Source organism: Octopus sinensis, linkage group LG4 (genome assembly GCF_006345805.1).
Source record: "Octopus sinensis linkage group LG4, ASM634580v1, whole genome shotgun sequence".
Classification (NCBI taxonomy): domain Eukaryota; kingdom Metazoa; phylum Mollusca; class Cephalopoda; order Octopoda; family Octopodidae; genus Octopus; species Octopus sinensis.
Window position 1 is genome coordinate 70467859 of NC_043000.1, and position 144179 is coordinate 70612037.

At 36.7% G+C, this 144179-nt stretch overlaps 2 protein-coding genes and 2 long non-coding RNA genes across 4 annotated transcripts in view; 3 read left to right on the forward strand and 1 right to left on the reverse strand.

Moving 5' to 3' along the window:
- Positions 1-10849: 10849 nt before the first annotated feature.
- LOC118763244 lies at positions 10850-37471 on the forward strand. The gene is made up of 4 exons (XR_004998994.1): positions 10850-10860; positions 20799-20804; positions 22149-22158; positions 37370-37471. It is a non-coding gene; the product is annotated as an uncharacterized LOC118763244 (long non-coding RNA).
- A 16704-nt stretch (positions 37472-54175) lies between these two features.
- LOC118762996 lies at positions 54176-61865 on the forward strand. Its single transcript, XR_004998750.1, has 5 exons — positions 54176-54988; positions 56043-56047; positions 58015-58025; positions 58540-58543; positions 61855-61865. It is a non-coding gene; the product is annotated as an uncharacterized LOC118762996 (long non-coding RNA).
- A 1409-nt stretch (positions 61866-63274) lies between these two features.
- LOC115210290 (40S ribosomal protein S8) lies at positions 63275-82276 on the forward strand. Its single transcript, XM_029778797.2, has 6 exons — positions 63275-63407; positions 64898-65004; positions 65101-65200; positions 75523-75698; positions 78824-78953; positions 82021-82276. The coding sequence occupies exons 1-6, from the start codon at positions 63404-63406 to the stop codon at positions 82128-82130; spliced, it is 627 nt and encodes a 208-aa protein (XP_029634657.1). The 5' UTR covers positions 63275-63403; the 3' UTR covers positions 82131-82276.
- Positions 82277-93713: 11437 nt separating this feature from the next.
- The window catches only part of LOC115210477 (histone lysine demethylase PHF8), a 95785-nt gene continuing 45319 nt past the window's right edge, over positions 93714-144179 (reverse strand). Inside the window, exons 11-25 of the mRNA XM_036502632.1 lie at positions 133657-133674; positions 120295-120390; positions 119108-119278; positions 117737-117900; positions 116757-116950; positions 113929-114030; positions 111427-111552; positions 108568-110846; positions 106655-106923; positions 102800-102984; positions 100255-100347; positions 99321-99430; positions 99073-99181; positions 97821-98117; positions 93714-94726 (exon numbers count right to left, since the gene is read on the reverse strand). Of these exons, the coding sequence (XP_036358525.1) occupies positions 94647-94726; positions 97821-98117; positions 99073-99181; positions 99321-99430; positions 100255-100347; positions 102800-102984; positions 106655-106923; positions 108568-110846; positions 111427-111552; positions 113929-114030; positions 116757-116950; positions 117737-117900; positions 119108-119278; positions 120295-120390; positions 133657-133674 (4293 nt within the window). The 3' untranslated portion in view covers positions 93714-94646. The remainder of the gene's footprint in view (positions 94727-97820; positions 98118-99072; positions 99182-99320; positions 99431-100254; positions 100348-102799; positions 102985-106654; positions 106924-108567; positions 110847-111426; positions 111553-113928; positions 114031-116756; positions 116951-117736; positions 117901-119107; positions 119279-120294; positions 120391-133656; positions 133675-144179) is intronic.

Consider the following 144179-nt stretch of genomic DNA (forward strand, 5'->3'; position numbering starts at 1 on the left):
ATCCGAGACCCAGAATCTCCCCCAGGTCATCGTCGCACTCAGCCTCACCCAAACCTCAATAGAAAAATGCTGTAGAACCCCCACCGCTGGCATTATCCGAGCAACGGAATAACAGGAGTGCCTTGCGACACTCCGTATGCCACTCCCTCAACTTTGATCTACGAGAGCACCTGGCTTCCTGTCCACCGAAACTAGTGAACGAGAGAAACATCTGTTTCGCCAGCGAAAACCACACCCATTCACCATCCAGAAGAATCCAGAGATGCCTTAAACTTAGCGCGTGCTTGTGCATCATTAGCCAAGGCATATCTAGTCCGCCTTTTAACGGTCTTTGACAGCAAATAGAGCGTCTTACAAGTGGCCTCGAGCCCTTCCACAAAAAGTGAAAGAGCTGTCTCTCCAACTTGATCAACCACGAACCCGGGCAAGGAACGAATGTCAGGCGGTAGGTAATAACCGATGCGATGAACACATTGGCCACCTCCAAGACCAGGTCTTGACTATGTGTGTCACCCTGCTCGACACCTCAGCCCAGTTCTTCTCTACCTGGACCAAACCAGACCCCTAGCAACTTAACCGGTCCCTCCGTCCAACGTCCAACGACGCTGTCTGAAGGCATCGACTTGATCCCCCGCCAGGGCCGAGTTGCAACCCGACCGATTTTTCCCGGTTAATTTTTGCTCCTGCCACCGTCTCGTAAACCTCACTGGCCTTTTGGTCACGCAGATGGTGATGTCATCCGCATAAGCTGAAACCGACTCTCCACATCCTGGTTATCTCAGGATGCCACTCAACTTTCGCAGTAAATGCTCAAGAGCCATCACATACAAAAGCGGTGAGAGCGGATACTCTTGGCGAACCAAACGTTTGATATAGAACGGTCTTGATAAAAAAAACAGTTCACCCGAAGGATCGAGTCAATGTTATCATACAACTGTATCATCCACCTAAGGAAGCGAAGACCCAAGCCGAACTGTGCAAGAACAGTCACCAGGTACTGATGGTCAACCCTATCGAAAGCCTTAGGTTGGTCTAAATGTACCAATACCCCACCTTTACCAGTTTTACTCCCAAACCTCTCTACACTGAAGTGTAGAGAGGTTTGGGAGTTATTCAGTGGTATCAGGTGGAGAAGAAGTCTCCACCTCTCTTTCTTTGTCGCTCGCAGAATCAGAGCCAGTAAATCATTAAACAGGGAAGGATGAAAGTCTTTCCTCATTGCTCCAACTGTTTTCCTGAATTTATTTTTCAGGATTTTATGATTTTTTTAAATCAATGTCATATATGTCATAATTTTCATATTTGTCAGACTGTTCATCCATCCTTTTTATTGTCTTCTTCAAATTTACTTCTCACATTAACTCTTTGTCCTCTGTATTAATTGCCACTAGTCCTCTCTCTTCGTTCTCTCTCTTAGCCGCCTTCTTCGGTCTCTTGTCTGCAGGCACCGTTTTAACTTGTACTGTTTGTTATATTTTTCTTTTGTTCCCTATCTGGTTTTCTTTCTGGTTTTCTCTCTGGTTATCTTTCTTCTCTTCTCCTTCTGCCTCCTCCTCCTCTCCCTTTTTGCATTCCATGCGGATATATCCTAGTTGGCCGCACTGGAAGCACTTTGGTGCTTTCTCTTCTCGTAAGACGAGGGATAGCTCGGTAAAGGATGTCTAAAGAAAATTATAGTTTCTCGGACATATCATCGCCCGAGGAGGAATTGCTGGAGGCGGTCCAGAAAATGGACCAGAAACTGAGAACAGAGAAAAAAATTTTGCTGATGCAGCAAGGTGTAAGGAGACCGAACTAAATATTGAGAAGCTAGGAAAACACAGCAGTGAAATGAACCGAGATGGGTTCGAAGTAAAGCTGTCGCCCCCGCAAGAAGTAAGAAACGGAATTAAGGTAAAAACAATAAACTATGGAACCTTTTCGATAAGTAAATGAAAGATTTTTGTCATCACGACGGAACAAGTAGAAAAGGCGCTAAGGCCGATTTGGGATGACATAGTGTACCTGGCGAGAGGTTCAACGTCTGGCACAGTGGAAGTAAGATTTCGAAATGCAGCAGCAGCAGCAAGTAAACGGGCAGCGACTACAATACGGAGCGAAGAAGTGGTGCTTTGCTCAGTATAGAGCAATGAGACAACGAGAATTACTGTCGAAGAAATCCCACAGGAAATCTATGTGGCCTGGGTGGCAGATGCTGTCCTGGCCACGAAAAGGGATTGCGTAAACTGGAGAGGACAATCACTGAATATGAAGTACAGGGATCGAAAGAAGCGTTGGAAAGGATCACGATTCAATAACTATGGAAGAAACAGTAATGACAGTCAAGGTGGAAGGAAGAGTTCCACGCTGCTTTAAATGTGGCCCTTCAGGCCGCATTAGAGCACGGTAAGGTCAAGAAAACCAGAGGAAAAACAACCAGATAATATGGAGGAGGATAAAGAAGAGAGCCGCAGAAAGGAAGAAACCAAAAAAGAAGAGGAAGTAGCGGAAACTGATGAAATGAGAAAAAGCTTTAGGAAGAAAAAGGAAAAAGGCAAGTGAACTAAAGTGTAAACCCCATTCCACACCCATCACACCCACACCCTCTCAGATCCACCCTTTTCCTGCAGACACCAAGCCTACCCATTCCCATCCAACACAAAAACAAAAGAATCTCAAAACCCCTCCCTCAAGGCAAAAAACTGCTGGGTTTGATAACATTGAGGAGTATCACAAGTGTGTGGATAAGAAGCAGGAGGAGAGAATACTTGCGTTTAAGGTCGGATATTGTTCTTGGGAGATGAACTGCAGCTGAAACTCACTTCCAGGTTCACAACTTATGATAAGTGGTTAGAGGAGACGGGAATTGATCTTTTAGAAGGATCGAGGCTACTCGTAAGTGGAGCGAGTGGTTCCATTTCCATTTTTTATAATCATGTTTTCATGCATTATATCATACATTTTTGCTTTATTTTATATGTTTTATGTCCCACATGTTTTACTGTATTGTCCCCTCTGTGTGTCTCGGCATGGGAAATAAAAAAAAGCCAACGAAACGTTTGGTGAGGAAATAACCAGTGAGTGGTTAGCTTGAAAATGGTCTAAACGATTTTGCAGTGGATACCTGAGCCTTGAAGATCGTGAGCGTAGTGGACGCCCATCTATCATCGATGACGGTCAATTAAAGACCGTCATTGAGAAAGATTCATGTAAAACCACTCGAGAACTTCAAGTTAGACAGAAAATTGAATGAAAATCAGAAAATGCGCGGATATGGAATTTGCTCGTCGCTTCTCCTCCGTAACCAGACCGATCCATCGACCGTATTGCAACTTAGGATGTTGAAACTCCATCTGTATTATGTACAAATTTCCCAATCACAGTCCCACTGCGTGGTACCTTCGGCAAATGTCTTTGGCCGACCAAAGCCTTATGAGTGAATTTGGAAGATAGAAACTAAAAGAAGCCCGTCGTGTGGTGTGTGTGTGTGTGTGTGTGTGTGTGTGTGTGTGTGTGTGTGTGTGTGTGTGTGTGACTGTGTCTGTGTTTGTACCCCAGCAAATGCTTGACAACTGAAGTTTGTGTGTTTACGTTCCGGTAACTTAGCGGTTCGGCAAAAACCGATTAAATAAGTACTGAGCTTAAAAATAATAGTAAGTCCTGGGGTCGAATTGTTCGGCTAAAATCCTTCAAAGTGATACCCCAGCATAGCCACAATCTAATGACTAAAACAAATAAAACGATAAAAGATTTGTTATATTGTCCAAAAGATTGTGTTGATTAACCTTTGTTATACAGTATTATTTTCTAAATTCTAAACACTGATTTTGATGAAAATAGCAACAAATTTTTTTCAACATTTACATTTTTATTCTTGGGTGGTCGCTGGAAATATCAAAAGACAGAGAAAAGTTTTATTTGCACATTTATCCTCCAAATGTAAAAATTTAATACAGTTACTAAAAACGATACTGGCTGAAGAGTTTTATTATTAGATTTTCAAAAATACGCTTAAACACATTTTAGCATTAATAAAACAGTTCCAGTGATCAAAGTGCCTGACCAAAAAGGATGGTCACAATAATATAATTCTTATTATAATTCTTTTAGAATAAGAAATTCTTTTTTCCACAATTTATTTAAATAGATTATTATGTGTATGTGTGTGTATCTATGTGTGTATGTGTGTGTGCGTATGTGTGTGTGCGTGCGTGTAGGCGCCCCAGGAGCATTGACCAGTAGTCAATAATGATGTTAGGACGGCATTAAGCAGCAGCAATCCGTCGTCTTGTGGAGAGGGGAAGTTGACGCAGAGGAAAGTTGAGCACAATAGGGAAAAGAGAAAGCAGTGCCCCAAAATGAGAAGTAAGCACTAACAGAAAACATCAAAAACGGGTGATGGGAGCAACCTCTCGAAAACAACAATGATGTCCCTCTGGAGAGTAATCCTGAAGGCAATGGTGAGAGGACTATGAACTGAGGTTCAGCATTCTTCGAAGATCGAACCAACATCTAAGGGATAAAAATCACATATCTGTAGTGCTGGTGTTTTCTGTAGATGTATTGGTTACTGAATCAAAGATTGTTGGGGTTGGAATATAACAGACACTCGAAGGACAGACGTTGGTACACTAGTAGAACAGTGTTGCAAAACTGAAAAACGAGTGTTGTAAAAATGTTGGTTATCTTCCTCAACCCATTCATTCCATTAAAAAAAAATGCTAATAGGCACCTACATGGCATCAGTTCGAGTAATAACGGTCGGCCGGAGGCCTAGAATACACTAACCCGACCTAATCAGTCGCTTCTCACTTGTGTGTGAACGACAAGTCAAAATATTTGTCATGGTTTAATTTATCATGTTTCTATTATTGTGCTTTGTTACACTATTTATATTTTTATTTATTTCTCAGCAATTGTGTTTTCTATTACCCACTTTAATCGTTTTACACCTTTCTCCCATTCCTTCGTTTTGATATACCTTGATTGTCCCATTTCACATTATATTTTATTGTATCATTTCGAGCTCTTAGTGACTAATAAAGAAAACATAATTATCATTTGTTGACATGACAGGCGAAGCACTGCGAAATTTTGTTAATTTTTACATCCAACACATGTCAGATTTATTGTCTCATTGTATTTGCAACTCACTGAGTCTCTGAGTAGACTTTTTTAATAACTCCTCTGGAAGACGATATTTCATTATTAGCAGTGACATTTGTTTACAATTAGCAACAGAAGCAGCAGGAAGACAAGATTACTACAGCGGGAGTAGTCACGTACCTTTAAGAACGATAACAGTGATAATAGATCTGTAGTGATCCTACAACGGCGCGCTCGCGCACGGTCCATTCGTATTTCGCGCGTGTTGGTGCCTTTACCAAGGCAGAGAAAGGAAGGGCCCTCTCGCGCATGCGCGAACCACCGGAAGCACGACCCGCTTGCCTATCGTGGTAGTTAGCGAGGCAAGGGGGTCGTAGAAGTTTGACCACTAGCAGCAGTCATCGGGGACTTGGGACCCAGCGATTGAAGGCGGCGGTCACGCATATATTCTCTCCGGTTGATAGCAGCAGTCGGCCGAATACCCTTAACCAAATTGTTGCCGACCACTTTCAACTTCCCTGTTCGACGCCATCTTGACCCCTTTCTGTTTTGGGGCTGAAGATTGTAAATATTACAATCTATTAACTTTCAGCCTTGCGCGCCCAGAATCAAGGACATCAGATAACACACTTATTGTTATTGTTAACAAGAAAGAGAATAAAGTAGTTATATATATTTCACGTCTGCGTCTTGTTGTTTCTGACTAGTAGAGATTCTGGATAATTAACGAACGGATAATTAACGAACGAGGAGTGATTGCTTTCTTGTACCCCGAAAGTACAAGAACAGATATTTATTCACACTCACACATCAAGTTCGTTTCACTGGTGACCTCCCGACGTGATTCTGGTCTAAAACCAGAGATCACTTATCAACAAAAAAAAATCCAGTTTTTCTGCGAAGTCGGAACACGATTTAACTCTACGCATTCATCTTTCGACGATTTGTTTCCGGTCACCACAAACAGTTGTAGAAGGAGCCTTTTTCTTATTCTACAGCCATGATGACGAACGCCATCATATATTCGATGCCTTTTCTCCACCTTCGTCATCATCATCGTCGTCTTTCTACTTCACGTCGTCGCTATCTTCGTCGCCATCATCACTAAGAACGATGTTGTCCCAAGTCCACTACAGTCGCCTTCCACCACCAACGTCGCCTTTCAACACCGTCGACCTCCACCAAGATGTACATAGCAACTCGCGGAAGTTTGGTCCACTTGCCGTTTGTGCATTAGCACACCAAGAATTCACAGCCCAGCACTTTCTACGAGATTTCTTTTGTTCCAGTTAACCTGTCACAGCATCGAAGCCACAACCGTTACACGATATGTGTTCAACCGGCATCTGCATTTTGTGATTTCAACATTTCTGTTACAGAACGAACTGCTATTGTACATCAGGCTATTACAGACTGGTAAATTAACTCTTGTCTGGAATAGCCCGAGAGACATTTTTTTCTATGCGCTGTATTTTTTGTATTTTGCTCGCATTCACCTTGTATGTATTTCTGTCGCACACACGTACACACACATAAATGCTCTCTCTCACATACATACGTCACACATGCTTTTCTCGCTTGTTTTTTTTCCATGCTAAATTTGCCTTTTGTGGACACCCCTCATTTCTATAGACCCTAGCGGTCACGTATACATAGAGAGGGTTGTTTGTCCATTATAACGCGCCAGCATGTCATACCTTTGTTCCTGTACGAACGAGGCATATAATCGCTTAACCACTGGCATATTCTTGCTGTTTTTTGGTCTGGCAAGCACTATTGCATTTCATGCGCCTTTTGCTTCGCACGTGTATTGCCTTGTTTTTTGCAACACGTTTGCGTTAGCCTAATTCTTTTCCCGACTCATAGACGTCGGATGTTCAAATGCGCTGCGCCGATTTATAGGCGTAATTATTTTTCCCTGTTAGACCACTGTTTGGTCACGTAATTAACAGAAAATTATCTGTGTCGCGCATCACACCAGCATGTTTGCACTTTTGCCTTTTGTGTTACTAGCGAGCTTCTGTCAATTCCATTTCCTCTCCTGCAGCAATTGATTTAACTGCTATTTTGCAGGATCAACCACCTTTAGAGAAGTTGGATTTAATTTCGCCTAGGTTCATTAACTGTGAGTTTTGCATTCCCTCCGCTTCCTACAGCGGAAGGCTCTATACTTTGTGACGTATACACTTTCATGCATGCACTCTTGATTTTTGCTCATTGAGTATTTTTTCTCTTTTTCCTTTAGTAAATTTCTTGTGTATGTTATAAATTTTGCCATTATATTATTGTGTGCTATTTGGTTATCTGGTGTCCACCTTGAGTTTTGCAGTCACTACAATAAGTTTCCTTTCGTGCGTACGCACTGGAGGGGAGCCTGTAGTGATCCTACAACGGCGCGCTCGCGCACGGTCCATTTGTATTTCGCGCGTGTTGGTGCCTTCACCAAGGCACAGACAGGGAAGGCCCCTCTCGCGCATGCGCGAACCACCGGAAGCACGACCCTGGCCAAGGCAGGGGGATCGTAGAACGTTTGACCACTAGCAGCAGCAAGCGAGGACTTGGGACATGGCTATCGAAGGCAGCGGTCACATATTTTCTCTCTCCGTCAGGACTTGCTTCTAGCAGTCCTTACCAAAAGGGCTTTAACCAAAATTGTTGCAGACCAACATCGTCTCCATTGTTCGACGCCATCTTGGACCCTTTCTGTTTTTGGCGGCTGGACATTGTGAATATTACAATCGATTTACTTTCAGCCTTGCGCGCCCCAGAATCAACGACATCAGATAACACACTTATTGTTATTGTTACCAAGAAAGAGAATAAAGTAGTTATATATATTTCACGTCTGCGTCTTGTTGTTTCTGACGGGCAGAGATTCTGGATTATTAAAGCAACGGCTAGTGAGTGATTGCTTTCTTGTACCCCGAAAGTACAAGATCAGACAAGAACTTTACTCACACTAAGTTCGTTTCAGATCGAACTAAAAAGCACAAAATGAACGGTGTGGTCAAGACAAATTCCACCAACAACAAGAGGGTGGCCACACAGGCCAGTGGTTGAGATCCGTTCGGTGTTACATTACATGGTAGAAATAGCGGCCAAATCTCCTTGAAACAACACATTGCTATCTTAATAGGATGACAGTGTAGTCGCTGGTACGTAGGCAGGCAGGCAGGCAAACAGGCAGGCAGATAGATAGATATAGATAGATAGATAGATAGATAGATAGATAGATAGATAGATAGATAGATAGATAGATAGATAGAGACAGACAGAAGGACAGAGGGACACATAGGTAGATAGACAGACAAATAGAAATAGATAGATAGATAGATAGATAGATAGATATGTTTCTTTATTAGCCACACAGGGCTGCACACAGATAGAACAAATTACAAGGTAGAGCTTTTCTTTTGAAGGTAAAAAAAAAAGAAAAAAAAGGGGGGGTTCGATCAAAAGGGATCGTAAAAGGAGAGAAAGAGGACAAAAAAAGGGGGGAGAGGAAAAACAATTGATCAATAGGGATCGTTATCACAGAAATCAATATGAAGTGTAAAGGGGAGGACAGGTGAGGTTTACCCGTGGAAAGAAAAGCCTACGGAAAAGACCACGGTAACCTCGGTCAATGAAGTCACATGTTATATTTCTTTTATTTTTTTTTTTGCAAATAAGCAACTCTCTGTATTAATTTTTATGGTTCATAGAATCATAGTCAAGGTGGCTTCGTCATTCATACGTGCCATCCTTGCTACATTCACCCATCTTTTTTTAAAACATTCACTAGACAAAACTTGCCTCTCTACTCTCACTTTCCTCCTCAAGTGATACTTGAAGAAGTTGATGAGAGATTGACCAGAGAGGAAAGTGTTTGTCTCTAATCCTTTCAGGCGCGTCCACCAGATACATTCTTTCGCCATAGCCACAAGTATGATAAAAATAGCTCTTCCTTCCCGTTTGAAGGAAGGAGGCGTGACGATATTAACGATAGACTCAGCTGATAAACCGACACGTCCCACACGTGACAGCAGTCGTTCGACAAAAGCCCACAGGTCGGAAATTGCTGGACACTGCACGATTGCGTGCAGAGCGGTTTCGTCGCTCTGCCCGCATCTCGGGCACGTCGGCCCCGTGTTTCTCGAGCCATGCGTATAGAGCTTATCCCGAACGGGTAGCGCTTCTCGGTAGCACTGCCAGGCCAGGGATCTCTGGAAGTTGTCCATAGGTCCCGGGCCGAAAGTCGTTTGAAACAGGCGGGTCAGGTATTCCTCATCGACGCCCAGGTTTGCCCCGAGATCGTCGTCGTACCTCCCCTCCACTAATCCCCTATAGAATGCTTTGGTTGTGTTGAAGTCACTCAAGGTTGACCCAGGACGGTAGAGTTGCTTGAGAGCAACGCGACACTCGCGGTGCCATTTGCCCTTCCTCGGCCTCTTTTTGATCCACGACTGCAGTTTGGTCATGGAGACAAGTTGCGGGAATGCGTGCCTCACAAACGGCGACCACACCTGTTCACCGTCATCTACGAAGAGCCGGAGATGTCGCAGTCTCAGCGCGTGTCTGCGCATCATCAACCACGGCATGCCCAGCCCTCCTTTTAACGGGTGTTGACAGCAAATGGATCGCCTGACCATCGGGACGCATCCTTTCCACAAGACGCGGAAGATGATGCGTTCTAGTTTGGTGATGGTAGGGTCGGGACAAGGTACGACGGTCAGGCGGTAGTAGATGATGGACGCGATGTACGCGTTCGCCACCTCCGCCCGACCTTTTAGGGACAGTTTCCTCTCGGCCCATTGCTGGGCGAGAGTGACCACCCTACTCGTTATCTTGAACAACCAGATTGCAACGTTGGTAGACTCAACAGGCGTATCGATTGAGGACCCTTATCAACAGAGTCAATTATTTGCCGAGGCTTTTTCAACTATTTTCAAACAAGATGATGGTCGTGAACCCCCTCCATTTGATAGATCGGTACCTCCAATGCTTCGATTGGTCATCACGCGGGACGAAGTCAAACGTGTTATTCAAGGCCTCGATGTCAACAAGGGTCACGGCCCTGACGGCATACACCCACGGGTTATCAAAGCGTTGGCTCCGGTCATCTGCGAGCCCTTAACACGACTATTCAATATGTCATTGGCGACGGGTGTTATACCTGCAGACTGGAGAACAGCAATAATCTGCCCAATTTTCAAGAAAGGGAGCCGCGAAGACCCGCTTAACTACCGACCGGTTTCCCTTACATCAATAATCAGCAAGATGTTCGAAACCATCCTTAAGAAAAGTATGATGCTCCACCTCCTAAACACAGCCTCTATCTCTGATTCCCAACACGGCTTCGTGCCGAAGAGATCATGCTTGACCAACTTACTAGTAATGGAAGAATTTGGTGACGCGCATCCTCGATGATAGTGATGCTGTTGACATCGTTTTATTGGACTTTGCCAAAGCTTTTGACTCGGTAAACCACCGCCTATTACTTGTCAAGCTTCAAGCATATAGTTTCCATCCGGATATTATACGATGGGCTGGTGCCTTCCTCTCAGATCGCTCCGTCCAAGTCCAAGTTAATGGTTCGCGGTCCGACGTCTCCAGTGCGAGCAGTGGCGTGCCTCAAGGTTCAGTGCTTGGGCCCTTGTTGTTCTTAGTCTTCATAAATGACTTGCCCGACGACCTCACGCAACACACCCTTCTATTTGCCGACGATATCAAACTGGTCGCTCCTCGCGGTAATATAGAGGATCTTCGTCGATGCCTCCACCAAATTTGGAAGTGGTCTAACGATTGGGACCTGTGTCTGAACGTGTCAAAGTGCTGTCATCTGCCTGTCGGCTCTACTCCTGCAACTCAACTTGATTTCGAGCCGGGTCGTCTGCTGCTGGAGAGGACCGATCAGGTAAAGGACCTGGGTATCTTGGTGGATTCCTCCTTTTCGCCTTCGGCCCAGTGCGTCCATGCTGCCAACAAAGCACGCGGAATTCTGTTCTTGATTCGACGGTCATTCGGAATGCTCACAGCAGCCATATTCCTACCACTCTATGTCACGTTGGTGAGACCCATATTGGAGTATGGGATTCAAGCCTCTTCTCCTTATCTCCTCAAAGACATACAGCATCTCGAAATAATCCAGAAGCTGGCTACCCGCATGGTTCATAGTCTCAAAAACTTGTCCTACGAAGAAAGGCTGAGGACGCTCGACCTTTATTCTCTTGAAAAACGCCGCCGCCGTGGTGATCTCATTCTCGCCCACAACATTATTAGCGGAAAGTGTAACCTCTCGAAAGAGCTGTTCTTCACTCCTGCTCCAGAGCGTCGGCTGCGGGGTCATTCCGAAAAGCTCTACCTGCGACGATTTCATCTCAATCGAAGGAGAGGAGCTTTCTCCGTCCGGGTTGCGGATCCGTGGAACAAGCTGCCAGACGAGATGGTGAAGATGCCGACGACCGCTTTGTTCAAAGCCTCCCTGGTCCTCAAGTGGCCTGAACTATTTACATGAACACCACCCTGTACTTAACTCCATGTCCCCCTACATGGCCTTGCTATTTGCTTTTGAGCCAAATTAACTAACTAACTATCTCGTTCCAGTTCTTCTCCATTTGGAGGTCCGGACCGAACCAGACCCCGAGCAACTCAACCGGGCCGTCAGTCCAGCGTCCCACGACGGAGGTACTGGTGGACGGCATGGGCTTGCTTCTCCAGGTGCCGAGCCGCAAGCCCACTGACTTTTCCCGATTGATTTTTGCTCCTGTCACCGCTTCGTAGTCTTTCAGTGTCTCGCCGACCCGCTCGATGTGCTCGTGGCTTGACACTATGACGGTGACGTCGTCCACGTGTGCAGACACGCTCGTCCCGCATCCCAGTTCTCGCGGGATGCCCCTCAGAGTCGCCAGCTTCCGCAGTAGTGACTCAAGGGTCAATACGTATAGAAGCGCCGAGAGGGGGCATCCCTGACGGACCGAAAGTGCAATGTCGAAAGGTCTCGATAGATGTCCATTTACGCGAACTACCGAACAGATGCCTCTGTACAAAGCGGCTATCCAACCGCGGAAAACGTGACCGAAGCCAGCCGCTCTGAGGACTGCCTCCAAGTATCGATGGTCTACCCTATCGAAAACTTTCGATTAATCCAAATTGATCAGCGCCCCACCCATGCCAGGTTCGTTAACTCCCCTGTCTATGATGTAGCGCATCAGGTGGAGGTTGTCATGGATGGTCCGGCCCGGCACGGCGCATATTTGCGCCTTGTCGACCAGTTTCTCGATGACAAGCGCCAACCTCTTGGCTAACACCTTGGCCAAAATTTTCAAGTCTGCATTAAGCAGAGTGATGGGCCTAAAGTTATCTATTACATTTCCCTTGTTTAGATCTTTCTTCAGCAGTATTACGGCTCCTCGGCTCACAAAACCAGGAATGCTCCCGTTTTGCTGCCAGTTGCAGTACACCGCTGCCAAGACGTCTCCAAACAAGTCTGGCATATAACTGTAAAGCTCGTAGACCATCCAAACCCGGCGATTTGTCTCTCGAGCATTCTGCCATCGCGTCCTGCAGATAGATAGATAGATAGATAGATAGGTAGATAGATAGATAGATAGATAGATAGATAGATAGATAGATAGATAGATAGATAGATAGATAGATAGATAGATAGATAGATAGATAGATAGATAGATAGATAACTTTCTTTTATTAGCCAGACAGGGCTGAATACAGAGGGGACAAATACAAATGCAGAGCTTTTCTTTTCGAGGGTGGAAAAAAATAAAAAATGTAAGATTGCGATCAAAAGGGATCGAGGGGAGGAAAAAAAAGGAAAAAAAAGAAAATCGTGTATCACAGAAATAATGGTGTAAACATTGATATAACAAGATTGGGTTCATCCGTGGGAAGAAAAGCCTACAGAAAAGACCACGGGAACCCCAGTCAGGGAGGAAATAAACACATGAGGTCAAAAATGCTCTCTTTCTTTCTTTTTTGCGATCTACAGGATCATGCTCAAAATGGTTTCGTTACTAGCACGCACCATCTTTGCAACATTCACCCATCTTTTTTTGAATCTTTCGCGAGACAAAACTTCCTCTCCATTCTCACCTTCCTTTTCAAGTGGTACTTGAAAAAGTTGATGAGCGATTGGCCAGAGAGGTAAGTGTTTGTCTCTAATCCTTTCGCTCGAGTCCACCACACACATTCTTTCACCATGGCCACCAGTACGATGAAAACTGCCTTGCCTTCCCGGTTGAGGGAAGGGGGCGGAGCAATTCTCACGATAGACTCGGCCGATAGGCGGATTCGTCCCACACGTGACAGCAGCCGTTCGGCATAAGCCCACAGGTCGGAAATGGTTGGACATTGCACGAGTGCGTGCAGAACGGTTCGTCGCTCTGACCGCATCTCGGGCAAGTCGGTCCAGTGTGTCTGGAACCGTGTCTGTAGAGCTTATCCCGAACAGGTAATGCTTCTCGATAGCACTGCCAGGCCAGGGATCTTTGGTGATTGTTCATAGGTCCCGGCCCGAAAGTTGTCCTGAACAGGCGGGTCAGGTGTTCCTCGTCGACGCCCAGACTCTGCCCGAGTTCGTCGTCGCACCTCCCCTCCACTAATCCTCTATAGAATGCCTTTGTTGTGATGGAGTCGCACAAGTTCGATCCCGGACGGCAGAGTTGCTTGAGAGCAACGCGACACTCGCGGTGCCATTCGCCTAGCCTCGGTCTCTGCTTGATCCATGACTGTAGTTCGTCCAAGGAGACGAGCTGCGGGAAAGCGCGCCGCACAAAAGGCGACCACCCCTGTTCACCGTTGTCTATGAAGCGCCGGAGATGTCGCAGTCTCAGCGCATGTCTGCGCATCATCAACCACGGCATGCCCAGCCCTCCATTTAGCGGGTGTTGGCAGCAAATGGATCGCCTAACCATCGGAACGTTTCCCTTCCACAAGAAGCGGAAGAGTATGCGTTCCAGTTTGGTGATGGTAGGGTCGGGACAAGGCACGACGGTCAGACGATACTCGATGACGGATGCGATGTACGCGTTCGCCACCTCCGCCCGACCTTTTAGGGATAGCTTTCTCTCAGTCCATTTCTGGGTGAGAGTAGCCACCCTAGTCGTTATCTCGCCCCAGTTCTTCTCCATTTGGAGGTCCGGACCGAACCAGACCCCGAGCAATTTAACCGGTCCGTCCGTCCAGCGTCCCACGATGGAGACGCTGTTGGACGGCATGGGCTTGCTTCTCCAGGTGCCGAGCCGCAAGCCCACTGACTTTTCCCGGTTAATTTTTGCTCCCGTTACCGCTTCGTATTCTTTCAGTGTCTCGCCGACCAGCTCGATGTGCTCGTAGCTCGACACTATGACGGTGACGTCATCCGCGTATGCAGACACGCTCCTCCCGCATCCCAGCTCTCGTGGGATGCCCCTCAGCGTCGCCAGTTTCCGCAGTAGTGGCTCAAGAGTCAGTACATACAGCAGCGATGAGAGGGGGCATCCCTGACGAACCGAACGCATGATGTTAAAAGGTCTGGATAGATGACCATTTACGCGAACTACTGAGCGGATGCCGCTGTATAAGGCAGCGATCCAACCGCGGAAAACTGGACCGAAACCAGCCGCTTTGAGGACAGCCTCCAAGTAGTGATGGTCTACCCTATCGAAGGCTTTTGATTGATCCAAATTGATCAGCGCTCCACCCATGCCAGGATTTTTAGATAGATAGATAGATAGATAGATAGATAGATAGATAGATAGATAGATAGATAGATAGATAGTAGATAGATAGATAGATAGATAGATAGATAGATAGATAGATAGATAGATAGATAGATAGATAGATAGATAGATAGATAGATAGATAACTTTCTTTTATTAGCCACACAGGGCTGAATACAGAGGGGACAAATACAAATGCAGAGCTTTTCTTTTCGAGGGTGGAAAAAAATAAAAAATGTAAGATTGCGATCAAAAGGGATCGAGGGGAGGAAAAAAAAGGAAAAAAAAAAGAAAATCGTGTATCACAGAAATAATGGTGTAAACATTGATATAACAAGATTGGGTTCATCCGTGGGAAGAAAAGCCTACAGAAAAGACCACGGGAACCCCAGTCAGGGAGGAAATAAACACATGAGGTCAAAAATGCTCTCTTTCTTTCTTTTTTGCGATCTACAGGATCATGCTCAAAATGGTTTCGTTACTAGCACGCACCATCTTTGCAACATTCACCCATTTTTTTGAATCTTTCGCGAGACACAAAACTTCCCTCTCCATTCTCACCTTCCTTTTCAAGTGGTACTTGAAAAAGTTGATGAGCGATTGGCCAGAGAGGTAAGTGTTTGTCTCTAATCCTTTCGCTCGAGTCCACCACACACATTCTTTCACCATGGCCACCAGTACGATGAAAACTGCCTTGCCTTCCCGGTTGAGGGAAGGGGGCGGAGCAATTCTCACGATAGACTCGGCCGATAGGCGGATTCGTCCCACACGTGACAGCAGCCGTTCGGCATAAGCCCACAGGTCGGAAATGGTTGGACATTGCACGAGTGCGTGCAGAACGGTTTCGTCGCTCTGACCGCATCTCGGGCAAGTCGGTCCAGTGTGTCTGGAACCGTGTCTGTAGAGCTTATCCCGAACAGGTAATGCTTCTCGATAGCACTGCCAGGCCAGGGATCTTTGGTGATTGTTCATAGGTCCCGGCCCGAAAGTTGTCCTGAACAGGCGGGTCAGGTGTTCCTCGTCGACGCCCAGACTCTGCCCGAGTTCGTCGTCGCACCTCCCCTCCACTAATCCTCTATAGAATGCCTTTGTTGTGATGGAGTCGCACAAGTTCGATCCCGGACGGCAGAGTTGCTTGAGAGCAACGCGACACTCGCGGTGCCATTCGCCTAGCCTCGGTCTCTGCTTGATCCATGACTGTAGTTCGTCCAAGGAGACGAGCTGCGGGAAAGCGCGCCGCACAAAAGGCGACCACCCCTGTTCACCGTTGTCTATGAAGCGCCGGAGATGTCGCAGTCTCAGCGCATGTCTGCGCATCATCAACCACGGCATGCCCAGCCCTCCATTTAGCGGGTGTTGGCAGCAAATGGATCGCCTAACCATCGGAACGTTTCCCTTCCACAAGAAGCGGAAGAGTATGCGTTCCAGTTTGGTGATGGTAGGGTCGGGACAAGGCACGACGGTCAGACGATACTCGATGACGGATGCGATGTACGCGTTCGCCACCTCCGCCCGACCTTTTAGGGATAGCTTTCTCTCAGTCCATTTCTGGGTGAGAGTAGCCACCCTAGTCGTTATCTCGCCCCAGTTCTTCTCCATTTGGAGGTCCGGACCGAACCAGACCCCGAGCAATTTAACCGGTCCGTCCGTCCAGCGTCCCACGATGGAGACGCTGTTGGACGGCATGGGCTTGCTTCTCCAGGTGCCGAGCCGCAAGCCCACTGACTTTTCCCGGTTAATTTTTGCTCCCGTTACCGCTTCGTATTCTTTCAGTGTCTCGCCGACCAGCTCGATGTGCTCGTAGCTCGACACTATGACGGTGACGTCATCCGCGTATGCAGACACGCTCCTCCCGCATCCCAGCTCTCGTGGGATGCCCCTCAGCGTCGCCAGTTTCCGCAGTAGTGGCTCAAGAGTCAGTACATACAGCAGCGATGAGAGGGGGCATCCCTGACGAACCGAACGCATGATGTTAAAAGGTCTGGATAGATGACCATTTACGCGAACTACTGAGCGGATGCCGCTGTATAAGGCAGCGATCCAACCGCGGAAAACTGGACCGAAACCAGCCGCTTTGAGGACAGCCTCCAAGTAGTGATGGTCTACCCTATCGAAGGCTTTTGATTGATCCAAATTGATCAGCGCTCCACCCATGCCAGGATTTTTAGATAGATATAGATAGATAGATAGATAGATAGATAGATAGATAGATAGAAGATAGATAGTAGATAGATAGATAGATAGATAGATAGATAGATAGATAGATAGATAGATAGATAGATAGATAGATAGATAGATAGATAGATAGATAACTTTCTTTTATTAGCCACACAGGGCTGAATACAGAGGGGACAAATACAAATGCAGAGCTTTTCTTTTCGAGGGTGGAAAAAAATAAAAAATGTAAGATTGCGATCAAAAGGGATCGAGGGGAGGAAAAAAAAGGAAAAAAAAGAAAATCGTGTATCACAGAAATAATGGTGTAAACATTGATATAACAAGATTGGGTTCATCCGTGGGAAGAAAAGCCTACAGAAAAGACCACGGGAACCCCAGTCAGGGAGGAAATAAACACATGAGGTCAAAAATGCTCTCTTTCTTTCTTTTTTACGATCTACAGGATCATGCTCAAAATGGTTTCGTTACTAGCACGCACCATCTTTGCAACATTCACCCATCTTTTTTTGAATCTTTCGCGAGACAAAACTTCCCTCTCCATTCTCACCTTCCTTTTCAAGTGGTACTTGAAAAAGTTGATGAGCGATTGGCCAGAGAGGTAAGTGTTTGTCTCTAATCCTTTCGCTCGAGTCCACCACACACATTCTTTCACCATGGCCACCAGTACGATGAAAACTGCCTTGCCTTCCCGGTTGAGGGAAGGGGGCGGAGCAATTCTCACGATAGACTCGGCCGATAGGCGGATTCGTCCCACACGTGACAGCAGCCGTTCGGCATAAGCCCACAGGTCGGAAATGGTTGGACATTGCACGAGTGCGTGCAGAACGGTTTCGTCGCTCTGACCGCATCTCGGGCAAGTCGGTCCAGTGTGTCTGGAACCGTGTCTGTAGAGCTTATCCCGAACAGGTAATGCTTCTCGATAGCACTGCCAGGCCAGGGATCTTTGGTGATTGTTCATAGGTCCCGGCCCGAAAGTTGTCCTGAACAGGCGGGTCAGGTGTTCCTCGTCGACGCCCAGACTCTGCCCGAGTTCGTCGTCGCACCTCCCCTCCACTAATCCTCTATAGAATGCCTTTGTTGTGATGGAGTCGCACAAGTTCGATCCCGGACGGCAGAGTTGCTTGAGAGCAACGCGACACTCGCGGTGCCATTCGCCTAGCCTCGGTCTCTGCTTGATCCATGACTGTAGTTCGTCCAAGGAGACGAGCTGCGGGAAAGCGCGCCGCACAAAAGGCGACCACCCCTGTTCACCGTTGTCTATGAAGCGCCGGAGATGTCGCAGTCTCAGCGCATGTCTGCGCATCATCAACCACGGCATGCCCAGCCCTCCATTTAGCGGGTGTTGGCAGCAAATGGATCGCCTAACCATCGGAACGTTTCCCTTCCACAAGAAGCGGAAGAGTATGCGTTCCAGTTTGGTGATGGTAGGGTCGGGACAAGGCACGACGGTCAGACGATACTCGATGACGGATGCGATGTACGCGTTCGCCACCTCCGCCCGACCTTTTAGGGATAGCTTTCTCTCAGTCCATTTCTGGGTGAGAGTAGCCACCCTAGTCGTTATCTCGCCCCAGTTCTTCTCCATTTGGAGGTCCGGACCGAACCAGACCCCGAGCAATTTAACCGGTCCGTCCGTCCAGCGTCCCACGATGGAGACGCTGTTGGACGGCATGGGCTTGCTTCTCCAGGTGCCGAGCCGCAAGCCCACTGACTTTTCCCGGTTAATTTTTGCTCCCGTTACCGCTTCGTATTCTTTCAGTGTCTCGCCGACCAGCTCGATGTGCTCGTAGCTCGACACTATGACGGTGACGTCATCCGCGTATGCAGACACGCTCCTCCCGCATCCCAGCTCTCGTGGGATGCCCCTCAGCGTCGCCAGTTTCCGCAGTAGTGGCTCAAGAGTCAGTACATACAGCAGCGATGAGAGGGGGCATCCCTGACGAACCGAACGCATGATGTTAAAAGGTCTGGATAGATGACCATTTACGCGAACTACTGAGCGGATGCCGCTGTATAAGGCAGCGATCCAACCGCGGAAAACTGGACCGAAACCAGCCGCTTTGAGGACAGCCTCCAAGTAGTGATGGTCTACCCTATCGAAGGCTTTTGATTGATCCAAATTGATCAGCGCTCCACCCATGCCAGGATTTTTAGATAGATAGATAGATAGATAGATAGATAGATAGATAGATAGATAGATAGATAGTAGATAGATAGATAGATAGATAGATAGATAGATAGATAGATAGATAGATAGATAGATAGATAGATAGATAGATAACTTTCTTTTATTAGCCACACAGGGCTGAATACAGAGGGGACAAATACAAATGCAGAGCTTTTCTTTTCGAGGGTGGAAAAAAATAAAAAATGTAAGATTGCGATCAAAAGGGATCGAGGGGAGGAAAAAAAAAGGAAAAAAAAAGAAAATCGTGTATCACAGAAATAATGGTGTAAACATTGATATAACAAGATTGGGTTCATCCGTGGGAAGAAAAGCCTACAGAAAAGACCACGGGAACCCCAGTCAGGGAGGAAATAAACACATGAGGTCAAAAATGCTCTCTTTCTTTCTTTTTTACGATCTACAGGATCATGCTCAAAATGGTTTCGTTACTAGCACGCACCATCTTTGCAACATTCACCCATCTTTTTTTGAATCTTTCGCGAGACAAAACTTCCCTCTCCATTCTCACCTTCCTTTTCAAGTGGTACTTGAAAAAGTTGATGAGCGATTGGCCAGAGAGGTAAGTGTTTGTCTCTAATCCTTTCGCTCGAGTCCACCACACACATTCTTTCACCATGGCCACCAGTACGATGAAAACTGCCTTGCCTTCCCGGTTGAGGGAAGGGGGCGGAGCAATTCTCACGATAGACTCGGCCGATAGGCGGATTCGTCCCACACGTGACAGCAGCCGTTCGGCATAAGCCCACAGGTCGGAAATGGTTGGACATTGCACGAGTGCGTGCAGAACGGTTTCGTCGCTCTGACCGCATCTCGGGCAAGTCGGTCCAGTGTGTCTGGAACCGTGTCTGTAGAGCTTATCCCGAACAGGTAATGCTTCTCGATAGCACTGCCAGGCCAGGGATCTTTGGTGATTGTTCATAGGTCCCGGCCCGAAAGTTGTCCTGAACAGGCGGGTCAGGTGTTCCTCGTCGACGCCCAGACTCTGCCCGAGTTCGTCGTCGCACCTCCCCTCCACTAGATAGATAGATAGATAGATAGATAGATAGATAGATAGATAGATAGATAGATAGATAGATAGATAGATATGTTTCTTTATTAGCCACACAGGGCTGCACACAGATAGAACAAATTACAAGGTAGAGCTTTTCTTTTGAAGGTTTAAAAAAATAAATAAATAAATAAATAAATAAAAATAAAATAACAAATAAAAAAAAATAAAAAAGGGGGTCGATCAAAAGGGATCGTAAAAGGAGAGAAAGAGGACAAAAAAAGGGGGGTTAAAAAAAAGGGGGGAGAGGAAAAAAAAAAAATTGATCAATAGGGATCGTTATCACAGAAATGTCAATATGAAGTGTAAAGGGGAGGACAGGTGAGGTTTACCCGTGGAAAGAAAAGCCTACGGAAAAGACCACGGTAACCTCGGTCAATGAAGTCACATGTTATATTTCTTTTTTTTTTGCAAATAAGCAACTCTCTGTATTAATTTTTACGGTTCATAGAATCATAGTCAAGGTGGCTTCGTCATTCATACGTGCCATCCTTGCTACATTCACCCATTTTTTTTAAAACATTCACTAGACAAAACTTGCCTCTCTACTCTCACTTTTTTCTTCAAGTGATACTTGAAGAAGTTGATGAGAGATTGACCAGAGAGGAAAGTGTTTGTCTCTAATCCTTTCAGACGCGTCCACCAGATACATTCTTTCGCCATAGCCACAAGTATGATAAAAATAGCTCTTCCTTCCCGTTTGAAGGAAGGAGGCGTGACGATATTAACGATAGACTCGGCTGATAAACCGACACGTCCCACACGTGACAGCAGTCGTTCGACATAAGCCCACAGGTGGGAAATTGCTGGACACTGCACGATTGCGTGCAGAGCGGTTTCGTCGCTCTGCCCGCATCTCGGGCAGGTCGGCCCCGTGTTTCTCGAGCCATGCCTATAGAGCTTATCCCGAACGGGTAGCGCTTCTCGGTAGCACCGCCAGGCCAGGGATCTCTGGAAGTTGTCCATAGGTCCCGGGCCGAAAGTCGTTTGAAACAGGCGGGTCAGGTATTCCTCGTCGACGCCCAGGTTTGCCCCGAGCTCGTCGTCGTACCTCCCCTCCACTAATCCCCTATAGAATGCTTTGGTTGTGTTGAAGTCACTCAAGGTCGACCCGGGACGGCAGAGTTGCTTGAGAGCAACGCGACACTCGCGGTGCCATTCGCCCTTCTTCGGCCTCTTTTTGATCCACGACTGTAGTTCGGTCATGGAGACGAGTTGCGGGAATGCGTGCCTCACAAACGGCGACCACACCTGTTCACCGTCGTCTACATAGAGCCGGAGATGTCGCAGTCTCAGCGCGTGTCTGCGCATCATCAACCACGGCATGCCCAGCCCTCCTTTTAGATAGATAGATAGATAGATAGATAGATAGATAGATAGATAGATAGATAGATAGATAGATTGATTGATTGATTGATTGATTGATTGAATGATTGATAGACAGACAGACAGATAGACAGACAGACAGACAGACAGACAGACAGACAGACAGATAGATAGATAGATAGAGACAGAGAAAAGGACAAAGGGACACAGGTAGGCAGATAGATAAATAGATAGATAGATAGATAGATAGAGAGAGAGAGAGAGAGAGAGAGACAACAGATAGATAGACAGACAGATAGACTATTAGGCACAAGTGGTACTTAAATGAAAACTTAAGAAAAAAACAGGTATGGAAAGACAAATTAAGAAGTTTTAATTAGACACGTAATTAGGAATCAATTAGACTTTCTGCTCCAGCGTCAATTACTTCGCAGAAATGTTCACTAAACCCAACTGAATCTATTCATGTCACTTAAGAACCATTTTAGGTATGGATTTCTAATTTGAGAAACATTTTCTACTAATCACTATACACTAATTAAGGAGGAATATACAAAAACACTGTTTTCAAGCTACGTAATGAATGCAACATACAAACGTGTCTTAGACCCAAAACGTGTTTTGACAGAGTTTGTCACGTTTTTGTAACGCTTTATCCAATTCATTACTCATATTCATTTGCATTCAGATCATCACAGTACGAACACGCCTGATATTCGTCTTCCGCTAGTCAACACATTCAGTAAGGGGGCATCAAAAATAAATTATCACAGAGGACCATTTCTCACCTGGCGATCCGGGGCAACCTTCATATTCCCCCGATCTCGTCACCTCTCAAACTGATCCCCATGTAATCCCACCTGATTCAGTATTGAATAGTTATGTCTTTACTATCCACAAGGGGCTAAACACAGAGGGGACAAACAAGGACAAAGGGATTAACAAGGACAAAGGGATTACATCGACCCCAGTGCATAACTGGTACTTAATTTATCGACCCCGAGAAGATGAAAGGCAAAGTCGACCTCGGCGGAATTTGAACTCGGAACGTAACGACAGACAAAATACGGCTACGCATTTCGCCCGGCGTGTGTGTCCCAGTCGGAAACTGCAGATGTACCCTCGTTCAGTCAGCCTCCCGTTGTAAGTGATCGCTCATTACACTGTGTTATCTACAGCAGAAAGTCTAAAAAGAGCGCTGAAAGTGAACTGCTACTTCCGCTCTCAGAGCAAAAATGGCGATCCATCGAAAACGCCTCATCAAAACGCTCAAGTAAAAAAAGATTCCGTACATTCATTTATTACGACATCATCCAAAAGCTACCAGAAACATTTTCTGATTTGCACGGATACCACAGTGGTTGTTATAAAGATTTCACAGCTATCACAGATGATGTTCAGCCTCTAGAAACGACTCCTAGTCCATTACCAAGAAAACGCAAAATACCAACAGTGGTGCCCACATCTTCTGCTGGCATTTACTCAAGTCTGCGTATTCTGTGATTTGAAGCACAAGTCAAAAGGCAGGAGCGAAGAGAGTCTGACTGCTTGTCAAACTTTCGATGCACAAGAGTCAATTAAATGGGCAGCCACGACAATAGCAGCAAAAAACAATGATGACACTGTGCTAAAAAAAAATCGCTGGAATAGATATGATCGCTAAAGAAGTAAAGTACCATCAAAGCTGTAAGAATATTTTCTCCAAGCGCGCGCGGGCATTGAAGGAAGACAAAACGAGTGAACCAAAAGGACAAGCAATGGAATTACTTTCTGACTACATAAGGGAATACGTACTGAATCAGAAACAACTGGAATTGCTGACATCCCTTTACACATGACATGTCGAATATTGCCAGGATGCCGGGGTTGATACGTTTTCAACAGCTCAGTATTTGAGTAAATGGATCGTGCAAAAATTTGAAGACAATATCAAAGTATAATCGCCCAAGGGTAAGAAATTAGGTGTGGTAGTCTATTCTGCTGCAGTCCAAGATGACCCAGTAAGAACAGCGTTTGATTTCACTTCCTCCCTTGAGCATATCCTCAACCAGGCGTTGCTGTTGTTCCGGAAGGAATTGAGGAGTGTGAAAAAGCGAAACCTGAACTATCCACTGACCACAGATGCTTTACTGTACGGAGAGGGGCCCTACTGACTTGGTGAAGACTTTCTACCGGAATTTTTATGATGGTTTTGGCAAGCAAACCCCTAGAACAATACGTCGTGCTGATGCTGCAAGTCAGGATGCCTTGTTTGTCATTACTCATGGAGCAATCAAACCCCGCAAACACATCACAATGGGTATGGGTATGAAAGCTATGACAGAAAGGTGGTCACCCTCTTGAACCGTTATGGCTACAGCATCAATTATCATTGCGCAGAGGAACAAGAGACTGAGTTGGCCTTTGCCCACAATGTGAAGCAAACCATCATCCCCGATGGTGTACAACCAAACCGAGTAATGGGGAATGCCTATGATAATTATGACAAACTCACCTACACTCTATCAGGTGCCGCATTGAACTTTTGCAACAATACCAACGTAAATGTTTCAATTCGTCGTTGATTTCTAACAGCCAGTGTGCATTTATGTGACATTTTTGTCCAAGGGGTAAGTTGTCCTTTGTTGTAGTTTTAATTCAATTTTTGTTTGTAAAAGGTTCCATTTTTGTGAAGTTTGTGAGGGACAAGTCACCTTTAAGAGAAAAATTACTACTTTAAAATTTTTATTCGAATGAACGAAAGCGACATGCATTATGTGCTGACAGAAGTCAGCATCAGTAATGGAAGAAGGATTCCGATACCATGTAATGGAAAATCAACATTTTTTTCAGTTAAAGGTGTTTTTCCATATTCAATAGAGGGAGATATGTTAATTAGTCAAAATGCTTCTTAAATTAGGGATCCATACCTATCATTCTTACATACTATGATTATATTCAGTTTGACGAGCCGAATATTTTTGTGAAAGAATTTACACCGGAGCAGAAAGTCTAATTGAGACCTAATTAACGATCTAATTAAAGATTTCTTATTGTCTTCCAATACCTGGCATGTTTCTTAATTTCTTCCTTCCATGTCGACTGGGTCAACTGGGTCTAAGTCATGTTTCTATGTTGCATTCATCACGTAGCTTGAAAACAGTGTTTCTGTATGTTTCTTCTTAATTAGTGTATAGTGATTAGTAGAAAATGCTTCTCAAATTAGAAATCCATACCTAAAATGGTTCTTAAGTGACATGAATAGATTTAGTTGGGTTTAGTGAACATTTCTGCGAAGTAATTGACGCTGGAGCAGAAAGTCTAATTGATTCCTAATTACGTGTCTAATTAAAACTTCTTAATTTGTTTTTCCTTACCCCGTTTTTTTTCTTAAGTTTTCATTTAAGTATCACTTGTGTCTAAGGAGTAATAGTCAATGTAATTCATTAATTAAATTAATTATTTACGCAAGTTGATTATCTCATAATTAGTTGATCCATACCTAAGCATACTTAAGAATCACGTTTCATGGTATTAGGACTATTTGTACACATATTGTGCCCTGCTAGTATTTTGGAGCTTCAAGTCTAATCAAATCAGGACTGGCTCCTGCATTATTAGACTAAAAACATTTAAATGATACTGCTTGCCAGTGGGGAGCAGGCAAGCCATTTCATCCTCATTATTATCGTTCATCCTTCATTCGTTCGTTCTATCTTTTGTCTCCCACTGTGGTGTTCTGTCTGTCCTTCTGCTGTCCCCTTTGTGTTACGGCATGTGTGCCGAATAAAGAAAATCAGTAGTAATAGAATCATTGTACGAGTTCTCAGTTGAAGTCAGTGTCAGTTACGTGATATATACGAGTTCGAGTTAATGTCAAGGTAGACGTTTCAAATAGATACAGATAGATAGATAGATAGATAGATAGATAGATAGATAGATAGATAGATAGATAGATAGATAGATAGATAGATAGATAGATAGATAGATAGATAGATAGATAGATATGTTTCTTTATTAGCCACACAGGGCTGCACACAGACGGGACAGATTACAAAGTAGAGCTTTTCTTTTTAGGGGAGAGAAGAAAAAAGAAGAAAAAAAGAAAAGAAGAAAAGAAAAAAGAGAAAAAAAAAGAGGTGTGTTAGGTTTTCGATCAAAAGGGATCGTAAAAGGGAAAGAAGAAAAATAAAACAAGGGAAAAAAAGGTAAAAGAGAAAAAAAAACGATCACTAGGGATCATGTATCTCAGTGTCATGGTGTAAAGCGTAAAGGGGGAAGCAGATAAGGTTTATCCGTGGGAAGAAAAGCCGACGGAAAAGACCACGGTAACCTCGGTCAATGATGTTACATGTTACCACATTTTTTTGCAAGTAGGTAACCCTTTGTTTTAAATTTTCTTAAGTTTTCATTTAAGTATCACTTGTGTCTAAGGAGTAATAGTCAATGTAATTCATTAATTAAATTAATTATTTACGCAAGTTGATTATCTCATAATTAGTTGATCCATACCTAAGCATAATTAGTTGATCCATACCTAAGATTATGAAAATAGCTCTTCCTTCCGTTTGAAGGAAGGACACGTGACAGCAGTCGTTCGACATAAGCCCACAGGTCGGAAATTGTTGGACACTGCACGAGTGCGTGCAGAACGGTTTCGTCGCTCTGACCGCATCTCGGGCAGGTCGGCCCCGTGTTTCTCGAGCCGTGTCTGTAGAGCTTATTCCGAACGGGTAGCGCTTCTCGGTAGCACTGCCAGGCCAGGGATCTCTGGAAGTTGTCCATGGGCCCTGGCCCGAAAGTCGTCCTGAACAGGCGGGTCAGGTATTCCTCGTCGACGTCCAGGTTCGCCCCGAGCTCATCGTCGTACCTCCCCTATAGAATGCTTTGGTTGTGTTGAAGTCACTCAAGGTCGACCAGGGACGGCAGAGTTGCTTGAGAGCAACGCGACACTCGCGATGCCATTCGCCCTTCCTCGGCCTCTTTTTGATCCACGACTGCAGTTCGGTCATGGAAACGAGCTGCAGGAAAGCGTGCCTCACAAACGGTGACCACACCTGTTCACCGTCGTCTACGTAGAGCCTGAGATGTCGCAGTCTCAGCGCGTGTCTGCGTATCATCAACCACGGCATGCCCAGTCCTCCTTTTAACGGGAGTTGACAGCAAGAGATAGATAGATAGATAGATAGATAGATAGATAGATAGATAGATAGATAGATAGATAGATAGATAGATAGATAGATAGATAGATGATAGATAGATAGATAGATAGATAGATAGATAGATAGATAGATAGATAGATAGATAGATAGATAGATAGATAGATAGATAGATAGATAGATAGATAGATATGTTTCTTTATTAGCCACACAGGGCTGCACACAGACGGGACAGATTACAAAGTAGAGCTTTTCTTTTTAGGGGAGAGAAGAAAAAAGAAGAAAAAAGAAGAAAAAAAGAAAAGAAAGAAAAAAGAGAAAAAAAAAGAGGTGTGTTAGGTTTTCGATCAAAAGGGATCGTAAAAGGGAAAGAAGAAAAATAAAACAAGGGAAAAAAAGGTAAAAGAGAAAAAAAAACGATCACTAGGGATCATGTATCTCAGTGTCATGGTGTAAAGCGTAAAGGGGGAAGCAGATAAGGTTATCCGTGGGAAGAAAAGCCGACGGAAAAGACCACGGTAACCTCGGTCAATGATGTTACATGTACCACATTTTTTTGCAAGTAGGTAACCCTTTGTTTTAAATTTTCTTAAGTTTTCATTTAAGTATCACTTGTGTCTAAGGAGTAATAGTCAATGTAATTCATTAATTAAATTAATTATTTACGCAAGTTGATTATCTCATAATTAGTTGATCCATACCTAAGCATAATTAGTTGATCCATACCTAAGATTATGAAAATAGCTCTTCCTTCCCGTTTGAAGGAAGGACACGTGACAGCAGTCGTTCGACATAAGCCCACAGGTCGGAAATTGTTGGACACTGCACGAGTGCGTGCAGAACGGTTTCGTCGCTCTGACCGCATCTCGGGCAGGTCGGCCCCGTGTTTCTCGAGCCGTGTCTGTAGAGCTTATTCCGAACGGGTAGCGCTTCTCGGTAGCACTGCCAGGCCAGGGATCTCTGGAAGTTGTCCATGGGCCCTGGCCCGAAAGTCGTCCTGAACAGGCGGGTCAGGTATTCCTCGTCGACGTCCAGGTTCGCCCCGAGCTCATCGTCGTACCTCCCCTATAGAATGCTTTGGTTGTGTTGAAGTCACTCAAGGTCGACCAGGGACGGCAGAGTTGCTTGAGAGCAACGCGACACTCGCGATGCCATTCGCCCTTCCTCGGCCTCTTTTTGATCCACGACTGCAGTTCGGTCATGGAAACGAGCTGCAGGAAAGCGTGCCTCACAAACGGTGACCACACCTGTTCACCGTCGTCTACGTAGAGCCTGAGATGTCGCAGTCTCAGCGCGTGTCTGCGTATCATCAACCACGGCATGCCCAGTCCTCCTTTTAACGGGAGTTGACAGCAAGAGATAGATAGATAGATAGATAGATAGATAGATAGATAGATAGATAGATAGATAGATAGATAGATAGATAGATAGATAGATAGATAGATAGATAGATAGGTAGACAGACAGACAGGTAGACAGACAGGTAGACAGACAGGTAGATAGACAGGTAGATAGACAGATAGATATTCGGTTAGGGTTGATCTGGATCTAAACAACATAGACATCATAATGTGTAATATGAAAAGCAAGGCAGCTATTTCTAATAGGCCTAAATGGCAACCTACCGTCTTACTGTTGGCTTGTGTAGCTTTAAATACAAAGCACACGCAAGGACTCTCTCAAGAATGCAACCAAATCTCCCTGAAATCATATTCTGGCGTCTTAGACACAAATATCTGAAACAAAGAACTCTGTTTAATCAGAGCTGACCTAGTACTAAACAGTAACAGTAAAAATGACAATAGCAGTAAAATCGGAAAAAATATACAAATGGTTTACCAGAATCATCAGTCTTTCTGCTGCTGGTGCAGTTGCTCTCGTCTTTGCTGCCATCGTCTTAGTCTTGAATGAACAGGTAATCCCATCTTAAACTTCTAAATTTTCATTTATTTATTTTTTTCTTTTGTCTCAATGTGTTCTTCAATTCTAAGCATATTATAGTGAGTTTGGGTGCAACTACCTAATAGCCCTCGCTGTACACGTAGTCCGATGTTAACTTCTTAACCTGCATTCTTTACACTCGCTCTTAACAAGCTTTGTTGGTATTCCAGTCAAAAATTAAACACACTCTTATTTCTGTAATTTAGTAATGCAAAAGTTGGGTTGAACAATTACATTTTTCGGCATAATCTTCTTGCTTTTCATTGCACTTCTTCCAGCTATCCACAAGCTTGCTTATTCCATTGGAGAAAAAGGTTTTCTGCTGCTCGCGCAGCCATTTATGGGCCATCTGCCGGGAAAGATTGTAGATACATGTCGCTCAGCTAGCTCAACATACTGGAAAGAGTTTATGTATCAAAAGCAGTCTTTTATAGGATACAAGAAAAAGATTCTAGAAGATTAAATCACATCATAGCTTGACGCTGATAGGTTGCTTAATAGAACCATCACGTGAAACTACTGTGGTTCGGTCGTGGTGTCTCACCAATTATCCAGTTATTAGGTTTCGAATCACTGCTACACTACCTACACAACGAAAAAATACTCAAAAGAAAATTCCACATGCATATGCGAAGATAGTAAGCTCTGACCCTTATAATATCTGTCTCTAGATGTTCGATTTCTTTGAAAATCTTATTCGTCCACAAACATCCTAAAATCACATTCACAGAAAATAGTATCAACATCAATACTTCGTCACCCTAAGTGCTACCGAGAAGCAGACCACCAGATATAAATGCAAAGAAACAGCATTTGTCATGCTTCAAATCCACCTCTGCTCTGGCTTCTACCATAATCTACAAGCAAACAGCAAAAGGCTGGACAGTGATATAAGCCCAACGCGTCCAAGCTGCAACATTTCACCTCAAGCGATATACCGCTTTATAATCTATTGCAATAAACTATTATGCGCGGTATATCCTCAACTATATGGAGATGTATGTAAATACTCGATATGTGGATCGTGCCCTGTCATTTGACCGACTAACTGAATTCCTTAGGTTTATTCAAACGGGGCTGACTGAAGCTACATAGCAACTAATAGCCAGAGTACATTACTTATGTGGTAATATTTTCTCTTGTCGATGGTTATTGATTCCATCGTATCACTGTTTACATATTGAATGTGAAAAACCATATCAACCAAAATTGATTTGAATCTTATATACTTTAAAGAATTATGTATTTACTGTCTGATATTAAAAACATAATATCAGATCATTCTGTATTTAATTTTTGACCACGTTTCTATTACCTCCTTACACTAACTGGCTTCTAAAAGGATATTTATCTTTTAAAATTGCTGTCTCCCATTATCTTCTTCCGTCACTAAAGCCGATGCCTTCAATTTAATGAAAATGGATGTCACTTAGTTTTTGAAAGCCATTCAAATATAGAACAATAATTGTCAATCCTAAATTTATCAATCACAAGTGTCTTTGCAGAAAAATCAATAATTGTCTATACAAGGAAATCTTTCAAATTCGTTTTCAGATAAATACGTCTTTATTTGCCAGAAAGAACATTTTACCTTCTGAAAATTTTTTTTTTATCTTCGTAACAAGAGATTATTATTTGGAGTAAGATTGTTTTAATTTTTTTTCTACTCACTTCTAAAAGATTTGGTTGCCCTAAAAATAATTAAATATAAATATATATATATATATATATATATATATATATATATATATATATATATATATATATATATATATATATATAATATATATATATATATTATATATATATATATATATATATATTCATAATTAATCAATATAGGGTGGCAAAAAATTTTGTAGAATCTTTTGCCACCAGCGGCCTAGTGGAAAAAATTAAATAGTCATAGACCATTTTTAAGTTCAACATCACAATCAAGGAACGGCCATAATAGGCCATTCACCCACTAGAAATAACAGCCAAAGCTTCAACCGCAAATAAAAATCAATTCCGTAAACCAGGAGAAAATTAAAAAAACATTTACCCTGTAATTTCTTATACGATGCACCGTTTCATCTACTGTTTAATGGTAAACTAACCTGATTAAATTAAATCAAGCCAATCTTCCATAGGCCCTTAGATTCATCAGTAAGAAATAGCCAAGTCGGAACAGATATTTTCACGAGGCATTTCCGACCCTGCCAAGGCAATATCTGACCTAAAATTTTCAAATCATCGCACTCGCGCCAAATTTATCGGCAGCAAATAAATATAAGCCGTCGATTCCATTACGGAATTAACCAGAAAATTCATAATTAATCAATATAGGGTGGCAAAAAATTTTGTAGAATCTTTTGCCACCAGCGGCCTAGTGGGAAAAAATTAAATAGTCATAGACCATTTTTAAGTTCAACATCACAATCAAGGAACGGCCATAATAGGCCATTCACCCACTAGAAATAACAGCCAAAGCTTCAACCGCAAATAAAAATCAATTCCGTAAACCAGGAGAAAATTAAAAAAACATTTACCCTGTAATTTCTTATACGATGCACCGTTTCATCTACTGTTTAATGGTAAACTAACCTGATTAAATTAAATCAAGCCAATCTTCCATAGGCCCTTAGATTCATCAGTAAGAAATAGCCAAGTCGGAACAGATATTTTCACGAGGTATTTCCGACCCTGCCAAGGCAATATCTGACCTAAAATTTTCAAATCATCGCACTCGCGCCAAATTTATCGGCAGCAAATAAATATAAGCCGTCGATTCCATTACGGAATTAACCAGAAAATTCATAATTAATCAATATAGGGTGGCAAAAAATTTTGTAGAATCTTTTGCCACCAGCGGCCTAGTGGGAAAAAATTAAATAGTCATAGACCATTTTTAAGTTCAACATCACAATCAAGGAACGGCCATAATAGGCCATTCACCTACTAGAAATAACAGCCAAAGCTTCAACCGCAAATAAAAATCAATTCCGTAAACCAGGAGAAAATTAAAAAAACATTTACCCTGTAATTTCTTATACGATGCACCGTTTCATCTACTGTTTAATGGTAAAATAACCTGATTAAATTAAATCAAGCCAATCTTCCATAGGCCCTTAGATTCATCAGTAAGAAATAGCCAAGTCGGAACAGATATTTTCACGAGGCATTTCCGACCCTGCCAAGGCAATATCTGACCTAAAATTTTCAAATCATCGCACTCGCGCCAAATTTATCGGCAGCAAATAAATATAAGCCGTCGATTCCATTACGGAATTAACCAGAAAATTCATAATTAATCAATATAGGGTGGCAAAAAATTTTGTAGAATCTTTTGCCACCAGCGGCCTAGTGGGAAAAAATTAAATAGTCATAGACCATTTTTAAGTTCAACATCACAATCAAGGAACGGCCATAATAGGCCATTCACCCACTAGAAATAACAGCCAAAGCTTCAACCGCAAATAAAAATCAATTCCGTAAACCAGGAGAAAATGATATATATATATATACATATAAAACTGTAGTTGTGTGAGTGTCTGTCCCCTTCGATTTAGATTCCTAACTCCTCCCACATTTTGCGGTGCAGTTTAACCAAATTCGGGTATCTTATAGTCGTGATTAATATCGGGCCCGTCTGGCTATTAGCGCGCGTCTACGATGAGTCTACGATTTTTAAAATAATTTAACATCATTTTTTATTCCATTTTAATGCATAATTTTTCGTGTCGATGGCGGCGGTGTTGGCGTCCACGCTCAAACACCTGCACCTGTGTTTGCTTCTCCCCCTTCTTCCCTCCCTCGTGAAGCTGTGGGGAAGGGAGTGTAAGCAAATCAACGTCGTAAAGCGTTGTCAAGGAGACCAGCGTTCTTTTAGAACAACGACTTCATGGCTTGAAGACACCAAAACAGAAATGGCTAAGAAAGCCCGAATTGGCATCTATAAGGGAAGTAACTCTCTAAAAATGCTTATATAGTTATTTCCCTTACAAACCCGAGCAACGCCGGGCGATACTGCTAGTATATATATATATATGAAATAAAATTAAAAACAGAACACAAAGGATATCGCAGTACACGTGTTTCAAGCTTTATAAATAATTCGTTCTTACATCTGATATAAAAGATGGTTTAAAGCTCTCTTCAGCCGCAAACACTGTTATTCCAAAGAGTTACATCACACTATAAAAAATATTAAAAGTACATGTAGTATTACCCATTATAATAGGTATATCATATCTCCCTGAAAAAGTGTATTTGTAAAATTTCCTGCCCTAAATTTACAGTACCTACTATATATATATATATATATATATATATATATATATATATATGCATGTATGTATACACACACACATAAATACATACTGGATCTAGGTTAGAAAGTGGCTCTTTCTCTATTGGCAAAAAATCTTGAAATAAAACTGAATAATGACACACATACATACATTTGGAAGTGTAAGTAACTTTTTCATACACACTTTAAAGAGGAGTAAACTGGAAATAAAGTAGGAAATAGACAGGAGTAAACTGGAAATAAAGTAGGAAATAGACAGGAGTAAACTGGAAATAAAGTAGGAAATAGACAGGAGTAAACTGGAAATAAACAGTCACTGCAATAGTACACTTCACTTCAAATACAAGGGATCGTGTTCTGTCTGAATTTTCCTTAAATTCTGACCAGACAATTCAATGAAATTATCGAAGTAACCAGTGACAGAGGTTTTTTTTAGTACACGCGAGCACACACATAAACACGCACGCATAAACACACACAAACACGCATTAACGCACAGACACATATGCATTTGCATACACACCGACACGCACTTACCGATGCGTGCGCGTGCAAGCACTCGCACGTATACACACACCACGTTTTGGAAGAGAAATTGCTACAACAAAATAAACAGAAGTAATCTGATAAAGTAACGATTGAAGAGAACATGACAGTAAAATAGAGAGTAAGACTTCGTATTTTATAGCTAACCCAGTGTTTCTCAGATTATATCCCGCAATGGTTGATATTAACTTTCATCATGTGATAAAATAGATACCTGTATTATATTGACTTAGTTCAATCAACTATACTTATATCCACATTACAAAATGAAATTTTCCATTATGCACAATCGAGAAATCCATATCACCATCGGCAGCTACATAAACTACAACAACTACCGTTAAATATGTTTGACGAGTTTCCCAATTCATTCATAACCATGAAACATACTGAATTTCATTAATCTATAATTTCAAATCATTTGTTGAACTGATTCTTTATCTGCCTCTAAGCATTTCACACAAATACATGAATACTAACATCGAAAAGATATTTCATCCCAAAAAATTACTTGAATGGAAACAGACAGAATCTATTGCAAATTCAATTACAGAAAGAAACAAGCAAAATTATATAAATTTACTATAACCAGAATTTTCATTTATATTGTTAATGAAATTTAAAATAATAACAATATACAAATTAGTTTTACAATCTTGATTCATTTTTATAAAAACAAATTAACTAGAACTTTCTTTTCCTGGGAATATTCTTTATATCATCTTCATTACCATCGTTTTTGTTTTGTACATATGCACGTATACACAGTAATCTCTATATATAAAAATGAGAATGTGTGTTTGTCTATCTGTCTGTGTGAATCTCTAAAACTCAAGAACTACACAACCGATTTCATTCAAATTTTATACATGCCTTACTTAGAGTCCATATAGTGTAATGGGCCAAAATATTTTCAACTTTTTGCCTAATGCGAGCCCAGAGCAATCTCTTATATCTTCCACTATTTCAGTATTACGTGTCAAAAGTGAAACAATAATATCTCTCTATCGTAATGTCAGATACTTTTACTTTAATAGTTTCACTATTAATACTGAAACTATTAAAGTGAAACTATCATCTCACATATATACAGGCATACATATAATATATTATATATATATATATATATAGATAGATAGATAGATAGATAGATAGATAGATAGATAGATAGATAGATAGATAGATAGATAGATAGATAGATAGATATAGATGTTTATGTATACGGGACGCATCCGAGGTGCAGCAACATCAAAGGAAGATTAACCGGGAAGATAGCTTTCGTGTGCGGCAGATGCACAGGGGTAATAAACACCACAGATACTCAGAAAACAGATTCCATCACACTCCTGGGGAAGAAACTAGAAGTAGTTGATAGCTTCCGCTACCTAGGTGACCAAGTTAGTAGTCGGGGGGTACTCTGAGAGTGTAACCACTAGAATAAGAATAGCCTGGGCAAAGTTTAGAAAGCTTCTACCCCTGCTGCTGCTGCTACTACTACAGCCAATGACCTACTGCTACAACTCCAACCACTGCTGCTGCTGCTGCTACAACTCCAACCACCACCATCACGGTCGCTACTACTACGACCAACAGTCACTGTTACTACTGCTATTTCGGCCACCAGTCATTTTTCACAATTACAGCCAACGAATCTAGTCAACGCACAAGACAGCCATATGCTCACACACGTACACACACAAAACACCACAACTTGAACTCTGTTGAGACTAGTAAGAAACAATTATGAAGTTTTTTATTACACTTTTAAAAACTTTTTGAGAAGGTTCGTTTTTTCAAGAAGAACCGAAACATGTAAAATCTCTAAGATTATCTTATATAGTGGCGTTTTCAAACTTCTTTTTTATAAATATATATATATATATATATATATATATATATATATATATATATATCACACTGATAGGAATAAGCAAATATGGTTTGTAATCCCCTTTGGTAAGCAGATTAGAACTAACCTCCCCCTCATGTTTAGACAAGCCATCGCCAATAACTTCCCCAGAAATTCCAAATATTACTCCACGGTTAACTCACATAAAGTTAGGATAGCTTTCTCCAACACTAAAAACCTCGCCCAGATAATCGCCTCCCATAATAATAGGCTACTTACTAAGACCCTATCACCTTTTTCCGGAGGCACAGCCTCTTCCGCTCCCGGTTTAATGCTCAGTAGGAATAATTATAGTAGTAATAATGATATGAGAGCCAGTACAGTGACACATAATCTCAGCTCCAGCCAGGGAGTACCCACTAGGGGTATAGTTATAAATAGGGGTGTTGTGGTTGATGGTAACAATGGGAGTAGGGTAGAGAGCCCCTTTAGCATCCCCAGCATCATTTCCCGCAATAGCAGTACCACGGGCAGTAGCAATGACAGCACTCTGATAGATAGTGGAGAATCAGGGGTTATTCCTATAGTTAATAGTGACGTAGTGGAAAATAGAGTAGTAAGCGGCTGCAGGTCTCGGAACGAATATAGTGACAGGAACGCAGTTCTAATTTCAGAAACCAATCCTAGCAGAGTAAGATTCACGTCGGCGAACTCCAAGATCAAAAACGCCGTCTACCAATGCAAGGTTTACACGGACTCAGATGCCTTCACTTATATAGGGGCATCATCCTCAAGATTGTCTTTGCGTGTCTCCAACCATTACGCAACTTTTCGGGACGTGAACAAGCGCCAGACCACGGGACTCAGTAAGCTAATATGGCGACTGAAGGATGCGAACTTAAGCTATAGGCTGGAATGGTCAATTTTGTCGGTGGCCCTCCCATTTGATAGGGGCAGAAGACAGTGCAACCTTTGTGTCTCCGAACTCTTCCATATTTTGTTTGCCAGAGGCCGGATGGTAAACGGGCTCTTACAGTCGGCTTTTCGATGCCCCCATTGGCGGCGTTACACTTATCTGGCCTTTAAATAGCGTTTATAAATAAGACCGGCACCCATAGCCCTTGGTAACAAATTCTGAAATAGATTTTAAGATATCTACAATTAACCACTGCAAGGGAAATTACTCCTGTAAGACAAACGGGGCTTGTTTTTTCACAGCGGGGGGTTCCTTATCAAGGCAGGCTTAGATGAACACACACACACACACATAAAACATAATATATATATATAATTTCTTTATTTTTTTTCTTTCTGCCACCCAACGGTTATCACGGCAGTAGCCACTGACAGCCGAACGATCAAACGCACACACGTACACAAAAAATGTTTTCTACCCCTACGCCAACACACACATATATAGAACAGTATACACACACACACACACGTCTCTAAGTAGATTTTTTCTCGCCCCTTATAAAACATCCAATATTCTTTAAATAGTCAGAACTTTATTCTCGGTCACAAAGAACATCTATACACCCTCACCCACATGATTGACCGATGCCTGACCTGTTGAATTCTTCAGCCACCGGTTCTCAACATACACTGATAAACAGTTTCGCCATGGGCTCTTAGGAGCACAGTTCGATTTGTTTTTTGCTCTGCCTCTGTTCTGTTTTTGTTTTTCCAACGGATTTCCTTTTTTCTTCCTGAAGAGAAAGACACAATATGGTCCCATTATTCAATCGGATTTTGGTAATTTGTGCCTTTCGAAACACGTGTAGAATGAAATAAAACGATTTCTGTTCAATCTGCGTTCAGCTCCATTTCTTCAATTCACCAATAATGTTTTAATTTCAATTATCCGCACCAACGCACGGTTGCAACGCCAGATGGTTGTACCTCCAACCGTGCTGTTCACTGCTGTGATTTTTGCTACTAAGGTATCGGTTAAACTTTTGATTAATCTACTACAAGATTATTCATCTTTCTATTTCACATAATATATATATATATATATATATATATATATATATATATATATATATATATATATATATATGTAGGTATGTATGTATGTACAGAAACCATTCCCACACTCTAAACTACAAAGCATGATCCAAAAAGAAGAGCAAGTCGACATTATTGGGTGCATTTGCAGTCACGGGTTTTATATCAGAGTGTCCCTGGTGATTCGGAGAGGGAGGCACAAGACCGTGATGGATGGAGGAAGATAGCGCATGATGGTAGTTCAAGGTTTGAGAGGGAGAGGGTGAAGTATGAGAAAGTTAGGAGGGGGGCTTAGATGCAAGGAACTTGTGAAAAGTGAGAGAGTGTTGCTTTTTGTGTGTGTGGTTTGTGTGAGGAGGTTTTTGAGTCGTGCAGGCCTGGTTAGCCATCAAATATCTCACAGAAATTGACCCATGATAAACAGTGATGTGGCTACTAAAATTCACAAAAGAATGTACGAAATGTGGAAGGGTGTACCTCTCAGCTGGAGGTCTGAAAAGACATGTTAAGAGAGTGCATATGGTAGCACCTGTTTCTTCTGCCAGTACAGTTGTCCAATATGTAATAAAATTTGTAAAAGTTTGGCTGGACTTAAAAGACATGACATCAATAATGAATCATTTCAGTAAGTCTTTTTGGCAATGGCTTTTCTCGTGTAAAGAGTTTGAAAGCAAGGTTTGTCGGGCTCTTTATAAAATGACAGGCTATACAGTGGAGAAACTGGGTAAATTATCAAGCTCAGTATACGATATAGGAAAAGATTTATTTGGAATAAAAGAGAATATCCGACTAGAGAAAGGAAAGTATGGACCAAGCAGGAGGATCAGAAAAATGCAGCAGTTGAGGAAGGAAAAGTCCGACTTAAGAAAGCGATGGAGATGTGCTGCACTAGATGAGAAACCTGGCCTTGCGCTGCTGTTTAACGAGTTGAAGAGGAAATGTCGTTATGTGCAACGACATATCCGCCAATATGAGCGTCGAAAGGAGAGTAAAAGGACTCGGGGGTAGTTTCTGAAGGACCCGTACGGGTTTACTAAGAAGCTGTTCACTGAACCGAAGAGTGGTACTTTATCATGCACTAAAGAAGAATTGGAAGCTCATATCAAGGAAACCTACAGCGATCCGCACCGTAACCAGCCGCTTCCACCTCTATATGGGCTAAATCATCTCTCAGGACCTGATATCGAATTCCAGATTGGGGACATCAGGGAGAGAGAGGTGAATGACTTCGTAAGAAAAGCTAGAGCAAAGAGTGCCCCAGGAGGTGATGGCGTCTCATATAAAGTCTACAAGTACTGCAATCGTCTGCGAAAGAAACTCTTCGTCCTACTCCGACAACTGTGGCACGAGGAGACTATAGTAGAGGATTGGTGTAAGGCAGAAGGTATATACCTGCCGAAAGAGGCCAATGCAAAGACCATAAAACAGTTTAGGCCGATATCCTTATTGAATGTGGAAGGCAAGATCTTTATGGGAATTCTGTCGAGGAGAACAGTGACATATTTACAGAGTAACGGATATGTTGATGAATCTGTTCAAAAGGCCGGAATCCCCGGGATCCCTGGATACGTTGAACACTGTTATTCGATTTGGAAAGCGATCCAGGACGCCAAACAGAACAAGAAAAGTCTGAACGTGGTATGGCTCGACCTAGCTAACGCGTATGGTTCAGTGCCATACGAATTACTAATAACAGCCATGGACCACTTCCACATTCCTGACAAAGTGATCAAAATAATGAGGATGTACTGTGACAGTTTCGAAATGAGGTTTACAACTGGAAATTTTACAAAACATTGGCACCGATTGGAGGTTGGCATTGCTGCTGGCTGTACAATATCTGTCACGTGGTTTATCTTAGTCATGGAGTTGATTTTGAAAGGTGTAGATTTTTCGGAACAAATCGCCCATGTACAATCGCCTAAGAAAGCCTTCATGGATGACGTGACACTTCTAGTTACAGATAAACAAATCATGCAGAATGCCCTCTTGAGATTAGACGAACTTGTAAGGTGGTCAAGGATGCGATTTAGAGCAAAAAAGTCGCGTAGTCTGACATTTGTTAAGGGAGTGCAGAAAGAATTTAAGTTTCGAATATCTGAAGAAAGCATTCCAACAGTCAAGGAAGAGCCCGTCAAGAGCTTGGGACGAGTATACGCTGGAACATTGTCAGACAGAAGTCGTGGGATTGAAATTATGAAACAGGCCGAGTCTGGGTTATCAGCGATAATTCGAAGTTACCAGGTACGAGGGGCGTTCAATAAGTAATGCCCCTGACCCACTTCCCATAGGGGTAGAGCAACGAAAGTTGGGATAGTTATTAGTCTTTTTCTACATAGGAACCACCCAGAGTCACGCATTTCTCCCATTGTTTGATGCAGCTCTGGAGGCCGTTTTTGTAGAAGACCCCAGCTTGGTCCCCCAACCATGACGTGACTTCAGAAATCAAGGCTGCATCATCTGGGGAACTCTTTCCTTTCAAAAACAACTTCATGGCTGGGAAGAGGTGAAAATCAGAGGGTGCAAGGTCAAGAGAGTAGGGGGATGGGGGAGGAGTTCATAGCCATACGCCTGTGCTTCTGATCTGGCGACACGCGAGTTGTGGACCGGAGCGTTGTCCTGCAGGAGGAGGATGCCTTTGCTGATCTTGCCCCGCCTCTTGATTTTGATAACTTCTCTTAATTTCCTCAAAAGTGAAGCATAATAGGCTCTTGTAATTGTGGTACCCTTTGCCAGGAAATCTGTCATCACTACTCCGTCCTGGTCCCAGAAGATTGTGAGCATGACCGTGCCAGCGGAGGGCTGCACCCTTGCCTTCTTTGGAGGAGGTGAGTCACGGTGCTTCGACTGCATTGATTGGGCTTTGGTCTCTGGATCATAGTGATGGACCCAGGTTTCATCCTGTGTAATCAGTCTTTTGAAAAATTTTGACTAATCTTCTTGGCACATCTCCAAATTCACCCTCGAGCACTCGACGCGTTCTTGCTTCTGGAAAGGTGTGAGCAACCTGGAAATCCATCTGGCAGATACCTTTTGCATATGCAAATGGTCGTGACAATGCTACTTCGTATATTAAAAGTGGCCACCCAAGTCGCGGGTACAAGCCGAACTGCAAGCACCAAATTTTATATTTACGAGGGACGTTCAATAAATAATGCCTCTGACCCACTTGCAATTGTTTGATCTAGCTGAAATTTTGCATGTACAATCATTTATATCTCTATAGAGTAAGTGGCAAATTACAGCACTGAATTAATTGTGGTTTCTGATTTACAGATGTTTGAACCGAGTCATGTGTTAAATGGAGCCTGTTGAGTGTCGAGCAGTGATCCGGTTTTTGTATTTGAAAGGACGCACACCACGGGAGACTTTTGATGAAATGAAAGTAACTTATGGTGATGATGCCCCATCATATGACCTTGTAAAACGCTGGCATCGTGAATTCAAACATGGTCGGAACTCTGTGGAAACAGCTCCCAGATCTGGTCGCCCCCTTCTGCCATTGATGAGGCATCTGTTCGTCAAGTTGAGGCTGTCATTTTGGAAGATCGACGCATAACTATTCGCCAAATAGCCCATGAGGTCAAGATTAGTACCGGGTCTGTGGAAACTATCATTCATGACCATTTGCATATGCAAAAGGTGTCTGCCAGATGGATTCCCAGGTTGCTCACGCCTTTCCAGAAGCAAGAACGCGTCGAGTGCTCGAGGGTGAATTTGGAGATGTGCCAAGAAGATTAGTCAAAATTTTTCAAAAGACTGATTACACAGGATAAAACCTGGGTCCATCACGATGATCCAGAGACCAAATCCCAGTCAATGCAGTAGAAGCACCGTAACTCACCCCCTCCAAAGAAGGCAAGGGTGCAGCCCTCCGCTGGCAAGGTCATGCTTACAGTCTTCTGGGACCAGGACGGAGTAGTGATAACAGATTTCCTGGCAAAGAGTACCACAATTGCAAGAGCCTATTATGCTTCACTTTTGAGGAAATTAAGAGAAGTTATCAAAATCAAGAGGCGGGGCAAGATCAGCAAAGGCATCCTCCTCCTGCAGGACAACGCTCCGGTCCACAACTCGCTTGTCGCCAGATCAGAAGCACAGGCGTATGGCTATGAACTCCTCCCCCATCCCCCTACTTTCCTGACCTTGCACCCTCTGATTTTCACCTCTTCCCAGTCATGAAGTTGTTTTTGAAAGGAAAGCGTTTCCCAGATGATGCAGCCTTGATTTCTGAAGTCGCGTTCAGGTTGGAGGACCAAGCTGGGGTCTTCGATAAAAACGGTCTCCAGAGCTGCATCAAACAATGGGAGAAATGCGTAACTCTGGGTGGTTCCTATGTAGAAAAAGACTAATAACTGTGCCAAGTTTCGTTGCTCTACTGCTATGGGGAAGTGGGTCAGGGGCATTACTTATTGAACGCCCCTCGTATGTATGTATGCGCGTGTGTATGTATTCTGCATATTCATGTCTTTGTGTGCGCATGATTGTATGTGTGAGGGAGATGTATTTGTGTATGTACCCCAGTCTCCTTGTGTGTGCATATTTGAGTGTATCTATGAGCATGGTTTTTGTGACTATGTATGTGCGTCTGTTATGTATGGATGTATCTCCATGTGTTTTTGTGTGTATGCATATGGTCATGTGTTTTCGTCTCCTTTTGTATGTGTATGAGCACGCGCGTGTGTATGTGTGGTTGTGTGTGTGTGTGTGTGCTTGTCTGCCCATATTATCTATGTACCTATCTATCTACTTACCTTTGTGTCTATCTTTTTACCTACCTATATATATGTATAATTAATTTTTTAAAAACGGAGAAAAAAGACAAGATAAAACAATGTGAGGACGTAACTCATGCAAAGTATTAATAAGACGCTCAGAGAAGGAAAAGAGTGGTTGTTTTACGTTTCCAGCATAGCTCTTCTTCAGAAACAGGAGACCTAGGAAATTCCAAAGGAAATGGAAGAAGGAGGGAAAAAATCGCCAACAGTCCATGTGTAGTTACATTTTTGAAATAACCGAAAGTAGATGGACAAAGAGAAAGTGCTTTCTGGGACAGGAGAGTGTGAAGAATCGTTGGTATCTGTGTGTGTGTGTGCGCGCGTGTGTGTGTGTGTGGTGGCATGTGTTTGTGTGATAGCGTGTGTGTATGGTAGCGTGTGTGTGTGTGTGTGTGTGAGTAGCCCATTGTGAGTGTAAAACACTTGTTAGTTTTACATATGTTGTTGGGCATATTGTAAAAGTTTTGACAGAGCATATGATAGTTAATTCACTAAAGCATATGAGTTAAAGAACAAAGTATTAAAATTCGCTTTTCCCTTCAGTAAACACATTCTCTCTCACCCGCCTTGTCCCTGTCTCCCATTCTCTCTCTCTGTCTTGAGCATAGGCTCGAAACATAAAAGACTTTCTCACCTCCCCAAGCATCAAACTAATACACCTGTTTGTTGTTTATACACCTGTCTTTGTCTTTTGTTTTTCTGTAAATTTCAACTATATATATATCTATATATATAATAAGGGTTTTTTGCAACAAGTTGCTTAAACCACATACCGAAAATATTAGAAATAGCAGTCAAAGGACTACTATTTCTTTTACTACAAAAATAAGTCTCCACAAACAACAATATTTGTAACTCACATATGGCAAAGGAAGAAGAAAGAAAGACAACGAAACCACACATTATATAAATGTTTACTGAATATGGTCCTTTTCCATACCGAAATACTACTAGGTGAAATTTATTGATTTTATTAAATCAATTATATTTCACCCTTTATCTGTATATATATATATATATATATATATATATATATATATATATATTAATATGTATATCATATGTATGTATAGTAATGTATCATATTTAATATATACACACTGTTGGTAGGTCATTTACTGCAGTATTTGTCCTGTAAGGGGAAACATTAACCGATATTCAAGTCAACATAATAATTTTCTGAAAGTTACACCTTCTCTGTAAAAGTTTAACTGTCCTGAAATCAAAAATAAAGCTGTAATCCTCAGGTAAGCTGAAGCCAAACTTTTTCTTTTTTTGCGTGAGAGAAAGAGAAGTGATTATAAGATAATGAAGCACGAGCAGAAATAGTAAAAGAAATTTTTGTCCAAAGAAAGAAAAGAATGAAGCTTTTAGCACTTACTGTGCATACATTATGAATTTTCCAACTGAACTGAATGACAAAGTGAACATGAAACAGAATTTCTCTAAACAAGAATTGAAAAACCTAAATAATCTACAAAAAGACATTGAAATTGCAATTAAAGTAATCAATAAAAGTAATGCTGTTACCATGGATACAAATTATTATAAAGTATTTGTACTTAAAATGTTAAAAAATAATTATGATGAAAAAAGCAACAGACAATTATAAACAGTCAAATATAATTGGAAATCTACAACTTTATTTAATATTACTGCAAATATTTGACTCCTAAAGAATTTGAATGTATAAGCAACGTCAGATGCAAAAGCAACAATTTCTAAAATACTCATAAACAGAACTATAATTGACACTTGTAAAGCTCTAAAACCAAATACATCAAAATAACATCTTCAGGTGAGTTAAAATTAAGACTGATTATTGAAGACACTGTATATGAAACACGCTAAGTATTTTTTAAAAATTAATTGTGGTTCTACATAAAATATATAGAAAGTTTTATTCAAAGGGATCTAAAATTACTTAATTCCTTCCAATGAACCAAAATACAATTAGTTACCATTGTTATTATTAATTTATTCACTACTATCCTGCACATTTATGGAGCCAGTGCAATCAAACACCAATTTGAGTTGCCAGAACACATGAAGAAAACTACATTGTTGACGGATTGAGATTCATATTACAAAACAATTATTTCATGTTTTATAACTTATCTTACTGACAATTGTGTGGTAGATAACCATGAGAAAAAATGCATCACAAATCCACATATGTTTGGAAACACATTTTACACATATTTTAAAAGCAACTAGAAAAGATATCTAGATCAGTGTTTCATTTTATGGCAAGATAATCTTGACAAATTTATGGAATTTAAAAATCTTGTTAACAGCATAAACAGATTTATGGAATTGAAAAGTCTTGTTAACAGCATAGACAGATTCACAGAATTGAAAAATCTTGTTAAAAGCATAAACTATAACTTTAAATTGACGTTGGATTTTAAGCGTGTGAAAACAGGAGGAAAGACAGAAACAGACATCCACTATAAGCCTATGAATTCGAAGCCATGTCTTCTCTTCACATTATATCATCCTATCAAATCCTACAGAATGTGGTCAATGATAGAAGAATTTGAAAAACTTATTCCAAAAGCATTTCCAAAAAATCTAATTACAAATGAAATCAAAAGGATAAAATGTATACATATTCAAGAACTAAGGATGGTAAAAATTGAGAATAAAATTTTCCCACATGCATCAACAATTAACCATAGAAATGCCAAATATTTTAAAATACATATATAAAAATTCATTGCATATGAAGATCAAGAAATCAAAAAGTTCTGGAATATCAATATATCATCAAAAGCAAAACATTGAAAAATATACTTAGGCAAAAAGTTCATAACAAGTTTCAAAGCACGTAGTTAAACAAATTACAGTATACTTTAATAATGAGAAATTTCTTTAAATTCTGTTAAATGAACAACATCTTCCTAATTTTAAAGTATTAGCAATTTATAAATACTAAGATCCAATTATAGATCAACAATCAAATCAAAAACAAAGCAAAAAAAGAGCTTAAGAAATATAAGCCTAATGGTTTGCTTGATAATTACTGTGAATAATTGCTAAAAAGAACATTTTTAGGCAAGGACAAATGTTACAGACTGTAACACTTCTTGGAATGGGTAGGTAAGATATTAAAAAGCAAACTATTCATTTTCCTAAGTCCAAAAGTATAAACCGAATGATATCAAATGTAAAAATATGAACAGGACAAATGAGTTGTGCATTTTCATCTTCATTTTGTTTACATCATATAACTTATAGAGAATATTTCACCTAGTTATAAATGTATGCAATTGTGTGTGTATGTGTTTTGGGTGTGTGTGTGTGTAAATATATGTGTCTGTGTGTATGTAAATATATATGTCCCTGTGTGTTTGTGTTTGTAAAAACATGACTGCAGAGATTTTATGTTAACATGAAGAAGATAAAATCAAATATTATGAAAGGGAATATTAAATATTTTAGTACTATACTTTCAATAAAAAGTAGAGTATTAAAATATATAATCATTTACATTCGATAGATATTTGTCCTCATCTTGTTTGTTGATAACACAACATTTCGGCTGATATACCTATTTCTTTACTACTCACAAGGGGTTAAACACAGAGAGGACAAACAAGGACAGACAAACGGATTAAGTCGATTATATCGACCCCAGTGTGTAACTGGTATTTAATTTATCGACCCCGAAAGGATGAAAGGCAAAGTCGACCTCGGCGGAATTTGAACTCAGAACGTAATGGCAGACGAAATACGGCTACGCATTTCGCCCGGTGTGCTAATGTTTCTGCCAGCTCACCACCTTATACCAGCTTGCCGCCTTTCCCAGCTCGCCACCTTCTCAGCTGATATATTCTCCAGCCTTCATCAGGTGTCTTGGAGAAATTTCGAACCTGGGTTCTCATTCCTAAGGTATGCCCATGGGCATATGGTGCAGTGGTTAAGAGCTCGGGCTACTAACCTCAAGATTCTGAGTTTGATTCCAAGCAATGACCTGAACAATAACAATAACATTAACAATAACAATAATAATAATAATAGTAATAATAATAATAATAATAATAATAATAACAACAACAACATTGAAAAATATCTTAGGAATGAGAACCCAGGTTCAAAATTTCCCCAAGACACCTGAAGAAAACGTGTTAACAACAAACAAGATGGGGACAAATATCAGTCAAATGTAAATAATTTCTCATCTCTTAAATATAGAATGGTAAAATATATAATATTTATTAAGCTGAATATTCAAATTTTGTTATGCTAATTTTCCTTCTCCAGTTGTTAAAAAAAATTTGAACTATGAAATTGGAAACTGTTAAAATTAATAACCAGAAAATGAAAATTATTGCTTGTTTTTTGTGGGGTTTTTTAAAATCCTGAAAGCTCATTAGAAGAAATCTGCAACAAGACAGATGAAATAGCTAAGTAGAATAAAGAAAAACATCAATAAAATTGGAAACACTGATGAATTAGTTAAACAGAAAAGGAAAACACAAAGATAAAACTTAAGATATTTTCTTTACAGATTTTTATGGAGCGGCTACCTTATAAAAATTGCATAACAACTTTTCCAATTTATGTAAACATATACTCAGGATATTGTTACATGAGTTCGAGTTGTTTTCAGTCTACTTTATTTTTTAAGCAAAGATGGATGTACAGTATCAATGTGTGTGTGTGTGTGTGTGTGTGTGTGTGTGTGTGTGTGTGTGTGTGTTTGTGTGTGTGTAGTTTTTTCTACTGTTTCCAAGTGAAAATAAAGATTTACCATTGCTACCATTTTGCTCTAATCTCCAAACATATTTCAAAAATCTGTTAGTAAATTTCCACTTTGTGTTAACCAATGAGTGTTTGTGCAAGTAAATTCTCATTTTAAATTTATTTTTTGTTAACCCTATGTAAGATTTGGGCTGTGAACCATCACCATTCAATTTTATCTTGGTACAGTATACCAATAAAGTGGCAAAACTTCCTTTAAGCAGGCAGTTAATAGAATATCTGCACTTTCATCTGCTCTCGATTTTGACATGTTTAGCTTTAATTAAACTGCTGAAATTTTTGGCAACAAAAGTAAAAACTATAATATAATTTCCATTAAAGATCTTAAGACACCTATGTTCTTTATTGAAACAAAACAGTTAAGTGAGACCAACTTAGGAAACTTCTGGGCTATATCTATCCTAACATTATATCACAGAATTTTTCTCTTTCTATTTCTATGTTTAGGAGATACAAACTGAGGTAAATATTCTATTCTTCCTAAAAATCCACTTCTACTAAATATTTCATTCTAAAAATGTGTATCTTTTGCAAACGTATCTGTATCTGAGGTTAGCCATTATACACACATGCACACACATACACATACACACACACACACACACTGGCAAATTCACTTACAAGTGTCTTCTAATAGAGGACACTTGCCCAAGACTAATAAATATTTTGCCCAAGTTTGTGACCATGCAATCAACAACATAATCAAGTTAGCTAATGAACATAAGGAGAGGTATGAAATAAGAGCTGATACAGATCTCTCCCCAAGGAGCATTGGTAAAATCTATTTATCAGAAGAACAAAATAAAAATATGGATCAGTTCATTAAGAAGATAGTACATAGCTACTTGGCAAGAAAAATACAAACCATAGAAGTGATTGAATATGTCAAGTGTTTGACATAGAGTACCAACAAATTTCTGCCATCCCACTTTGAAGGTTACATTCATGCAATCCAAGAACAAGAGAACCCTACTAAATACCTACAGCATAAAAGGCTGAAATATTTAACAGACATAGTAGGCTGTGCAAAACCAAGACTGAAGACATCAACTACATTATTTTCCAACTGCGAGAGAATGATGAAGTGACCAGAACAGTCTGGAACAGAATAACAAAACAGAAAATACCTACAGATGAAGCTAACTATATTGAGACGGATGTGTCAAAAGAATATTCATATAACTTAAAAATTAAAACAGCCACCATGTTAAAATACAACTGGCCAGATATTATGTAGGACCACAAGGAAAAGATATGCTGTGTTGCCCTCCGAACACCAATGGGATTAGAAAAATACAAGAGAAAGAGGACATCTATGGACTATTGATAAGGAGTTTGCAAATCCTGTACTCAAGATATACTTTCAGCTTTATACCTATTATTATTCAAGCAACAGGATACATACCAACATGAAGGAGCAAAGTATGGCTGAACTTAGGATCTTGGGGAGATAATGCAAATCCTTAATTCATACACAACAAATAATCACGATATGTGAGACTTATAAAAATCTACAAGATCTTCTTAAGATTTAAAGGATGATGAACAAAGACAAGATAATTTCCTTCACAACCTTGCTACCAAGCATGGGCAATCAAAATTTCTTCTAAATTAAAAAAGGGAAGTGAATAAACAAACATACATACGTGTAAATAAATGTATATGTGTGTGTGTGCTGGTGTGGTGTGTGTGTGTGTGTGTGGTGTGTGTGTGTGTGTGTGATATCTTGTATCTTATTTGCATCAAATTACTTTACATGTTATGTTACGAGGAAGGGTTTGTTATTTCAAGTAGTAACCATTTCTTGGCAATGTTTGATATACAGGTTTGGAGAGTGAATGGATGTTGTGAGAGAAATCATGGAGGCATTTGTGTAAGCAGTATATACTGATGTGTAGACACTTCTGGTATTGACAGGTGATTCAGTTATTTTTTCAACGTCACTTCAATCTTATGATCAAAAACATTCCAAATATGGGCATTCCATCTTTTTATAGGTATTTAGGACTACATTATTCAATGCTTCCCTTTCCTTTCTTTGAAAACAGTAGTGTTATTTGAGGGAGATGCTATTTCTAGCAGTTTAAACGACAGTATACAGACTCTCTCGTTGGTTAGTCAGGAGATACGGAAAATATAGTTAGTGGAGGTACAGTCAATGATTCAAAAATCGGAATGATAAGTTTGCAAGAGTTTAATGTAAAATATTACAAGCTGTTACCCACCAACTATTTCATGTTCCTCTTGCTACCTCCCCTTCACTTTCTCACTACATTTAACCTATTTATTCAACACTCAATAAACATTTCATCTTTCTCCTCTTCCTCATGGCAAAACAATTTAATCCACTTTGCAAGCATATTTTACTTCTACAACTGACACTTCTCTCTACTACTAAACTACTTACCACATTCACAAACCCATCAAAACCATCTTCCTCATTCTTCCACTCATCATTTTTTCCTGGATCTTGCTCCTTTAAAAAACCCGTACTAAATATTTTGCCTGGTTATTCCTATCCTTTGGATTTCTTTCCCGCCCAGCATTTTTTTTTTTTTTCGCATAGCCACCAATTTAAACTACACATCAACTAAGACAGCCAACAAAAATATGGCCACCAACCTTCATATTGTGACAAATCAATTTGTTTTAATCCTCCATGGAAAATTGTTTTAACATCCATCTAATTGTGAAGCATTTGCTTGGTAATTCAGTGATTCGAACTCAAAATTTCCTGTTTAGATTCTCATATATTGCAGGTCGAAAATGCATTTTTTAAATCCATTCTAGTTTTCTTCTCTGCACAGCATCGCATTACATATCTAAATATTGTTTATAGTAGAGCAGTTTAATAGATTTTCTGATATCTCTTGGTCAACTCTTTTGATATTTCTTTTATTTGGGTTCCAATTTAATCTGAAGTAGAGAATTATTAAACCAGCAGAACATAAGTCAAGGGGGAAGTCTCTCTATGATTGTTACACCTGCTAAAATAGCAGCCAAATTTCCATCAAATCACTGTATTTCTCAAATAGTGGTCCAAAAAGTGTGATATAGATATTTAAAAGTATAATTTAAAGTTTTAGAAATTTTATATGAAAAAGGTGTTATTCATGATTTCATTACATACAGTTATGAATAATAAAGCAAGGTAAGTTATAATTTTCTGTATGCTCTTAGTTTTTTTAATATCTCATGCACAACACAGTGTGAATCAGAAGTAGTGAACTAACTATTAATTCTATAATTCTACAGTTCACTCTCGTGGCTAAGGTTGTCTTATATTTAAATTCTTTTCAGTGTCTTTTGTTGTTTATTTTAACTCAAAGTGAACTGGTAATGTTTTTATTTGATCTCCAAAGTACCACGAAGTTAGAAAGATTCTGAAAATGGAGTCCTAGAAAGAAAGGGTGGTCATATTTGGAATGCTTTTAATCATAGATCTGCTTGATCGGGCTTGTGCTAGGGGAAAACAAGGGCCTCTAAAACTTAATTTTTGTTTCGTCTTGTCTTGTTTTTATAGAAGTGGCACTCATCAATAATAATGTGGATCTTTTATTCGAATAATATATCTGAATTAAGCAACACAAATAAAATTTCTTGCTATTTGATTTTCCTGTTTCTAGTATTTGTTACGAACATTCTACGAATAACGAATAGCTATAACAAATACGAGACAGCAAACTCCAATAACAGGGAAATAACTCTTTTCCGTATAAGGGGAGCTAACTTACTCCTATGCCTTTCACTAACTTACCTCTGAATTTTTCATTCTCATGAATTACTCGAAATAAACACACACACACACAATATATGTGTGTCTGTGTATGTGTTTGTTTTGCAAGGTTCTTCATGCGAAATCGTGTGTTACAACAGATATTGTTATATGTGGTGATAGTCATCTTTTGCCAATTAAACACATGCACTATTTATTTTCACTTTAGCTTTATTTTTATTGAATGAGATGTAAACAGTAACTGCTCGACAACGTAAAGTATACTAGCCATCTCAATATAGCTAACCACTAAGGGTGGGTGTTACTGTAGCTTTTAGCCCCAGGAGATCATCGTCTCCAGCTGGCTTTAGGCACACTTTCTATGCGCTTATGGTATTTGCAAAGGGAGGTCATCCCTCTCTCGTAAACCTAAGTGATACGCACGGACTGCAGTTTCTAGGTATTTGCCTGTCTTCGACGTACGGCAATCACCGGTTTTCGATGAAGGGAGATCTGTTTGCAAATATTTATTTATTGTTTTTCCAGTAACTCCCGTCACTGATTTCGAAAAACTATCTGCAAGCAATAATAAATCTCTGAATGAGATGCAAACAGTAACTGCTCGACAACCGGTGATTGCCATACGCCGAAGACAGGCAAATACCTAGAAACTGCAGTCCGTGCGTATCACTTAGGTTTACGAGAGAGGGATGACCTCCCTTTGCAAATACCATAAGAGCACAGAAAGTGTGCCTAAAGCCAGCTGGAGACGATGATCTCCTGTAACACCCACCCTTAGTGGTTAGCCATATTGAGATGGCTAGTATACTTTACGTTTATTTTTATTATTTTAGTTTCTTTGTCAAAACGCTTCCAAATAGAATAAGAACAAGAGGAAATACGTGAGATAAAGATTCGTCGAAGAGGTCACAGAATATGTGACGAAAGCGATTTGACACAAAGAAACTAAAATGATAATAATAATAAAGCTGGAGTGAAGACGAAATAGATAGTGCATGTGTTGAATTGGCAAAATATGATCATCCCTAAGTATAACAATATCTTTTACTTGTTTCATTTGACTGTGGTCATGATGGGGCACAGCCTTGAAGGATTTTAGTCAAACAAATCAACACTAGGGCTTTTTTTTTTTTTTGAAGCCTAGAACTTATTCTATCGGCCTTTTTGCCAAACTGCTAAGTTATGGGAAAGTAAACACACCACCACCAGTTGTCAAGTGGTTATGGGAGACAAACACAGACATAGACACACACACACACACACACATATATATACTACTACAAGGGTAAAGGTGATGCATTAGATACGGATAACTACAGAGGTATCAAGTTATTGGATCAGGTAATGAAAGTCATGCAGAGGGTTACAGCCCAACTAATTCGGGAGAGAGTTAGTTTAGACAAGATGTAGTTTGGATTTGTGCCAGGGAAAAGCACCAATGATGCTATATTTCTGGTAAGACAACTGCAGGAGAAATATCTAACCAAAGATAAACCTCTGTACCTGGCTTTTGTTGACATGGAGAAAGCCTTCTATCTGGTAGTCAATGCAGAAACAAGGGATAGATGAGTGGTTAGTGAGAGCTGTACATACCATGTACAGTGATGCTGTCAGTAAGATGAGGATTGGCAACGAGTATAGTGAAGAATTCCAGGTAGGGGTAGGAGTCCACCAGGGATCAGTCTTATTCATCATAGTCCTCCAGGCAATAACAGAGGAATTCGAGATAGGATGCCCCTGAGAGCTTCTCTAAGCTGATGACCTTGCTCTAATAGCTGAGTCACTATCAGAACTAGGGGAGAAGTTTCGGGTGTAGAAGCAAGGTCTAGAAACGAAGGGCCTTCAAGGTCTTAATAAGTAGGAAGGCAAACAAATCACAAATCCCTTCAGGTAGATGGCCCTACTTGATCTGTAGAAAAAGCTTAGGTAGAAACTCTATAAGATGTACCCAGTGTAAGCTATGGACACATAAGAGGTAAAGCAATATCAAAGGAAGGCTAACTGGGAAGATAGATTTTGTGTGTGGCACCATTCAAGAATGGTCGTTGCCAGTGCTGCCTGATTGGCTCTCATGCCAGTGGCATGTAAAAAGCACCCACTACACTCTCAGAGTTGTTAGTGTTAGGAAGGGCATCCAGCTGTAGAAACCTTGCCAGATCAGTTTGGAGTCTGGTACAGCCTTCTGGCTTGCCAGTCCTCAGTCAAACTGTCAAACCCATGCCAGCATGGAAAGGGAATGTTAAACAACGATGATGATGATGATGTATATATATATATATACACACACACACACACACAACAGTTTCCGCCTACCAAATCCACTCACAAGGCTTTGATCACCCAGTGACTATAGTAAAAGACACTTGCCCAACGTGGGACTGAACCCAGAAGTATGTGGTTGAGAAGCAAGCTTATCACACAGCCACATCTCTAGAATTTGCAATTAAGCTGTTGAAATGTGAAGCCTACGGTTTAAGTACTCCTAATTTAAATGTTTATGAATAGAATTAACTTAGTGAAGTCCCTGAAGCTTGGCAATACTGAGTAGATGAGTCACCGATGCTTTGTCAGTACTGTGCTTGAAGTGTAGGTGTGTGGTTGTGTACTAAGTTCACATATTCCAGTCCCTTTCGTAAAGCCAAGAAACTGTATAAACATCGCAAACAACTTTTGCAGTGACTTAACATTCAAGTCACAAAGACAGTGTTTCACGCTATTGATTAAGAAGTACTATGTGCATTATTTTGATTGCAAAGTGGGTAACCAGGATAAAATCTGGGCCCCCTTATGTGTGTTGTGTAACCTGTCAGGCTTCTCACTGCATGGTCCAAAGATTCACACCATATGCCTTTTGTCATCCCAATGATTTGGAGAGAGTCCAAAGATCACACTTCAGATTACTACTTCTGCATGACAAATATACAAGGTATAACATCAAAATCCAAGCATACTGTAAAATATCCTAATTTACAATCTACTATGAAACCAGTACTTCACAGTCGACACTTACCTGTATCTGACCCTCCAAAACAAATGACAGTGACAATGAGTCAAGTGATGAAGTGTGGAGAAAGAGCCTAACTGTGTGGGATTTGAAGTTGTTGAAAAAGCAAGCTGATCCTCTTGGTTCCAGGTTAAATGGCTGGAATCTTCTCCAGAAAGAGAACAAAGTTAGTTTTTATCATGCTTGGCATTGTAATTTTGCAAATTCTTTTATCACTTGAGGATGGTGTAATGTTTTGTAATGATGTATATTCTGTAATAGAGGAACTTAATCATGAATATAGCACAAATGAGTGGTGTTTGTTTATTGACATCTCAAAAGTAAGCTGGAAAGCAGTTTTACTCCACAATGGAAATAAGTTTCCTTCTGTTCCTCTGGCCCATGCAGCTAACATGACAGAAACATATGAGAGCATAAAGCTTCTGTTGCAAAAAATTAAGTATGAGGAACATAAATGGAATATTTGTAGTAATCTAAAAGTTGTGGCACTTTTACTTGGAATGCAGGTGGGTTACACCAAGTTTTGTTGCCTCCTTTATCTGCTTCCTTTGCATATGAAGCTAGGATTCATAAAGAATTTTGTTAAAGGTATTCATGTATTTGGAAACTAAATTTTCAAGAGTAAGTGATGCAAAAATTAAAGCGGGTATTTTTGTTAGGCCACAGATCAGGGAGCTGATGAGAGACCAAGAGTGTGATGAAGATATCAATGATGTTGAAAAATCTGTGCATTTAAGAAAGTTTACAGAGACTTTGGGGGGAATCATAGAGCAGATAACTTTTCTGACATGGTGAAAGACCTACTGACATCATACAACACCTTGGGATGCAATATGAGCCTAAAATCCACTTCTTGAATTCTCACTTAGACTTTTTCCCTGCAAAAATCTTGTAGCTGTCAGTGACAAGCATGGCAAAAGGTTTCAGCAGGACATTCTGAACATGGAAACTCGGTACCAAGGAAAGTGAGGCTCTTCTATGTTGGCTGATTATTGTTGGTCACTAATGTTGGCTGATTATTGTAGGTTCCAGAAGCTAAATACAGTAAAAAAATCATACACCTCTATGTTAATTACTTAGTCACATAAAAACCATGCCCAATAGAAAAATTCTAAAAACGGTTTTCAAATCTGCATTAAAAGTACTATAAAGTTCACTTTCTTTAGTTCATAGGACAGCAAAAAGTTTGAGTTTTGTTCACCAGTGTAATCAATCCAATAAACTTTCTAGATTCAGCAAAATTTATTTCTATCCACTTATCTTTATAGACACAAGTTCCTTTGACATTTGTCCATATTTGGATTATTTCCAGGAGATTTGGATTCATGAACAATATAAATGAGGAAAGAGCTGAATCACAAAATCTACTTGCAAAATGGCAAGGTCCAAGCTGTTGATGTAAAACATTGTAGGATGGAATTCTTCTTGTGTCCTTTCAATTGTGTTCTTCAAAGATGATACAATACTAATTGTTTGCTTCATAAAGATGATGCATTAAATAGTATCATTGCATCATCTTCAAATGTTTTAGTAAATGCTATTAGAGATCTTTGCCAAGCAGTATGGGATGAGGTCATGAAAGCTGACCTAAAGATGCTGTGCCTTACAGAGGAGATGATAATGGATTGGGAGGGCTGGTGCTCTTTTATACTCAAGAAGACCTGCCCATAGTAAACGGAGCACCTACCCAAAACCTGGTCATGGAATCTCACCATGTTGTGTGCACTAGGGATAAAAAATTTTATAACTCCATAGTCCTGTATCATATTCTGATGAGATTTCGCTGGAAGACAATGAAAATCAATGCGTTTTTTTGTATTTTTGTATTCAATCAAAAAAGTTCACCCATGACTAACTTTGAAATTTTTATACTTTGTTGCATTTGGATGGATTTTCAAATACTAGAACCCTGATAGAATAAACCAAAATGGGCAAAAGATCTAAAACATTTAATTCATAACTGTTAAAAGGACTCTGTTCTGCATTCCAGAACAATAAAAATAAGGTAAGTCATATAAAGTCAAATTAATCAATAGTCAAGTTGCAGCAAGTCTAATAGAGAGAATGAAACACAATGGCAGGTTGGCTTTGTTCTTGTATATAGCATGTAGTTCTTGCATAACCTTAATTGCTCGCCCACAACATTAATTATTTCTGCTGATGTTTAGTTTTGATGTCTTTTGTTTCCAATGATTTGTCAAGCATTTCAAAGAAATCTTGTAGGGTAGTAAGGCTTGTGATAGCTCTGCATAATCTTCAGCTCTATACACTTGGTCACTGAACCGCCCAGTCATATAAGATGAACTGGCAGACCATCTGCAATCTCTCACATGTGGCATGAGGTAAAATGCAAGGAGGGTTAAGATTGCTTGCGAATTCCACTGGCATTACTGCTCTTCAGAATTTTGTGAAACTAGATGAAAGGTGTGTCTCCCTTTTCATAGAAGAACCTGAAGGCACAGGTTAAGTGGAACAGAAACTTCATATCATTTCTCCAACCAGCATGATCTTCAATGATGAGTTCCATTCTGGAAGGAGCCTTGGAGTACATTACTTGTCATGAATTTTTTGACAAGAAAATATTTGATGTTGAGTGAATTGCTTGCACCTGCTAACTCCTCATCCATAACAATGCGTAGGATTCTGTCCAAGACATAGTGTTAGCAGCTCAGAAAGTGTGGCTTGTCATAGCCTTTACTGAAAAAATTTCTCTGCAGTCTAAGCACTATCTCACTCTTTTGTCCTGTATTCTCACTTGTCATATCAGCAATAATCATCAAAATTGTGCCCCACAAGTGAAATTCATCCAAGACACTTTTCAATCCTTCTGGAAGTTCCTATGGAATAACCTACTGAAGGCTACAAGTGAAATCTGTGTTGGGGCAAAGTCCCGGCTAGACCAAGGGTGACATGGTGGTGAAACAAGGAGGTAGACAATGCTATAAAAGCAAAGAGACAGGCCTGGAAAGACTGGGAAAATGGTAGAAGCAGAGAATTATATCAGGTAGCCAAAAGGGCAGCTAAGTGTCAGGTTTACATAGCAAAAAGAATAGCTGAAGGTAAGAGATTTGCAAATGTTCTACAGCATGAGGATCAGAGGCATGAGGTGTTCAAGATTGCAAAGCAGTGTATCAGAAATATTAGGTGGTAGGTGAGAAATGTGTGCAAATGGATAATGGTATGTTTGCACTTAGTGACTCAAAGAAGAAAGATGCATGGCTGTGTTACTATGAAAGGTTACAAAATGTAGAAAATAAATGGGAGAAGGAGATTCTACCAAATATCGAACCAATTCGGGGACTAGCCATCAGAGTTGATAGCAGCATAAAAGATAAAGCAATTAAGGATATGAAGACAAGGAAAGCCCCTGGGCCATCAGGAATCACTGCTGAGATTATTAAAACTTCCAGTGGTGTAAGATACAGCTAAGTCACCTGTATAGTTAATCAGGTTATTCAGGAAGGCACCATCCCCAATGACTGGTGTAGTAGTATCATAGTTAGCTGCTACAAGGGTAAAGGTGATGCCTTAGATAGAAACAACTACAGAGGGTACTAAACTGCTAGACCAAATTATGAAAGTTACTGAGAGGGTTATAGCTTAATTAATTAAAAATAGAATTAAACTTGATGTACCTGGGGAGAGTACCACAGATGCAATCTCCCTAGTGAGACAGCTGCAGGAAAAGTACTTGGTCAAAAATAAGCCATTGTACTTAGCATTCATTGGTCTGGAGAATACTTTTGACAGAGTTCCTTGCTGTTATAAGGTTATCTCTAAGGAAGTTAGGAGTAGAGGAGTGGCTTGTTAGAGCTATCCAAGCCATGTACAGTGATTTTTCCAGTAAGGTGATAGTCAACCATGAATACAGTGATGAATTTAGAGAACAGGTAGAGGTTCACCAGGGCTGTTCTCAGTTCAGTCATATTCATTATAGTCCTCCAGGCCATAACAGAGGAATTCAAAACTGGGTGCCCATGGGAACTGCTATATGTTGATGACCTTACTCTTATTGCAGAATCTTTAACAGAACTGGAGAAGAAATTCCAGGTATGGAAACAAAACATGGAATCAAGGGGCCTTAAAGTTAACCTAACAAAGACTAAAGTTGTTGTTAGTAAGAAAGAAGATAAAGCTCTCTTTCCATCAGGTAAATGGCCCTGCTCAATATGTAGGAAAGGAGTTGGAAGAAATTCCACTCACTACACCCAGTGTAAACAATGGACAGATACCAGGTGCAGTGGAATCACTGGTAGATTAACAGATAAAGTCGTCTTTGTATGTGGCAGATGTGCAGGAACAATAAGCACTAAGAGCACAAGGGCCTTAGAGTCTCTCAAATGCTAAGGAGACTCTCTTGAGATTGTAGACAGTTTGTTACCTAGATGACCAAATTAGCAATGGTGGAAGATGATCTGAAAGTACTGTTTCTAGAAAAGGATTGAGTGGAGGAAGTTCAGAGAGCTATTACTTCTGTTGGGAACAAAGGATTCTTTCTCAGAGTGCAAGGTAGACTGTATGATGCTTGTGTGTGAATGGCTATACTCCATGGTAGTGAGATATGGGATCTGAATGCAGAAGACATCCATAGACTAGAAAGAAATGAAGGTAGTATGCTCCATTGGATGTGCAACATCAGTGCGCATGTACGACAAAGTGAAAATGTATTGAGAGAAAAATTGGGCATAAGAGGAATCAAATATAGCATGCAAGAGAGAAGACTACATTGGTTTGGTCATGTGATGCATATAAATTAGGACAGCTGCATAAAGAAATGCTGATCACTGAAAGTGGATGATACTTGCAAAAGTGGGAGACCCAGGAAGACATGGGATGAGGTGGCAAGGGCTAATCTCAAGATGTTGGGCCTCATGGAGGAAATGGCAATTGACCAAGATGCCTGGTGATATGAAGTTCTTAAGAAGATATGCCCACATCAGCGAAACTGAGTTCTAGAAGCACTGTATGTACCACCCACATTTATCAAGAAAACTTTTCACATACCCTACCACAACAAACCAAACTACATCTCTTCCTTGCATTTCCACTTCATGCACTATGCTTACCTCTAACTCCCCAATCCTGTCCTCTTGGCTCTGTTTCACTGTATCATCGCTCTCTGCTAGCCCTGACCTGTGTGTTTCACCCACACATCCTGTCTCACTGCATCATTGCTATCTCCCAACCTGTATATTTCACCCACATGTAACAAGAAAACTTTTCACACACCCTACCTCAACAAACTAATCTACATCTCTTTTCTTCCTCACATTTCCTCTTTCATACACTATGCCTACCTCTCACTCCTCAATCCCTTCCTCACAACCTTGTTTCTCTGTATCATTTCTATCTAGTTGCCCCCACCCCCACTCTATATATACCAAGGTTTTCACCACTCACTTCTCCACCCTGCTCTGTACTCTCTAATCCTACTTGTTTGGCAATATCCTGTCACTTATATTATGACCGTCGAACCTCAAGGGTATGCCCTGGCACTTATCTCCATCTATATTTCTCTCTTCTTTTACTCTGTGAGTATGCCCGGCACTTTGCTACCATCTTTGCAACCATCCCATTTATACCCTTGTGAGTATGCCCGGCACTTTTTCACCATCTCTGTCCTGCTGTCTTCCACTCTCTCCCTCTCCGTGTCCAGCATTTCCCTCAGATTGGGCAACCATGTATCTCCTTTGTGGCAGCACACATGTTTCTGGCTCTATTCCTGATCTCTCTCTCTCTCTCTCCAGTTAACCTTGTACCTCTCTCTGTCCAGGTAACCTTGACATCTGTTTCTGTTTCTCAATCTCACTATAACCTTTCATCATCTGACAAAAGATCACCTCCTCCAATGACCCCTTCTGTTTCAGTCTCTCAAAAGATTTTTGTCTCACAAGTTACTTGGTGACCCTGTCAGTGCAAGTGCCATTTACAAAGCATCCAGTCCACACTGTAAAGTGGTTGGCATTTGGAAGGGCATCCAGCTGTAAAAACCTTACCAGAATTGATCTTGCCTGTACTTGTGCCACATAAAAAGCACTAAGTCCACTCTGCTGAGTGGTTGGTGTTAAGAAGGGCATCCAGCTGTAAAAATCCTGCCAAAGCAGTCACAGAAGTCTGGTGCAGGTTTCTGCCTGGCTGGCTCCTGTCAAACCATCCCACCCATGCCAGCATGGAAGGTGGATGTTAAATGATGATGATGATGTATGCATGTGTTTATATGAGTGTTGCATACATCTAAGTGTATGCCTGTGTATATGCGTGTATGGGGGTGCAATATATATGGAATACATATATATTTAAATCTATAAATATCTAAACCTTGCTTTCTAGTTATCCTGTTCTCTCTTCCTGGAATTCATGATGTGCATGGAAGTTACAACTTTGGCTCTAAGAATAAGGTGGGGAAAAGGATGCTGGAGTTCCGTAATGCAAATGATCTCATGATCTGCAACACTAACTTCTGGAAATCAGCCAGCCACCTGATCGCTTATTAGTCTGGTTGGCACATAAGTCAAATTGATTACATCATCACCAGACAATATAATAAACAGATGCTCACAAATGCAAAGCCTTTCCCAGGTGAAGAACACACAACTGAACATAGAGTACCAGTGAGTAATTTCAGAATTAGAGCTAGAAGGACTCAGATAAATAAACTCAGCAAACCAACAGAAATTTAGAGATATTCTAAAGGAAGTTTCTGATGAGAAGGAGGAGTTGGAGATATATAACTTAGAGGACAGTTAAAAGATACTGTGGGACAACCTACTGAGGGCTATAGACCAATTCTGTGGCAAAGCCCCAGCTAGGTTAGGGTGACATGATGGTTGAACAAGGTTGTAGACAGTACTATTAAAGTAAAGAGACAGGCCTAGAGAGATTGGAAAAAAAGGTGGAAGTAGAAAATTACATTGGGTAGCCAGAATGGAAGCTAGATAACAGGATTACACAGCAAAAGGAATAGCAGAGAGTAAGAAATTTGCCAATGTTCTACAGCATGAGGTTTTCAGGATTGCAAAACAGAGAGAATAGAGATGTTGTAGCAATTAAGAGTATGAAGACAGGGAAAGCTTCTAGACCATCAGGAATCACTGATGAGATGCTTAAAATATCAACAACTACAGAGGTGTCAAACTGCTGGAGCATGTCATGAAAGTTACAGATTTATAGCTGAATTGATTAAGAATAGAAGTAAACTAGATGAGATACAGTTTGGTTTTGTGACTAAGAAGAGTATCACAGGTGCCATCTTCCTAGTGAGACTGTTGCAGAAGTATCTGGCTAAAAGTAGACCATTGCACATAGCTTTAATTGACCTGGAGAAAGCTTTTGACAGAATACTTTGTTCTGTTATCTGGTGGTCTTTAAGGAAGTTAGGAGTAGATGAGTTAAAGCTGTACAAGCCATGTACAACAGTGCTGCCAGTAGGATGAGATTCGGCTATGAATACAGTGAGAAATGTAATGTATAAGTAGGGGTTCACCAGGGATCAGTTCTCATCCACTCTTATTCACCATAATCCTTCAGGTCATAGCAGAGGAATTTAAAATAGGCTGCCTGTGGGAACTACTAAATGCTGATGAACTTGCTCTTGTTGCAAAATCTATAGCAGAATTGGAGAAGAAATTCCAGGTATGAAAGCAAAACCTGGAATCAAAAGGCCTTGAAGTTAATCTAGCAAAGATCCAAGTTGTTGTTAGCAAAGAAGTAGATACGACTCTCTTTCTATCATGTAAGTGGTCATGCTCAATATGTTGGAAAAAATTCCAATCATTGTACCCAGTGCATGTAATGGACACATAAGAGGCGCTGTGGAAACACAGGTAAGTTAACAGAGAAAGTTGTCTTCCTATGTGGCAGATGTGCAGGAACAATAAGTAGTAAGGACACAGGGGCGTTAGACTCTTTCAAATGCCCAGTAGGCTTTCTTGGGGTTGAAGATAGCTTCTGTTACTTAGATGACCAAATTAGCAGTGGTGGAGGATGTTCTGAAAGTATTGTTTCTAGAAAAAGAATAGGATAGAATAAGTTCAGAGAGCTATTACCACTGTTAGCAGCAAAAGGACTCTCAGAGTGAAAGGCAGATTGTATGATGCTAGTATAGCAACAGCTATTATACTTCAGAGTAGTGAGATGTGGACTCTGAATGTAGAAGACATGAGTAGACTTGAGAAGTATGAAGCCAGTGTACTCTGATTGATATGCAACATCAGTGTGCATGTACAAAAAAAGTACAAATGTGCTGAAAGAAAAGTTGGACATAAGAGGAATCAGTGTAGCATGCAAGACAGAAGACTATGCTGGTTAGGACATGTGTATGAATGAAAACAGCTATATAAAGAAGTGCTGATCACTCAAAGTGGATACCCTACCAGGAAGACATGAGATGAAGTAGTGAGGACTGATCTCAAGATTTTGGACCTCATAGAGATGACAACAGACCAAAATGTTTAGCAATATAAGATTCTTGAGAAGGCCCACCCACCAGAGCGAAACAGTTTAGACACCTCATAACTTTTTTATATTTTAGAATTTTCAGAAAATTTTTTTGCAAATTTGTGGGAATTCATACGATTATGCATTTTTTTTTTCTCCACTCCTTTTTTTCCTAAAATTTCTACTCTTTTTCGAATTGTCATTTGTTTCTGTTTATAATTTCAAAATAATTTTTGAAATCCAAATTCAAAAAGTTCAAGATATTTGCGCATACGCATGGCCTATTATAGATTCTGGAACGAAGCAAACCATGTAACCAGTATTAACTTTGTTAGCTTTTGGTATTTTCAAAAATTTTGCAAATTTGTATTCTACACAATGAACCTCGCACGATTATGCAAAAAAAAAAAAATTCGGGATTAAATTCCCCCCTCCCACAAATCCTTACGGATCCTCAAATTAGACTTAACCCATATTGATTGAGAACCTGAAGTCATTGCTGGGATTTATCCAGTGATTTTTTAAAAAGTTATGTAAAAGATATTTTAATAGCATACTTTTTGGTTAGTAAATGTATATTTCTTTTCTAACATACTCACATTCGTTTGGCAGGTAGTGTGTATAAATTTAAATTACACATTTTTTTTTTTGCTTTAAATCCCAGAAATGGATCACCCTTGGACGCATCACCATTCCATTACATGTATTTATGTGGAGAAAAATATTCGAAAGCATCAATACATGTCAAAGTGACAGAGAAACGAGGAAGGTAATCGTGGGATGTGCTAGAAACAACAGCCAAATCTCCCGTTTGAAATTATATCAAAAGGGAGATTTGGCTGTTGTTTCTAGCACATCCCACGACTACATTCCTCGCTTCTCTGTCACTCGGACAGAAATAAATGGCAAATTCGAACTGTCTGTATTTTAAAACTATGATTTTTTTTTTTAATCGAGAGAAAGTGGAAATTTTAGGGACAGGGCAGAGAGTTTGGATGATTAAAAAAATTACTTTTTGCACGATCGTTTGAATTCCAGTGTTTAGAACACACATTCGCAAAAATTTTCAGAAAATTCCAAAAATTAAAATGTTATGAAGGGTTATATGGGGTGCATAAACCAAGATACCGCCAAGGAAACTTACTTATAATTATTATATTCATTAATATTTATATGAAGTTTTGGCGATGTTTCGATTTAATTTCGTTTCATGCCAAGGGTTTTTATTCTCAATTTGTAAAAGGTCTTCGTAAACATTTCTCAATAACGTCACATGGTACAACCGGACATGACCTATTACCAAATCTCATTTCCGTTTGGCTAATCTCGAACAAGTGAATTTTTCAACGTGATCGTATGAGAAGATCCTTTTACTTCTTACTCCATCATGGGTGAGTATCTGTTTTTCTTATCCTTTAAAAATCCTGCGGAATCCTACGCATGTTTTAGAATATCTAACTGGTAAATTTGATATTGTTGAATTATAATCTTATAGATATAATTCTTTTTTGATATTTAGTTTTTTCATATATATTTAAGGTAGTTTTTTTTTTTAATTCATTACGAGTAATGCTTTTTCGATTAATGCCTCGTGATCTTATCTAAGGCGGAAAATATTTAAGTTGAATTGTGTGTGTACATAGCACTGGATTTGCCATGTCAAGAAAAACGTTTTTTATTGTACTCGTGCACACGTGCTTGTAACTGTTTCAAGAATTTGCCGATTCTAATTATATATTTTCTACAATGTCTTCGTAAAAAAAAAGGGGGGGGGGCGCACATGGGATTTGATAAATTTTGCAATACTAGCTTGAAGTAGAATTGTGTTGGCAGTGTAACGATATCACATCAATGGCTGACTTGGTCAAATACACAAATCCAAATACGTGTATATTACCTCATTTTATCAATAATCTGAAGAAATAATTCGCCTAATATTAAACCATTTTTATCAGCATGTAAGTTAGTAATTTTTTTGTATTACCACTATTTCTCGTACACAAACATCAGTATTCTTTCGATTCAAACAGCATAGTTGTCACGATCAACTACGCTGTTTGTAACGAAGGAATACCCAAACATCCTTTTTTAGGTGGTGACATTTTCTGGCCACAACTACTTTTAATGATCTATAATAGCAATGTGCTCTAGTGGAAATATTAGTTTCAACTCGTCGGTGACTACTATATTAAACAGTCGTGAAGTGGAAACATTGCATAGCTATGTAACTTTCATTACCTTTTCTTGTAAATGGAAAAATATATTTTATACAGGTTCCTTTCAATTTGCCTATGCGTCTAAACTACTTTAGTTCCCAACGCATCTACGTAGCTATAGAAAGGGGGAGGTAATCGAGTTCGGTAGATTTTTTTTTTTTCCGTGCGTCTTAACTTTGTAGAAAATGGATGTTTTTTTAATGAAATTCTCTACAAATTTACCTAGGACTATGCAGATTCCGAGGACATGGATTTTCTGGCGTGAGGGGCAATTGGGGATTATTTTTGTGAACTGCTCGCGGGTGTTTCTGAACAAGTCCATATTTCATTTTCTGTTTTGTGCAATCCGTAGATTTCTACCACACACACATATCAAACGGGGAATTGTTCCAATCAATATCATGTTTATTATAGAGATTATGTAACAAATTATGCTTTACGCTTCTATATTTAACTGCCTGTATATGGGGAAAAAATTACGAAAAACTTCAAAATTTTAAATGGGGGTACAAATCTGAGTGTGAACTGTAAAAACATCGTTACGTGGATGCATCGGGACCTCTGTATTTAAGTAGTGCTCTGTAGGCTGTAGGAATAATCTTTTAAATTTTCACAATATCGGTGCTGCAAGTACTGATTCAGACTGAATTTTCTCAATTTTTCAGGTATCAGTCGTGCGAATTGGCATAAGCGAAAAGCGACTGGGGGTCGTAAGGTTCAAATCCGCAAGAAGCGGAATTATGAGCTTGGCAGACCGGCTGCCATGACAAAGGTAAGCAGAGCTTATTTGTAGCTGTCCTTATTCGACCATGTGAATGTATGTTGTTAGTTCTACTAACAACGTATATTCTATGTGATTATTTTCTAGCTGGGGTCCAGAAGAGTTCACACAGTAAGAACCAGAGGTGGCAACAGAAAATTCCGAGCTCTTAGACTAGACACAGGCAACTTTGCTTGGGGATCTGAAAGTAAGTATAATTTTCAATATTCTGTTTGGATAAGATGGCGAGCTGGCAGTGTCGTTATTGTGCTGGGCATTTCATTTCCTCTGTCTTTGCGTTCTGAGTTGAAATTCCGCGAAGGTCGACTTTGCCTTTCGTCCTTCTGAGGTCGGTAAAATAAGTACCAATTAAACACTGGGGTGGATGCAATCGACTTAACCCTTCTTCGAAATTGCTGACTTGGGGCCAAATTTAAAAACCAATATTTTGTTTGAATACAGTTGATTATGTAAAAGATCTAATGAAAGCTAGATAAAACATCTCGGGAGAACAGGTATGCTTTAATGGGTTGTGTTTTCCTTCTATTCTGTTGTTTCAGCCTTGGAGCTGTGGCCATGCTGGGGTTATATTTTGACTCAATATTAAAATGTGATTCTGTATAAGTAGTTTACTTCCCAACCACATGGTTCCGGTTTGAAGTTCTCTCTCCACGTCGCCCCCAATTGTCAGCGCGCGCGTTTTTCTTCATAGTCGTTTACTGCACATTGTTTTACACCTATACACTTTTTTCATTTTTGTGACCAAGAAGTTGGTTTTTCGGAGCCTGTGAATATTCCGAGTCCTCTCCCCTCCCGTTTTTGTTGTTTGCCTTCAAATTTGGTTATATGTAATTTTTTTATGCTGAGCGTATTTACTTGTTTCAGAGGTTTGATAAATTTTACACAGAAAAGATTTGGGAGCTGGCATTTTGTGTAATGACAATACACAGCTTTTAAACAACGGAAGTTCTAATGATTTTTCTAAAAAAATTTTCACCACAGCCTTTGAAATGATGTAAGATGGCATGTTTTTATGAAAAATTTTGGATCTTTTCCTTTTGAACGGCACATCTAGTTAACTAAACACTTTAAAACTTCGTATCCTGGTAGAATGTGTCAAAATAAAACATTTTTTCTCTTGGCTTTCTTGAGAAAATTGTAATTTAACGTAGTTTAATTTTTCGAGCTAAAGTCATTTGCTGCGTCTAAAACTGGGACATCCTCCCAAAATTAGCCTTTCGTTTTTTTTTTCTTAATTGTTTACGCGTGTCTAAAATTATTCGTTCTAGCCTTTCGTTATGTATACGTACGGAAAGCGTGTGTATAATGTTATAAAATTTTGTTTGTTAATTGTTTAAATTTTTCCATTGCTTTCGTTTTTTTTTTTTTTGTTTTTTTTTTTTTTTTCTTAATTGTTATCCTTAAATTAATTTGACAAGAGAAAAACGAATGGCTAAAATTTAGGGTTAGTGACAGGATGTTTTCTCAGTTTTGGATGCAGCAAATGATTTTAGCTCAATTAGAGGCAATTGAGTGGTTAAAATTCGAAAAATTAAACTGCGTTAAACAACGAATTACAATTTTATCAAGAAAACCAGAAGAAAAAATGTTTTATTTTGACACATTCTACCAGTATACGAAGTTTTAAAGTGTTTAGTTAACTAGAAATTGTGTTGACATGTGCCGTTCAAAAAGAAAAGATCCAAAATTTTTGTAAATTTATATTTTTGCACCTCCTTCCTGACCATCCCACTTGGGGTCAATTTTCACCTTATTTTTGTGGGGGAGCCTTTTCAGTAAAAAAAAAAAAATTGTGAATATTTCCAGACAGAAAGGTGTGGTCTAAGGGAAATTTGCTGTTTTTAGCATATATATATATAACTGCCTTCCTCGTTTCTTGGTCACTGAATTTGATGTTTTTCAATATTTTTTCCCATGTAGTTCAGTGGACAACACAAAAGCTTGGCTCCTTACTATGGGAACATGCACTAATATGTCTGTCTTATTTGGTTAAAATGCGTTTGACTTGGTCATATAAACAAAAGGTGTAAAGCAGCTTCCTCTAAACGAATATGACAAAAAGATGTGCATTCGCGAAAGGACTCGGGGAAAATTCACATCGTGAATGTTCCGGGTCTAACCCGGACTCAAAAAGAAAATAGTGTAATAAGTGTAAAACTTGTTCTAAACAATTATCAAGAACATACACACACCCAAAGAAAAATGGTTGGTTCAAGGCAGGTGTGCATTGAACTGAATTTAAGCCTTTCGTTACTAACCCGGCTGAAAAAATTTTTGGTTCATAATACCAACCTGGCCAAGAGAACCTAATGTTATTTAAATGCAAATTTGAACCCAAATCTCATTGGTACATTCGTTAAAACACGTGATTCCACTTTGTAAATAGTTGGGTTATAGTATCTGACATTGCTTAACGTTATATCTCAGTGAATTTTGGGAGATTTTTTTTTTTTTTGGCATCGATTTTTCTTCAACTTTGAAAATGTATAGGAGTTTCATGTTATCAAGCAGTGATTCCAAATTTAAAGCTTTTTCAATGGAAAATAGGGAGATATCGAGAAAAAGAATGAATGAGGTACAAAAGCACGTGGTGTACAATAATGAATAGGATATTTTTTTTTTATCCGAAATTGAAAGCAGTGATTCTGAAGAAACTGAAAGCGGCGACCGCAAAGACGATTTTACATCGGAATGAGGTAAAAAAAACAAAAATGTTTCTTTAGCAATTTTTCTGAGGAGACAGTCTATCCATAGTCTTTCTTAGGAAGCGAAACCATTAGACATTTATTTTTTTTCAGTATGTTTGTTTGAAGTGGTCCCTGCGGAAACAAACACGAATTGTGGAATCAAAGTTTGGAAAATTTGTGAAGCAAATACTGGGTACTGTTGTAGATTTAGTTTTTATACAGGGAAAATAATGTTAGTCAGCATGTCCTAGGGAACGATGTGGTCTGGAATTTATCACTTCCTTACCATAACCAGGGCCGTGTATCAGTTCTTGACCAATTTCTTTAGTTCGGTCAAACTTGCTGTGGATTCCAGTATTTCAGTTTATTCCACCTTTATGGTACACCTGTTGTGCCTTAAATTCAACTGATGATCTAGTGATGGGCACAATTCTTTATCAAAATTTTGATGCATACCTAATTGAATATTAGCTGATGCTTAACCCTTTCGTTACTATATTTCTGACCAAAATACACCCCTCATGAGTTTCAATTAAATTCTAAAATAATCATGAATTTAGGCGTGTTTCATTAAATAACTAACTTTTTTACTTATCAACATTTTAATGTGATATTTGGAACATAATTAAAGGAAGGGTTCTTAATCAATTCTATTGCATAACTTTTGACTCAAAGTGACTTTAATTACAGGTAAATTGAGCAAAAGGTAAAAATATTAAAATTTTAAATTGAGCAAAAGGTAAAAAATAAAAATTTTGTTTACACATCACTATAGAAAATGAATCATCAGCTAATATTCAAATGGGTATGCAACAAAATTTTGATAAAGAAGAATTGTGCACACCACTAGATCATCAGTTGAATTTAATGCACAAGGTGGAATAAACTTTTAATGCACAAGGTGGAATAAACTGAAATACTGGAAACCACCGCAAGTTTGACCGAACTAAAGAAATCGGTCAAAAAATAATATACGGCCCTGGTTATGGTATGGAAGTGATAAATTCCAGACCACATCGTTCCCTAGGCCATGCTGACTAATATTATTTTCCCTGTATAAAAACTAAATCCACGCAGTACCCAGTAATTTGCTTCACAAATTTCCCGAACTTTGAACCCCGATTTTGGGTTTGTTTACAATCTGCGTAAGTGCGTTTCCACATTGATCGCTTCAAACAATAACTTCCAGACCACATCGTACCCGAAGCCATGCTAACTAACATTAGTTTCCCTGTATAAAAACTAAATCCACAACAGTACCCAGTAATTTGCTTCACAAATTTCCCAAACTTTGAACCCCGATTTTGGGTTTGTTTACAATCTGTGTAAGTTTGTTTCCACATTGATCGCTTCAAACTAGCATACTGAAAAAAATAAAAGTCTAATGGTTTCACTTCCTAAGAAAGGCTATAGATAAACTTTATCTCCTCAGAAAAATTGCTAATAAAAACATTTAAAAAGTTTTTTTTACTTCATTCCGATGTAAAATTGTCTTCGCTGTCGCCTTCGCCGCTTTGTTTCTTCGGAAGGCGCTGCTTTCATTTTCGGATAAAAAAATATTCATTATTTTGTACACCACGTGCTTTAGTACCTATTTCATTCTTTTTCTCGATATCTCCCTATTTTCCGTTGACAAAGCTTTAAATTCGGAATCAATGCTTGATAACATGAAACTCCTATCCATTTTCAAAGTTGAAGAAAAATCGATGCCGTAAAAAATGTGGAAAAAAATCTCCCAAAATTCACTGAGTTGAGATATCACTTCAAGCAATGTCGGATACTATAACTTAACTATTTACAATGTGAAATCACATGATTTAACGAATGTACCAACGAGATTTGGGTTCAAATTTACATTTAAATAACAATGGGTTCTAACGAAAGGGTTAAACAAAATTTTAATATTTTTACCTATTGCTCAATTTACCTGGATTTATTAAAGTCACTTTGAGACAAAAGGTATGCAATAGAATTGATGGATCTTTTCCTTTTGAATGGCACTTTTCAACATTTCTGTTTAAGTAAACACTTTTAAACTTCGTATACTGGTAGAATGTGTTTATAAATCATTTTTTTCTTGGCTTTATTGAGAAAATTCTATATGTTGTAACATATTTCGGCAATTTTAACCAATCGCTTACGTCCATTCTGTGCATAATGAATATGTCCCTCCTTTAAGAAACAGATTGGGTTTATTTACATTTGTGAAGAAAAAAAACCCTCACCCTAGATCTAAAATAGATTGAAATGCAATAGATCGAGACACTGCTACGGAAAATGGGATTTTTTCCTAGCGGTGTCAAATGAAAATGTCACCCATAATTATGGCCCTAGTATCGATCTATTGCATTTCAATCTCTCTTAGATTTAGGGTTATGGGGTTGGGGAAGGGTATCTTTTTTTTCTTCACAAATGTAAATAAACCCAATCTGTTTCTTAAAGGAGGGACATATTCATTATGCACAGAATGTTATTTACCTAAATGGACGTAAGCGATTGGTTAAAATTGCTGAAATGCTCGAAATTTAAAACGAAATATCTTACAACCTATAGGATTTTCTCAATAAAGCCAAGAGAAAATGATGTTTTATAAACACATTCTACCAGTATACAAAGTTTAAAACTTTTTAGTTACCTAGAAATTATGTTCCAAATATCACATTAATATGTTGGTAGGTAAAAAAGTTATTTAATGAAACAAGCCTAAATTCATGATCATTTTAGAATTTGATTGAAACTTCATGAGGGGTGTATTTTGGTCAGAAATATAGTAATGAAAGGGTTAAATAAGCAAGAAAGATGTTATCAAAGTAAAGGCCATAGCATCATCTTTATCTGTTGTGGTTATTATTATTATGGAGTTGAATGTGTGTAGTGAAGTTATTAATATCAATATATTAACCAACACCATTGAAGTGAAATAATAGTTTCTATACTTATGGTTTGGCACTGCTGAATTGAGTCAAAGACTATATAATACAATATGACCTCCCCCAAACAGTAACCCTTGTGTTTAAAATCTCCGTAACAAAAAGAAGAGGGGCTGTTTGGCTATGGACTACATTGATCTTTTCATGTTGTGGTTAAGCCAAAGAGCTTGCTCAATTCAAGTAAACTTATGAACCAAAGGTAGCCTAGCCATGACCATCTCAATGGTTTTCTTTCTTTTGTCAGACATGGCTGTGTGGTTAAGATGGTTTCAAGTTCAGTTCCACTGCATGGCACTTTGGGCGAATGCCTTCTACTCTATCTGACCAGTGCCCAGTGAGAAAATTTGGTAGATAGAAACTGGAAGTCTGTTGTATGTGTGTGTCTTTGTACCACCCTCACTACTTGACAACTGGCATTGGTTTGTTTGGATCCCTGTGACTAAAAAGTTCAATAGAATAAGTACCAGAGTTTAAAAGAATAAGCATTGGGGGCGATTTGTTCGAGTAAAATCCTTTAACTCTTTCATTACTATATTTCTGACCAAAATACACCCCTCATGAGGTAAAAATATTAAAATTTTGTTCAAACATCACCATAGAAAATGAATCATCAGCTAATATTCAAATGGGTATGCAACAAAATTTTGATAAAGAAGAATTGTGCACAACAGATGTACCATAAAGGTGGAATCCACCGCAAGTTTGACCGAACTAAAAAAAAAAAAAAACGGTCAAAAACTAATATATGGCTCTGGTTATGGTATGGAAGGGATAAATTCCAGACCACATCATTCCCTGGGCCCTGTTGACTAACATTTTCCCTGTATAAAAACTATATCCACCATAGTACCCAGTATTTTTTGCTTCACAAGTTTTCCGAAATTTGATTTCCCATTTTGTGTTTGTTTACAATCTGCGTATATTTGTTTCCGCATTGATCACTTCAAACAACTTCCAGACCACATCATACCCTAAGCCATGCTGACTAACATTAGTTTCCCTGTATAAAAACTAAATCCACAACAGTACCCGGTATTTGCTTCACGTGTTTCCATGAATGTACTAAAGAGATTTGCTCTGATATTCTCATTTAAATATGAATAGGTAATTAAGGGCAGCTTGGTCACATGAACCAAAATTTTTTGGGGGCGGTTTGGTAACGAAGGGGGTTAATAACACAAACTGTCGGCATAAAGAATTAAAAAAATTAAAGAGTGGCAAGTTTTGTAAATAGGGACATGAATATTTAAGAGAATTTGCAGCATGTAAGATGTTTGTAACCAATTCCAGAACAACAAAAGCCGTTACTTTCACTGCAAAATTTAAATTTCGTTTGTGTCTACATATTTTTGGTCTTTGAAACCATGGTAAACTAGTGTTGCATCTCTTGTCAGTGAACAAGTCTCGGTTTCAAAGCAACAAAAATATCGACATTGAAATGAGATTTAAATGTTGCAGTGAACCAACCATTTCTCTTTGTGTGTGTGTTCTTGATAATCGTTTCGAACAAGTAGTTTTACACTATTTTTTCTGTTTTTCCGACACGTCAAACACTATAGGGCCATGGACTGAAAGATGTGAATTTTCCAAGGCCTCTCCCCCCACCCTCTCCACGAGCACGCATTTTTTTGTCATTCATTTAGAGGAAGTTGTTTTACACATATTACACTTTTTTTTTTTTAATGACCGGGTCAAACACTTTCGTTTGACCAAATTTGCAAGCTTTAAAAGTTTAGTTATTAATTTATTGCAAAAAATTTATGTAAATTGGTTGGTGTTAGGAAGGGTATCCAGTTGTAAAGACCCTGCCAAAGCAGACATTGAAGCCTGGTATAGTCTTCTACCATGCAAGCGAGAAAAACATGTTAAACAATAAGTAGCATACAAAACTACATCAATATACCAAATTTGAAATTAATTGGAACAAAGTTGAAGTGAAACACAAACAGAAAACATCTGAGATATACTTGTAAATTAGTTGAATGACTTCAGTGCATTTATTAACATGTGATGGTAATATAACTGGTTAAGTTTATAATAGATAAGCTTGTAACATTTTCAAATGAATATTGAAAGTAATCTGCAGATGATGAAATCTTTCACGATGGTCTTCATTACTCTTTGCTGCTGAAGTTATCCAGACCTGATGCAGTATTGCTTTATATAGCTTTCAGAAATGAATGTGTGGAGTTAGAATACCTAGCATGTGTGTATAGTTTCTGAGAAAGTATATAATTTTGCTTCACTGACAAGATTTCACCTTGTCTGAAAAATGTATTATTGCATGTTTATTGTAAACAATCAAGTATACCACCTATCATCTTTGGTATCCTTTCATTGTTACGTTCACTTTTAAATTTTTACTATTCTAAGTGTAAATTGAAATATCTGATTCAAGCATTGTTGAGACTGTTAGATACCAAATCTGAAGTCTATATAATTTTCAAGAATTAGAATACCACAATTTTGTAGAAAATAAATTATTTCATAATGCATTAAGTATACATCAGGGTGTATGGTCTTTGAATGAGAAGGATACAATTCTTGATTAATTAGTGGAAATATTCTAGTGAATTAGTTTGATGGCTTCTATTATTTTCTTAAGACATGAGTTGGTGACTTAATTGGTATGGTTTATAATAGATGAGCTTGTTACATTTTCATATGAATGTTGAAAGTAATCTGCAGATGATGAAATCTTTCACGATGGTCTTCATTACTCTTTGCTGCTGAAGTTATCCAGACCTGATGCAGTATTGCTTTATATAGCTTTCAGAATTGAACATGTGTGGCATGGACAAGTATACAATTTTGCTTCACTGACAAGATTCCATCATGATTGAGAAATATAACATTGTAAACGAAGAGGTATACCACCTATCATCAAAAATAAGTGTTGACAGGTACACTAGTCAATTTTATTCTCTTTTTTGGAATCACTTGCCACTTTCACTAAATTTTTCCATGTACACTGAAATGTCTGATTTTAGGAAAGTCTGCTTATTGTTGAGTCAGTCACTAGGATACCAAGTCTGAAGTTTATATAATTTTCAAGAGTTTAGACACAACACTTTTTTTAAAATAAATTCTTTCATAATGCATTGATTCTATATTAGAAAGAAATTAATTGGGATATACGGTCTTAGATGTTGATACAATTCCTGAATAATTAGTGGAAATCTTTTCTGTTTGCCTTCAAATTTGATATATAAATGTAATTCTTCGAACTGAATTTGGTGGTGTTCACATCTGAGATATGCTTGTAAATTAGTTTAATGACTTCAGTGCATTTATTAACATGTGATGGTAATATAACTGGTTAAGTTTATAATAGATAAGCTTGTAACATTTTCACATGAATGTTGAAAGTAATCTGCAGATGATGAAATCTTTCACGATGGTCTTCATTACTCTTTGCTGCTGAAGTTATCCAGACCTGATGCAGTATTGCTTTATATAGCTTTCAGAAATGAATGTGTGGAGTTAGAATACCTAGCATGTGTGTATAGTTTCTGAGAAAGTATATAATTTTGCTTCACTGACAAGGTTTCACCCTAATTGTCTGAAAAATGTATTATTGTATGTTCATTGTAAACAAACAAGTATACCGCCTATCATCAAAAATGTGTTGTCAAGTTCACTTGTCAATTTATATTATTCTCTTTGGAATTGTCACATTCACTACTAAGCTTTTACTATTCTAAGTATAAATTGAAACATCTGATTCAAATAATGTCTACCCATTATTGTTGAGTCTGTTGGATACCAAATCTGAAGTTTATATAATTTGTAAGAGTTAAAGCACCTTACATTTACTAAAAATAAATTAAGTATACATTGGGATGTATGGTCTTTGGATGTAGAGGATACTATTCTTGTCCAATTAGAAGTAATATTTTGGTGAATTAGTTTGATGGCTTCAATGCTTTTTTTTTTTTTTTTAAACATGAGATGGTAACTTAATTGGTATGATTTATAACAGGATTTCATATAAATATTGAAAGTAATCTGCAGATGATGAAATAGTTCACGATGGTCTTCATTACTCTTTGCTGCTGAAGTTATTCAGACCTGATGCAGTATTGCTTTACATGATCTTAACCCTTGCACATTCGGATTGTTCTATCAAATGTAATGCTTGTGTGTTCAGATTGCTTTGAATTAATCATGCATTATCTTGCAGCTTCAAAATTTCAATGATTGTTTGTTTTTTAGAATGATATTGTAGTGTGGGTATGAGGAGATATGGCATTTAAACCAACCAGTTTCTGGCCTAACACCTACTCTACAGTTTCATTCTATAAGTAATATCATAATCTCATTATTACTTGATAATGCATAATTGATTAAAAAGTGTGAATAAACAAGCGTTGCATTGACAGTAATCTGAAGATAGAATATTATGGTTAGTTTAAATGTTGGAGTTAAAGATTAAGTTTGAAAGTGGTATTAAGATATCACATTGTTTACTGAATGATATTTTTTAGTTCTATGAGAGGTGAATATAGGTTCTGTGTGGTATTGATCATATGCATGCAATTTCTGTTTAGTCAGTTGCATAGCTTTCACTTGAGTAACAGGTTTTATGTAATTTATAATTTATATTTGATCCATTAAGCTGGGGGGTTGTTTTGAGGACTTGTGTTTTATTAATTTTACACTTTGTGAATTACTTCATAGTATTTGCTGAATTTATACGTTTCTAAACAGTTCAGTTTCACATATTGCATCACCTTAACATTTAGGGAATAATTAGGATACAGGTTTAACCATTTTGATATCAACCAGTCTGAGACTGCTGCTGGTTCTGTGATACAAACTTGTTTTAAATTTAAGTTAATATCTTCCATTAAAACCTCTTAAGTGTATTTAAAAATTTCATTAATTTGCAGGCATCACCCGCAAAAGCAGAATTATAGATGTTGTATACAATGCCAGTAATAATGAGTTGGTAAGAATGAAGACTTTGGTAAAAAGTTGCATCGTAACAATTGATGGTACTCCTTTCCGACAATGGTATGAAGCTCATTATGCTCTGCCTCTGGGTAGGAAAAAAGGCGTGAAATTGGTAAGTAATCTTGTACCCTGGACTTACAATGTTGAGTTTGACATCACCAAAGTTAAAATGTGGTTGTCATTGTGTTCTGTGATTTGTAATGACAGTTGAGTTACATGGCTGCACTTATGCTGATGAGGCATCTGAGAGATTAAGTTTCTTCAAGTATTCGAAGCATTTCAGATTTTTGACATTGATGTAGTTTTGTAGTTTCGGTGGTGGTGCCCCAGCATGGCCGCGGCCTTCAAGCTAAAACTTTTTTTTTTTTTTTTTTTTTTTACGGATGGTGATGAAAAAATTGCAGTAATTTTTATAGTAGTTAATGCATTGCAGGCATTTGCAGTTATGTAATTTGAAGCCTATCAGAAGTCTTTAAGTGTTATTGTTTGGATAGAGATTGCATAATGAATAATTTAACCATCTTTTGGTTGAAATTTAGTGTACAATTTTCAAAATTCTGATTGTCTCTTTTGTGGCAGTCATGAACAGAAGTGGTTTAGCTATCTTACATTAGCACATATAACCAAGCATTGTTTACACATGGTAACTGGTAACATTTAATTAGCTGACTTACCCAATTTATAGTGTATCTTGCAGTTTTTCATACCTGAACAAAATTATGCTATACTATAAGTAGTATCTTATCTTGGCATCAATAAATGAGCCTGCAGAGGTAAAAATCTACTGCCACAATTCCATTTATTCCTTCATTTAAGGCAAACCCGAGTACTTTCTGCATGTTGAATGTGGGTGACAAACTTGATACAGTGCTTTAAAATTTTCATAGTCACTCAGGTTTATAATGTTTCAATCAGTTGCATCTTAACTTTTCGCAAATGTTTTATAAATACAATAAATTTGTATGTGTGTTAAAAATTAAAAGAAAATTTGAATGTTTCAGATTCATTCACTCTCCTTCCCAGTCATTTCAATCCACCAAATAGAGTTGGTGGGCAATGGCCAATTGAGTGTAAACATTTCAATATTATGAGCGCCGACTGTTGTGGCAGTGTTTTCCCTCATTTAGTACAGGTATTCCAGCAAGGAAATATTTCCTGGAATCCTCTTCTACCGAACCTCATTTCCATTGGCTCCTGTGTTTTCTAGGAATATTTCATTTTGTCCCCTATTTATTCACATCAAATCTGCCAATTTGGAGAGGATGCACAACCAATGTTATTTCTCCGCAGGAATAGCACCAATTTAGGTACACATGTTGTGACATTTCTATGTGTAAGGCTAGAGAATTCCTGCGTTCTGATGTATGTTTTATGTTAATAAAATATACTATAAAGCAATATGTGCTGTCGGGTGCTATACCACTTTTGTTTTGTATTCAAGGTCAGGATCATGCAAAAACATCCAGATTATCCTGCTATTAAGTTGATGAAAGTGAAAAAAATTTGTATAGCAACTGAGGTCAAAACTAAAATTTGATTATTACCTTTGGGATCTTGTGATTTATAAGGACAGTTTTTACATACCTGCATTGTTGTATATCATGGCTGACTCTGTACAGGGAATTGTAGTATTCATTTGGAAAGAGATTGCATGATGAATAATTACGCCATCTTTCGGCTGAAATTTAATGTTGTACAATTTTTGTAATTCTGATAATCTCTTTCCAATTAAGAATTATGGTAAGGTAGTTGACTATTTGAATATGAATTTTTTTTCTTCTTATTTCAGGTGAGTGTTCTTGGCTCTCTTTGCTTAGATCATTTTCAAAGAATCCGTTTTTATATTTTGTCACAAATTAGATATGTGTAACTAGTAACAGCAGGAAGGCCTAAGTCATTTTCTTTTACTAGTTAGATTATACTACTTATACACAGAGCAGGGTTTAATATGGTGTCTAGTCTTAGATCTTGTGACTTCATATATTTTTGTATTTATTTTGCAGATAGTTTCTATAACACTCTTACTACTTGTGATTTGTAGTGGTTCAATAAATTACTGGGATTTTTTTGAAAATCAATATTGTTATATCAGGGAATTGAGCATGTTTGGAACAGAACTGATGACATAAGTATTACACTGGTTTTTGGATGGAGACTTTATGATAATTTTTTTAAAGCCATCTTTCAGCTGAACCAGAATGATGTATAATTTTCCAAATTCTGATGGTCTCTTCCAAATAGTATAAAATTTTATGCTAAAGGTAGAACTTAGTAGTCACTTTATATTGTCCTCAGTTTCCTGTGTTGCATTAAGATAGGAATTTGTTTACGGGTCAACTGAATATATATTAGATTCTGTTTTGTATATTGTTACAAGAGCTTTTGTGTTTTATGGCCAATGAGGTTGTCTCCAAATTAAGGGGGGAAATCATCTTTGTTTATACAAATACATGTTTGAAATGTCTGTATAGTTGCCGAAAGCAGAATGATGACCATATATATATGCTGTAGTAGCTAAATGTTTAGCTATGGTGCCAGTATGTCATAGTTACACTGATTGCTTTTTGGTATATTTTTCTTAAACATTTCTTCCACAGTTGACTGTTTGTTTGCCAAAAGCAGAATGATGAACAACAATGCTAAATGTTTAGTCTGATGCCAGTTTGTCATAGTTACACACTGTGTTTGGTATGTTTTTCTTAACATCTCTTCCTCCACAGTTGACCAGTAGTGTGATATTCATTTGTTTGAACCAGAAAAGATTTGTACTTTATTTATACAAGTACAATTTTATTTGCCAAAAGCAGAATGATGACCATATATATATGCTGTAGTAGCTAAATGTTTAGCTATGGTGCCAGTATGTCATAGTTACACTGACTGCGTTTGGTATAACTCTTAATGTTTTTCCTCTCCTCTTCCTCAGTTGGTGAGTCCTTTATTGAGGATGCAGAGTAAGTTTCATCCAGAAATATTACCTTTTGATTCAATTGTAAGTTAGATGTCGAGGACTCCATTGAATATAGATGGCAACAATGATTTTTGTTCCTTTTTTGCATAAATATTCTGAAATATTGTTCACATTTGATATGGAGAAACTGTACAATTGGCATGGAGGGTTGTGCATATCATTACTTCACCATTTTTCTAATGTCTGGGTGGTGATTGATAGAAATCTGTTTTGTGTATAATAATTGTGACCTGGTTGAGTGTATATTTTGTTTATAACCTTTGTAGACTGAACAAGAAGAATCTGTTCTTAACAAAGTGCGTTCACGAAAGAATCAAAGAAAATACACATTACGGCGTAAGACAGCTAAAGTTGAGCCAGCTCTTCAAGAAGAATTCATGACTGGTCGATTATTAGGTAAGTATTATTTTGCTTGTGTCAGTCATTGAACTGCAACTATGCTGCAGTACCTCTTTGAAGAGTTCTTTTTAGTTGAACAAACTTCACTGCTTATCAGTCTCTTACATTTTTATTTTGACTGAGTCACTAATTTACTGGAGCATAGGATATGTACACCAGTTGCCAAGAGATTGAGTCAAGTAGGCAGGCACACAGGTGCATATTTGGTATCACGTATCTATAGAGCAACTGAGGTCAACAAATCTAATTGTTAGCATTAGAGTTTTGTAAAAGGGCAATTGTGTTAACCCTTTCGTTACTAACCCGGCCGAAAAAATTTTTGGTTCGTAATACCAACCCGGCCTAGAGAACCTATTGTTATTTAAATGTAAATTTGAACCCAAATCTCGTTGGTACATTCGTTAAAACATGTGATTTCACTTTGTAAATAGTTGGCTTATAGTATTCGACATTGCTTGATGTGACATCTAGATTTTTCTTCAACTTTGAAAATGGATAGGAGTTTCATGTTATCTAGCATTGATTCTGAATTTAAAGCTTTCTCAACGGAAAATAGGGAGATATCGAGAAAAAGAAAAAGAATGAATGAGGTCTTAAAGCACGTGGTGTACAATAATGAATGGGATGTTTTTTTTTATCTGTTAACCGAAAGCAGTTAATGGAGAGACAGCAAAGACGATTTTACTTCGGAATGAAGTAAAAAAAACTTTAAATGATTTTATTAGCAATTTTTCTGAGGAGTTAGTTTATCTATAGTCTTTCTTAAGAAGCAAAACCATTAGACTTTATTTTTTTCAGTATGCTTGTTTGGAGCAATCACTGTTGAAGCAAACTGTTTCGCAGAATGTAAACAAACACAAAATGGGGGGTCAAAGTTTGGAAAATTTGTGGAGCTAAATACTGGGTACTGTTGTGGATTTAGTTTTTATACAGGGAAAATGTTAGTCAGCATGGCCTAGGGAACGATGTGGTCTGGAATTTATCACTTCCATACCATAACCAGGGCCGTATATTATTTTTTGACCGATTTCTTTAGTTCGGTCAAACTTGCGGTGGTTTCCAGTATTTCAGTTTATTCCACCTTGTGCATTAAATTCAACTGATGATCTAGTGGTGTGCACAATTCTTATTTATCAAAATTTTGTTGCATAGCCATTAGAATATTAGCTGATGATTCATTTTCTATGGTGATTAAACAAAATTTTAATGTTTTTACCTTTTGCTCAATTTACCTGTAATTAAAGTCAATTTGAGACAAAAGTTATGTAATAGAATAGATTAAGAACCCTTTCTTTAATTATGTTCCAAATGTCACATTAATATGTTAAATAAAAAAAGTTATTTAACCCTTTCGTTACTATATTTCTGACCAAAATACACCCCTCATGAGTTTCAATTAAATTCTAAAATAATCATGAATTTAGGCTTGTTTCATTAAATAACTGTAACTTTTTTACTTATCAACATTTTAATGTGATATTTGGAACATAATTAAAGGAAGGGTTCTTAATCAATTCTATTGCATAACTTTTGACTCAAAGTGACTTTAATTACAGGTAAATTGAGCAAAAGGTAAAAATATTAAAATTTTAAATTGAGCAAAAGGTAAAAAATAAAAATTTTGTTTAAACATCACTATAGAAAATGAATCATCAGCTAATATTCAAATGGGTATGCAACAAAATTTTGATAAAGAAGAATTGTGCACATCAGTTGAATTTAATGCACAACAGGTGTACCATAAAGGTGGAATAAACTGAAATATTGGAATCCACCGTAAGTTTGACCGAACTAAAGAAATCGGTCAAAAAATAATATACGGCCCTGGTTATGGTATGGAAGTGATAAATTCCAGACTACATCGTTCCCTAGGCCATGCTGACTAATATTATTTTCCCTGTATAAAAACTAAATCCACGCAGTACCCAGTAATTTGCTTCACAAATTTCCCAAACTTTGAACCCCGATTTTGGGTTTGTTTACAATCTGCGTAAGTTTGTTTCCACATTGATCGCTTCAAACTAGCATACTGAAAAAAATAAAAGTCTAATGGTTTCACTTCCTAAGAAAGGCTATAGATAAACTTTATCTCCTCAGAAAAATTGCTAATAAAAACATTTAAAAAGTTTTTTTACTTCATTCCGATGTAAAATCGTCTTCGCTGTCGCCTTCGCCGCTTTGTTTCTTCGGAAGGCGCTGCTTTCATTTTCGGATAAAAAAATATTCATTATTTTGTACACCACGTGCTTTAGTACCTATTTCATTCTTTTTCTCGATATCTCCCTATTTTCCGTTGACAAAGCTTTAAATTCGGAATCAATGCTTGATAACATGAAACTCCTATCCATTTTCAAAGTTGAAGAAAAATCGATGCCGTAAAAAATGTGGAAAAAAATCTCCCAAAATTCACTGAGTTGAGATATCACTTCAAGCAATGTCGGATACTATAACTTAACTATTTACAATGTGAAATCACATGATTTAACGAATGTACCAACGAGATTTGGGTTCAAATTTACATTTAAATAACAATGGGTTCTAACGGCCGGGTATGGCCGGGTTGGTACTTTGAACCAAAAAATTGTTCGGCCGGCTACAGCCGGGTTAGTAACGAAAGGGTTAATGAAACAAGCCTAAATTCATGGTTATTTTAGAATTTAATTGAAACTCATGAGTGTATTTTGGTCGGATATATAGTAATGAGAGGGTTAAATACCTGCATTGATGCAAATCACGGCTGACTGACTGTACGGAGAATTGGGATATATTTGTTTGGAATAGAGATTCCATGATAAATATTTAAGCCATCTTTCAGCTGAAATTTAATGTTGTACAAAATTTTGATGGTCTCTTTCCAATTGAATGAATTAGAAATGTGGTGTATCTGCATGAGTAGTTGTTTGGCATAACCTGATTTAACTTTGAAGAATTTTGATTATATAGATTCATGTTTCACTATAAATTTGTGTAGTGCCATTGATAAAGTGATTTGTTGAACAATCTAAATTGGGAAATGTATTTTTTTCTGTTTATTAAGATTTTTTTGTGTTTTTTTTCTTTGCAGCGAAAATCACTTCACGACCAGGTCAATATGGTAAATCTGATGGTATTGTACTTGAAGGAAAAGAACTTGAATTTTATATGAGGAAGATCAAGGCGAAGAAAGGGAAATAGTTGTCTCAAGTGGGGTGTCGCCTATATTTTGGGGAAATCGGGAGATTCCTTGATCTCCTGCTGTGAGAGTGGTCATTCTTTCTGTTGGAATGCCTGTCAGAGATATTACAATAATTGGGCAAATAAAGTACAATTGTTAAGCGGTATGATTCTCTTGTAATTATTTGGCATCAGTATTCCTTTAACTCCTTATTTAAGCCAGCCATATCTGGCTAAATCAACCTACCTGCTTTTTGTTGAAACTGGCCAGATCTGCCTCCTCACACTTATCCTACTCATTGCCATATTTCTAACCAAAATACATCCCTTGTGTGTTTCATTTGATTTCTAAAATAGTCAAAAGTTTAGACTGGTTTCATTTTTAAAAAAATATTTCTCATCATGTTAATGTGATCTTTTGGAGAAAATTTAACGAAATGTTCTCAACCAATTTCATTCCATAATTTTAGTCTCGAAGTGACTACTGTTAAGTTCAACAAAATATAGAATTAAGTTTTGTTAAATCATTACTATAGAAAATGGGTTATTAACTAATATTCAATTAGATATACAACAAAATTTTACTGTGGAAGAATTGTGCACATTACTGGATTTATCAGCTGAATTTAGACACAAAAGACATGTGTATCATAGGGGTATAAATAGGAGGAAATACTGGAATTTCTCTAAGGAAACCAAGAAAATAAAATACACACCAGCTGGATGAAATGAACTCCTACAGAAACCTACAATAATGATTTACAAAAGAAGTTAATCAAAATTCGTAACTCACCTTACAGGCAAGCTAAAATTATAGATAGACAATAAAAATGAAGTGAATTTGAAAATATTTATAAAATCAAATCCTACGATATTCCTGTCATGAGAATATGTAAAGCACCCTGCTCTACATAATGCAACCTTGCAGAATGCACATTAGTTGTTTCAGCAGACCTTCCACTGGGGCCCTTCCTTTTTTTTTTTTTTTTTTTTTATGCTGGAAATAGTCTAACGGTTTTCTCTCCTGGTAAGGACTGACTCTTCACAAAAATCACCGTAAGAAAGTTTTTAAGTTCTTGCTCCATTGAGGTGCAGTTTTCTTTATCGCTGTCATTGGGTTTCTGACTCACTGCTTGACAGAATAAAGCTGGTGTCCATTTTTTTGTCAGTGGATACCCAGAAGACGACCTGCAAACCCAAGATGGGTTTGGAGACTTAAAGATCCTGCTGACGGACAAAGGTTTAGAGACATATTACTTGGGGCCTTTGACGAAGTAGAAGACAACTGGAGGTTCCTGTGGGACAACCTGCTAAGGGCCACCGACCGGCTCTGTGGATGGTGCAAAGCCCCCTCTCAACCCAAAATACCGTGGTGGTGGGGCAATGTTGTCGACAAGGCTATTTAGACAAAAGAAACATGCTTGGAAGAACAGTGGTAGCAGGAAAGTGTATCAGACTGCCAGAAGGGAAGCTAGGAGGCAGGTTTATTTGGCCAGAGTGGAGGCAGATAAGAAATAATTTGCCAATGTTCTGTGCCATGAGGACCAAGGACTTGAGGTATTTCGTAATGTGGTAGGAGAGAAATGTGTTCGCATGGATGATGGTTCACTTGCGCTACATGAGGATGCAAAGTGAGAGGTTTGGAGACGCCATTATGAAAGGTTGCTGAATAAAAAAAAATGAATGGGAGAAAGAGTCTGCCAAATGTCGACCCAACAGTTCCTTGGTAGTTGAGGCAATTAGAAGCGTGAAGGCAGGGAAAGCTCCAGGCCCATCAGGAATTACTGCAGAGATGCTCAAAATATCTGCTGGTGTCGGCTATAGCCTAGTCATCTGTATAGTTAACCAGGTGATTCACGAAGGAGTCATACCCGATGACTGGTGTAACAGGTTAATAGTCAACAGCTACAAAGGTAAAGGTGACTCCCTAGATACAAATAATTACAGAGGTATCAAGCTGTTGGATCAGGTAATGAAGAATGTTACAGAGGGTCAACTTGGACGAGATGCAGTTTGGCTTCGTGCCAGAGAAAAGCACCACTGATGCCATATTTCTGGTGAGACAGCTGCAGGAGAAATACCTAGCCAAAGATAAGCCCCTGTACCTGGCTTTTGTTGACAGGGTCCCTCGATCCCTTATCTGGTGGTCAATGAGGCAACTAGGGATAGATGGTTAGTGAGGGCTGTGCAAGCCATGTACAGGGATGCTGTAAGGTAAGGGTTGACAACAAGTACACTGAAGAATTCCAAGGTAGAGGTTGGGGTTCAGTCCTCAGCCCCCTCCTATTTATCATAGTCCTCCGGGCAATAACAGAGGAATTCAAGACAGGATGCTCCTCTATGCTGACGACCTTGCTCTAATTGCTGAGTCACTGTCAGAACTAGAGTAGTTTCAAGTGTGGAAACAAGGATTAGAATCGAAGGGCCTTAAGATCAACCTAGCTAAAACCAAAGTCCTAATAGGTAGGAAGGCAGGCAAACCACAAATCCCTTCAAGTAGATGGCCCTGCTCAATCTGTAGTAGAGGCGCAGGTAGAAACTCTGTAAGGTGCACACAGTGTAAGCTATGGACACGAGGTGTAGTAATATCAAAGGAAGGCTAACTGGGAAAATAGTTTTTGTATGTGGAAGATGCTCGGGAGCGATTTAACACTGAAAATGCACAGTGACCAACTTCCGCCACATTCCAGGGAGAAAAACTAGAAATAGTTGATAGCTTCCGCTATCTAGGAGGGTGTGCTGAAAGTGTAGCTGCTAGAATAAGCATAGCTTAGGCAAAGTTCAGAGAGCTCTTACCTCTGCTGGTGACAAAGGGCCTCTCGCTCAGAGTAAAAGGTAGACTATGATGCATGTGTACGAACAGCCATGCTACACGGCAGTAAGACGTGGGCTGTGACTGCTGAGGACATGCGTAAGCTCGCAAGGAATGAAGCCAGTATGATCCTATGGATGTGTAATGTCAGTGTGCATACTTGACAGTGCAGGTACCTTGAGAGAAAAGTTGGACCTAAGAAGCATTAGATGTGGTGTGCAAGAGAGATGACTGCGCTAGTATGGATGAGGATAGCTGCATGAAAAAGTGCCACGCGGAAGAGGAAGACCTGGGATAATGTGGTGAAGCACGACCTTCGAACATTAGGCCTCACGAAGGAAATGACTCGAGATCGGGACTTTTGGAAATATGCTATGCTCAAGAAGACCCGGCAAGCCAAATGAGACCGTAACCTGTGGCCTATGCCAGGAGCGTGATCAGCCCGCGTATGCATACCTTTCCTTCTTTGGTCACTAAACTCTGCTTGTGAAGACCTGTTGAGGCAAGTGATATCAAAATCAATTCAATGACTGGCATTCGTGCTAGCAGGGTGGGTGCAAAGAGCACCATACGAGTGTGAACGTTGACAGAGCGGCTATTCGAGTATGATCGTTACCAGCGTCGCCTTGCTGGCACTTATGCCTGTGCTAGTAGGGTGCCAAGAGCACCATCCGACCGTGATCGTTGCCAGAGCAGCCAACTGGCTTCCGTACCCATGACTCATAAAAGGGCACCATTCAAGCGTGATCGTTACCAACGTCGCTTCACTGGCACATGTAAAAAGCACCCACTACACTCTCGGAGTGGTTGGCGTTAGGAAGGGCATCCAGCTGTAGAAAACTCTGCCAGATCAAGATTGGAGCCTGGTGTAGCCATCTGGTTCGCCAGACCTCAGTCAAAATCGTCCAACCCATGCTAGCATGGAAAGCGGACGTTAAACGATGATGATGATTACAAACTTCAAAAGAGTTGATAAGAAAATCTCTAAAAATTCACAAAGTTAATATATCCCATTGGTCAATGTTGGAAACTGTAACTCATTTGTTTACGAAGTGGAATCAACATGTTTTCATGAATGTATTAATACACTGATATTCTCATTTAAATATGAATGTGATTGCGGGCAGTTTGGTGAAGAAAAGGTTAATCCAAAAGTAAATTATTCATAAAAATCTTGAAGCTATGAGATAATACATAGTTAATTCAAAACTAAGTGACTAAATAAGAATTGCATCTAACAGAGTAATCTAAATTCTAAAGGGTTAAGGCAGTGATTCTCAGCTGGGAACCACTCAGGCAAAATATTAAATTGGAGACCTACAAAAGTATATCAAGGATCCATGAACTTACGCAATATTGCAAAAAAAAAAAAAAACAAGTATATAAAACTAGCTTTTAACCCTTTAGTATTCAGATTAATTTGTGAGTGTAATGCTTATTTATTCACATTGTTTTGAATTAATGGTGTGATTGCTTATTTCTAGAATGACATTTTAGGGTAGGTGTAAGAGGCCAGTTTGAATACTAAAGGGTTAAATATCAAATTACTTTGAGTGTCGAATAGATTACCCATGACCCGTTGGGTCAGCTGGAAAGTCTGCATTTCCCAGCAAAGGAGTTTTGTTTCATGGGTTTTTCTTTTCCAGATTATTTCACATGATTTCAACGTATGTGACACTGAAATCATGCGTAAATGACACCTTTCCCCAGAAAAGGAAAGACTTGGCTGCTATTTCTTGCACGCCCTGCTACCATGTAACAGGTATTTTGAGTCCTTTATCACAAATAGCTGTTACTTGGTAGCAGGGCATGTTTAATAGCAGCCAGATCTTTGGAGCTGAGATACATTGAATGCACTTAGGAAAACGTTTTTGTAATTGTATTCCCTTGGGGAAGCTTTTGCTCTGACTCTCAGAACTGTTATCTAGATCAGCTGGTTTTGTTCATTAATTTCCATTAAAAAGATTTTAAGTGAAGATTAGAGAGAGTGCCAACTTACACATACCTGAAGTCATGTTCACTCACTCATTCTCTCCTGCACATGTACATATGAAAATGTATGCATGTGTATTGATGTGTGTACATATGTATACATGACAACACACCCCTTCACTCACTCTATTTCACATGTCTATTTCATATATATGTACATACATCTTTCACTTTAAAGCAAAATAAATAAATAAAAAGGTTTATGGAAATTAACGAACTCCAGAGAGTCAAAGCGAAAATTAAGATAAAATATATACTATTTCTGAGATATTTTGGGTACACACAAACATCTCTTTTTTTTTAATGGTTGAGAACCACTGCTTTAAAGAGCCAACAAATTAAGTGTTCACTCAAGTATAAGATGCAAATATTAGATGTGTATAAGCTGCCTTGCCACAGTTGGAGATGTGAGAATAGTCAGAACTTGTACTAATCTGATGACTGTTCTGGTTTAGTAAAAGAGTGAAGAGGCCTTGGGAGTACTCTGTACGATTGACCAAATATATTTAGCCACTCAATATGAAAATGAGGTGTAAACCTTTTAGCATGCAGATTATTCTGTCAAATGTAATGCTTACTTATTCACATTTTGGATTAATATTGAGGCTTCAAATTTTCTGTGTGATTATTTATTTTTAGAATAGCAATGTAGGATAAGTGTAAGAGACCAGATCTGGCCAGTTTAAACATGAATATCTGGGTCAGTTTAAATGCTAAGGGATTAAGCAGCATTATTGCTATTATCATAGAATTGTCAGAGATACAACTGCTTTTATTTGTTTCTGTTCTGGAATGAATATCTCATTTGTAAAATGACTAGTTCTGCTTATCTTATAAAATATTTAATTTCCAGAATCAAATGGGAAATGTTCCCAGCCCAATTTCAGAGGTAGCCTGTGTTTATAAGGAGTGGAACATGTGAAAATTAGAATGACAAAGTTTTTGATGGTATGAAGTAATTTAAGAAATTTGGAACCAAGAAACTGATTTCTAGACAAAATGACGTATGAATTTCCTCTCCTATAAAGAGCTGTATTCTAAGAGACAAAGTGAAAGACAATGATAGAAATGATGTCACTTCACACTTACTGCTCTAAAGATTTCTCCTCAATGGCTTTCAGGTCATTTTTCAACTTCAATACATTTTCACATATATTCCTGGTGAAGCATGATCCAAACTAAATGTCAGGAAGGGTTTTCTTTCCCCTAAGATGATGAAAAGCTGGGTAACATATGTAACCTTAATGATGAGGCTAAGTACTGCTTCTATTCTGGAATGAGTATCTCATTTGTGAAATGACTAGTTTTGTTTATCTTATAAAATATTTAATTTCCAGAATGAAATAGAGAATGTTCCCAACCCAATTTCAGAGACAGCCTTGTGTTAGTGCATTATGTAAAACCAGCTATTTGGGTTATTTTGAATTCTGTAAAGTTAAATTTATAGTTACTCCATGTCCTAAAGAACCATATATATATACAGTAGTACTTCGAATTTTGAGCAACTCTGATCATAAATAAATCGTGCTTTGTATGTATATATATATATAGATATATAAAAAGCACAATTTATTTATGATCAGAGGCGTTCATAAACCGAGGTGCTATTGTATTAAATGAATATGAGATAAAGTAAAATTCATTTATGATCAAAGTATGAGGTTCTACTATATATGTATATATATATATACAAGTTTTTTTTTTCAATCCATTTGAAATGGCAAACCAATGACATTGAATCAGTATTGCATCTATTCATCATTGCAATGTTTGGAACTACATCAGCTGGAGGAAGTGCACTATTGTTGATCAGAAGTTTTTGAGTCAACAAGGAAGATTGTAGCTAGAATATTTTTCAAATCAGACCTCTTTTGGGGAAAATAAAGCTTAATATAGTTGACTACCTGATTCTAAATAAGTAGTTGGAATGCATGTCTGTAGGTCCAATTCATAGTTACCCTGAATCCTAAATAACTAGAAGCTATGGCAACAATTTAATATATTGATTAGCTAATAATTGCCATTAAAATGAATGTATTTTGAATATCAAAATTTCAGTTTATTGTAAAGATTCATTCCCAAGATGCATCTTCCTTTTCACCAGGGGTTACAGTCTTAATACCAAAACCTATTTTAGCATGTCAATCTTCTGCAAATATTTAGAGAACCAGTTTTTCATCCATAGGTTTTTGTTATTTCATGAACATTTGACATTTATTAAATGTTTCAAGTAAAAGATAGTATTTTCACTCTACATATTGGGAACTGCTGGCCTAGACCAAATAGTAAATGTAAAAATATGAAAAGAGAGAAGATGCAGAAAAGGAATAATTAACCCTTTAAGCATTCAGATTAGTCTGTCAAGTGTAATGCTTATTTTATTTACATTGTTTTGAATTTGTCATGTGTTATCTCATGGCTTTGAGATTTTGATGTGACTTTTTTAGAATGAGGATATGTGAATTTGACTATAAAACAAGTAAAACATTAGCTGGCTTAAAAATGCTAAGGGTTAATAAAAATGTTTCTTGGATGTTGTGTCCAACATTTATCTGGCTGACTCTTTCTGCCATAATTTTCCCTAATGTTTTTTTTTTCCCCTCACACCACTTCGTGGGGTTCAGTTTCGCTAGATTGGTTTTCACCATTTTCCAACTCTTCTTCAACTAGGTTCCTTTTAACTGACTGATTGCATGGTACTTTTTTAACCAACTCTCATATTACATACCCTAGGACCAGTGTACTCAGTTTACTCTTTTTCACTATACATTTAATTCTTGCGCCTAGTTTTACTTATTTCATTTCTACTCCATATGTGTTATATCAATGGAGAAAGCTTTCTACACTTCTTTCCAATCTTCTCGCATTCAATGCTTGTTTCTCTACCTCACAATATTATTTTTCTTCTATTCTACTCTTCACCCAGAGAGAGGGAGAAACCCTTTACTGTTGAAGTAAAGCTTCCTGAGCTTTTTTCCACCCAGTTTTTATAAAACACACATCTCCCCTTTGTACTGCAAGCAAAGTTGTCGATCAATCCATATCAAGCATTCCCATTTCACTGACAGCAGTAAGATCTTTCCTTCTCTCCTAAGACTTTTGTCTAAGTTAACTTCAATTTTTCTGATTTTTTCTGTCAACTATCTCATTGGCATACCTATTTTAGCACAGACTAGTTTAAATTCTTGGTATAGGCTTGGTGAACTGTAAGCAGCTGAGAACTGAATCCTGCTGTACACTTACTAGCATGCTAAATTTCTTAGTGAACTTGTTTGACAGCATTCCTGTACATAAAAATCACTCATTTCATTATCCATCATTTTGAATACGGGGTTTTGTCCCCGTTAATGGGGGTGACTGGATCTACCTCAATGCCATAGCAACCGCCCTTTCACCATCTTATCCAGTTTTGGGCATCCTTCCTTCTCAAGCCAACCCTCCCAATCTCCTGCTCCACATTTTCTTCGGTCTGCCTCGCTTTCGTTGTCCATTTACCTCACACTCTAGCACCCACTTCAGAACGTGCATCCCTCCTCAATATATGCCCATACCACTGCACTCCATTTGCTCTTATCAGCTGTTCCACTGATTCCTCCATCCCCCATCAAGTCCTCAGCCCTCCTCTTATCAAACAGCCTCAGGCCACACATTTCTTTAGCCATTGCTCTCTCAGTCCTTCTCAAAATTGCCATCTCTCTCAAACACCATGTCTCACTCCTTCAATCCCTCCATCGTTTCACTCATCAGAACCTCCATTAGCAGTTCCTCTCTTGCACTCTCCGTTACATCAACCACTACTGCAAACAACAATGGTGACAACACAGATCCCTGATGCACACCAACTTTCACCACAAACTCCTCTGACAGCTTTGATCCAAGTTTCACTCGTCTTTACCCCCTCATACAAACTCATGACTGCTCTCACTATTACCTCTAGTACACCTCTCTTCCTCAATGCCCACTCATTCACCTCATTGGAACACTATCAAATGCCTTCTCCAGATCAACGAAGCACATGTACAACTCCTTCCCTTTATCTCGGTATCCCTCCTGTAATCTCCTTACAATGAACACTGCATCTATTGTCCCCCTTCCTGGCATAAAACCAAATTGCATCTCATCCACATCCACCCCTTTCCGCTATCTTCATTGCATGCTCCAATAACTTCACTCCTCTAATAGCCCCACAACACATCACACCCCCTTCCCCTTGAAGATTGGTACCACCACACTTAGAGCCCAATCATCTGGTATTTCTCTTCCATCCAGCTTGCCCTGGCAGAGCTCCATCATCACAACAATCCCTATCTATCCACTTGCAGTTATCATTTCCACACTTCTGATGGACCAGCTGCCTTTCCTGTTTTCATTTCCTTCATCGCCTCTACTACTTCTTCCCAACTAACCCTCTTCACTGGCCCCTTCACCACAGCTAATTCCACCCTATGATCCCATTCATTCTCCTCATTCATAATTCCCTCTATATGCTCCTTTTAAACATTTCCCCTGTCCTTCTCGCTAAAATTCAACCTTCCATCACTCCCCTTCATGCATCGCCCTCGCTCAACATCTCTTCCATCATTTTTCATTGATTTGATAAACCTAAACACTATCAGGGTTCTCATCCAGCCCCACTCAGCCTCCCTCCTCATAGATCCCACAACCACCCTCTGCACAATTCTTCATGTTATTATACCTGGCTTTCATTTACTCACAATTATTATTACATAAAGCTTTGTGTGCCTCCTTCTTCCTCGCTATTGCATCCCTCACCTCCTCGTTCTACCACCACATATTTCCTCGATCTCTCCTACCCTTCATCCTTCCATACACTTCATCACATGCCTTTGGTACCCCTTCTTTAAAAGACTTCCTCAAATCCTGTACATCAATGTTTACCAACTCCCCAACTCTTTCCTCAAACCTTGCTCTTGTTTCTTCTTCCTTCAGTTTCCACACCATTCTCCTCTCAACTGTTCCCTTTTTCACATGCTTTTTAACCTTCCCCTTATCCAAGTGAGCAACCACCAACTTGTGCTACAACTCACCTGGCATTGTCATCTACACCTTGTTTTCAACAAAATGTGAGATACTTATTAAAGGCCTTCTCCTGATCAACAAATGCTAATTATAGTGTCTCATGCATCTTCTATCAATCTTTCTAATTAGTTGTACTATAATTCTGTTACTTTCATAACTTACTCCATCTGTTTGATATCTCTAAAGTAGACCTCTTAGAGCATCTACTTTGTTCTACTAGCAGTTAATGATCCACTCATGCCAGGTATTGAATGACTCTTTCCTCTGCTATCTGATCAATTATACAAATGATAGCCAAAGTATCTTCAGCTTCTCAGCATTATCCTTGCTAGTTCATCTGCTGACTGTTCATATCCTTAAATATACTTTTAATCATATGGTTGTTGAGCACCTGCTCTCTCTGAAATCAGTGTAGGTCCCCTCCTACACACTCCTTAATCAGCAACCTTTTGAGGTAACATTTCCATGCCTCTCCAACATGATGATTCATACTAACACTACTCTGCACTTCCAAAATAGTGACCAACTTCTTACTTTCCACTTCTCTATTAAGTATATGTGAGTGGTAAGTTATCGGACATTTCCTGAAATAAGATGTTGCAAATGGTTAGGTCGTTTTATATCACATGGCCTAGCTTGCTCTCCTGTATCATAACTATAGTCAACATGATGTTCCTCAAAAATGCATTGAGCTCACCACCATAATAATGAGATCATTAGTTAGTCTGCAAGCGGTCCCAAATAGTTGTTTTGCTCCTTTGCCAGTCCTAATTGTGATGCAGGTACAGGGATTGCAGTTACTGATGAAATTTCATTATTGTCACTAATTGATTACCTCAGTATTTTTATCCATTTTTGTTCTAAGAATATAGTTTATCAACTCCAAGAACTCTTCTCTGCAGCATTTGTACAATCTTCCCAGATTTATCTTTCAACATTGACGATAGCAACCCTGAAATTTTGTATCTGATAGGAACAGTGGTGGTGTAATTATTTGGTGATCAAGTTTTCACATCTAGAGCATTTCATTTGCACTTGTAGCAGTTGATGATACAAAATAAGTATTAGGCCCTGTATATGAGATTTTCATTGATATTTTTTTCTATACCCTGCCTGTCAACTAAATACATCATATACATATGGAAATGGTTAAGAAAGAAAGGTTGTCGACAAACCATCTCAAGAAATTAATTAAATAAGCTATTTCAATCAGAGTGTGACTTATTTGAATAGGCTAGGTCACTGGTTAGTAGACCCAGCAATAATTTACTTTTAATTATTTGGTATCTACACTGACAATGTAAATGTGTACTTTACTCCATAATGAATTCTAGATTAGTCTTAGTCACTAAATTTTAGTTGAGTATTCTTTGACTTGGTAATTAACATCTATAAGCTGCTTTGCAGTGTGCCTGAAACAGGTAGCCCCAAATCAACCCTGATGGAGTAGATCTTTGATCAAAGGAGTTCAGGTGTAATTATTGCTGGTATATTGTCCAAGCTTCAAACAAATAAATGAGTAAATCAAATAGAAGACCTCGCATTTGAGATGATGCTTGCATTAGAATACCAGATTTTACCTCTGTTGAATAGTTCATGGGCAAAGAATCTGTCCAGCAATAATTAAAATTCGAGAATAAATGACATGAAGTAAGAAATCCCAATTTTATAACACAACCATACATTTACAGTAGAACAATAACAAACGACCAAAAAGCATCACAAACCAATGTAAAGAAAGAAAATGCAGGAGCATATCGTGATAATTACATAAAAGCTTTACTGGTCACCAGTTTTGTCAGTACAATAAATTCTGATTTACTTATACATTTTGTGCCAAATCAGTTGTGTTCATAGGTATGTCTGTATATTTAATTTGTATGTAATGTATATTTAATTTGTATGTAATACATAAAATCTTATATCTATCAAATACAGTAGTTTCAGTAAAAAGACTCAATCCCTATATTTCAAAGTCTTAAAATAGCAATTAGCATATTCCCCTATGTCTAGTTAATAAATCAGAATTAATGTGGCATAAGAGCTGCATACTCAGCAAGTATTCAATATATGGCAGTCAATTTGCAATATTTTACAATGTGCAAAAATAAAATTAAATCAAAAAAAAAAATTCACTATAATAATTTAAATTTTTCATACAAAGGATATCTAAACAAAATTATAATTCTAATAAAAAATACTAAAATACCAGTAATCTCACTCTTTCACAATTAACAATTAATTTCATATCTCTCCCCATTTTCAATGATACTTACATGTAAGTTTTCAAACTAATTTTGTCCACTTATAATTTTATAACTTCTGTAACTTTATGAATGTTTGAAAATTTTTTCCATAGCAAAGTTCCTCAAGTTTTCCTTAGCTTTTTTACACTTTGAAAACCAAAAGGATGGCTTGGACAGTTATTGGTACCGGTCCCACTTTGGTGTAATTCATGACTTATGCTGCTACTTTCACTCAAGCCACATGCACACACTTGTGTTAACTTGCACACCTTAGTGAGATCAGTTGCACAAACATAAAGAGTCATTCACTCAATGCTTGGATGAAAAAAAAAAATTAAACAAATATATGTTTATGTGAAAAATATCTCTGTGAGCATCTCTATGACAGTTTTCCAACTGGCTTCACTTAATTTTCCTCCCTTTTTTCTTTTTATATTACATTCACCTTCAGAATCGCATTTTGTGTATCTTTAATATTCTTCCAAGTCGCTGTTTGGCAGTGGCAAATCCTTTTTTAGGTTTCTTGGCTAATTGATGAAAGAGAAAAAGAAAAATATGTCAATGAATGAATTCAATAAATATTTAAGTAAATTTTCATTATCATTATATTGAAGGTAACTGCATTGCAATAACATGCTATGAGAAATCCTTATTGTATTTTGATTCCTATAATTGTTCAGTCCTGGTTGAACAACTCTTATTTCAATCACAGGTTGGCCACCTTTAATGTGCTATCTTAGGGATTAACCTAATTTGACAAATTATATGAACATATCTGCATGTTTATGCCCCCTGCCTCTTACTTTCTCATGTTAAGTGTGCAGAAGTTGGTGTATTCATTGAATATGGACAGAAAGAAATTGCTTGTTAAATAGGGACATAAAAAGAAATAGCTACAAGATTACATAAACCTATGTAATGTAACAGAAAAGTAATAGTATCATTTTATCAATGTGGAGTTAATGCTCATGATGCATCAGAATCTGTATGAGCGTGTGTGTATGTATGTATATCATCATCATCATCGTTTAACATCCGTTTTCCATGCTAGCATGGGTTGGACGGTTCGACCTGGATTTGGGAAGCCAGGAGGCTGCACCAGGCTCCAGTCTGATCTGACAGTGTTTCTACAGCTGGATGCCCTTCCTAATGCCAACCACTCCGTGAGTGTAGTGGGTGCTTTTTACGTGCCACCGGCACAAGGGTCAGAGGAGGCTGGCAAATGGCCATGATCGGTTATATATGAGTAAATTTAAGGATAAGCAAATTATGCAATACATACACACACACCTCAAGAGGTACATGTGTACATATATGATGTATTAGGTTTCAGTGGAAATCACTTAATTTTCCTTGTGCACATATGTTCAAAGGAAAACAGAAGTCTGAGTAGAAACTAAATTCTTATCACAGCTACACCAATTTCTTCAAAAAGTTCAATGTCCTTCACTTCCACAAAGATAGTCTAGAGGGTTGGTGGCAGGAAGGACATCTGGCTATAGAAAATCTACCTTAACAAACACTGCTCCATGCAAGCATGGAAAAGTGGACATTAAAAATGATTATTATTACTGCTGATGTAATTTTCACTATGCCAGCATTTTATGTGTTGTTAGGAGGGAGGGGGGGCAGTACTGGAGTTCCTTTGTCTACAAGACTTGTACTCTGTTTTTCTCCTACTACGCTGTCCTGGATTCAGCCAGTCCACTGATGATGTTGATAATTTGCATATTGGGAAAAAAAATATATATATATATATATATTGAGCACTAAACACCATTCTTTATATTTTCTGCTAAACACTGAGGAAGTTTTTCATAAGATTATATAACATTTCAACAAGTAATTATGTAATCCTGACAGTTAATTTGAGGAAAAATGTGTTTTACAACGCATAAAATATGTCTGTTATATAATTAATATTACATATATACATACACACACACATACATATATACATGCATATATATATATACATATACACACACACACACAAATATATATATATCACACACATAGTGTGGTAGGATTAATCAATCATAGTACATATATACCAAGTTGACAGTCAACACATAGATGGCATTGTATGTATCAACAGGTTGAGTTAGCTTCCCATGTTGCTTTAAGTTTTGTGGACATACCCAACTTGCCTTACCCCATCACTTTGTCTCCATATTTCCAAGGAGCTGGTCCTATTTACTTCACATCTACAAAATTTGAAGCAATATGAGGAGCTAAATCAAATTGTTAATATATACTGCGAAGACCTGTTGGGGCAAGTGAAATCGAAATTGAACCAAATTCGATGACTGGCACCCGTGCTAGTGGAGCGCTAACAGCTCCATCTGAGCGGAATCACTGCCAGAGCAGCTGTCTGGCTTCCATGCTGGTGACACGTAAAAAGCACCATTTCAGCGTGACCATTACCAGCGTTGCCTCACTGGCACGTGAACAAAACATTCGAGCGAGGTCATTGCCAGTGCAGGCGGCACATAAAAAACATCATTTTGAGCATGGTCGTTGCCAGTACCGCCAGACTGGCCCTCATGCCAGTGGCACATAAAAGCACCCACTACACTCTTGGAGTGGTTGGCATTAGGAAGGGCATCCAGCTGTAGAAACACTGCCAGATCAGATTGGAGCCTGGCACAGCCATCTGGTTCACCAGTCCTCAGTCAAATCGTCCAACCCATGCTAGCATGGAAAGCGGAATTAAATGATGATGATATATATATACATAAACAGTAATACCTCACTTTACAAGAGCCTAGGTTCACGAGTTATATTTTTCAAGCACAAGATCCAAACTTTGAATGAAGTGCAAAAGTTTCTACTACCATAACAAATGCTTCTGCAGGTTACCGAGAAATTTATAGAGAAAAAAAAAGCTTCTGAGCAAACAACTCTAGACTTGTGAATCAGCAATCGCATCTATAAGCAACAGTGTGCACAAGTCTAGTGCAAGTGAAAGTGATTCAGAAAATGATTACAATAATAATATTTTTTTATTAAAAATGATCTTGGCATTCTTTTTACTTTACATAACATATTCTTTACATTCCACTGTTGTTTTATTGCCATTTATTTACAAGTGTAATAAATTTTATAGGTAAAATATTTTTCTGGAAATGAATTAACAATTTATAACATTGTTATTATAAGAAATTGTTGCTCTGCTTTATGAGTGGTCTCCAGGAATAAATTAACTCATATATTGAGGCATTACTTTGTGTGTGTGTGTATATATATAATATCTATGTATCAAGTTGTTCGTTATTCACTAAAATAAGGGGTCAATCTGATTGACCTGAAGTCTTGAAGTCTTGAAAATGGTACCCCAGCATGGCCAGAGTCAAATAATTGAAACCACTTAAAATGTGTGAAAATTATTAATATTTAGAAACTAACTTAGTGTCTAGGAAATGTTTCAGTTATCAGCAAAATATGCCTGCAGGGCTGGCTGACGTTACTAAACCCTTGATCCAGAACCAGAATTCTTGACATTAAAGGATGTACTGGTACTTAAATATTTGATTGGCTCTTGTATTGTTAATGGTAAAAAAAAAAAAATTGAAAAATTTCAGAACCCAGATAATTTTATTAAAAATTAGCATCACTTACGTTTAGATGGATAACCTAAAGGTGAAGAAAATGGTCGAGGTTGGAGAGACCCTCCACTTGATCCAATGACACCACCATTACTACTAGTAATGCCACTACTCGTTCCTGGAACTGCTATTGTACATGGAGTTCCTGGGGCCACAGCTCCTTTTGGTGGCATACTTGTAACATTAGCTGGTGAGAAACTGCTATCTGAAGCTGCTGATGTACTTGCCACAGCTGGTAATACTGTTGTTGTTGTTGATGTTGATGTTGATGTTGATGTTGTTGTTGTTGTTGTAGATGACACTGTTGATGCTTTTAAAGAGAAATAAATTAGGCTACTATAGCTTTTAAAAAGACTTACAAATGACACCAGTAAATAATTAGATGACAAAACAATCAAAACAAGCATTGAAGAAAAGATACAATTTCGAATTGCTTTAGCAATAATAAAAAACAATTGTCTAGAAGAGCAAAATTAAAGAAAGTAGAGTAGAATTCTGATTTCAAGCATTGTGGCCTTGTCAGCAGTTACAATGTTAATGAGTTATACATAGGATCAGTTAGTAGTAGGAGCTGCTAGATGCTATAGGTAACAGGTAGTTTCTGGTATGAATGTAATCTAAATAGAGTTGATGTTGTAATAAAAGTATAGAAGTCGAATTATGAAAGTGATAGAAAAGGTTCAGGAAGTTAATACCTATACAAGAATCAAGAGGTTCCTTTATCAATTCAAAAAGAGGACTGATGAAGTATGTGTAAGAAACATAACATTGCAAGACAATGCAACATGGGCACTGAATGTTGAAAATCTGTAAAGGATGTTGAGAAATAAATATGATTTTATACATTTGCAAGAAAATTTGAGTGCAAATGGCTGGCCATTAAATGCATAACTGATATATACAGAAGACAAAACTGCATGAGTATGAACATATAATGTGAACAGATGACAAGTGTTGCATGCCAACAAGACTGAAGATGATATGGAAAGAAGTGGGGTGGTCTTGTAAATAAATTGATAAAGAATCAGGATGAGTAACAATGCTATTTTTCAGACCTATTCAACCTATACTTGCATAGAGAAACAGACCCCAAAATAAGGCTGGTAGAGACGATAAGGATAACATGCTGAATTTAATCAGTTTTGAGACTAAATTAAGGCACTGACAAAGCGTGACTTATTAAATACGGTTACAATAAGTGTGTAATTAAATACAGTTACAATAAAATTTTAAATCCTCATTGTCACAAATTCAAACAAGATTACCTGGTGATAAATTGTGAGAAGCTGAATGCCCAGGAGACATTGAAGGCTGGATGTCTTCAGGAGATTCTTCAGTTTTTAATCTTTTACGGTTACCTTTTTTAGATTTTGCCTGAAAAAAAAATGGAACCAGAGAAATTAATCAAAATTGTTATAATTACATGAACTACTTTGTTTCTATAAATCCATGTAATATCCACTTTGCCTCTATACACATGCACACATACACACACAATTTATCAACAACTTACAATAGTTTCATATTTTGCTGCTGTTGCTGCCAATGTGCTTTCCATTGATTCCCTACGAGCATTATCACGTGCTACTCGTTCCCGCTTTTCACCAGAAACTTGAACACGTGCTGAAAATAGAAATGAAATATTATTATTATTATTATTTCCATTAAATTGAGAGGAAAATTATGATGACAAAATTCCTAATGTTGCAATATTTTAATCATCACCTCATACTTTGATTAACACTTCACAACAAACATTAGATGTATATATTGGGAGATTTAGACTTCTGACATATTTTGAATTATAGTCATTCAATCTTTATGCTTTATTTAAATACAAGATACTTTCGTTTACCAATTTTTTACCATAATCAAGAGCAGAAAACTGAAGTTTGAGAAAGATTTTTTATATCAGCGTCTTCTTTTTATAAATAATTATTGTACTAAAAGCATATCCTCAGGGATCACTTGTATTAATTTTGGATTTATGTTTTTACTTTCATTGTAAGGTCCATAATAATTATAACTATAGATCAAGTGACTGTCAATGATTCATGCACCAACATGTTCACAAGCTCTCAGATACTCAGTTTCTCCATATACTCCTTCCTCTTCTCAAGTATCTACATGCATATACTCTTCACACATATCTTTCCTCTTCTCATTATCTTCACTGTGTCTCAACTTCAGTTAAAACACTTCACCCAGCTTCTCCTAATGAGAACTTACAACGTTCAGAAAATCTCTAACCACCAATGCATTTTCACAAACATTTAGCCACAAATGCTTATGCCAAGCATCATCTAAATCAATTTCACCAGTTGCGAAAAGAAGAATCTGCAAATACACAATTCCTTATAGGCATTTAAAAGAAAATATTTTAGCCAGAATTTTTGAAGTATAAAGAAGAAAGAGTTTTAAAAAGAACTTGAGAGAAAATGTAACACCTTTTGGATTCCACGTTTCATCCTTTTTCTGCTTGCCTCTAGGTTTAAATATATGTGGATCTTCATCATCAGATATGTCTAAAGATGGATAAACTAGAAAGGAAATAAAATAGCAGAAAAAATAATGAGTAAAGATATACATAGAACTCATTGCAGCTTTAAATTAAAGTGAAGTTCTGTAATTGCTACATGTACAAGGTTACTTCAAAAACTGTAAATTCCAAATCCTTTGTGAATCTCAAGATTTTTCACAATTTTTTGGCTGATCTCATGATTCACATAAGGCTGACCAAAACCTTATGAAGGAAATTTAGTAAACTGAAACAGTGTGGAAAGAAACCCGAGGGACCATTCCTGTTACTGGGGAATAGACTTAATCTGTCACCCAGTTTAACACCACCATCTGACTCTTAGATGCTTTTAGCAAAGTCCAGTGTTGCAAGCATTCGGGCCTGGTCTTTGATCTGAGGATAACATTCCCCATTGAAGGTCCTGAGAAAGATTGTGAATAATAAAAATAAGTTTTTATTATATTTCTGTAACACTATCACACTAATATCAACTCTAGATATTTCTGTGAGATAACAATTCTGCTGTTTCGTTCATCATTTAGCATCCATTTTCCATGCTAGCATGGGTTGGATGGTTCAAGGCTGCACCAGGCCCAGTCTGATCTGGCAATGTTTCTATGGCTGGATGCCCTTCCTAACACCAACCACTCCGTGAGTGTAGTGGGTGCTTTTTACGTGCCACCAGCACAGGTACCAGACGAGGCTGGCAAACGGCTATGATCGGATGGCGCTTTTTATGTGCCACCAGCACAGGGGCCAGGCGAGGCTGGCAATGGCCACGAGCGGATGGTGCTTTTTACGTGCCACCGGCACAAGGCCAGTCGGGGCAGCGCTGGCAACGGCCACGTTCGGATGGTTCTCTTACGTACCTCTGGCACTGGTATCACAGCTGCAATTTCCATTATAAATAATCAATACATTACTAATTAACAGCAGCTAAGCTGTCAACTTTATAATAGACAGACACAACTCTGTAAAAAGAAGCAAATTACTAAACCTTACTTTGATGACAAATCAAGAAATTCTTAAAATTAGTGATGGCATTGCTGAGCCATTGTTTACAAAATTAATTTGTAAAATGATCCCGGCTATACATATTAAATATGATTTCACACATGCATATATGCATGATTTTTTCATATTTTGCATCATGTAAATATATATCATGAAAAATAATATTTATTTTCCCAGAAAGGTAGATAATTATGGTAGTGTTCTTTCTATCACTTTCAACATTATCCTGTGGAGCTAGACTATCCCCACTAAACATTTTTCCTCGCTATCCATATCAACTTCAATGGGTGGAAACATGCAAAGTGTATCCCATCTACAAAAAGATGAGCCCATATTTACTCAACCTATTGCCTCACTTGCAATATCTCAGCTTTGATGAACATTCATGAATAAATACATCTTTTGTTACCATGTTTTTGTCTTTCACAGTAACTAGCAATACAGTTTTGGTAGATCAACCATTAACCTACATCAAACAAGTGATTTCTACAACAAAGGTAATGTCGTTATCTTTGATATCTGGAAAACTTAAGAACATCTAATGAAACAGCTTATCTATGAGCTACAATGAACTCTCATTGCTTGGATTACCAGTTTCTTGACAGATCACTCCATCATAGTTGATACACAGAAAAGTTATGCTTCAATCCAAATTCTATTAACAGAAACAACTTTAATGAATGAAAATCCTGAAAACATCAGTCATGACAACCAAATTTCTTTCAAGAACACCACATCTAGAAAATATTCAAACCCATATCATCTTTATTCATAAAAAAAAACTTACAACTAAAATCTTCACAATTTCTATAAATGCTTGGTTTCAAAACTCTGATCATCTCAAGGTGGCTACATATTTATAAATCAAATTGCAACTGAAATGCTAAGCTTTCACTTCTGAGTCAAAACTACCTTAACTCAAACTAGAATACTGCTTTCATATCTGGGACAGAGTAACTGTTATATGCACAAATATTCTAGACTACGCACCTACAAATGCCTACCAACATTGTTGAACTTTTACTTACTATAACACCAGAGCCACTAACATACTGACAAATTGTGCCCTCATTATGCATATCATACCCTTACTATAACATTTCCTGCTCTTCTGAACAAGTAATTAGTATACCACTATCACCCAAATTCATCTTCCTCACATCATACCCATTGTCTTGCTACTAAAACCCTCCACTAAACACTTTGCCCCATCTATCATTGCTTGAAATGCAACATTCTGCAACACTCTGTATGTCTACATTTTCACTATTCACTATGGGAAACCACAATGACCTCACCAGCCATAGAGGCCTTACAAAAACAATGAGTACAATCCTTCCTCTGCAGGTTAAAATGCTTTAAAAGAAAATAAGTATACATTTTGGCAATATGTTTAATGGTTTTGTTGTTTGTTTTATAATTTTTGACTAATTTCTCATTTTTACAAAGAGTATACTTACTGTATTCATCATCTTTATAGCAAACACCCAATTGTTCTTCTTCATCAGGTTGTGGTCCTGACCATTGTTTACGACCTTTACCAGTACCTAAAGCAGCACCTCCTGAAAACAACTGTGGGCTCCCCATACGACTCATAGATAGCATGCCTTGAATGGCATCCCGCATTGTCGGTGATGGAGCACTGCTAAATAAAGAAATACAAAAATGTCATATTTAATTAAACAAATAATTTATGCATATTTAGATGATTTAAGCAAATGAATATTTGTAATGCCCACTGAAAATATATTAACTAAATTTAACTATTTACACCACTAGGGTGTGGCAATATATATATATATATATATATACACACACGCACACAATGTCAACGCATTGCGCAAAAAAGTTTCTCGGAGGTGATGAGGTTCTGGGTTGCTCATTCAGGCACCAGCAAAAACAAATCTCATCTCCAAGCAGAATCAATGAGTCTGTCATTGTTTTGCTCATGAACATGTCGTTTAGACAGAAGAACAGTGGTCACAGGTTCATTTTAGCGATGAATTAAAGTTTAATGTGATTGGTTCTCATGGCAGGATGTACGTCCGACAAAGAAGTGGCAAAAGATTATCTTATGCATGTGTGAAGAAGACAGTGAAATATGGAGAAGGCAGTGTAATTGCATAGGGAGTGATCTCTGCTGCTGGTCCTTGTCCATTTATTCACCTACAAGGGACTGTCAATGCTGAAATCTACAAGTAGATTCTTAGACAGCATGCCTTTCCACATCTCCGATCCTCGTCAGTTCAACCTCTTATCTTCATGCAGGACAACGCTCCCTGTCATACTGCGAAGAGAGTCAAAGAGTTTTTGACTGATGAAGGGGTTGATTTCATGGACTGGCCACCTTAAAGTCCTGATCTAAACCCTACAGAAAACGTTTGGAAGATTATTGGAGATGGGGTGCATAGGAGAAATCCAAAGAACCAAGATGAATGCCAGGAATTATTGAAAAACAAAAATGGAACAATATTACTTCATCATTTTGCAAGAAATTAATTCAGTCCTGTGATAACTGATGTCAGGAGGTCATTGATAGTAAAGGGATTTTCACAAAATATTAATAGTAGGGGTTTCTTTTTTGTTCTTGTTCCATTTTACATTGTTTTTCTAAGTGACCCTTAACATTTGGCCATTGCAGTTTGGAAGAATATTTGGTTATTTCCCCATAACTTAAGAAATATTTATTCCATTCACTTGAAATTTTCATGAAAGATAGATATTAGATATATCTAAATATGTGTAGAATATCTAGTCTCAATGTTTTGTTAATCTTCTATAATAAATATCTCAATACACTTGTTCTTACTGACCCATATATTATGGCTGCTACTGTATTACATGATGTAATCATGATGTTGTGGTCATCTGATGAGCTAGCTTTCTTCATTTGCATTAATTTTTGAATATACAATTGCTTTGTATAATGCTGAGTATACTTATTAATGCAAACGTGTACACATTATGCATAATTTCTTACATACAGAAATTAATACTACGAAGAAGGTTACAAAACAACCATAATTCAAGTCATTTGGTTAAATAAATAAATATATGTGCAGGTGGCACGTAAAAAGCACCCACTACACTCACGGAGTGGTTGGCATTAGGAAGGGCATCCAGCCGTAGAAACACTGCCAGATCAGACTGGGCCTGATGCAGCCTTCTGGCTTCACAGACCCCAGTTGAACCATCCAACCCATGCTAGCATGGAAAGTGGATGCTAAATGATGATGATGATTCAACTCTCAAACTTTCTGACTTTATGTTTATATATATACTAGGAAGTTTTTGTTACCTAGGTGACATGAAAGCATAGTTACTAATATTAGAAGAACTGACAAGGCAAAGTTCAGAGAGTTATTACTTTTGTTGGTAACAAAGAGCCTCTCCTTCAGAGTGAAAGGCAGATTATACAATGCTTGTGCACAAACAGCTATGCTACATGGAAGTGAAACATGGGCTGTGACAGCAGAGAACATACAAAAGCTTGAGAGAAATGAAGCCAACATACTTCACAGGATGTGCAATGTCAGTGTGTATATGTATGACAAAGTGGAAATGTGCTAAGCGACAAATTGGGTGTAAGCGGCATCAATATATAGTGCACAAAAGAGAAGGCTAATCTGGTATGGTCAGGTGATGCACATGGATGAAGACAGAGGCATCAAACAGCACCAATCACTACATGTGGAGGGAACCTGTGAAAGAGGATGACTCAAAAGATATGGGACAAATTGGTGAAAAATGATCTAAAGAAGCTGAGCTTCACAGACGAGATGACAAAGGACTGAGACAGTTGGTGATTTATTGTGCTTGAGACTAAATAAAATCAAGACCATAAAGGAATGTGATTTATGTTTAACTCCACTCCCTACCTCAGCCAGCAGACAGTCTTTCCCTGCAACCCTCTTTCCCCACATCTCACCTTCCCAGCTTCTATCCCCACCACTTGTACTCACCATCTGCTACACCCCCTCCCCTCTATCTCCCAATCATCCATGTTGAATCCCTTCCCCACAACACATCCTCCTAACACCCCATCACTTTATTTCTGTCCACTCACAACATTTCCTCTCTGCACCTCTCCTTTTGCAATTTTATAAACTTACCCACCCACTCACTCTATCCCACTGTTGGTCCCACTTCACTTAGATATACTACTCTGTAGCATGATGTGTTCCCCATCAGATCTTCTCCCTCCTCTTCCTGGCTCTCTTTTCTCTCTCTTATTGAGGCAACCATGTATTTCCTTTACAGCAGGATGCCTATTTCTGCCTCTCTATCATACTCTAACCTCTCAACACCTGGCACAACTCAAAACATAAAGATGCACAAAATACCGCTAATCATACTACCCACCACCCACCTGAGGGGGCTTGTCTTGTATATTAATTAGTGACCTCACTGCTGTTGGTGCCGCATTAAAAAGTATTCAGTATGCAGAGACACATACTATGTCTGCTACACACACGCACACACACACACACACACACACCTGCTTGACAACTGGTGTTGGTATGTTTGCATCCCTGTAACTTAACAGTTTGACAAAAGAGATCAATAAAATAAGTACCAAGCTTAAAAAAAAAAGTACTGAGGTCAATTCATTCAACTAAAAATTCTTTAAGGCGGTGCCCTAGCATAGCCGCAATCTTATGATTAAAACAAGTAAAAATAAAAAGATCCACTCTGTAAAGTAGTTGGCATTAGGAACTTGACTGTTGTCACATGGCTTCAGATCAATTCTTCAAAAATAGATCTATGATTAACAACATTCTAGTTATGATCATCTCCTCTTTTTGTACATCAGTAACTATAATGTCTGACATATCCATTATTTAAGATGGTATGATGTAATCTGAAGGAGATTTTGCTGCTGTTTCCAGTAATGCAAACACCCATGAAGAAGTTTCCTTGTTGGCACCAAGACTAGCCAACACCTAACATGGTGGAACATATTGTTAGGCAATGACAATACACTCATCTGTCTGACAATTCTCTCTAACATTTTCTATTTCATTCCTTCAGAGAAATGATTGGTGTAAAACAGTGTGTGGTATGAGTTATTTCTATTTCATTACTTCTGAGAGGTAGTTGTTATAAGAAGCTGAGGTGCATAGGAAGGGCATGATAAATGGGGAAAGGAAGTGCTGGCATTATTTCAGTTACATATATATATATACTTAAAGAAAAGTCTATTGTGATAAATAGTAATCATTTTGTAAATACAATGTTGTGAGAGGGGTCTGATTATAGTGTGAAAATTAAGACAATCATACTTATTGAAATATGACAAGTATATGAATACTTACACATCCTCATCCACTTGGAAATCAGTTTCTGTTCCATAGCCACTGGCCTCCAAAATGTCTGCAATGCCACAGTTGAGCCCACCCCTTATAGTAGGCATATTCATTCTCTTAGACTGCTCAGTTTCTGTTACAGACAAGTCTTTCTTATTACCCCCTTCTTCTTCAGCAATTTTTGCTTGCATTGCAAGCTGTTTTGCATGTAGTTCAGCTTTCAGACTGATTATTGTCTCTGGTTTAGATGTAGAATCCAACATTGTATTTGCTGATGTCTGGAAATAAAAGATTCCATCTGAATTATCAATTTACTTTCAAATATTTACAACAATATTTTATCTTAATTAAAATTAAACAGACTTAAGTAAAAGACTAAAATATCCTCTATTCTTGTTTGTTACTGTAATATGCTCATTTTTTTAAATGAGACATACAGATGAAATAGCTTTACTAAACCAAGAACTGACTAAAAGATCTTGGCCAAGCAACAGGAATCATCAAACATTTATAAAACTATCCCTATCTCAATGTACTATTACAATACTAAACTGAATTGTCTTAAACTCAATACTAACCTCTAAATGTTCTTTGCTGGCTAACAAATTTACTTATCTACTTGGCCCCATGTAATAATACCACAAAAATAACTACAAGATTTGTAAAGCCTATGCTGCTTTTGCCAACCTGAATCAATCTTCAAGCCTATCATTTAAAAAGCAGAGAATAAGAGAGTATAAATAGTGCTCTTTTGATCATCACTAAGAAATGGAACTTCTACATTGCAGACATGAAAAAGAATGCTCAAGAACCATAGGAACATAAAGTGAACAACAGTAAGTACAACTGAGAAGTTCCATTTTTGAACAGCTGATTCCATTATACCATCTCTTCTGACTAACTTACATGCTCACCAGACTACATTGGGTTCTATTTGATAGTGGGTTGATACCAGAGTACAAGCACTCTTGTAGATATGTATGGTACAATCATCTGGGTACAATCAAACTGACAATGAAATAAAGTTAATCATCCAGATATAATAATCAAGGATTGGGGGGGGGGAACACCTGCTTACTGATAGACATTGCAGTCCTTTCTAACTAATATATTGCTCAAAAAGAAGCTAAGAAATTGCTGAAGTACAAAGACCTCAAAATTTAAGCATTCAAGATGTGGGGTGTGAAGGTGAAAACAATACCAGTAATAACTGGAGCATTGGACATGATAAAAAAACATATGTAGAAGCTATAACTGGACCCTTGATACTATACACTATCCAAAAAATAACCCTGCTAGGAACAGCCCACATCCTACACAAGACACTATCAATTTAATAATACAACCCAAACAAAACCATCCACAAACACAAGACACTCTATACAGCAAATACCCAATAACATAACCAACCACTAGCAGGCTGACAGATGAACACAACTCATATTAAACACACACAACACAAACACTAATACAACAAAAGACTGCATCAGACCCCATAACAAAAGAAACTGACGCTATACAATACCGGGAAGAGTTTGCACTCACCCAACAACAAAAAAGAACACGTAATGCTGCACACACTCCAGCAACATGAAGGTGTAGCAGGTGATACAGTAGAAATTTGCCTGAAACTACCAAACGTTGAATAGTAATAATAATAATAATAATAAAGAATATCAGCTATATAAAGTATATTGTAGATGCATACACACAAAAAAAGAAGTTGAATCTATATATGTCAAATAGATTATATTCAATTTTTTGCCTTCAATTTGAAGCAGACTAAATTTTAATCAATATAAATCTAATACAATTATCCAATTAAAAAATTATGCAGTGAAACATTTAGTCTTTTTATGAGTTCATACAAGCCACAACTTCTGTATAGTAATAACTGGAATAACATGTGACAAACTTCTTACTTTGTTTCCAGCAACTAGATCAGTAGATTGCTTTAACTTCCCTGCTGGACTGCTGGGCACTTTCTCTTTCACAGGTAACTTCTCCACATGTTTTGTTGTTGGTAATGATGAAGCAGGCTGATCAACTTCTTTATCTTTCGCTTGGATATCAAGCGGTTTTAATGTGCTGAGTCGAGCTTTACTTAAAAGACTTTCACTCTTCAGGATGCTGGCCAACTGATCAACTTTTATATCAACGAGTGTTCGACTGACCTCCTCTTTTTTTTCTTCAGATTTGCTGATTTCTTTACTGTTTGGCACTTCTTCACATATTGCTAATTTACCACATGACTGCTCTAATGGATCTACACTCATTTTTTTAATTAACGATACTTCAGATTTTGGACTATTAATTAATATGGATTTATCTTTTGGTGTTAATGGTTCTTTATTGTTCATAAATGCTTCAGTTAATGGATCAGGTTTAGTTTCCAATAATGATTGAGAATCTGGCCTGTTGTTTAGTAAAGACAATGAATTATTATTGTGGGATGTTACCAATGATAGTGGATCAGGTCTGCATGATTTCAATGAAGGAGAATCAGGATTTTGGGGGCTCAGCAATGAAGAGTCTGATTTTGTAATTTTTAAAGAAAGTGGATCTGGCTTTTGGGGCAAAAGGGATAATGGGTCTGGTTTTTTAGGTATTAAAGATAGAGGGTCTTGTTTTTTAGGAGGAATTAAGGACAATGGATCAGGTTTTTTAGGTACTAAAGACAATGGATCTGGTTTTTTGGGTAAAAGAAATAGTGTTTCTGATTTCTTGGATGCTGAAGACAAAGAATCTTTTTTGGGAGATGTTAATGGTGATGAATCTGTTTTTTTCTGTATTAAAGATAATGGGTCTGGTCTTGTAGATGTTAGTGATAATGGGTCTGATTTGGAGTGTTTTGATGATGATAATGTTGATGATAATGATGATAATGATGATGATGATGAAGATGAGGAGGAGGAAGCGGACAATGACAACAAAGGACCAGATTTTTTGTACAAAGGTGAAAATGGATCTGATTGTGGAGATTTTAAAGGTGAATTTTGTTTTGATGAAGAATGATCTTGTCTAGTCAATGTCAATGATTGTGAATCTGATCTAGATGAAGTCAAAGATTGAAGATTTGCTCGAATAGCCATTAAAGATTGTAGATCAGGTTGAGGTGATGTTAATGGTTTTCTTTCATGCTGAGGTGATGTCATCAATGGTAAATCAGACCATGCCATTTTCAAGGAATCAGTCTGATTTGAGGTTACAGATGAAATATTTTGCTGTAGCTGATCAGATTTCTCCAACTGTGGATCCTTTCTAAGATTTAGAAATAAAGGATCAATCTTACTTTTATTCCCTGCAGATTCATTCTTTGACTTTTTTCCAGGTTCTATCTTCGATTTTTTAGTTTCAGTTTCTTCAAGACGAGAACATTTCTTAATTTCTATTGACTCAGGAGTTCCTTTATTTCCTTTTAAGTTATCTTTTGCCTTTCTAGGGGCTGCCTTACTTTTAGTTTTTTTTCCTGTTGTATCTGTTTTCCCTCTTTTTGGTGTTTTTGTGTCTTGTAAATTTATAACCAACTGGTCATTATCAAAATCATCCAGAGATGTATTCTCCTTGACTTCTACTTCAAGATTATCATTTTTACCCTTTTTTGAACTACCTTTACTTTTCAATTCTTCCTTCATTTTTTTTGTTACCCCTCGGCCCCTTTTAGATTCTCCTTTTGCTTTTTTGGGAGGAGTATCACTCTTAATTTCCAATAAAGGCTCAAATCTAGTCTCTAAAAATGGTAGTTCATATTTAGTGTCTAGCATTAAAGGTTCAATTTTAGTAGCTTCCATCATTATATCTGGTTCTTTAGATTTGTTTTTTTTATTTGATAAATCTTTTGTTGTCTTAGAGTTAGTTTCATTCTTGACTTTTTTTGAAATAGAATCCTCTTTGTTCATATTAACTACTTCTTCATCTTTTGATTTCTTAGCTGCTCCTCTCTTAGCTTTTGGTTCCCCTTTCTGCTTTTTACCTTTTGGTTCATCTTTTGTTTTCTCTTTCGATAGGGTACTTTGATCTAAGTGCAAAAGAGAATCATTTCCAGCTCTTTGTAGTGAATAGTCTGCTTTAACTTTTATAGTCAGCGGGTCTGGTTTGAAAGTATTCATTACTTTTGGTTGAAGATTCAAACTTAATTTGGAGGCATCAGCAACTTCTATACCTTGCTCTTCCAGATTATAACCAAGTGAATTTTTGTTATCTAAAACAAAAAAGAATAACATATGAAACAGTAAAAGCAGAAACCAAAATGCTTCAATAAAAATATGTAATAGAAGTTGAGAAAGTTTTTTGCATTTAAACCTGCCATATCCAGCCCAAATATTCTATCTGCTTTATGCTTAAACTGACCGAATCTGGCCTCTTGCACCTACCCTACAATGACATTCTAAAAAGAAAACAATCACATCATTAAAATCCTGAAGCTACAAGATAATGCATAATTAATTCAAAACAATGTGAATAAATAAGCATTACATTAACTGAGTAATCTGAATACTAAAGGGTTAAAATAGCTTTACAGTTTTTAACTGTGATCCTCTCAAATTTATATTCAAATCCTGTTGAAGATGATTTTTACCTTTCATACTACCAAAATTGATAACGTAAGATCAATTCAATTGACTATACCTCATTTCAAAAATTTATCTTGTACCGAAGTAAAAAAAAAAACAATGAGTATTTTTTTTTCACATAAAATTTCTTGCAATTAGGGTGTTTGCAAGTTGTAATATTTGCAATGGATAATTAAATATCAAAACATAATAAAGACTCCAGGTTACCATCTTGAACTTTTGTTTGTTTTATTTTGCTTTTTGTAGGTCTTGCAGGTGCCTTCTTTGGTTCTTTCTTACAGGCTGAGGTTTTAGGTCCTGGTGATTTGGATTTAGGGGCAGCTGGCTTCTTTTCTAAAAGGAATAGTTACATATTATGCTAAAGTAAAAAAAAATTGAAGATAAACACATGGTAAAACGCTACAATAGTCACCAGAATGATGACATATGTAGTGATTAAAAATTAAAAGCTACTATGTGCATAACCTGTAAATAGAGTTACTACAGAAGGCAGGTAAAAGAACTAAATTGAAACAAGTATTCAGAATATGTAATGATGTCTTTTCTTTTAAAAAGCACCATTTTTCATATATTTTTAAAACATACTTTTTCATTTGACAGTATACAGTGAGTATTAGTAAAAGCTAGAGGTCATATACTTTTAAGAACTGACCTACTAACTGAAAAGCTGGTGTGTTTTTCTTTTTATATCATATCAGCAGAAGACAGAACCAAAATCTTAACTCTAATTGTCATTCAAAAGCAAATTCAAATTTTCATATACAATGTGTGTTATTTAGATATATATGTATACAATAACTAATCAATGAATTAGCAAATTCTTTATGGTTTTAGTTTTTTGTCTTGTAGATTTAAAAAATACAGTTTCAAACTAAATTATGGCAATATTAGTTTTGCTGCTTAATTCTACAGAAAATATATATACATGTTTAAAACTGAACAGTAAAGCTCCTTTGAGAAAACTCTGGGAATTGTAAAAGTGGTATTGAACATTTCAAACAATTCCGACAGATCACTACAAATAGAATACTTCCAATAATTTAATATGATTATTATAGGTGCAAATATGGCCTTATTGTTAAGTAGTTTGCTTTGGAACCAAGTAATTTAAGGTTCATTTCCACTGCATGAACACTGCTAACTGATGTCTTCAACTATAGCTACAGGCTGACCAATACCTTGTAAGTGAAATTGGTAAATGAAAACTGTAAGAAGCCTGCCAAATATTGTGTATGTACATTATGTTGCTTCTTCTTGAGTTGACATTTACATACTGATTGAAAATAAAGTTATCATTCATACAAATGTTGTAAATTGTTTGTAATCTTCTACTAAAACATTCCTGACTATTGAGCTGTTGATTGTTTGAAAGACGAAGGTAAATATTATTTTACTTAAAAACAGATGAAGGTTGGCAACAGGAAGAGTATCTGGATACAGAAAAATCTGTCTAAACAAGTCTCATCTATCCCATGCAAGCATTGTAAAAGTAGATATTAAAACAAAGATAATGATTTTTATACATACTATCTCTTAAATTGTTATTTTATTACAATAATCTTTTCATTAAAATATCATTTCCACATCTATAATAAAATCCTCAGAAAGAATTGCATTTTACACACACACACACACACACACACACACACACACATTTTCTTTGCACTGCCTGGCTAGCTCCTGCCAAACCATCCAACCCATGCCAGCAAGAAAGGAGGACATTAAACGACAATGATGATGATGGTCATCATCATCTGGTTAAGCTTGCTTGAATTCCTGAATGGCTCACACTCTCACCACCAGGATTCTGCATAGCATTTGAAAGGTCAGCTGGGCAACATCATCCTATGTTTGAACTGGTTACATTAGATGGCTGACCCATTTATATCCATATCAGGGTGTCAATAAGACTGCATCACTCATGAATTCATGCTTACCTCTCCAATAATGCCCTGCAAAATGCATGTATCTCTCTACTGATATCAGTGATGGAAAGAAGACTGTTGTTCAATCTTTGTTTTGGTCTGATACTTTTTCCTTGAGATATTCAGAACAACCAAAAACATGTGAATATAAGCACCATCAAATGTTGCCTCCATGTGTTTGGTGAATGGCAATGGACCTACACAGCAGTACTGATTCCACAGTAGCATGGAAGAGTCTTCTTTTAAGATCATCAAGCAGTGATGACTTCCAGATGAAACAGAGGCCATCAAGAAACACCCATTAGCAAAACAAAATTTTACATCCTTTTTTATAGATGCAATCCTACTTCTTAAGTATACAAAGGAGTCTACAGATTTTAGTGGGTGCTATGTTATTGCATTTATCGAACCTTCCTAATTACAGCAGATGTACACAGTCTTGTGGACACTGACATATCAGTTGCCACATTTTCAAGGTCAGAGAAGATGTCTGTGAAAAGAATGTCATCAGTATTACATGTATCTGATGTTGTGGCTGGGTGATGGAGTGGGAGAGGGGCAGAGTTATTTAATTTCGTCAACAGAAGTGTGAAAAATGTAGCCCAGGCAGATAAGATTTTCCATATTTAGTATGGTTCAAACTGACAATAAAGCAAACAAAAGGAAATGTTCTTCCCCAGCTTCAAGCTATAAAGCCAACCAATGTAGCAAAGTTGATTTACAGCATGAAAATTTTTGAAGAGATCAGATGTTTTACTGAAAAAGAAACAAGCACAACACTTACCTTTCTTAGCTGCTGGGGTTTTTCTTTGCCTTTTTATTGGTGGAGTTACATCGACATCTAATGGTAGTTGGCCCTCATTATCATTAGGATACTTTCCAGAAACTGAGAAAAATTGTAAAAGTTCATCAAAAGAACACTCTAAGACTCAACATCAAAGTTGAAATTTTTGATTAATTTTCATAAAAATGTTAATGGTTATTTTTGTTAAAAGATGTGAGAGAGAGAGAGAAAGAGGGGCTATAGTCAAATAAAAAGTTAATTAGGTATTACAGACGTAGTAGAAAAGGAATTTTTCTTAAAGTATTTAAAATTTTGGAGATGTACTTGCATAGCAAGTGACTTAATCTGAGATTGTGTGCTGAAACAAAAACAATTGCAGTATAGAAGATATTTGTAAGTCATTCAAGAGCACAAAAAAACTGTTAGTTTCACTTCAACATTTAATTTTCATTTGTGTCAAAATATTTTCATCGCTTTCAAACCGCAACCTGTTCACTGACAAAACTTGGCGCTGCATCTGAAAGAGTAGCAGTTAGTTCATGGTGTGTGTGTGTGTGTATGTGAGCATGCACGCGCGAACACACACACACCATGAACTAACTGCTACTCTCTCAGATGCAGTGCCAAGTTTTGTCAGTGAACAGGTTGCGGTTTGAAAGCGATGAAAACATACATACATACACACATACATACATACATACGTGCGTACATACGTATGTATGTATGATCTTCCATGTGCTCTTGAAATTGCTTCTGTTCTAAACTTTCAATTGGTGATGATACAAATAAGCAACCACAAAGTGAACATCACAGCCAACTGATGAACCAAGCTGCAAAGAGCTGGCTTTGATTAAGAGTGACCAGGAACATAGACAAAGGGACAGTGCCCTGAGCTTGTAGGATGACAATGTCAAGAAAATAATTCAAGCATACAAGTTTATGCATATTACTTCATGGTTTGTAATAACTACATCAGCCACTTGCAATGTTGTAAAGATTTATTCCACCAGCATACAGTCGATATAAACACCACAAAGAGTCCAAGAGACATGTATGAAAGCACTCAAGATGCTCTGCCAGAACTTATGGAAAGCCAGATCACTTCAACATCTTCACTTGCAATACTGCATGGACAAATAGACAGCTACATATTGGATGTTCATGTGTCAGAAGTCAGAACAATTTTTACACGAGTACCGAAGGTGGAAAAAGTAAGTGTGGCAAAATCAACAATTGTCAAGAATATTCAGTTTTTAGAAAGGAAAGTATATTTTACTTTGATGTATCACAAGGCACTGGAAAACATTTCTCACTAATCTGTTGACTTGTGGACAAAAAAGTTTGTCAACTTGAAGTTGCTTCTTTTGGAATTGCAGCAACTATTTTTGGATAGCTATATTTTGGATAATCATGAGTTGGAAGCCAAAACAATTTTTATGCGAGTGCTAAAGATAAACAAACCAAGAATGTTGTTTATTATGAAGCCCTTAACTGAAAATTTACTAATCTCTGTCTTGCCAGAAGCACTCGTTTTTAATTATATATCTCTGTAACAATCAATAGCAGGAACAAATTGCCATAAAATTAGGTTTCCCAAGAAACGCCAGGTACACTGTTAATAATAGAAGTTTCTTTGAAAGGCATCAAATCAAAAATGACTGGTACAATTTTTCTCCAAACATTACCTACAATCAGCTCTACTCAAATGAATTTACTATACATAGGCAGATTAATGATCCAATCATTAAAACAATTTAGAGCAAACTTCAGATTTATAATTTCTAAAGATATTATTGTAAATCTAACAAGAGAGAGATTCCAAAAAATTGTTATAGACTAGGGCTAGAAATATTTTTTTTACATAGAAGTAAAATGTCATTTGGTGGAAGCCAACTTACAAAAGTCAGAAAATTTACTATTTATCAACATGTTAACAGAGAATACACAAATACATGAAAAAGGTCCTGAACTAGTGATTTTTTAGCTTGTAGAAACTACCTTAATTCCTTTTGCAAGAAATATAATTTGATAGAGTGGTATCTCAATCAGGGAACATTTAAATATCACCTGCCTAATGCCACAAAAACTGGAGATGAGCATTAGTTTTGTGAACCACAGAGGTCAACAAAAGAACTAAAAAAATGATACAAATAATGTTATTAACTTATGTAAAAAACAAAAAACAGAGAGTGAGAGATTAATAATCATAAGAATAAAAATATGAAACCTATGAAAGATTAAAACTAACACTACATGACAAATAGAAATACAAAATAAATGGAAGTACAGAAACTTCAGCCATTATCATATAATTTTGGATTGTAATACAGAAAACTTATATTGTAAAATTAACACGATACTTAAGGATATTCTTTATAATAATATTTCAATATTTCAATATAATAATTTTTAGACACTTCATAAAATTTTTTATCAAATAGTCTTAATAACCTAAGCCTTTTCATTTATTTAATTCATCAGAATCTCCAAAGTAACAAAATCACGGTTCCAAAAGATACCATCTAAAACAAAATTTTTCATAATGGGACATTTTATCCAGAGCTTACTCCCATATCATGAATAATACCTATTTTGGAATTAAGCAGAAACAAAAGGGGTAACATATCTTTCTAAAGAGAGCAATAAAAATCTAATAATCCATGTACTAATAACTGATATAAGACAGTTACATGGAATCTAAACCTGATCATCACTTTATACATTTCTTCAACCTTCTCAATACTGGAAGAATGCAATATTTTAAAGCTCATGATAAATTAGATAGTATGAATTATTTTTGGAGTAATCATCAAATAATGAAGACTTACATGATAACTTCAACTTCAGTGATCCTGGTTTCATTGTTGTGTGAGAGTTGTTCTCACCAGGTTTGCTTTTTTTCCGGACAGTTGGAGATTCATCAACAACAAGTTGATCTGGATCACTATCTCCATCATCATCAAAATCAGTCATAAGAGGTTGGAATTTCCCAATATTCAGTACATCTGGTTTAACATTATCACTTCAAAAAACAAAGTGCAAGTCAATAAATAAGCCATCTTCACCATGTTTTGACTGAGGGAATCGATAAAGGAGGAAAGATGAGATTTAAAGGCTTTAGAATTTAGTTTCTTAATTATGATACATACAGATAAATTGAACAAATGACTTTTATATGTGTGTTTAGATACAGTCATAAAGTTAATTAGTATTAAGAAAAAATATTAGGATAAAAAATTATTAGAATCAGGGTGACAAAGTTAACATGGATAAGTGTCACAGAAACTTGGTTATAAGTCACTAGTTTACATGCTTACCTAGTTGTAAATGTTTTGTATATACAGGGTGGTGCAAAAGCAGGTATACAGTTATGAAAAAAAACATGTACAATGCTCATTTATTTTTATCAAAAAAATTACAAGTTATGATAAAAGCATTATTATAGTTATGATAAAAGTATTATTGTGATTAATTACACTGAAAATATCAAAAATTAAGCTAACTAATTTAATGTGCTAATAATTTTAATGAATTAAATATTATAACATTGATGTGATACTGAATACCTACTTTTGCATCCCCCTGCATACCATAAAAATGGTTAAATGACAAGTGTATACAATAACGATTCTATAATTGGAAGAATAACAGAGATTTAAAGACATTATGCAAGGTAGCTCTGTTCTATTCAAAGTAATATTTGATTAGATGTAAATAAAGTGGCACAATGGGTTACTACCACTTAAAAATCACAGGGGCATAATGAAGTATAACTGAGCTCTACAGAGAAATAGCTGGAAAAATTTACCCAACAATTCTTCCATTTGAAACCTTCAATTTCAACGATGAAATATCAACAGGGTTCAAATTTTCTTCTTCCTCTTTCACAGTTTTCAGTACATTGTCAATAAAAGCTCCAGCCTTAGGAATACGCATCTTCAGACTTGTTGGTGGAGGAGAAGGAGGATCATCCTATATTAGAAATAAAAAATACTATTAAAGTGGTAGATTGGAATTTATAAATGTTTATACTTCTCCTATTTTTTGTATGATATTTTTCTTGAAATACAAAACATTGATTTAACCATTCAGTAACTTCTAAAGATTCAAGAATAATAGTTGAACCCATTATGTTGATGAAGTTTTATCTTAATATGACCATAAATTCGTTTGGTTTACTCTAGTACAAAAGAGCAACAGAAACACAAATAAAGACTGGTTACATTATCATAATTTGGACATTTAACATCCAAAATCCTGAACACAAGATATATTAATATCTTGTTGCACCAGATAAGGAGATAAACTCATGCAAGAAAAAAGGCTTTCTGACAACAGAACAGGAGATAACTCATGACTAGTGTTCCTTATGAAATTTCCCTCAGATGAAAGGCAAGAGTCCAAAATGTTACATTCTTCACACCTCATGGCAAATGGAGCTAATCAACCTCTTTTATGAACTCATCAATAGATTTAGTAACCCTGAAAATTTCTTATGATCATTCAGAAGCCATTTTACAATTGTAACTAGTGGCACAAAATTTTGGTGTATAATAACTAAATTTGACAAATTAGATCTTCACATATTTTTTTTAATTACGCATAGTAAATGGTACACAGCAACTATTTCTGAAGTGAAGTTGAAGACTTTCTCTTTTGGAAATACTTTTATAAACAAACCGAATCAGTGATGCTATGCTGCAAATATTCCTGATCTTCAAAACCCACATGAAAACCCAAACAGATATTTAATGACATTACGATATCACTGAAAAAGAAATGGAAGATTTTCTATAATACATGATTGAGATGAGAATACACCAGCATATTATCTATCCAGCTGGGAGAGAATATTTTTTCAAAAACAGTTTGAAAATTTAAAGGCATATCTTATCAACATCAAGTGATCCTCCAAAGAACAGTCCAACTCATGTTAAACTTACCTACACATAGGTAAGTTTACATGACTGGGACTGTTTTTTCAGAAATGACTTAAGTATCACACTTGTTTTGATATAAGAAAGCAATTAGCTTCTTCTGTCATTTGTGCTGAGGGAAATGTAAAGGAAAATAAGTACAATCATCAGTTATCAGATGTGAAGCAACAACACACAATTAAAGAAGGGAAAATAAAAATAAAAACTTTAGCCAGCAAACAAAGCAAAATTATTTCACTCACTGAAAAAGCATAAACGTTTTTGTGCTCTTCATTTTTGTGTTCTTGTTTCTGAAGTTCTTGAAGTTTCTCTGTTGTATGCTGATGAAGGATGTCAAGGCTTTCCATCTGCTTTGGGGTAGGAATATTCTTCTTTCGCTTTTTTCTCTCAATTTTAGGTTTTAAGGCAGTCTTCTAGTCCAGACAAATACGTCATTGATTAGATAATTCATATACCAAATGAAAATATGGCAACAGTTATTTTCCTTATTATATATAAGAAATTAAGTTAATATGAAAGGTGCACAACAAAAGCTGAATAAAATAACCCACCATAACATGATACAGCAACAGCTAATTAAAGTCTTCAAAGAGACAATGCAACTATTTAAGGAGTACATTATTTTTGCAAATCATATATATTACAGTAGAATTTCTAATGATTTTAAACTTTATTTATCCATATTTGCCTTTCAGTAAAACAATTAATGACTAGACAAATAAGTTTGCAACTTTTTTGTAGGTAGAGCCTACAAAACTGGAGGCAGAAGGTCAGAAGTTCTGCCCTTCTCCTCTTAGACATAAGAGGATTGAATTAGATGGTAGATTAAGTCAATCACTCCAGAACAGACAGATTTTTTGCACAATTTCTATCTACCCCCACTTTCACTTACACAGCTGAGTCAACTCAAAGCTATTGTATAAATCTCCTCAAGAAGTTGTCAAGCACAATCAAACCCACAAACACATAATGCTGTCATAGTGAATACCATATACAATTATGATAGATATAAAAACAGAAAAACAGAATTGTCATATTTTATTTTACCATGTAAATATTAACCTGTATTAAAGTAACAGTTTGGGCTACAACTATACAGGAACTTCAATTTGTCACTGAAATGACTGTTGAGACTTTGAAGAAATATTAGATAATGTATTTAATTTATAGTTAATATCTTTATATAACAAATCAACTTCTATTATCTAGAAGAAATGTATTTAGAGAATAGTCATTAAGTTGCAAGATTGTGTAAAAATTGTGGAACAAATATTGTGAATAATAAACATTAAAACCATAAAAGTTTTTTTCTGTTTAAACAGCTGAATAAAAGATAAAAGAATCTATTTCAGCTGCATTTTCTTTAAATAAAAATATATTAACTGGAAGTTGAAAACAGTAATGCAATTATTAGAAATGAAGTATTTACCTGAACTTCAAAATTCCGAGACACTTTTACAAGTTCTTTGAGAAGTTTACCATATTGGATATGTTCAGGAACATCATGCTTTGCACTCTTAGCAAACTGAAAATTTGTTAAAATCAAATAAGAATCCAAATGTTAGTAAATCTCTCACAGTAAATAAATAGTCATGTGGTTCAAATTAAACAATATTGAACTATGTTCTTGAATCAAACTTAAAGTAGTAACACTGGGTGTTAATTATCTGAAAATAAGAACATTAACATGTATTCTAGATTAACTTTGTTGTAATTTAATGTTGCAACCACATTGGAGATAAAGGTGATGAAGCCATGATGAACACTCTTGAATAGTAAATTTTGTAAAGAAATAAACAAAGTAAAATATTTTAAAATACTGATTCTATTTTGTCTATAAAGAGAGAAAGAGAACAGATGTTCTGTTTTGTTTCTGCCGATAGATTAGATAATAATTTCCATCTCTTTTTATCTACAACTGGATATAATCTTTTACATTAAGAACTTGATTTTTACTGACCAATAGAAATAAATTCACGGCGATGCTGATTACCTCATTTGAGACACAACTAGTATAACACAACTAAATTAAAAACTAATTTAATTATTGATTTAAAGAATTGAAGTAAACATTATTGTACAAATTTAATAAATGTATTCTTTTCATGATAAAAAAACTGCCTCTTCCATATCAGCATTTATGTCTCTTTATTGGAAATGCTACAATCACTTCAGTTTGGGTTTTTTTAACTCAATAACACCACACGGCTATTGAATCTAATAATTAGTATTCTATGTAAAAATGTTTTCTGTATAATTGCATATTAAATAAGCTATCTGAAAGGACTGTAATTGATGACTAATGATATTTCAAGATTTCATCTAATTCTGATTTTCCTTGTAGCTTTATATCACACACACAGTCACTCAAAAGAAAGTTATCATTGCTGGTGTAACATTGTGACAGATGTTCAAAAAGTACACATCAAGAACTTTAATAATGTTGCTCACAGCATTCTACTTTTTTTTTTTTTTTTATAAACATAATACATAATGCTTCTGTCCCTGTATAGAGTTTATCACTTATCATTGTGACCCATAGTGATAAATGGATACACTAAGTCTTTATGAAGTCCAATAAAGGCTATTTGATTTCACTTGAGGCTAAATGAAGTAAAAGTTTGTAAATTTATATAGATATTGTTGACAAAACAGGAAATAAACCTTAATATTAGTTACACTTATCAATATTGAAACTTTTCAGTCAAATGAGAAATAGAAAGAAACAAATAAAGAAAAAAGAAGAATCATACATAAAGACGTGTGTGTGTACATAATACGAAAAAAAAAATTAATAAAGTATTTCAGGAAAAATATAATAGCTAATTCAACTTAAGTTTATTATTCATTAGTTTGTAACATGATTAAAATATTTAAAAATTGCAAAGAAAAAGTACAAGGTAAAAACAAAAATATGTAAATATATTAAAATAGCTAAACATTTCCCCATAAATATTTTCTAAGCAATTACAAACAGAATAAATAGTTGATGTACTTACTCATAAATAATTCAATTTTCAGTCTGAAATTCATTATACAATAACAATTTGCCAACTGGTAAGTGATATGTGTTAGTAGTTGCAGATGATAAAGATATAACTAATGCAGAAGCCTAAGAAATGGGGAGGATTAACAGGGGATATATTAAAAGATATTAAAAAAACCCACCTAAGCTGGCATGCAGAGATGGGCTATCACCATTACTGACTTGATTATGAACAGACTGCACCAGACTGAGCACAGAATTGACAAACACAATAGACTTTAGCATAACAGTTATGAGCAAGTTATAAAACACACATACACACACATGTATATCTTTCTGTATGTGTGTAAACACATTTAAAATTCACAGTTCTCAGTAATGTTCAAAATTTATTTGCTGTTATGATGGTAAAAATCAAAAGTTTAAGTCAAGTATTTATTCTATTGGTTACCTTTTGACAAATTGCTAAGTTATGGGGATTTAAACAAACCAACACCAGTTGTCAAGCAATGAGAGAAACACAAAGTATACACACACACACAAAAGGCTTCTGCACAGTTTCCATTTACTATATTTATTCATAAGACTTTGACTCAGGGTAGTCATAGATGACACTGTGCCCAAAGTGCCGTACAATGGGACTGAATCTGAAACGTGGTTGTGAAGCAAGCTTAAACACAACCATACCTGCAACTCAGACATATAAATGTAGATGAACACAATGATATTAAGACCATGCCATATGAGTGAGGCATCAAAATACATTAGATACAGTGTGAATGATTTCACAACCATTATTGTGTGAGAGAGAGTGCATGCTTATTTTACATCATGTGTAGGTTTGTTTCTGATGATTTGGCTAATTTTTAGAGATGTTTTTCATGTGTGCATATAAAGTATTAAGTGCATGTGTGTGAAAATACAGCTGTTATAAAAAAATACTGTGTATCTACATTGATATATATATATATATATATATATATATTATATATATATATATATATATATATTGTTATTATTATTATTATTATTATTATTATTATTATTATCTTTTCAGTGCAAGCATGACTGCAACCATATTGTTTCAGATGTGGCATGTTGGACAAGTTTTTCTCTATTATAACTTTGGGAGTGAAATTGTGCAGAAGTCTGTCATACATATATGTATGTCTCTATTACTATGCTTGTCATTTTTTATTTTGACAGTACTCAAAAAAAAAATTGTGCTTACGTCCCAAAACTTAATGCTACAATAATAAAGATCCATTACAAGTGTTGGGATCAATATCATTACAAAAAATCTTCAAGGCAATGTCCCTGCATTGCCACATTCTATTGATGAAAACATGTAAAATGGTAAGAGAGTGGGGTAAGGGGTACATTTTTTTTTCTCAAAATATTTTTATACATTGTCCCATAGTCCTGGAAATTTTTCATAAATACTAGTAAAGAAAAAGTGTCACATTTTAAAAATTAAATTTCATGTTTTGTACCAAATACAAGTATACATTTGATATTGTTTTACTAATTATTTTACTCACTGGCATTGAAAGTATGACAGTTTTTTCCATAAGATTACCAGTTTAATATGTAATCCACTACATAATAATAATAATAGTCATTCAGGTGCTTTGAAATGTAAATTTTAATCATCAATATTGAAGCCATACATGGAATATATATAACACCATCTTTAATAATAAAGTAACTTCCCTGGTCATATAGCATCATATACAGATTCTGCTCAAAAGTTTTTGTCTTGCTCTATGAAAGAAGTACATATATGCAGAGGTGTTCTGGAAGCTTATATTGTCAAAGGTGCTGTTATTCACAGCCATACTACAATCTTTTTGGGGTACTAAAAATGTTTTAAATAAACTAAATGAGACATTAAGAGCTGCTTTTAATATCAATCATATTATTCTTTGCAGTTATCTAAAAAGATATAAAATGTCTACGAATATATATTTTGGGTTAAAGTTTGCTTCACAAACACATGCTTCCAACTTTTATCCAATTCAATAGTAGCTCAAGCAAAAATCTCCTAAGATACCCTCAGGTTGAGTAGTGCCATGTAAGTCAAATTTGATACATGGAAACAGTGCAGAAGCCTGTCAAGTATGTATGTGTGAGTACCAGTGTAAATGAGTGGCATTTAGGTAAGGAGTTGAGTTTCTTTGCACTAAAGAAGACTTAGCCATTTGATAAATGGTTGTGGTCCAATAACTGAACCAATAAAAGAATAAAACTATTCTGTATGAGAATATTTTATTCAACTCTAAGAAATTTGGTTTCCCTTCCTCATAAATCTCCAAATTTATTTATAAAGCTGACAGACAGAGAAACAGACACACATGGACAGGCATTGTTTATGATTTTTTTAAATAAATGTCCTTCAATCAAACAACCAGAAACTACTGGGATACAATACTTTCTAGTTGTTTATGTTACAACTGACTTAGTTTCCCAAAGGATACAAAAAGGAAGAAAACTGTTGTTGTTTAGCTCCAGGTCAAACTTGATCAAGCAGGCTACTGATCAAAAGCATTCTATCTGTAATGACCAAACCCTTTTAGAATTATCTGGGGCTACATTATCTAATGTGTTTGTCTTTTTTTATTTTTAAGATGGTAGAGGGCGGTTTGGGGAAAATTTGGCTGTTATTCCATATGATCACTCTTTCGTTGACTTGTAAAGGAATATGTTGATTAGAAATAAGAATTATATTTATCATTATCACTGACAGTCACAACCCATTTAACTGTGATTTAGGTAAAGGTACAAATGTGCATGCACACACACACACATGCATGCACACGTGCCCAGACACACAAGCCCATATCTTTCCATCAAGAAATTTGACCATTCTCTTGAAATCAGTAACTCTAGTTGTGCAGATAAAAAATGTTAGATAAAATAACAACAAAAAAAAACAGTGCCACACCCATGACTTTTGGGAAAAGTTTATCACACTCAGAATTGGCAAAGCATGGATAAGCTACCTATGTTATTTGTTAGCTGTTTGGATACTGCATGCTTCAAAAATTTCATGCTTCCAGAAATTTACTACTCCTGATATACCATGCACTCTTTCCTCTTTATGGCTCTTTTACTGTTCACTTTTCTATCTTTTTGTGTTTTATTCTATGTATTATGTCTGTACTTCCAGCTTTCATTGCTGGTTTCCTTTACTTGACTTATGGTTAATCTTTTAATCATTCTTCATAAATTGTAGTATACCTGCACACAAGGATCAGACAGTACCATCAGAAAGTAAGAGGTAAATGACTGTAAAGTGGGGTTGGGGTACAAGCGGAATGGAGTTGATGTATATTTGGGGGCGGGAGGTGCAAGTGTGCTTGTATGTAAAAAGCTGGGTGTGGCAAACCGTGTACTGGACCCTAAGACAGTGGTGATTGGAAGGAAGTACTGATGGTGGAAGGTCTTATGTTCATATTCATGGTGTGGTCCACCAGTATCCAGATACAAATTTCTGTTCATGCAACCAGGATCAAAAAGATTTTGCTTTTACATTTTAGGTAGTCCTGTTTTTTCACAACACCCACAAACCAAATGTGAGACTTCCTGACCTCCAGTGGTAACCAGTTGTTGCCACATGATTCCTACCAGCCCTTCTGAAGAGTGCCCAGGTCTTTCCCCCTGTCTCCAAACTACCCCATATACAAAACGAATCGGCAAAGTCAGCTGAAATTCATCTATAAATACTGTTTTGCATATGTGTTGTGCATACACGTTGATATTCATATATACACACACACACTCATACATACACATATATATATGTACATACATACAAACATACACTCACATATAGAGATTTTTTTTTCCAGAAAATTTTCTAACATCAACCTCACCTGCAAACCCATTTTTTTTTCTATGGTGACATGCTTTAACAAAATTAGACAATTTCAATATTTTTCATTGAAGGAACCCAAGTCCATTCCCCAAATAACTGGGGGGAAATGTAGGTGTCTTCTATGTCTTAAGATTTTAAACTGATGCAAAAATAGTATATCATTTTCCTTTACTCAAAAAAAAAAGAAAGAAAAGAGGGAAAAGGAATAGTAAATTCGATAGAGAATCAGCATTAAAAAAAATGCCCTTTATCAATGACAAATAGCAAAATGTCTAATTTAGTTACACCTCTTAATTTTCTGACTTCAAATCCCACCATAGTCAAATTTGCATTTCATCCTGGAAGGTTGAAATAAAGAAAAACTACTAATGGCTACTGAAGTAAATGTAATGTCTAATTTTTATAACTAAATTTTATTCTTGATATTATTTATGAAGAAAATATTTATCATACAGACTCTCTACATAGCTGTTTACATAAAAGGTAAAAGAAATTTAAAATAATCTTTTTTTTTTTTTTTGTAATGAAGCTGATACACAAGACATATTTACATTTCAGTACATGAAAAGGTTACAAGAATTATAAGTGGAAGAATATTGCAACAGTGAAATGTATAGAGCTTAAGAATAATTAACTACTAATAATCACACAAATTTCTCATTTAAAATTATGATATTGAAATGATTTGATAAATATACCAGTCTGCACAAAGTTAGCTGAAATGGATATAATGATGTATTATGTATTGAAATAATTATTAGAGCATAGCAGAATTATTTCTTTTGAAGTTAGGACTAAGTCTTCATTTTTAATATATCTTTTGAGGTACGCAGTTTACTATGATTATTCAAGTTTGTATTTAGGGATGTTCAATGAAAAGGTTTGTATATTAATTTGAATGAACTGTAATTTCAAATTAAGAAGAACATGACCACATACATGCATACATATAAATAATACTTGTAAGCAAAAATAAAAGCAACTTTTACATCCTTAGCTCTTATGAGAGCTAAGGACATAAGAATCAGTACTGAAATTTTACTTTTACGATATTGTTCTCACAGCTACTCTTTATTTTGCTCTGATTAACAATAGTTGCCACTTTATGTTACTGCTTAAATGTTATCAAAGATGCATGGGCAACAACTCTTCAATGCCACTCCTTAGAGACTGTAATTTGCCTAAGATCATGTTACGTCTAATGCTCAAAGTTTATTTATTACTGTTATCTGATTAATATCTCAATGAAGTTTAAAAAGTTACAGTGAAAGTATAGATTTTTAAATGTCGTTTCAATTCATTCACTTGCCACAATTTTTTTCTTCCCCAAAATGGACTAACTGATTGTGGTTAAACCTAGAAGTAAAAACTTATTTTATACTGAAGTATGAAGAGGACATGCAGAGATGTCAACTATCTCAATCTAGTATTAATCACATAAAAGTAGGCAAATAACAGCAGACAGCTGCCTACTTCAAGCAATATCTTAAACAAATTTTAACAGCAGAGGTTATTAAGTTTATTAATGTCATTGATATCATTTATAAAAAATATTGCTTAAATTAAATTAAAATCATCTCAATACTGAAACTCTGTACTTTAAGAATCACAACTAAACATTGGTTGACCTAACATTGAACTATAAGTGAGGTGATAACCTCTAAAAAAAATTCCAATAAAAACAATCATTATTCACTAAGTTCTTTAGTTTTTACATTAAGTCATTTTTAAGATCTTATAACTTTCTGGATAGAATTTTTTTTTAAATTAATTAGCAACACAAAGTTCAAAATACAAAGACAATGAACATTAAAAATACTCTAAGTAAAATTAGTATACAATAAAAGGAAAAAATCAACTGATGAGTTTGTAACCCATCAACATTCTAACAAATACTTTTAAGGTCAAAAGACTGAATGTATGAATGAATGAATGAATGAATGAATGGCTGGATTGATGAGCATTGTTGTACAGCCATTACACTTAGCAAACTCTTGTTTACACTCACAACTGGCCAGACAACATGCAGATGAAGAGGCATGCTTCATGAGGCATTTAGCACAATGCCCTTAAAATGACAGGAGTAGAAATTATGTAATTATATTGTGTTAATAATAATGCCAGGATTAAATCATGCAGGTTTAGGTTAGTTGTGCAGTCTATTTAATGTTCAATTGCATTTATAACAGAAGATAAAATAGCAATGAATCTTTCAACAACAAAGTAGTGGTAACCATGACGTCAGAAATTGAAAATAAGAGAGAAAACAGGATGATATATTTAACATTGATTATTTTAAACTCCATGTAACAGATAAAGAAGAATTTTAACCAAATTATTTTATATTTTTTATATGAATTTCTTTGTTGGTATCTTTCAAAATGACAATAATGTAAAGGATCAGTTAATTTTGTGAAAGGTCAAAAGATTATATAAACTGATATTTAAAAAATGATGGCGACATTTTAATTTCATTCTGCTCAAATCTTTATACATTTAATATGAAATAGTTTACATTAGAAAATAGTTTTAAGCTAATTGATACATATTAATTGCTGGAGCTTAAGATATTTACAGTACAATGATTATGATACAGTTATTTTTTCAATTTGTAACCTATATGTCCATATGTGTATGGATCAAAAACTTTGCCAGTTGTGTGTGTGTGTGTGTATGTGTATGCACGTGCACACGCATGCATGCATGTGAACACAGATGAGAGAGAAAGCAACGATACAACTTGAATACCAATCATATTTTATTGGTAAGATATAATCTCCTTTTAGCTAGTATTAATCATCACTTTTAGCATTCATAAGCCTAATATTGTCAGATAACTTGAAGTATCTATATTGGGATGATTAACCCTTTAGCATTCAGATTATTCTGTCAAATGTAATGCTTTTTTATTCACACTGTTTAAATAATCATGCTTTATCTCATATCTTTGAAATTTTGATGATGTGATTGTATATTTTTAGAGTAGCACTGAAAAGTAGGTGTGACAGGCTGTATCTGACTGGACAGAACATAAAACAGGAAGCATATTTGGGCCAGATACGGCCAGCTTAAATGCTAAAGGGTTAAACTAAGAAAAGTATGCCTTCTTTCTGTGATTCAGAAGAGCGGCATTACTGTTACCAAATGTTAAATGTCAGAGCAAAGTATGTCCAGTTTGAATTCTAAGGTGTTGGCTATAACCTAGATATTTTAAAATATATTTGAATTAAATATCTATTTCATTTTCATAAACTTATTCCACTCTAATACCATTTAAATCTCTCCTAAAAGTGTCAGTGGTATTCACTTTTATGGTAAACACCCCTGACAGATTTTTTTTTTTATGAAGACCACTTTTGAAGAAAAATAGAATAAACTGGCATTATTTGGGTTGTAGAGTATTCAAATATTTTTTCAAGTAATATAATAAAAGTTATTCTTATTAGACTTCAAGAAATACAGATCATGCATGGTATCTATGGGCATGTCTAAACTTTAAAAATGCTTATTCTATTCTGGAATAAAATAATATGCTAGTTGTAAAACTACAGCATTCTCAGATTACATAATGCTGTCCATAAAATATTAATTCTTATCACAAAAAGTGCAATGAATGAGTGGGTAAATTATATATGAGAATATATATATATATATATATATATATATATATATATATATATATCAAAGACTTTCTTAGTTAATTTCTCTATGTTAAAATGATTTGGACCAAAGGTCATTTTATGAAATTTAAGCTGACTTCTGAAAAATGCAGTATAAAATGATAAAAAAGGGAAAGTGCAATTTGTGATAGGATGAGTTTAAAAAAATAAATTGAAAAGCAAAACCTATAGAGAACCCATAAAATGCTAACAAATATGTCATCATTTCAATATTCCACATACTGGGTGTGGTAAATTACAAAATCAGTAGAGTACCACACAAAGTGCCTTGAAACATTTAGTTATGTCCCTTCGTGTTGAGCTCTTGTTATGGTTGACTTTGCTCTTCATCCTTCCAGTGTTGATGGAATATAACCAGTTAAAATGAATTTTGAGACAATGTGCCTATTAGAAAGAATTATATACCATGAGGACAGAAGGGTGATGGAACCAGTAAAGTACTGGAACAAATTCTTTGTGGTATTTAGCTTTGAGCTGGGATCAATTAAAACACCTCCCCAATACTTGATGATCTGGTACCAAAATTTTATATATCAGCACCACTTTCCTGTCACTGTATGGTTGATCAAACTCATTGAGATAAACCACCAGAAAAATATAATCTACAACATATTTCTATTCTTACATTTTTTAAATATTTGATTTATGAAAATTAGTCTATACAAATTTATGTTAAATTACATGTGATTATTTTAGTGCAATTGACAAAGTTCAAACTGCAAAGCAAAAAGTCTTCATAACATCCGTAGCAACATTCAATGGAATTAAGCTGAGATCTATTTATAGTGCAAAAATCTCTAATTAGATTTAAAAATGCACAATCTACTGGTATATGACAAGTAAAAATATAAAGCTAAAATGAAACTGAGAACAGATAGATGAGAGAGCAAGAGAGAGTATTAAAATAGAGCACTGAGCAGGCAGATAGGCCACTAAAATAGCATGGCAGCAGATCTCACACAAGCACGGCCAAAACTATGCAGCAACAGGTTTAGTTGAGACCAATAAATAAATTTTTTAAAAATTTTAACATCCCATATAATTCAAAAAAGGATTGGACACAAATTAACATGGAAGCAACACTCATGAAGAAATATCAATTGGTTAGTGAAATTTTTGTAATTTTGAAGTTGTTAAATGGACAAAAAATACATCGGTATTAAGATAAAGTTGTGAATATGACTGTTAAAATCTACGTTACAAAAAATATTTTAATTATTTTCTATAGAACATATGCTTCTTATACATTGTTTTAGATGCTTTTTAAAAGACAAATATATGTTGAAGTGAAAAACACCAAGCATCATCTCAGCTTATTTGTATCTGTCAATGATTTAATGTTAGTAGAAAAATCATACTTGGCACATGTGTGTCATTTATCAATGGAGAGGACTCATCTGAAGAAAACATTCTCAGGAATTTTACAATCTGGCAGAAGATTTCTTCCTCTATACTACTATGTAACAACTATTTTAAAATTAACTTTAATACTTTGCAAAATAGCTTTACAGTAACAGAGAAGTTTGATGCAAGAATAGAGGAAATATAAACTAGATTGAAACCTATAAAATCTATGTAAATAAAAATGTAAAAGGTTATATTTGAATATTAATTAAAGAATACAGGTTAATGGTGTCAAATGACTTCTACCATCGTTACTGAGAACTGGTCCTTCATAATTAATAAATTTTACATTTAACTCAACTATTACAGTCAGCCTTCTAAAGTCTGATCTAACTACATTTTTTTTTTACTAACTTAATTTCATGCCACTTTTTCTGATTTATATAATGTCTTTACTAATGCACTATTTTCTTGATACCCAATCACTTTCTCAGCTCAACTGCAATCATTTTGTCTCACAAAGTCATATGGTATGTCTGATAGACCATGGTGTCCTCTAATTGTTGTGTTTCTTCTGGCTTCACAGATTGAAACTTCTGACACAGAAAGTGTCAAATCTGCTCTCCATGCATAGCAATAATCCAAGTATCCTTAATAAAAGTAGTTGTTCTATAAATATTCCCCTGACTTTCATGCACTTAACCCTTTCGTTACTATATTTCTGACCAAAATACACCCCTTATGTGTTTCAATTAATTTCTAACATAATCATAAATTTAGTCTGGTTTCATTAAACAACTATAACTTTTTTATTTATCAATATATTAACGTGAATTTTGGAAGATAATTTAATGAAATGTTCTCAACCAATTCTATACTATAATTTTTGTCACAAAGTGACTCTAATTGCAGGTAGATACAGGTAAATTCAACAAAATATAAAATTATTACAATTTTGTTCAAACATCGCTATAGAAAATGGGTTATTAGCTAATATTCAATTGGGTATACAACAAAATTTTACGATAGAATTTGTTATTCTGGGTAACTTTCTGATACCCATAATAATATTTATGGCAAAATAGTCTTAATTTCATTTAAGGTTATGGGAAACCACTAACTATCCTTTCTTTCGTTTTGTTTACATTTAGCGTAACGGTTCGTTTCCGCCGTAATGATTTCAAATAGGCTCATTCGAAAAAGTAAAAAGAAATAGTCTAAGGCTTTACTCTTCTGGGAAAGTCTGTGGCTTGGTCCAGTTTCTTCAGAAAAATCACAGAAAGAAACAGTTTTTAAATTTTCACTCCATTCAGGTGCCAATTCATTTTCTTTATCGCTGTCGGAGCTCTCGGATTCACTGTTTTCACTTTCGAAAAATGAAACATCAGATTCATTATCAAATACCACATGCTTTTTTTTTTCAGTCATAGAGTTAGATTTATGAAAGTCTTCAGTAGAAAATCCTTCGAATTCTGACTCGCTGCTTGATATAATGAAATTCGTATCCATTTTTTGTCAGAATTACAAATTTTGAAAACACAATAGGAACAAATTTCGGAAAAAAATCTCCCAAAATTCACGGAATTAAAATTACACTTCGATTTTTGTACAAAACTGTAGTTGAACTCTTTACGAAGTTTAATATGTATTTTCACGATTGTACTAAAAAGATTTGCCCTGATATTCTCATTTAAATATGAATAGGTAAATTCGGGCGGCTTCGGTCACATTAACCAAAATTTTTTTCGGCCGGTTTGGTAACGAAAGGGTTAAGACACTATACTATCATTAAATATAACTATGTCTCTTATCTATTGCTTCAACTCAACCAATCATATAGCTGATGGTCTTCATTCCTTGGTTAATCATATGGTTTCTTGTACCAATATGATTAAACAACTGTACCAGTATATGTAAAACACTAAATATTTTAGTTTCTCATCAATTTGATAGAAATTTTATGGAATTATTTGTGTATCCATTAGTCTACTTTCTATGATGTGGCTATCTCCTTGATAAAGCTTTGTGTTCAATACTACACATAATATTGCTTATTATTTGCCAAATTAATATTTGGTAATTTTTATTTTCTTCTAAATTCATTTCAAGAGTAATTGCAAAAAAAAAATTTTTAATCACAAAAAAAAAAATTATTAAAAAATTACTGCTTTAATTGAAAGCATCAGTTATTTTTGATCTAAGACAAAATTCCAGTCAATTAAAATACAATTTGGAAAAATTACTGATAAATTAAGTTTGTCAAGATATAGTTAGAAGATATTTTTATTTAAAGTAAAATATTGAAAGTAGAGTTGATGTTTTTAAAAATGGAAGCATTCTTTCAGCTTTCAGTTACTATCTTCTCTAACATAATGTACATTGCTACAACAGTAATTTTTCAGGTAGTCTTTAAAACAAGTTGCTTTTAAATGCACAAAAAATTTTGTAAAATGAGCAACTTTTGTATTAGTGGAAAACTAGGAACATTTTTATGATTTAATCAGTTTTGTTTATAATTTAACTACTTTTATCACAAATTTTCAGCACTTGATTCTACATATAATAGTTTGATTGGATTAAATGGAATGATTATTTTCATAAATTCTACACAATGTGAAATGGTAAATTTTGATTAATTTTTGCAGCTACCATATACTATGACCAATCCTTGTAGACAATACAGACAAGATTATATATAATATATATATATATATGTGTGTGTGTATACATATTTATATATGTTTGTGTGTATGCATATATATATACACATACATACATACATGTATATGTTTATACACACATATACATATATCTCTGTGTGTTTATGCATATGTATTGACTTTAATTAATGGTCAGTAAAGAAATAGATATGCGAGTAATAAAAATAAAGAGAAGAAAACTCACGATATATTGGCTGTTCAACTGTGGAAGGACAGCAGAAAGAAAAAGAACATCATTAGATCTGGACACGTTATTAGTATTGGATTGATGATAAATACACATAGAGTGATTCCAGAGCAAGATACATTCCAACCCAACAAAGTTTGGTATTGGTCAATGATTATTATTATTATTATTATTATTATTATTATTATTATTATTATTAGTAGTAGTAGTAGTAGTAGTAGTAGTAGTAGTAGTAGTAGTATAATAATAATAATAATAATAATAATAAAAGGCAGTGTGCTGGCAGAGTCATTAGCACACTGGACGAAATGCTTTATATTCTGAGTTCAGATGCTGCTGGTGTTGATTTTTACCTTTCATTCTTTCAGGTTTGATAAAAAAAAGTACCAGTTTTGATGTAACTGACTTACTCTCCTCCCCTGAAATTGCTGGCCTTGTGTAAAAATTTGAAACCATTGTAATTATTACAAAAGGCAGTGAGCTGGCAGAATTGTTACTAGACTAGAGAAAATGCTTAGCAGCATTTCTTCCAGTTTTACATTCTAAGTTCAAATTCTGCTGAGGTCAACTTTGCCTTTCATTTTTTGGGGGTCAATAAAATAAGTACCAGTTAAGCACTGGGGTCAATGTAATTGACTATTCCCCACCTCCAAAATTTCAGGTTTTGTGCCTATAGTAGAAAGGATTATTATCATCATCATCGTTGTTGTTGTTGTTGTTGTTGTTGTTGTTGTTGTTGTTGTTGTTGTTGTTGTTGTTGTTGTTGTTGTTGTTGTTGTTGTTGTTGTTGCTGCTGCTGCTGCTGCTGCTGCTGCTGCTGCTGCTGCTGCTGCTGTTGTTGTTGTTGTTGTGTTGTTGTTGTTGTTGCTGCTGCTGCTGCTGTTGCTGTTGTTGTTGTTGTTGTTGTTGTTGGTGGTGGTGTTATTATTATTATTATTATTATTATTATTATTATTATTATTATTATTATTATTAGGGAGGTGAACAGCAGAAGCAGTAAAGTGAATCTGAAATGTCTGGTGAAAATACTAGGCTACTTGCAGTATTAAGTCTTTTGATATCAACTCCCTTACAAATTTGCTATTTTAGAATTATCTAAATTGATATTTTCCATCAAGATAACACAGTAATTTATGTTCCAAATATCAACTTAATAATAAAGAAGTTAATTTACTAAATTCTTCATTATTTTCAAAATTAACTGAAACAATAGCTGTGTATTTAAACAGAAATATGGCAGCAAAAGGGCTCATTTATTCTGAATTCAAATCCAGTATTCAAGGAGTCAACATTACCTTTCACCATTTCAAAGTTCCTATCATTGAAAAATATATATCAGTCAATTTTAGAAGAGAATGTAATAGATTTAATTGACTGTACCTCTCATTCAAAAGACCTGGATAATATGCTTAACCCTTTAGTATTCACATTATTCTATGAATACTAAAAAATAAGAAGAAGTAATGCATATTTATTTGTATTGGTTTGATTTAATCAAGCATTATCTTGTAGCTTTGAGATTTTGATGGGGTAAATATGAATTTCTGGAATGATACTGCACGGTTGGTGTGAGATGCCACATCTGGCCAGCTTGAACTTAAAACAAATAGAATATTTTGGCCAGATACAGCTAGTTTAAATGCTAAAGGGTTAAGATATAAGTCTATTATTATTATTATTAGTTGACAGCAGATTGACAGAATGATTGGAGCCTCAGAAAAAATGTCTTACAGTATCCATTCTGGCACTTTATGTTCCGAGTTCAAATCCTGCTGAGGTAAAATCTGCCTGTCATCTCTCCAGGATCAATAAAATAAAGTACTAATTAAGAAATGGATTAATGTAATTGACTAATCACCTACCCTCAAAAATTGATGGTCTTGTGCCACAATGAGAAATTGTTATTTTTGTTGTTGCTGTTAAAGGTGATGGGTGGTCAGAATCATTAGTGCATAAATCAAAATACCTTTGACATTTTTTTTTTATTTCATCTAGTTTCAGCTCACAAGCTGTGGCCATGCTGGGGCATGGTTCTTCACCAACTGAGTTCAAATCCTGTCCCATTGTTAGAAATAATTACTATTAATATTACTTTCTTTAAAGTGAATCTTTATGTCTTATGCAACAAGTCAGGATCCCACTGGGATGTAGTGTACTTATTCCTGGTACATTCACTATATAGAAAGTACTCGTAGATATGTGATGCCCCAAGGTTAAGTGAATTTTTTTATACAGTAACATATGAATATGTGATAAAATATGTTTTGTCCACTGTTTTTTTTTTCAGCTCCAATGAATGCACAATCTTACAAAAGTGATTTTATACAATAAAATGATTAATAATAACAACATAGCCTGAAATTTGTTGGGAGGATGCTGATCAATTACACTGACCCTAGTGCTCAGCTGGTACTTATTTCACTGGCCCTAAAGGGCTGACCTTAGTAGAATTCAAACTCAGAACATGAAAATGGAAGAAATCCCACAAAACATTTTATCCAGCATGCTAACAATTCCACCTGCCCACCACCTTAATAATGATAATGATGACGGTAATAGTAATAATAATAGTTGATGTTGTTGTTGTTGTTATTGTTGTTGCAGCAGGAGTACAAGAATTGATTAATTCCTTTAATAATAAACTGCCTGAGACCCCACCACCACCATATAAAAGTGTTCATATTCAAAATAAAATTTCAATGAAAATCTCATGTAAATGGTAACATATTTTAGTTAGTTAACACTCCCAAAATATTTATTATATTGAAAAACAATACATATTAGCTTAAGCTGTCTAAGCTTTGAAACTATAACCATGGTGACCATGAAAAGGTTACATCATCAACCTCTTGATTCTTTAGTCTGTGTCATTCTGCAATGTTTTGTGCCCCTTAATAAGAAACTCAAAACTACTTGCGTTGTAAAAAGGTTTCATGTGATATTAAAAATTTAGATACAGAACAGAAAATGTCTAATTAGTATCTTTTATGATTTAAAATTATCTTTAACAGAACAAAATTGCATTCCTTCTTGTTCATTTAAATTGGTTCTCAAAACTGATGAGATTAATAAAATCGTAAAAGACTTATGTATGAAAATCGGCTTCATCCAGCCAGCCAACAGACAACACCAATCCACATAAGCAGTCAAAAGATGACAGAAGTTCAGACAGCATACTGTAACTTGATCTGTTTGTGGATCACCCAAGTTTGCTCAATCAATGCTGACCTCAGCTACCCAACAACAACCATCCAGATGAAGGTAAATGAAAGCTAATTTTAAATAAGAAATATAAAACCCTTTTTTAAAGATTTAGGCTATTTATAGGTATTAGAAGAATTCATCACTTCATTGTAAATAGCATAGCAGCTAACAGCATAATTGTCAGAAGCAGTACAAGAAATAATAATAGTAACAATCTATGAAGTTTAATAATATAGTCTTGTTAGATAATGCTCTATTGATAATGGCTAAATTTGCATCCCAAGTTAATACCCTGTTATTTATACACTAACAAGAAATAATGAGAGAGAGAGAGAGAGTGTGTGTGTGTGTGTGTGTGTGTGTGTGTGTGTGTGTGTGTGTGTGTGTGTGTGTGTGTGTGTGTGTGCATACACACATACACACACAAAAGTTTACATAAAGCTAGCAAAATCAATGGTAGTAATTTCAGATTAGATACTGGATTTCAAAGTTGCAAAATATAGATTTACATGTTATAAAAGAAGTGTGGGACCACACTGATAGAAATAGAAATAGTTTAAATTAGAAATGTTACAGGGAATTTTAATGTGGTTAAATAACTACTACAATAACACCAGTATTTTTAATCTAGAAAAATTTATTTTAAAGAAATACTATGTTCCCCTTAAAACAACAGTCATAATTAGGATTATTGCATGTTAATTAACATTAAGATTATTAAGTACTAATCCTGATTAGGAAAGCACTAACAAATGAATTTACTAAACACTTATCAGGATTGAGACTACTCTAAGAGTTATTACATGTTAAATAAAAAGTAAGCACAATAGTTACCGAACAATAATATATCAAATGCAACTTCAATTGGATTAGAAATATAACATACTATATCTAATTTGACTACCTTTGAACACCTTGGAATTTATTTTCATGGAAATGACATAAAAGAGAAACTGTTACAACAAAATACACAAAACATAGTAAAAACCCCAAAACAAAAGGAAGGAACTTAAAGTAATATAATAACAGAAACCAATAATTAAAAGCTCAAGATTTAACAAATAGCATGGATAACACTAATACCAGATCCTAAACAAGATGAAGAGAAGTATTTCTAACAATCTCTGTTACTGCCAATAAGAGCTTTGTTTAATCAGAACAACATTTCTGAGAATATACAGATGTCTAAATTGGGATGATATCATGCTAAGAGATTAATTTTAATATTTTCGTTGCCTGTCATACTGATAATACAGCAAATATGAGATTAGAAGAACCTGAGATAAAAAGACTCCAATAACAAAGACATTTCTTATATACATACAACAAATCAATTTTGCATGAGAGAATGAGAAGTATTCCTAAAAGCTTCTGCCAATGCATATAAAATAAATTAGATACAACTATGAATAAAAAGCAAGTTACCAACTTGGCTCACCAAACCTTGTCTCTTCTCTACTGCCACACAAATAGGCTTTTATTAATACATTTAACACTGAAATGAATTTACAATTGATATTTATCATTCAAAATGGACTCACTCATACTGTTTCTAGATTAATTAGTGCACCCTTAAAATCTACAAGAAACAGTATTTTACTAAATGTCTATCTAAATGCCATTACAAACATTAAGAGTGTGTCCTTTAGTTAAGCATGTTCTGCAAATCAGCTTCACTACATGACTGTGACATGAGAAATACAATTGGTTCATTTTGACAACAGGAGAGACATCCAGTCAAAAACAAAAATCCTATTTAATCATGCAATACACCACTTCATTTTGTAGCACCAATGATGTCAAGAGATATTTTATAAGTTGTACAGTTTATAGAACACATGATGTCACATCTAAGCAACCCTCAACTGTCATCAAACAATCCCATAGTGCAAGAGTTAATGGGATTAGTCAAGTATCTAATTCTATATCTACCACTAGGTTTAGATAAAAAGTAGGTCTAGTGAGAGAACTGGTAAGTGAGCAAATCTTTATGTAAGATGCAGAGGTATTTCAGTCAGACTTCCACAAGTATGTTCTGCAGGCATATACTTTTAAGAGAGAAGTAGATATGCCAGAGCAGTTAAAGCCAAGATAGAGTAATGAGTCAGGATAATAATAGGTAATGTGATTTCTGCTTATGACCCACAATAGAATAAATAAATGAGCAAGAGGACTAGTTCTATGAAGCACTTGTGTAATCTACTTCAAGATAATAATTTGAAATTTCGATAGTCCAGCCAGCAAGAGGAGAACACTGTTGTGTATGGAACATACATACATTGATTCTATGCTTATGTACTGCATGGAGACAGATTGACTTTAAACTTACCAAAAAACAAAACAGGCAGATGGTTGTGGACATTATATCTCATTTTAGTGAGAAATCATCCTCATCACACAAACACATACATAGGTTAGTGGGGAGAAACTTTAGACTGAGTATAAGGAAACTTCAGAAATAAAAGTAAAAGTATGATTTTGGAAGTTAGATTATCCTTCTGTTACATAAAACATTCAAACTCTAAATCAGTACCAGATAGTGTCTGTTTAGATGTGAAAGAGATCAAAAGCACAAAGTAGATGTGAGTATGCCTGAAGGACAACCTGTTACAAACCAGTTATACAGGTGAACCAACCAGTAATGGATGACATAAAAGTAGAAGAGTACAGTATTTAGAACTTTTAAAAGTTAAGAATAATGAAGAACAATATAAAAAAAAGTTAGACAAGAATGAGACAGTCAATTATCTAGTGAGAAAAGAAGCTGAGGTTTGTGGTTTATTTCATGTAAATATTTGCATATGAGGATAAAATATTTTAGTTCCATAAAAGTGTTTTTTTTACACTCTTTATAACATAACTGTAATATTTCAGTTATGGTAACATGGTGTATGTTGTCTTCTTTGATTGTTGTGCATTTCATGTGATGTCTCTTAGGTTTCAATATGCTGACAACTTTTGTTGTTGAACAGTGAAGTCATAAAGCTGTAGTCAGAACAAAGGGTTTTAATAGAACCATAAATGTTTATTTTTAGTGAGTTTTTTTAATATTTTACATGTTTGTACATGCTATAAGCCTTATGTTATGATGCTGTACCCTATCTTGATATTTATATATTATCTTTTGGCTGTTGGAGTTGATCTGTATCTTTTCTGTTAACTTTGTATCATTCAACCAATATTCCAATTGTACCTAAACTGTCTCCTTACAACTTTCAATAGGTGCAGGCATGATTGTGTGGTAAGAAGTTTGCTTCCCAACCACATGCTTCCAGGTTCTCTCACATCACATAGCACTTGGGCAAGTATTTTATAGCCCCAGGACAACAAAAACCTTGTGAATGGGTTTGATAGATGGAAGAAGTCCATCACATGTATATATCTCTGTGTGTGTGTCTTTGTGTTTGTTCCCCACCATTCCTTGACAACTAGTCTTGATTGTTTATATCCCCATAACTTAGCAGATGAAAACAAGACAAACAGAATAAGTACCAGGCTTCAAAATAAATACTGAGGTTGATTTGTTAGACTAAACCCTTCAAGGCAGTGCCCCAGCATGGCTATAGTCCAACGATTAAAAAAAGTAAAGGATAAAAGAAAGTAGGAAGTAGTTCCAGGGAGATTTAGCAGCTATTTCTAGAAGTTCACGCAATTGAATGAAAGTTCCCTCATTGGTTCATTATTGGGTGGTTTAGTGATTAAGGAATACCATAAGTGAAACCAATAGAGAAGCCAAGTATCGAGGTTAGCTGGTTGTAGGAGAATCAGCAGATCCAGCAGTTAGGTTAAATGCTCATCATTCATTTAGTTAATCAAGTACTGCAAGAAAACAAATACAAAATAGTTGACACAGTCTTAGGAAAGTTAGTATAGGATAGAAATAGCTGTGATAAGATGCAGTTTGAATTTGTACAATGATATGAAACTATAGAGGCTATATTTCTAATGATATAACTGCAAGAAAAATTCTTTGTGAAGAATGTTTTTTATATTTTATATTCATCCATAAACAAAAGATTTTTTACAGGGCCCTATGTTCTGGAGTTTGGTGAAAATTAACAAATTTAGGTGTAAGTTGATAATGTGTTTAAGCCATTCAAAACATTGAAAAAGTGTTGTAAGCAAGTTTTTGTGAGGTACTTCATGTACAAATAGATGTTCATATAAGATCTAATTTCAGGCTCCTTTTATTCATTACAGTTCTTGAGACTATAGCATAAAAGTCCAGGAGTAGTGGTCCTTTTGGACATTTAAATGCTGTTGACAAATTGCAGACAAAGTGCCAGATCTGGAATAAGTAACAGTCACCATGAAATCCCACTGTATTCTCTAAAGTAACCTTGTTTGATTTGGAGGAAAGGAGCAGCTCCTTATTATGCACTAAAACAATGGGAATCTAAAAGATGCAGCAGGATCTCTCACAGACAAACAACTAGAGGTGGAGAAGTACAGGACTTATTAACAGTAGGAAATGAAGTTTATGCACTTGTTAGCTACCCCATGGAACAGGCTATAATAACAGCAGAAGAAGCAGAGAGAAAACAACAGTGTTTATGAATGAATCTTTGTCAATCAGCTGAATAGTTTCCTTTAGGATGCCATCCAAAAATATGAATGGTTAAAGTTCATGGTACTACTATTTCAGTCAGTAATAAATAGCTTTTTCTCTAAAAACACAAGGTAAGAAGTATGATATAGTATGGCAGGAAGACAGGAGATTTAATGTAGGAAGTCAGTGAAAACAATAAACAAGAGAAGAAACAATCTGCTAGACAGACATGTCAACCTATATAAAAAGCAAAGCACAAGTGAGTTGAGAGTGACTGGATATTAAAAACAAAACCAAGCTATGCAGGAGAGAGATCTGAGATACTAATAGGTTGTGAATAATGAGTGCAAAAAGTACCCTGTATAATCAATGAAGAAAACATAAGGTAAAGTTATAAGATTAGATCTTCTTGAGATACAAGACCTTACAGATCAAAATTTGAGACAAGTACCTATATGCAGCAGCAATAAACCTCTGCTAACTTGAAACAATAGATGCCAAAATGATGGTAATTGTAATGATTAAAATATATCAAATCTTAAAAAGCTTCTGTTAGATCTATGCATTAGCCTTTTTTCTTTGTTAATTATAAATTGGATTGTGTCACTCTTTGTTATTAGAATTTCTTGTTAGTCTAACTACTAATGCCTGTATTTCATTCTGGAAACTTAAAGCCTGATTTTATCACCCGCTTTTTACAAATGATTTTTATGAATTAATTTGAGGATATTTTCACTGACTAATTTTGATAGGATTTCAAAATAGGTCAAAATAAACAAATAGATTGTAAAATTTAAAGTAATTGCGATTGCATTTAAATTTAGTATAAAAGCCATAAATAATAAAGAAATATTGATAACAATTCTGAACTAAATGTATAAGTGTTTACTTTTAATTGAAAGAACTAATCAACTAAAAGAATATGTAAAATTATATGATACACATCAATATATATATATATATATATATATATATATAGAGAGAGAGAGAGAGAGAGAGAGAGAGAAAACAAATAAATAAGGTTGAATATGCACAGAGAATATATGAAGATTTATTTAAATCTTAAAAGATACACACACATTTAACCAGTTTCACATTTATTAATTACAAGAGTGTTTGTTATGATGAATGTTGAGCTGTGTTACAAACTGTATCTTTCCCGGTGGTTGTTTTAGAAATCGCTAAATTTTAGAGATATAATAAAGCTCAGATCCTTATTAACATACAGGTTGATTGGTTGAGGATGGTCACATGGTGAAGTAAGGGAATTTTCTGTTAGTTTTCCACAACATATATGTATTTATGTCATGTGATTACCACACAAGAATGTCATATTAAAGCTTTCCAGTAGACACGTCATATGAAAGTTAGATTAACAGCAATGAAAAGTGAGGGTGGCATCTAAATTTAGGGCTGTTTTAGCCTTCAGTAGTTGTGTGATCAGTTACTATCTTATTGGTAAAGAGGAGATGTTTATGGAAAAAAAAAACAGGAAAGAGAAAGGAAAAGAAAGAAAAGATTTAAAAAAAACAAATAAGAAAAATGGTGGCGATGGGGGTAGGGGGTTTAAAACATTGGAAGATGGAGGGGGTGGGGCAACGGGTCAAATACCCACAGTATGGATAGAAAATTCACAAAAAGTCACTTCTATTGATTTTTTAATGGCTTTGCAGGGTGACTGGGGAAATGTAAAGATGTGCACGACCACCCTTGGATGGTTTTGAATGACCATAGAAAGTGCGAGCCCTCTAACTGAAAAATTGTGGATTTATATAAAGGACACACACACAGACATTTTGCCGTTTATATATATAGAGATGTGTGTATACAACCTTCAACAAAGTAACAGTCATGTATACAACTTGAACAGACACATATCAGTACATAAACATACATTCACATGTACATACACATGTACACACACATACAGACATGTCTACACACTTAACTAAATACTCATGTACATACATAAGTACACACGTACATACATACATACATGCGTATAGGCATGCACACATGCATACACATGTACACATATGCATAAGCACATATATGTACATACATACATACATGCACACATACATACGTACATATATATCATGAACTAACTGTTACTTTCTCAGATGCAGCACGGAATTTTGTCAGTGAACAGGTCGTGGTTTCAAAGCGACGAAAATATTTTGGCAAACTAAATTTAAATGTTGAAGTGAATCTAACGGCTTTTGTGTGTTCCTTAAATGGCTTATAAACACCTTCCATGCTGCAATTGTTTTTGTTCCAGCACACAATCTCAGATCAGGGTCACTTGCTATACAAATACATCTCCGTAATTTTTAAAACAACTGCAAGAAAAGATACAGTTAGTAACACAGCCCCACATTCCTCATAACAAACACTCTTTAAAATAAACAAATGTGAAAGCGTGTGTGTGTTTGTGTGAGTCTCTCTCTCCAAAAGTCACACACAATATGCTCTGGAATTGTGAAAGATATGCTTCAGTTCTTCTAAAACTGAATAAAATAAATAAAATAATGAGGAATACACATGTACTTGTACATAATGATCAATAATAATAACGTCAAATGATTCAGTGCATGACTTTTGGCCCACTATGCATGTAAAGATTTAAACAAATCATATATTCTCTGTGCATTTTCAAAGTTGTTTATTTCTCCTATACCATTGTTTTGATTAGTAGTATTATATGTGTGTGTGTGTGTGTGTATACACACACACAACCATAACATTAGAGTTATCTGGAGCAACT

What these genes read in the sequence shown, in the direction of transcription:
- LOC115210290 (XM_029778797.2), top strand. An exon ending in GGAAAAAAGGCGTGAAATTG is followed by an intron (nt 75,699 to 78,823) that starts GTAAGTAATCTT and finishes TAACCTTTGTAG; the next exon opens with ACTGAACAAGAAGAATCTGT. An exon ending in CATGACTGGTCGATTATTAG is followed by an intron (nt 78,954 to 82,020) that starts GTAAGTATTATT and finishes TTTTCTTTGCAG; the next exon opens with CGAAAATCACTTCACGACCA.